The sequence below is a fragment of the Spea bombifrons genome, chromosome 6 (genome assembly GCF_027358695.1).
Source record: "Spea bombifrons isolate aSpeBom1 chromosome 6, aSpeBom1.2.pri, whole genome shotgun sequence".
Classification (NCBI taxonomy): Eukaryota; Metazoa; Chordata; class Amphibia; order Anura; family Pelobatidae; genus Spea; species Spea bombifrons.
The window spans coordinates 43834450-43973383 of NC_071092.1; the positions used below are offsets into that span (position 1 = coordinate 43834450).

Consider the following 138934-nt stretch of genomic DNA (forward strand, 5'->3'; position numbering starts at 1 on the left):
CCTGCCTTTTTTTGGGGGGGGGTTTGATGCTGTACTTTCTGTAGATATGATTATATACTTTTTATATAAATATCTGATATAAGCTTTACAAACACATTATGGGCTTGTGGGAAATTAGGACACAAGCCAAGTAATAGTTAATAGTTACATATTAAACAGACAACGTTCCTTCTGTACCACCATATATTTTATTTATGACATCAAGATTCTGCAGGGCTGTAAATGAGGTCATCCATTAAAAAAAAAGCAAAAGTATATGATAATTAAAGTAAATGGCATTGGCTGTAGGTAGGATTCAGATGCTAGGCTACACGTTGCTGTATTTTTTTTTACTGTTTATATAGCACCATCATAATCAATAGAGTTGTACAATGGGATGTTTAAAGGTCTATTTTAAGGGCCACGTCTACAAATCTTAAACCGTACAAAGTGGATTTAACACAATAATTTGCCGTTAACAAATAGAAGTCAAGTCGCTTCAACGTTAAAACTCCCAGTGCATCCTGGATCCCGGTAGGGAGAGGGTTAAACACCCTCTTGTTGATACAGTATCAGAGTGACTTTCTCATTGGAGAAGCTTCATGTTATGCTCCGCCCCGACGACGCTCCCGGGGTCTCCATGGCAACCGCCAAAGATTGACTTGCAAACTTCAGCCATACGGTAGGAGAGCTGGTAAGGAACCGGGACCGGGAGGTGCGTGTTACTGTGTGTTACTGTGTGTTACTGTGTTACCATGGATTTCCCAGGTGATCTGAGAATTCTAGAGTTTTTATGTTTAAAATAAGAAAAAAGGCAAAAAAAGTAAAATTAAATATTTAATTTGTAGATCGATGGACGGGAATCCAGGAATGAGTCACAGCACCTTTACTTGTATAGCGCCAGCTTATTTAACAGAGACAATTTAACAACATTAACATTTGTTCAGACAACCTGATCCTCTATTATACCAATGACACTTTTCCCAAAAATGGCAATTCTATGAAACGCTGTACTTTTTTTAGGCAGCTTTTTACAAAAATATCAGGTATTGAATTGCGTTGAGAGAATTATTACCGGTCCTGTCTCTGCGATGTGATAACGGGATTTCACCGGTCAGACCGGGATACATTGAATTGATATCGTGTGCTAGGTTTTTTCAGCTACTTAACATAGAAACATAGAATTAGACATTAGTCAGTCGTTGGTCTCGTCATAGATTCAGGAGCCGTATGCTTACTTCATGCAAGTGTAAATACCCTCACTGTATTACCCTCTACCACTTCTGCTGGGTGGCTGTTCCACTTATCTATCCTCCGCTTAATAAAGTAAAACCTTCCATTCCATCTAAGCTTCTGACGCTTTTGTTTTTGTTAATAATGACCCCTTGTTCTAACAATATTTTAGTAAAGGGGGTATTGTTGGAGAGAGGAGAGGGGGGGGGGACAAACAAATTTCAGATTCCATGCAGTAGAGGGGAAAAAACCCAGAGGTTTAGATGTAGTGTGAGTTTTACTTTACTGAGAGGGAGGTAGATAAGTGGAACAGCCTCCCAGCAGAAGTGATAGATGTTCATACAGTGAGGGAATTTAAACATACATGGGACAGGCATTGGGGGTCTGGTGAGGGGGTAACAAGATGTTGCTTGGTGAGTTCTAACACTGGCATCAGATCTTTTTCAGATGATTAATTTCATTGTGTTGTTCATTTCCCCCCGGGACACCCAGGTATTTCTTCGGCTATCGTCATGGCGGATCTGGGGAGCCATCGCTGCCGTTACTGTAACATGGCGTTCCGTAGCTACGCCCTCCTGGAGAAACACAAGGAAAAGTTCTGTATTGGGGGCCGCGGCGGAGATCTGTCGGGCCGAGGGCTTCCCAGGACGACAGAGACCCCTGATTACAGAGTAAGGAGAAAGCCTCATCCGGAACTTCTGTCCTCCCATCAGTTTTCTTTCTATAACCTATTTCAGCACTTGGTATAGGATCAGGCCGGCTGAGGATACTGGGAGTTTCTGTATTCACTATGAATACAGGTATATGGATGGAAACATCTCACTCGGAGGTCTCGCTCGAACCACCGACCACTTCCGAGTCAAATCATGCCCTTTATATACAGATCTGGGAGACTGCTGAGTAACCAATAGGAGATGAGCAATTTAACCCTCCAGTAACCAACACCTCTCAGCGCCTTTATACATCACGCCGCAATATAAGCTGGCCTTTACATGGTTAAACATGACACACAGAGCATCCCGCGACTCGTCCCGGCCGAATCTTGGTCGCGTAAACATAGTTTGCCTTATCTTAGATTCAGGAGCCGCACGCCTATCCCATGATACCACTGCGGCTGGGAGGCTGTTCCACGTATCTACCACCCTCTCAGTAAAGTACAACTTCCTTACATTCCATCTATGACCCTCTAGTTGTAACACTTGATCCCGACCTCTTTACATATGGAGCAGGGAATCTGCCTGGATCTCTAGCAAACACTTTTTTTTTTTTAACCCTTTATGGGACTGATTGCTTTGTAAAGTCTGATGCTCTTTGGCTCTGCAGTTCTCATAAACTTGTGTCATTCCTTTAACCCCTTCATGATAAAGCCCTTACATGTACGGGCTCACAATGGATTGTTTTTAATGGGTTTAAGGACAACACATTGTCCTTAAGGGGTTAAACTTTTTATTTATTTATTAATTTATTTTTTTATTTTTATTATTATTTTTTTAAATTTTTTTTTAAATCTAGACGAGGGAAAGCATTGCGCGCCTGAGAGTCGCCGAGAGCCTGCTGAGCGAGCGGGAGCAGCATCTGCTGGATGGATACGGACGCCCGGACGCCGCGTCAGACAGCAGGGCGCTGAAACACTTAACTGAAGAGGTGAGAGAAGGCATAGGGAGCAAAACTCCGGCTGCGGGGGCAGAATCCGTCCACATTATACACGGCATACAGGGACGGGGCAGATACCCCTGCGACTACGTGCAGACATGTCAGCCATAGAGACCCGCTGGATGAAACCGCGTACAAACTGCAACGATGGGTTTATTCCCTAAAACGGGAGTTTATTAGATAACTTAAAGTTTATCTCATTATGGTAAAATGACCCAATCTGCGATAAGAGCTGAGCTGGCCCATGCTATATGTATCGTTTTGTACAGCACTATGGAATATGATGGCGATAATATATATATATAATAGCTAAACCGGTGAGAATTCTCCCTGCTTAATGCTTTATATGAGGCCGGGCCGCCATTCTTGCGGGAGGCGTTCCTGTAAGATTTGGGTTTCAAGCTACGTATCTGGTAATGAGAGTGAGTGGGGACTTACGACTGCCCTGCAAACTCAGACTTCAGTGAGTTCAGCACAGGTATTGTGAGCGAGATGTTTGGGTGCAAATTCTAAGTTTGCAGGATATAAATTATCAGGAAAGGCTACGGGATCGCAATATGTCCGGGTGGAAGGAGAGAAGAGAGGGGTTAGAAAGTAACAGAGTACGGGAGGGAAGATTAGGAGAAATATTAGAACAAGAGATCATAATCTAAAACTAGAGGGGCTAGATAAGTGTAACAGCCTCCCAGCAGAAGTGGTAGAGGCTAATACGGTGAGGGGATTTAAACATCCATGGGATAGAAATATGGCTGAAGGTAAAGATGTAAAGTAACATAAAACCCATGAAACCCCCTGTTAATATATGGAACCTAAGTAGTTAACAGTGTGATCAGCCACCCACTTAGTACATAGCGCCTTGTGATGAGCTGACGAGTCGCCCTTATAACAGCATTTAACTTTTTCCTTATACTTATTTCTTTGACAGAGGTTTCAACATAACAGCTCAGCATATCTTTCAAATAGTATTTATTGCGGTTGTAAAGTCGTGATTTCTCTGCTGATGGTAAATCTGGGAGATCGTTCACCATGCTCGTCTTTTTCTAGTTCCACAAGCTGCGGCAGTCACTGGAGGTCACCGTCCCGTCGCTGAGATCCATTCAGTTTCAGGTAACCCTAGAATTATTTTCCAGACAAGATCAATTTGGGAAAGTTTAAAGAGGAAGGATACAGGATAATAGCCCCCCCCCCCGACGTCCATTATCTGCCTCGGTGTTATACCATTAATGCAGAAACGCCAACGTCGCAGAAACGCCAACGTCGCAGACCCTGTCGGCCCTATCTGGTTGTCCGATTCTCCTGCTGTAAAGACCTGAATCAGTCGTTGGTCTCGTCTTAGATTCAGGAGCCGTTTAAATCCCCTCCCTGTATAAACCTCAACCACTTCTGCTGGGAGGCTGTTCCACTTATCTAACACCCTCTGTAGTTGATAGAGATGCATTAATAAAGTTACTCCAGCATTACGAGTCTTTCTAATGCTGCATTCCAGGTGGAACAGCACCTTTAATGTCGATGAATAAGGCTGTGATGGATACTGACATACATCATGATCTTCACATCTCTTCTAATTCATAATCATTCAATTTAAACCCCAGGAGGAAGCCAGCCCCTGGGACAGGGAGTACCGCGAGCGAATGCAGGAAATGGCAGAAGCTCATGAACGCCACCTCGCCGACCTCCAGACCCGAAACCAGGCGCTGGAGCTTCAGAGAGAAGGCAAGTTGTGGGCAAAATGTTCAGTAAACCCAACAGCAGCTCCGGAGATTAGAATGTCATTCCTCATCGCTTCGCACTTCATTCATCAGCAATCCGTGAATGGAGCAACCATTACAGAGACTGGAATCTGCCGGAAGATCGGCCCCGTCGGCCCCCGTCTAGTCTGCCAGTTTCTCTTGTTGTAAAGACCTTAATCAGTCGTTGGTCTCGTCTTAAATTCAGGAGCCGTATCCCATGTGTGTTTTAACTACACCACTGGATTAGCCTATACTTCTTCTACTGGGCGGCTGTTCCACTTATCTACCACCCTCTCAGTAAAGTCCATCATCTCTGCTAGAACCCCCTCCCTCTCTCGGCAGTGGATTCCATACCTTTACTGCCCTCACTGTAAAGAATCCCTTCTTATGTTGTGTATGAAATCTTCGCTCTTCCCGTCTCAGCAGACGACCTCTGGCTCTTTGTAGATTTCTATTAATGAACCGGTCACCGGAGCGCTCTTTATATCGGCCCCGCACATAATATCCTCTCTATGACGCTGTCTTTATAGCGTATATCGATCCAACTTTTTTGCTAACTCATTAATTTCGCCGCCCTCCTTGGCACCTTTTCTAGTTTCATAATGTCTCTTTTAAGTCCCCGATGCTCAGAATTGCATCACATGTTCAATGTGAGGTCATACTTTTGACTTATAAAGAAGCAGACAATCTCCTCCTCCTGTGAATGAATGAAGGGTGATCTGCTTTTAGATTTGATGAATAGGAATGGTAACATTATATATTAAAGCAGGAGATTTAGATTTAGATTCTATATTTTTCGTGTTTAATTATTACATCGAGAAGCATTACATGACGTCGTCGCCTTGAGTTTTTTTGCCACTCGCTCGTTCTCCCATATGATATTTCTTTTAATGGCTTCGTTATCAGAAATCCGGCAGCGTCTTTCAGAAGTGGCCAACGCCGGATCCTCTACCAGCCACATCGAGCAGATGCTGCTGGAATTGAAAGCTCAGGAGGAGAAGAACCAGCTGGCCTTGGATGATTTACGGAACCAGGTTGGACTCATCCAGTCTGAAAGCAGGTATGGCCGGTCGCGGCTTCCGCTACGGGACAATGTCTATAAATTTCATTGGCCTGGGGCTGAAATGATTCCGAGAGATATAATTCAGTATTTGGTTAAAAAAAAACCCTGAGTTTTTAGTATAATAGAAAATACGCATACCTGGGAATTCTCCGGGATTGGCTCGGAGACTCGGGTCACGGGGCGTGGTCCTGACACGCCCCACTCCCTGCCCATTTCCCCTTTAAATGGGGGTGTTTCCCACGACGTCGACAGGAACGCCCACCCCTGTCGGCCTGAGCACCCCCGCACATCGACAGGCAGTCCTGGCCGCGTCCTGCAAGTTCCCAGGTATGATAATATGAACTTTTTTCTCAATACAGAACCAAATCGGAAAGATCCAACCAGGAACGGACAGCGAGCCCCCCAGCCAAGAAGGAGAAGCCTCCTCTGCACTTTATAACCTTCCCCTCCCACGGCAGCCCCCTTTCCTCTGAAATCAGGTACAGATTTGATTGTGGGCTTTAATGGCGTTTCATCACATGGTGTGATAGTTACACCGATCGCCTATAAGCACACCTGGGAACTCTCGGGGTAAAGGGGCAACTCGTGGTTGTTATCCCTGCCTGAATGCAGGTGACTCAATCAAGTGTATCTTTACATAATGACAGGTCAAGGTTTCTGTGAAGACATGTATCAGAGTCATTATATAGAATCTGCAGGATGTGCCATTAAAGAGTTAATATTTAAAGGGTCTCAGGGCTCATTAATAAAGTATGCCTATAAGGGGCCAAGAAGATCCATGCAACATGCAAAACTACAATCTAGACCATGAAACTAGTGGTGTTAGAATGAGCTGTTCTTCCATTTTTATTCTTTTGGGTCTTATTTTTCTGTTATTTTATTTTTTTTGTTTACGACACCAAATAAATAAAAACATGGAACGGATGCAAAGTTCAGGCGTAACACGTTGATTCCTCCCCAGTGCCCTTCAGTTGGCATACGTCCAGAGCGGTGGAAGCGATCCAGCCGTCTTGGCTCAAATGCGGGACCTACAAGCAGAGGCAATGGCATTTGAAGAGATGGCTCACAAGCAGGAACGGAAAGAGAAGAAAAAGAAAAGTATGAGAGGTGCCACGTTTACTGAGAAATAAGCAAATGAGCGGATATATGTACAACCAGGAGCCTAACTAGACACCAAAGGGCCCTCCACCGAATTCACCAAGTGACATGTCCCACAAGGCCAAGTCTGTCCCCAAACAGCTTACCTGTGCCATCTTAGCCCCCAAACAGCTTACCTGTGCCATCTTAGCCCCCAAACAGCTTACCTGTGTTTCTGTCCAGACTGATCCAGCATGGTTGTGATGTTACTTTTCTGCATTTTCAGCATGCAGGGAGAGAGACTGTTAGAGATCTACACCCTCCTAACTGTGTTGTTACCTGCCGTTAGTGGCTTTTAAAGGGGCAGATACAGGGGCCAACTGTCCATTGCTAACTTTACATCCCAGACACCGCTAGGCATTCAAGAGACATAAATATTCTTAGTAAAAAGGGGTTTGTTGTTGGCAGGAAATTCCAGGCAATGGACCAATATAGGACACCATGGGCTCTTCTGATGATAGTTCTCCTACTGATTTAAAGATCATTTTTATCATCCAGCAACTCTATTAAATATTCCTAATTTACCAGCCTGGGAGGTTATCTACACCACACTCAATGACAGGCTTTATGGTTACAGGGCATGAAGGCTCTTCTCGGGTACTAGACGTTGAGCTGATGGCAGTAGAACTGGAGAATCAGCGCCTGGAAGAAGAAATCTTTAACTTAAAACTACACAGGAACAAGAAAAAGACAGAGAAGGGTAGGTGTCACACACGATAGACTGTAAAAAATCAAAAAGCAACATATAGGGTGATGTGTAGGTAATGTTTCATGGTAGGTGCATCATAACAAATGGACCTAATGGTGGCAAGTCAGTTTGCGGAGATCCATTGACCTACCATGCCAACTGATGGTCCAATGGTTGGACCCCTACAAGACCCAAGATGGCTTTTAAGAGGTCATCTGGGGTATATAACGCGTTATGGCTTATATTTGTAAATCAATGATTTAGGTTGACCTAAATATATATAAAAAAATATATTAAAAAAACACCCTTCTTAAATCGAGCCAATACCTTTTAAACTTCTAATGGATCTTGTTGTTCCCCATTGAAGAGAAGCAAGCTAAGGACATTTAATTCATTCTCAAACCACAAAAACTCTGCATGGGTTCATTAATCAGATTACCCAAATATCATTTTGTGCCCTTAAATCTGTAGCAAAGATAAATTTAGGTGAATAAATTCCAAATAAAATGTCCTTATCTTATTGCAGGCTTGCTTCGTCTGCCTCCCTTTTAATGGACCCCAGCAGGTGGAAGATGTGACCAGATCCCAATACATCTCATCTCCTACCCCTCACAACCTCCTATATAAGAAGAACATTTAACGCTCATTACTAGACTTGACTGCGCACATTACCAAATATTTTACCCACCAAATAAAAAAAATCACCAATAAATAATCTCAATGTTTTGTTTTTTTTTTTAGTATTTTCTAATCAAAACAATGACTTATGGACATATTTTGTTTTTTTTTTTTATTTGCTTATTAAATAAGTTATTTCTTAAAACTTGTTGAACTCGTTTATGTGTCAGCATTGAAAATTCACCTTTAGAGCTGATCTGTCGGGTTTTTTTTATTTCACGTTTTACAATTTGAATAAATATTAAAATTTATGAATGTAACGATGATCATAAATTAATGTAAGCAGCATCATCCATCATATCTGCAGCCATTTCATTATTATTATTATTTTTATTATTTTTATATAGAATAAAAATCTTGCTCTTGAGATTTGATTGATTTTTTTATTAACCTCATTATACTTTTGTTAATTTCGGTCAGGCAGCCTTTTTTTAGCGGGTGGTAAGGAGAAGGGACAGAAGCTCAGAATGGACAACTAATTAATAAACTTTTTCTCCTTTATGCCATTGATCTTAGTTTCTCTGGACTAAATAAAGAAGCTCCTTACTTTTAAACCAAATAACACTGATTAAAAATACATTGGTATTATAATTTTGGTTTAAATTAATTTAATTAACGCATAACGTTATAATAATAGCTCCTCCATGAATGAACGCATGTCTCCAGCTGATGGCCAACATGGACCTCCTAGATGTTTAGCTTCGGTTTGCCCACAAGTTAAAGTTGTTCAACAACTACAAAGTGTTTTGTTGGCCGTTCCATTTAGAGATTGTTCCAGGCAACAAAATATATTATAATTTGTGTTTAGATGTGTTGGTCAAATGGATGATGTGTAAATAATGGTGTGAAATGCCTTGGGGGGAGGGGGGCTTTATTATAACTATCCAGAGCAGGCAGGTTTCCTACGCGTTTTGCCGCCACCTCTGACGTAGTCTTCGCTGGTCTGTCTTTACAGGAGAGTCCGAGATGTTTGAAATGCAGAGGGAACATCTCCAGCAAATGGCTCAGCTCCAGGCTGACATGGAGATGCTCAGACGGGATGTGAGCAGAATGCCTCCTCGAGTCAGTCACGGACCCCCACCCTTCTTACCTCCCCCTGTGGTCCCACCTCCCCTGCACGCTACGAGGCAATTCCCAGGGAAACCAGAACCCGCCGTTGCAATGGGGGAGCTGGTGAGTAGATATATGCGTACCTCCCAAGTGCCCCTCTATAAGGGGGACAATCTCCTTCAAAGACCCTCGTTCCTCCACTGATGCCCCTGTTTTCTAAGAGCTCAGAATGTTTGCTGGGTATGAGGGTATCGCAGGGCTCTACCGCCCTAAACCCCCAATAATCTGCATAGAAACATTTATTATACATTAAATGTAATTGTATTTTGTTAAATACAATGAATAGGTTTCACTCTGCGATGTGTATATGTTGTAGGGTTCGATGCGTCCTCCTAGTCCATCAACAAACAGACACATACTGGAGCCCCTAGATGCTCTGGGACCAGCGCCATATGATCCAGTGTAAGTATTAGAATTTATAGTAGCCGTAGGTAGCCCAATGCCCCTTAATTTGGGGGGGGGGCAGTGGCCTAAACCTGACCCAGGGCTATGCCCCCTGGGACCTGACCTATCTTCCAGAAGGTCCTTCTCTATCTCTTCTTTGCACTGGGCACACTTTTGTCTCTGATCTCCCCAAGCTGTGGCCCCCGGGAGCCCCAGTCACCCAATAGGACTCTGCCCCTCGTGAAGCGGGACAGGGGTTGCTGCCCTAGGCTTTACATAAAGCTTTATTGTCCATTCAATCTTGATAACAACAAATACTGATTATATTACCATAGTAGCCGATGGAATGGAAGCGGTTGCTATAGTGATAGATAACTCCCATTGTCTCTTAAAATAAAAGGTTCTAGTCTTTTTTCTAGAATCTTATTTCCGTTGAATTCCCCTTTACCGATAATAGACACTTTGGACAATCATTTCCTTTAATGATACTAAATATAAAATGTGTAGGGTCACCCAACCGTGGGTATCGACCAATCACGTTTCTGGTCTCATTATTATCCGCAGGGCTGGATTTGTGATATTTTATGACTTTCTACTGGGTTTGGAACCGACGTTTCAGAAGGTACGGCTGCTCTCGGGACTGTACAGCAATGGCCACAGGATGGGGCAGACCGCTTCCCTCCCCGACGCGCTTTGTGAGATGTGGCAGCATCCTCACCACCTTGCTAATACCTCAAGGGGAAACACCGCGCTGTTATCGGCCAAGCAGCCAATACCCAGGTGCCTCTAGATCTGTTATACTGAAAACACATGATACCAATGTAACCTAAACACGCTTTTTTCACCTTAGAAATCATGTATTGGATAGCTTCGTGTATTAAAGGAGCACTGCTGCTCTATGTTCATGTTATATGCATATTGAAGTCCAGACTCCTGTGCATTTTACCGCGTGGAAATCGGTGCAGCCATCTTTTAGTTATTGGAGTTAGAAAATCAGACTTCATTCTCATTTATCTCGTCCTCCAGCTGCCTCCACTGAAAGCAGGGAGCATACCCCAGTATGCCCCTTGCACATGCTCAGTAGAACTGCAAGTCTAGTCAATGGGAGGTGAAATCAACCAGCCAATCACATGTATGCTATATGAGCACAAAAGGTTTGGTGGCATACATGTGATTGGCTGTTGTTTCATGTGCTACTGAGCATGTACAATAAGTTCATATATGATGATAATAATATGATAATAATAATAATAAAAATAATAATTAATATGTTTTGTTTCAGTAGCGGCAGCTAGGGGAGGAGGACAATGATGCAAAAGTCCTGTTTTCTAACTTGAGTAACCAAAAAAAATTGGGGCACTAGTTCCTTTAAGTAGAAAAGATATAATTTTATCCTATCCCTTGTTCTTCTTTATCAAAAATGGTCAAAAAGAAAGACGTATTTTTACTCAGTGATGATGAGACTGAGATATATTGAACCTCTTGACTCATAAATTTGAAGATTGCTACACACACTTACTAACCAAATAATGTAAACACTTGCCGTGAACCTGTCTTTTCTCAATCGTTATCTTTACATTTAGGGTAAGGCCTGGATCTTCCATTGCTTTAGTTGTCGAGCTACAAGCATCAGGAGGATTCAACGCCTATGGCCAAGAGGTCCCTCACATGTCCTCCCGCGGCTGGACGAAGTTGGACTTGTTTGACCAGCACAACCAGGTTCTGAGTGGTCGATGGAAGCTGCCGGTGAGAGCCCTACCGCTGAGGCCGGGACTGAGCACGGGACAGCTGAACACCGTCCCACAGGTAACGTGTAAAGACTAATTACCAGTCCCACCTAATGAGAAACCCGAATCCGAGGACTGCTGGCGGCTCCGAACGTGACCGAGTAATATCTTCACAGGTTGGAAAAGCAGAACTTTTTCTACGTGTCATGAATGCCAGAGATGCCGAAATCCAATCGCTGGCAGAGATTGATCTGAGGAATGCCTCACTGTATCAGTATCCACCATTGGTGAGTAACAGTCACGTGACACTGATGAATGTCATGCAATGGATCAGTTATCAAGATAGGTGTAATGGTCAGGTGTCCCAATACTTTTGTCCCTATAGTGTATAGATTAATCCAATAATCCTTTGGTCTTTTGTATAGCTCTGGTTGTTAAATTGTTTGTTTTTTCCATCAAAAAACACTAAAAACACTTTCGGTAAAGTACGGCTGTATATGAACATTGTTATTTTGCTTCTGGATCACATTAAAACTTATTGGACCGATCGGAATGATGGGTTTCTCAAGACACATATATATATTTCTGTGCTGCCCGTACTTGGATGGGGTCCTTGATTAATGTTCATACCTCATATATTTGGACCTTTTATCCCAGTTCCTCTGCGCCAGTAATCGTCCGCAGCGGCAAACCTTCTCAGGGGAAGAAGAACGGGTGGATAAATCCGTAGAGGGGTTCCCATACGCAGCTCATTATTCTAATTCCATACTGAGTTGACTTGATAATTTAAAGACACACTTTAACGACTTGAGGTTGTATGTATATGTCACCAAGGACTTCTTCTTTAGTGAATAAGTCTTGTTCAAGAAGGGGGCTACCATCTTATCTGTGCAGGAGCACGGGGTGGGATAAATGTCTGCCAGTGTTGGCCCAGTGGAGGCCGTTGACATGAGATCAGTGTAGGCTTTAGTAAATCATTCAACAATCTTTGTAGGGATAACCTAGATCCGGTCGTCCACCAATAAAAAGGGAGCGCAAGGTGCACGGAATAAATAATAATGCCCAACTCAGGTGCAAAGAGCCAGAAGAACGTTTCGTTGGCATTCATGGTGACAGCTCCGCGTTAAATCTTTGCCCCAGAATTAAGTTTAAAAAGCCTCTTTTCATCATTTTCAGTGGTTGTAATTGGATGTAATTGTCTGGATTTAACTCTCTCTCTCCGACTTCTTGCAGATGGCCGGTCCGAATGCTACTGTATCAGAGGACCCGAGTCACCGGCCAGTGTTCCACCATCCCCCCCACGCGTTTAACGTATCCCTTTCCCCTTATACTGACTATGTCGATCCACCCCCAGTCCAGGAGCTTCCTAACCAGCAGAAAACCAGCCAGAGGTGAGAGGGAGCTGTCCTACCTCCGCTGCCCCGCGACGGAGCCCACGTGCCCACTAAAAAGATATTTCCGGGCAGTTTCAGCATAATCTAGAGAATAGAGAGGTCTAATTTTTGGTGTCAGTTCCATTCTTACACAGGCTTTAGACTAGAGGAACCTTGCAAGATAGGGGGAGCATCAGGTTTAGAGAGGCAGCTCTTGGGGTATTATTACACGGACGGCAGGAATGATCCGTTCTTGTCCCCTGTTTTGTGATGTCATCATTAGGGATCTGGCCGGATCTTCTTGGCGCTTTGGGCTGAGCTTCAGGCCATTACATTGGCAAACGAGACATAGGTGGCCAGTGAATGAAATACTGTTTAGGTAATAATGCCCTGTTAGTTGCCCTTCTGTGTATTAACTAGTTCCTGTAAATGAATGTGTTTTCATGCTTGCGCTCTTCCAACTACTGTTAATTTCCCAAATATCGCAATCAATCAAATCTTCCAATAAAACAAAGTTTTTCAACCAAATAACAGACTGAGTCTCTCATTGGGGTGGGGGTGTTTAAATTTAATACGGGACCTACAATAAAATAAACTATTAACCTTTTGCGCACCAGTGTCGCGCAATCCGCTTCTGGCTGATGACGCTGAGCATATTCACATAGCTGCCACCATTTCAAATGGTCGTGTGGTTGGACGAGGGGGGGACCGCACTCTACCAAGACCTTTTACGTGACTTTGTCATCTATTGATAGCTATTTATGAAAATGAGTTCGTTAAAAGAATAACACAAATGCGTTAATGAGTTCTAAACCATTTTCCGCTGTTTATATATACACTATTGGGGCTTTTAGGGCTGTAGAACCCTGCCATACCCTCATACCCAGCAAACACTCTGAGCCCCTAGAAAATAGGGGAGCATTGCGGGAATTCGGTCCCAAACCTGGACAGTCCTGCCAAAATCAGGACAGTTGGTTAGTGTGCTAAATAAATTAGATTTACAAAAGCATCTTGAGCTTTGCCTGTGGAGCTCATATATGTTTTTTATTCAGTACTATGTTACGTGTTGAATCCGTGGAAACATCTGGTGGGTTTTCCTGTGTCTTTCAGACATCACACGAGCGCAGCGCGAGGAGCACAGGACGCCGAGGACACGGTGGGCTTTATTATAGATAGGGTAAAAGACGCACCTCTTGGCGATGGAACCCTAAGGCTCACCGGATATCACCTGGAAACTGGCCAAGTATGTTGGTTTTAGCACCAGGGTCCGTAAATGATACTTTTAGCGGTGGAGAGGACACTCATGGCTCCACGGAAATGTTATAGAATATATAGATGATACGTCCATCGCCCGACATCTGTGTACATTATACATTTGTTAAGTTATGGCAACACTGATATGGAATTTACCACCTACTCCTTATTCTCCCACTCCCCGAAAGGTTATACACACAAGGGGGACCGGAATGATGGCCGTTTTATCTGCCGTGAGCTCCAGTGTCAAGCACGGATATTTTATATTCGGGGAACAAGAGGTATGGCGATATTTTAACAATTTAAGTCAATAAATGGGTTAAATAAGAACCAATAGCTGGTTTGACGCATTGGTAAGAAAAATTAATATGGAAAACGGCGTCTTTAGAGCTGATACCTTTCCTTGAGTCAAAAGAGAAAAAGACATAAGATTTCAGGACCTCAGAGGTCTCTTTTTCAGATGGGTTGTTCTGGTGCCACATTGTGAGTCAAACCTGTAAAGTGCTGAAATTTTGGAAAAGTGGTCAAGATTCTTCCCGTGATTGGGGCACGAAAATCAAAATCAATACAATGGGATAGATTTACATGAAGTCTGGGTTTTCAGCTTGGAAACTCAACAAGTGCCATAAAAAACCACCGGGATTTGCATATTTCAGTAGAAACAGTTTTCTGTTTTAAAATTAATGGGTATATTTCTATGGTCATTTCTGATCATGACCTTCAGGTGACCTTCAAGGACGTCACCCCTAGAGAAGACATGATTCTCATAGTACGTTTCTATCACTGGCCTGGGGGAAGCACCGCGTCGTCTCCTTGGCACCACCGGAGGAATCTGGAGCCTTTACTGGCCAGCGAGGAATGGGCAGCCGCATGGACTGTACTGAGGCTCACAAAGCCGGCTTCTTCTAAGGCCAGAACAGGTAAGAGGTCTGCGACCCATCAGGAGGACCAGACGTCTTTGATAAACAAGGCCACATTAAGCCAAGGGCTTTCGTACCCGGTGCCACTTTCTGACGTTGGCTCTAGACTCTGGGCCAAAAATTATATCTTATATATCAGTTTTTGAACAAGCTAGATCATTCTATCTTCATCTATAGATGCTTACTGGCCTCTCCACCAGCCTCTCCACCAGCCATGCTTCTAAAACAAAAGTGTCCTTCTTTGGCCGGTTAAAATATCGTGAGGTATTATATATAAATATTTATACATAAAGTCCGAGGAGGAATAAGGAGTCACGGGTGCTCAGGAGAGATGTCTTGTTGTATATGTAATCCAAGTTACCTTCCCCAGGTCCATCAGATCCTGAAAGCAGTTCTCTGGAATGGAACGCGGGGACACACGACCTGGCCCTGTACCACTGCCCTGCCCCACCGGTTCAAAACCTCCACGCCATAGTAAGTTCCACCCATAAAAGCCTCAGGCTGCGGGTTTTAATCCAGATTACATTTAATCTTAAACCACAAGGATGTAATAATTGCATCGAATCCATAATTATTGGTCATTAGTGGTCCTACGGTCCATTGGGCATTTGGTCCTTCTAGTAGGCCATTGACAAAATGACAAGTTGCCGCTGGATATAAGGAGGATATAATATTTGTATTATTTTATTCATGTATTTTCCTGGATAAACCAAATTCCAAACCAGATACGCACTTGCTGTTTCCATGTGTTAGAGATCAGCGTGTTTCTTTCCAGCTGCCGGAACATTACGAGAAGATGTTCGAACAATATGGCGGTGCCAGGATAAGACTTTGCGTGTTCGGTGGATCCAGGCCAGAGTTCCCTTTCCCTCCGGAGTCTCCAACAACCGAAGCACAGACCCAAGAGGCTCCAGAGGTGAGTGCTTCCTTGGAGTAGATCCTGACGACAAGTTAACCCTTTATGCTAACCAACAGTGTCAAAATACCCATGAGAAACGGCAAATGGCCTCTCACCTAAAGCTTAGCTCCAGACCAGTTTGGAAACGTCAGGAAGCCTGTGAGGGATAAATCTGTTCAGCTTTATTTGAATGTTATATATTGTTTATTGCCATCCTTACCTTCTCCTTACCCCCAGGCAGCGTACATCCCTCTCTCCCGGGCCGTGCCGGTTTCCGAGCCATACTCTTCTAAGGACGCCATTGACCTCTACATCGACGGAGCTCGATTCCTGCCTGACGCGGTCACCGTCACTCAAGTCACCGGAAGGATATTTGATAAGAACTTTGAGCAGTAAGGACGAGTGATTCTTTTTGGTGTCATTCATAGTCCCTCAAACATTCCTTGCTCTGTAGTCTTTCGAAGGCCGTATGTGTCGCCGGTGCTATTGTATTTATATACAAAGTTTTGTTATTTTGTATATTTTAACCATAATTCTAGACAAAACGGTGGAAGAGAACGATTGGAAATTGCTAGGCAAGGTTGGAACCGGTAAAAGCTTGAAGTGTATATGAAACAGATATTGCCAAAAATACATCATTTTTCAGGCGATATTAAGAAAAAATTAGATTTTTTATTTACATTTTATTGAAGGTTTGGACCTGACATCTCATGTGACGCTGACTTGGACAGCGACATCTTCCACCCTTTCTATAACTACTTACTCCAGATCCGCTCACTGAACTTGCCACCTACAGCCACCCTGTTACTAAAGGTAGGTGAAGGCAAGGGTTTGTCGGGGAAGTTGGGTGTTATTGATCGACACAATTCAAGTTGTACGTAGTGTTAACCATACATCATCTTTAATGAAGAACCCTTGTGTGGAAGACACACACATCCAGCAGAAGTGTTGGCTGACTTTTGCCTTGATAGTTACCCCCTTATCCAGACATTGTTGCCCCCATTGACCGCTATAATCATGAAGTCATCTGTTTTAGGTTTATACTATCGATAGGTTTACTAAAGGACTGTCTCTGATTGGATGGGCAGCTCTCAATCTCTTTGTGGAGTCTGGATCCCAAAAAGCACCCACGTCAAACTCAGAAGAGGTTAAGGTAGGTCTCTGTATTTGGGGCTTAAGGGCACTTGCATGGAGTGTTGACCGCGTGCTTCATCTGTAAAAGCGAGGTGGCCCGTGGAGCTCTGAGCCACGCATGAGCCAAAGTAGACTCATCCACGACCCAACCATATGGATGCTGACGAGGACCAAAAAACAAGAGCAGGAGCTTGGGATACAGGAGCTTCTCCCCCACTCGCACTCACTTACGTGATAAGCTGGACCGGGCCACATGTTGGGCTTGAGTCTGACTCGAGCCACCATCGACATATCAATGAAAGGCATTATCTGCAAACTAAGAAGTCAGAAGTCTTCACGCAATAATGAATTCTGCATTCCAGATCTCGTTAAACAAAGGCGCTCACCAAATCCGCGTTTACCGAAAACCCCCGCCTACCGACCGGCCCTTCTCAGCGGCATCCTTGGCATCCTCTGGACGGTAAGACGCTGGTTCGCTGGTATTCTGGTTCTTTACTGGTAACCCCAAGATATTAAACGTAACCTCATTGAAACAATTGTTACCGTATACATATAACAGTTACCTGATATTACATGCAAGCTGAGCATCACGTGTTGGATCTCTCCGTATGAATATTTATTCATAAACCGTGTTTCTGTAGGATTGTGCCATGTGCCACGTTACTGGTACGCGTGATGAGGGCGTCCGACGGGAATAACCAGCAGCCTGCACAGAAGGGTGAAAATATTCCGCAAACGATACCCCGTCCAGAATACTCTCACAGGGTTTATTTCTCGGACTCTGCTCAGCCCACTAAAGGAGAAATCGAGCTCTACCGATCGATGATAAACAGGTAGACTGTATGAACAAATATCACCATGCGGGGCAGCTTCGTTCACGATGGAAGAGGAGCCAATTAAACGGCTGATTTTTAATGGAATATCTTCTTAGGCGTATAGATCCCCTTTATCACTCCCATCACTCCTGGGTTCCAATGGCCCTTTATCACTCCCATCACTCCTGTGTTCCAATGACCCTTTATCACTCCCATCACTCCTGTGTTCCAATGGCCCTTTATCACTCCCATCACTCCTGGGTTCCAATGGCCCTTTATCATGCAGTGACCTTTATCCCTGCAGGTCGGCGGTTACGGTGGAAGACGTGATCCTTCTACTCGCTGGAAGCTCCCGCGGTGGATTGATGTCAAACAGAGAGCTCTCTCAATGGGCTCAGAAGATATTTGCTCAGAAGAAAGATCAGATGCCACCTCCATTCATGCTCTGTTGTGTCTCCCGTTATCGCCTGATGTCTGGAGTGAAGGTGAGGGGGGGAATCACGGCCTTATCTCCGCTATAATATCCATACCGTCTTTATATTCACTATAATGTGTGTCATCGTTTCTGTAGGGCATAGTATTAGGGTCTGGGTTAAAAGGAATATCAAGCATGGGAAGGCAGCAAACGAAAGCCCATAGGGCACACAGACTCCCCTGAAACCACTTTGATGCATACGCATTGTCCATCAGCACCCATCACAGGAATAGTAATTCTTCTTTTAATTATCAGCAAATTATTTCACCCCAGACCAATCTGCTTTTTAGCAAATAAGATATCGGTCAGAAAGTTACTGATGAAGTCAGCGGTAAACTTTTGTAAAGAGGAATGTATTGTTTTCAGTAAGTTAGGAACAGTTTGCATCTGGCTTCAAAGCTTAATTGTATTTGTTATTATGATTAAAACAGCACTAGAACCTTTATCGGCTCCTTCTTCCTAAACAGTCAGCTTGTTATGGGCTAGTCACCGTTCTACCCTTAATTCCTGGATCGCTGAATGCCGTACAATTCCTTTTTCTATATTTGATGCGCAGGTTTCAGTAGACAGAGCCCAGAATTTGCCCTGGTCTGGTTTAACTTTGGGTCACGTTTGTCTTAACCCTCCCGGTGCCTTTTACTTTGGACATCCATGGGTGAAGTACGACCGCCCCGTCCCGGTGGAGAACATCGATCTAAACAGCAATCAGAACTGTCCCGCGTGGAACGATGGCTTCAAGGTACAACAATTTATCCATCGTACGGATAAAATATTACATCATAATATATATAACATATACTCAATATTCACATATTCAGACAATATATATATAATATGTTTTTTCCCCATTTCAGACCTTTACGTGGAGAATGTTTAATGAGCATTTGACGGTCATTTTCCAACTGCATGAGATTCTGCTGCAAAAAGAGAAAGAAAATACGAGATCGGGCCCCGAACCCACAAAGCAGGTAGAAGGAGCTTCAGTTCTAGCGCAGGGGGCCCAGGCATGGACGGCCCTGCGAGTATTTTACAAACATTACTGTAACACGGGGGCTTATCGGCTTCCCCTCTACCACGGAGCGCCAAGTCCGGTAAGCAAAGCTTTCCTTTTGACAAATGTAACAGTTCATTTAGCTTAATTAACTAATTACTGAATTTTATATTGCATACAGTAGCTGGGGCAGCAGCTGTTCGCATTCATATGATTGTTTTGTGGCTTCTAGAATATCTGCATGTTTTGGTTGACACGCGGTTTGCAAAAATTCCCCAAATATCAGAAACTACTTTTCAACAATTTATTATTTTTATTTATTTATTTTTATTATTGTTATTTTAGATAAAACAAACAACTCTTCCGATAAATAACATTAAACAAAGACAAATATAACCGCGAGGAGTATACTATTAGAATTAGGTGTTTTTTTCTGTAATAACTCCATTAAAAACGTTATGTTCTGGATGATAATCCTTTTGAAAAATGTCTAAAAGTGTTTTCCACATATTCCCCCTCCCAAGGAAGCGTTACGAGCACTGGGTACAGAAGATTGTCGCGTGGCATTAAAGAATATGGAGCAGAAACAAGCGGTGAGAAATTATTCCCCCCCAGCAGAACAAGACCCCCGTACACATACCTGCAAAAGGTGATGGATAAAGTTTCAGCGTATATATATATATATATATATATATAATATACTGAAAATACCCCCAAGACAAAATAAATCAGGAGACGGGCACGGGTTTCCATGTCATTGTCATCAAATCCAACTTATAGGGGTTTGCCCCCAAAACACGGGATACTTAGACATAACCTTCCCCACCTGATTTTAAATATTTCTTCCCCGTTAGATTAAACTGGTACCAGGTGCCTCCTTGACCGTTCGAATAGCAGACGGAAGGAGGCACGAGGAGCTCACAATCTACGACCAACAGGTAAGTACTGACTACGCGAGAACATTAAAGCTTCCGCGTAACATGCGCTCACGCCTGGTAACGCTGCCGTGTATCCCGTAGGATATAGATCAGAGTTACCTTCCGGAAGATGATCGGGGCTCCTACGCAACGACAATCGACGGACAAAAAATATCTTCATTGATCCCAGATGGACAGGAAGACTTTAAAAGTAACCTGGCGCACTGGTTCCGAAAGGTATAGTATCTCAAACATTCATACAATGCGCTGTTACATTGTTACACAAAGATGTCTCAACACAGCTGCCCTTTTCTTCATCCATGTGAATGTTTACACACAAAAAAGTTAAGGTTTTTCGGTTTCCACGGTAACACCCTTTCAGCGCTTGCTTTGTTGTCGCCCAACAAGCGTTCCTGGTGGAAGTTATTGGACAAATTTGTTTATAACAGAATCATTCCCGACATTGGACATGGCGTAGGAAAGCGGCTTCATTATGTATTACATTCAGCAGAGCAGGTGGAACAGCACCTTCAAAACACTCAAAATAAGCAGGGGATTAAAAGAAAGGCTGGGTGCGCCAGGGTCTGCAGCATTCAACAAAAAAAATATAAATAAAATGCCATGTTTTTGGAGCAAAAATTCCCCACCGTAAATGCCGAGACCTCTAGAGCCGCACTCAATCTGATGAAGTATTAACGGCATCAGAGATCAAAACTCAAAAGCTCCAGACTGCGAGCAAGGTACGGAAAATAAGTCTAAGCGAGCAGGAGGTAGAAATTACTCCAAACTCTGCATTAAAGGGAGATCGCGGCGTTCATGTTGCTGATTGATGATCCCAGACGAGGCAGGATCAGGGATATTGTTTGGGACTAAATTCCTCTTTTATTTCAGTACCTCACCCAGTCCGGCCCTACAGATCCCCTTCAGGAACCAGCAAACCAGAATTTAAACCGCAAGCTGAAGCTGCATGAGCCTCGTTTTTAAGACCTCCAAGAAACTACAGAGTAAAACCGCCCCACCTATCAATACAAGCCACCGGCAGACACCAGCATGCCCTGTGTGACGCCAAAAGAACACGCAGACTCCAGCATGCATCAGAGTGCGTTGTATAAACAGTTGTCTGTAAATTAAAAATCTGTACAAATCTACAAGTTAACAAAAATGTCCCGATTTAATTTGTACAAATGTAATAGAAAGACCCACAAGGGAAGCCCACTCACAGGCCAGTCTCCGAGCTCCGCTCCTTGGTCTTCATCCATGTCTTTCTATCAGCAGTTAAGACTGCCAAGAGAGCTTCTCTAAGAAGGTGGAGCCTCCATGTGCACTGATTGGAGGAACAGGGGAGAGGCTGTCCATGGCTCCACCCTCATCCAGACATGCGCCAAGAAGCAGACTGATCCACAGATCTGTCTGACCACTTGGGGTACTTCGAGCTGAAGGGTGGAGTCAGTGCACCCCCATGGACAGAATCACCAGTTCCTCCAATCTGGAGAGAAGGCGTGTGCAGAGGCTCCACCCCTTCTCAGAAACACCAAGAAGCAGATAAGGACTCCAGAGCAGAACACGAGGACACAAGTGGATGGTGGAGAAGGTAGGGTGAGTTGAGTGCAAATGACAGATCTACGAATGGAAAAGCCCATCCAGATTTCAATGGTTGTAAAAAAAACAAAACAAAAAAAAACCATTACTTCTTTTCCACAAAATGCATGTTGCATGGACTGTAGGCTTGAGTGTCCAAAAGGCAGAGAACCAGAGAAGACAGTTACGGGAGTGCTGGCATTTCTGATTTGAGGGCATTTACAGCCGTTAATCCACTAAGTAACAAACGCCAACTGATCTTGGAGAGTTATATCACGACACAAATGCCACTTTTTACGTTTCAACTTTATTTCTTTTACAAAAAGACACTTTCAACAAAAAGCAGAAAATACATTTATATACAAGAATAAGTAACTAGATTTGATTATGCTGTGGTCTCCACTGCCGCCGTCTCCATTGGTGTTGGTTTCTCCGCCTGGAAGACAGAATACAACAGGTCAGCACGAGACACCATTGTTAAATCTGAGAAAGACGATTCTGTGCAGTCGGCAAGCAGGCCATTTAAATGTCCGAAGGACCACCATCTACCCTCTCCATTTGTACCTCAGCTTTATCTGCCTCTTCATTTGTAGGTACTACTGCGTCTCCATTTTCAACAGCCTCCTGCTTGGATTTCTTGGCTTCGCTGTCCTTCAGGGGGCTCTCTTCAGGTTTTCTCTTCAAGAGAAAAAAAACCCACAAGGTGTTATTAGCACCAGAGCACGCAATTCTTTCAGAGACTAGACGCAAGAGTAAGCTATCCCAAACAGAGCTTTTGTTATTAGCATGATTACCTTTTTCCTCACAAGATGAGAGATGTCAGAGACGCAGTTTGTAACAGGTACGGTGCAGTCACCACCGCTCTTTTCAACAGGGGCCTGGAAACATTGCAGTAAAATAAAGTAAGTCACTTTGGTGAAACAATCCAGGCTAAAGCCAGAAACCTCTCATTGAGAGAGAGAGAGAATGCTGGACCAGTCTCAGATATTGGGGCACTGCAGTAATGGATATGCATATCGTGCTGCCATCAGGGAGTTCAGCACGCAGTAGACTACTGCAAAAATCCACCCAGCAGCACGTTATACATTATAATTGTCTGATACAGGAGGGCAGATATGCAACTACAGATGTTTACTTCTATTCTAATGGGGGGGGTGTTTAAATATTCCTCTTCAATAACCCACTGAACTTACAGCAGAAGTGCTTCCATTTTCCTTGGAAAAGCCTGAAGACCCTGCAGCCTAGGAAGAGAAAAAAAAACCAAATGGACAGTTTAGTATCTAGTAACGTTCACATAATTAAAGCTAGGATGGATTACACATTTATTTATTTTTACACATACACTAACCAGAGTCTCCTTAAGTGCAATTTCTGTTAGGGGAGATTTCTGAGCTTCTTTTGAATCCTCGATCTTCTCTCGGATATCAGGAAGTAAACCTTTCAGCTCATCCATCTCCTTCTGGACTTCCTCAGCCTTTTCTTTTTGCTCTGAAAGTAAAGCTGGCAGGGAAAGATACATGTAACATTAGTGTTTTAAACGTGATCTGTAGGTAGAGTTCCGAGTTATAAATTAGGTTAATGGAATCAGCCAAAAGGATTGCATGGCTTCTTATTTTAGAAAATTGAAAGATTGCCAACAGCAGGTACTGCTTAGCAAAAGCTAAGGCCTACTGAATCAAATTGAGAGAAAGCAGGTCATTACACAGGCTTCTAGCAGGGAAGTCACTCACCCATTCTTTTCTCTATCACCTCCGTGGATTGAGTGAAGTGAGAGATGGCATCCTCGTGTCTGCCATTGTACTGATAGGCCAAGCCCAGCTGGTAGAGAGTCTCTGCAAGAAGTCGATCGTGTGCCTCTAGATGTTCTTTCTGTATGTTTAAGCATGCCAAGAAGTCTTCCACCGCCTGGGAGTAGTTCTCTGTAAGAGTAAATATAATTATGCAGAGCACTCAAGCAAGCGAGTGGATGGTCACACATGACTATGTAGAACAACTTACCTGACTCAACACTAACTTCTCCAAGTTTTAGATGTGCTTGAGCTGCCTTCAACTGAGCTTCCTTGGTATCTTTCCTGATAGAAGAGAAGAGTTTTATGTAAGTTCTGTAATATTCAAATTAGAATCCCAGCCCTAAAATAGCAATTACTGCAGGAATGGGACTGGTATTACCGAAAGATTCTCCCCGCACAAATCTGTTACAGAACATGTCAGAAGTAGTTCTATTAACTATGTCTTCAAAAATCACCTGTGACACTAATAGAACATTTATAAGATGCATTTAACTGCCAGATACAGCATGTGGTGAGAAATCATTTTTGGCTTTTGCTACAAGAGAACATGTGGTTAGACCACCAGCCATGAACTTGTTATTCTGATAGACCTTCCATGGTGGCAGGGGATTCCTTTGTTAAGCTGAAGACACTAGGAGTTACCTTTTAAAGATGACCTTTGACAAATCCAGCATCTCCCAGGCCAGCTGCAGATTCCCAACATCCTCATCATCTTCAGTCTCCTATGAAACATTGGAGAATTTCTAACATGTGGAACTTAAGATCCAAACTTTAGGACAGAACCCTAAAAGTTTGATGACAGAGCCAGACCTGTCTTAATTAGTAGCCATCTAGGCATGGAGTTTACACATTCAGCGCAAAGCATTAAGGTCTTACACTTGGTTTGAGACCATCGCCAACATTTACATAGAGACCTTTAACCAGTGCAAGTCGGATACAACATCTAGCAGTTCTATTACTAGTCCAATGTCTCCCCCACAATTACCTTTTCTTCTGTTTCCTCGTTGTCTTCACCATCATCACCGGAGTCATCACCATCATCTGGGGAGGAGGAAAAAGTCACTACACATTGTCAAAAAAAACAAATAAAAAAAGCTATACAATTCAGGCAAGTTTGATTCCAACAAATTTTAGTCACCAAGTGGAAAGTTCTAAAAACCACATGTAAGATGTAAAGACTGTGCCACCAACACCAGGCTTTTGTTGAAGTGCCGCAGAATAAGTGCCTGAAAGCGCCTCTGACCCAGGTGCACGAGAAGTCGTCCAATTTAGATACAGCTTAAGGCTTTGTTGCTTTTAACACTCAGTGTTCATCTGGAACAGTGTAATGGAAGAGTCACATTGGTGTTTTAAGATGAATCTGCATTTAGTATTCAAACGGCATAGTTACCTTCTTCACCTTCCATCTGTTCTTGGTCCTCAGTTTGCTCTTCACCAGGTTTCTCCTTCTCTTCACCAGGTTTCTCCTTCTCTTGACCATCTGATTTTTCTTTTGAAGGAGAAGTTTCTGCAGGCTTGGCTGAAGCTTCGTCCGTGCTTTTATCTTCAGATTTCTCTTCTTTCATTTCTGTCGAGTCAGCCTCCGCCACCTCACTTTTCCCATCTGACACTTTACCTTCCTCGGGCTTATCCACTTTCTCATCCATGCACTCATCTTTAGTCTCAGCCACCTTGGGCGCCTCAGCCTTTTCACTCTCTTCGGCGTCCACAGGCTTTTCTGCTTTTTCCTTTTCCGCACTGGGTTCTTCAGCTTCCTTCTCAGACACTTCCATTTCAACATCACCTTCAGCAGCCTTTTCTTCTGTTTTGGTGTCACATTTCCCATTTCCTTCAGCTTTCGGGTCACTTTCCCCTTCACCTTTTGTTTCACTTGAAGGCTTTTCATCTTCTGCCATAGCATCATATACCTGCTCTCTCAACTCATCCCTTTCTTTCTCTAGATGTTTAAGGAATTAAGAAAAATTCTTCCATTTTAATGACCGGTACATTTTAAAATATTAATCTATACACATTGAGTGGCCTTCCAATAGCTGCCTCCACTTGGGAGCAGGTTATTTAATGCAACTTCTCACAATACACAGAAATCACGCAGTTCCTTTCGGGTGAACGCGTACATCCCAATACAAGTCGGCGACTTGTTAAGCAGACAGGAAAGGCTTCGGTGCTTAAGACATCCTAGTTTGCGTTTCTCATGGACACTAAATTACGATCAAGACACGCCAAGTGTAACACTAACAAAACAGGTTTATCAGAATGGCTTCGGAGCGAGACCAAGTCTGTAAAACCGCCTTTAGAACTTTTTTTTGGCTATTTTAAAGCAAGACAATGACACCGGCAATTATACCTGAAAGGCTGATGTGATAACATGTGGCACAGCTATCATATTAATCTGCATAGATGCTTAACTAGCATATAGTTCTTATATAATCCACCCAACAACCTTAGAAGGGCAGGCAGAACAAAGCAGCTGCTGAAGGTGGCATTTAAAGACAGGCTTTCCATTAGCACCATCGCTTGTTCCAACTGCAAACATGTCATGCATTAAAGCTTTGGAGGAAGTAACTGATTAAAGTGTTATAGATCATTATCTTGCATTTGATATCAGTAAAGCTTCAGTTAAGCTACCGTGAGCAATATCCCCGAGAATCTCGTTTACGCATATCTAACCCCTTCATGCGGTTTTAAACACATACCGTCCAGGTTAGCGGCACTGGGGATATTAGGATCCTCCTTCTCACCATCTCCATCCTCTTCTTCTGGCATTCCTTCCAAGGCGTTACCCAACACTCCATTCTCCATGCTGAATAAAACCATTTGTTATTGTAACGAAGATCGTATTATGTGAAGTTTATCACCACAAAGGCCTCTGAGAAGCTGCAGTCAATAACTCAACGAAGATAGTTCTTGCAGCCAGTGACAGCGGGTCCCATGATTATCCTAACATGCCACACAATTCGTGACAAAACCACCATGCCCTATGGTAACAGTAGCGTGTATTTTACCGGCTCATGTTCGTTACAAATATATAAAACAAAGTAATGCTTACCGCGCCAATTCAAGAAGACTTATTCCATAAGAAAAGAAGGCATCGGCACATTCGTCAGCTGTATCGCCATATTTTTTTGCTCTGTAGAAACAGATAAAAAGCACTTGTGAAAAAAAAGACAAAATAAAATTACGACAACAATACATCACATCCATAGAATACTCACAAAAGGCCACTGGCTTCCTGAAACGCAGCCACCGCAGAACGTATATCCTTCATCACCAGATGCCTGTGACCTGCGCCCATAAGTTTCTTTGCTTCACAATCCGCATCATCTCTACAGGTTAAATAAATCACAAGTTATAGTATTTGTCTGAAACGAGCCCCGTTACAGATTTTAGCTCTCAGAATCATTTTCTTTAAGACCGCCTGTGTATTTTGGATAAAAACTTTAAGTATTCACCGCGCACAGAACTCACCCCTCAACTTTGTCGGCTGATGTGGAAGGCGCCGGAGTATCTTCTACCCTAAAAATAAAGACAGTTTCACAAACAGCACCTATTAACAGCCGTTTAATAGAGCAGAGCACACACAGTCAGTCGGTCCTCCTTACAGGCACAATCTGCAGACATTCTGACAGGAGAAACAAGGGGCAGAGAAATTTGGGTCAAAAGATCAGCTTATTGACGTTAAACTTCTTGATGGGAATTGGGATACGCGGACGCCGGTCAGCACACAGGCTACAGAAATCACCATACAACTACACGGGTCTGGAAGCGAAGACTTTTTAAAGTCCAATGAGAAACTTGTTCTCCAGCATAACAGCACTTTATATTAGCATTTCATTTATCAGTGTCCATCTTGGTTGCTGAGACCAAGCAATTCTATTATTGGCCATAGGCAGCATTAGAAGTCAGGACGTTTGTGCTACGATAGCAGAGCTATAACTCATACAGATGGTCTGAAAGTATACACTGCAAATACTAGAAGGGTTTTAAATTAAAAAGACGCAAAATAGTCTTTCCTTAAATGCTAGTCAAGTTTAGGTGAAGCGCAGGAGTTAAGTGATCACGTGGTTTCAGCTGCATACCGGGTTCAGGGGCAGATAAAAGCCACTCGTTGGTTAAACGAGAGGATCTTTGGCGCCAAAACCCATGTCACCTGCAGAAACACAAAGCGCCGCAACTTAATGAGGAAACAGCCAATCGGGAGAGAGGCTCGCAGGGAAGCAGCCAATCAGGAACTTGGCTCAAGCGGCAGCCGCCTCACAGGCGATGCACGGCCCTGTTGCTGTGGCCCTAGCCATAGTGCCCGAAAGGGGCCAACTTGTACCACATCACTAACAGGATGAAGGAATCTCCGAGCGCAGCCGACATCCACACCGTACAGGCGCCACAGAGAAGCAGCCCAAGCGGCTGCTAGCCGTCTCCTGGCGGCAAGCGGACTCAAGTAGTATCGATACCTCACTACCCCACCAACTCCCTTACTTGTTAGTTTCAGGCGGGACGGCCGCGGTATCCTCTGCCATGACTACTCGCTCGGTAACAGGGTTCGATGGCTAAAGGGAAAAAAATAAAATGGCAGCTCGTATCTCCCCCCGCGCCGGGAACAACTCTTATACCCGTCTACGGGAGATACGCCTCCTTCCAGGGCCACGCCCACTTGCTTCCCGTGACCTCTCACCCCGCCTGGCTTCCCGCGCTCGCTGCTATTGTCTGGGCGCTGCACCACGTGGCTAGGGCTTTAACCCCCGCAGCGCCAGACAGCTGTGCGGTCAGTGTTGAGTGTGCAGACAGTGAGCGCATCACCGACACGCTGATCCGTGTACAAAACCCCACGCGGGTCCGGCCGTCACAGTGGGGCATCAATCGATGTCATTTTGATAGCTAATCCCCCCCCCCGAGCCCTGTATTGGGATGTAGCAGCTTCGCATTATTGCTTCATCAAAAGAGCCTAATTAATAAAACAGACAATAATTAATAAAACAGACAATAATAATAATAATAATATAGTATTAAATCAGCACTAAAAAATGGCTTCATTTAATAATAAAATCCTAAGCTAATATTTCGGCTCCTCTAAGTCCGTCAGTTCTAGTTCTGTCAGACCTTTGACTGTAGGGACTGTAAAGAGCGCTGCGGGAATTGTTGGCGCTGTCAGACCCCGTTGGCCCGGCTAGTCTAATCTTAGATTCAGCCATACGCCTATCCCATGCATGTTTAAATCCCCTCACTGTATTACCCTCTCCCACTTCTGCTGGGAGGCTGTTCCACTTATCCACCACCCCCCTTAAGTATAGTAAAGCATTACATCTAATAGGATAATAGTATATCTATATAATTTTATTTATTTTTCCCCACACGCACATGTTTTTAGATCACCCTTCCCGTTGTACAGCGCTACAGAATATGACGCCGCTGTATAAGAAAATCATTAATAATCCCCCGCGTTATTTTCTCGTGGATCTGCTGCTCCGCCATCAGTAGAGGCATCGCCGCTAGGATCAGTACACGGTATATTTGCGTGACGGACGCTTTTTAGCCCCTGTCTGCGTCCGGCAAATAACTGGCGGTTTATTGACGAGTCGGATGATAAGTGGCCCCCTTGTGGTGACATCATGTATTACAATGTGTGGGACAAGTAGTAGTAGATACCTGCAGTAGATGAATGGTGGAAGCAGCAAAGGCAGTAAAGGAATTGAAGGAAGCTGGGGATGTCAGTCTTTGTGTATTAGAGCCTCAGGACTGGACCCTGAGCGTCAGGGGTTTTAGAGTAGTTTATAGGCATAAATATTTTAAATGCAGAATATGTTACAGGACTCGGCGTTATCGCGCACACGTCTATTTGATTTAGATTTGAAGCAGTTGATTTCTAAGATTGTTGTCCCAGATCACACAAACAGGTCGTGGCACCCCTAAAGAATTTAATGGGACCCCTCTCCCCAAATATAGCTATTATCAGTAACAAAATACCTTTTCCGGAACATTCTAGTTTTAATGTTTTCAGGCAGCTGCATGCAACTCATACAATCTACTAGACAACCTCCCCCCCGACTCCTTATCATACTGCCTGTGGGGAACAATAGAATGACTCAGTCTTAATCACCACACTGGACACTAATGAAGTCGGTTCCTCTATAGACTTTCATTAGCATTATCATAAAGCATCAGCTCAGTGTGGGGTTTGAGCCGGGAAATCACCCAAAATATTGGAGAAAAAAAATAGCTAAAAGCAGGTTTTTGTCACCGACATTACTGTATATACTGGGGGTTATTACTGTATACAGCGCTGGGGGTTATATTACTGTATACAGCGCTGGGGGTTATATTACTGTATACAGCGCTGGGGGGGTTATTACTGTATACAGCGCTGGGGGGGTTATTACTGTATACAGCGCTGGGGGGGTTATTACTGTATACAGCGCTGGGGGGGTTATTACTGTATACAGCGCTGGGGGGGTTATTACTGTATACAGCGCTGGGGGGGGTTATTACTGTATACATATATCCCCTTTATACTCGGGGGCCAGGAAGAGGTTGATCTGATGTACATATTTTGGTTCCGCAGGTTACATTTAGTTCCGCATTTAGTCACCAGAATAAGATGCACTTTAGACGGGATTCATAGATTCAAAAAGTTTTTTTCTACAACATTCTTGTTTTCTCCCAAGGTTGCGTTTTTTTTTTCCTTTTAAACTTAAGTTACCAGGTTCTACGGGTTTATACCCTTATTGCAATAACATTATAGAATCTGACAGAATTCTATTAATGTATATATAAATAAAACGGTGCAAAAAGGCAGATTTTTGCAAAATAATAAAGCTATAGCCAAACGCTCAATTCCCATTGGCACATTTGCAACATTCACACGGCTGCTGTATAATATACCTGTAATCGTGTATATAATATAGATACACATATATACACTGTATATTATACGTATATATCTCCTTGAAATCACAAAGCTATTTTCAAAGACATAAAGCAGCAATGTTTTCATTTTCTCCTAAAAGATACTTTTTAGATGTTGGGAAAGGGGCTATAAATGTCTGAAACCCACTTATATTTGCTATAGTTGGAACCGTATGGAATCGAAGTGTTTCATAGCGTATTGTCAGTGTTGCTGGATCGGTTGTATCCTAAATAATTTACAGTTGCATTTTTCTTTTTTTTATAATAAAAATAAATAAAAGTAAAACAGCACAATCACCCAGCAAAGAGTTTATTGGCTTGACAGCACTAAGATAACAAAAAAACCACCTCTGGATCATAAAAAGATGTACTGCACAGAATAATAATTGCGCCCATTTAGTACGGATCGTTGAATGGATAAAAGGGGTGCCCGGCGTCTCTGGCAACTGACTTTCCGCTCACCTACGAGAGAAACACAAAGATCTTTAACATATTTGGTTTTAAAGCGAGGAGCCACGGTAAGGGAAGAGAAGATCTTGGGGCAAAAGTAGCAACAATTTAATATAATATATATATATTTTACACATTATATTATATATATAATATATCTTATAAGTGAAATGCGTTGGGTTATCTGCAATCAGCGCCAAAAACCCTGAATTCAATATCAAGCTTTAACCGTAACTGTATATTATAACAATTGTTTCTGTTTCAGGAATAAATTGTAACTTTGAACGTATACATTGTATAGAAATCCTACTTGTTTTTGGCGCTACCGTCTACTACAAACTACTGTAATAACAGGGCTTAGGAAACTTTCCCATCCGTTTGCATTCCACTTATTCTATCCCTGTCTGATATGTTTAGAACGTTTGGTGCAGTTTATCACGTCGCGACCATTTGCTTACGGTGATCAGCGGAATGATATATCTCCAGTTCTTGTTCAGAGCTCCTATTTCCTTCATCTCTTCGTCGCTCAGAGAGAAATCAAACACCTACGCAGCGGATACAAACGAGGTTTAGATCTTGGATTTTTCGGAACTTGCTTATTTGCGGGTTATTGCGAAATACAGATACGATATTATTATTTGGCAGTTAATAAGGAAGCAATTCACCGGCAGGTCCCCGCCGGGACGTCCGCTCGCTCTCCGGATCGTAAGCGCTTACCTGAAGGTTCTGTTGAATCCGGGAAGGGGTGACACTTTTTGGAATGGTGACAACGTTCCGCTGGACCTGCCACCTAGTACATGAAATAATGTTTGAATAAGAACACAGAGACGCGTTCACCTAATATGCTGTTGGACTTAACGATAGACATTTACAGCCATGTGTGATCCGTGTTACATTTCACAAACTCCTACAATGCGGTTTATAGGAATCTCACACGAAGCGAACGTGATGAATGAGGAAAACAGAATGTGACGGCAGATCAGACATATTCGGCCTCGGCCCCATGTAGCTGCCCGTTTCTCCTGCTTTAAAGACCGAGACCCTAATCAGTCGTTGGTCTCGTCTTAGATTCAGGAGCCATATGCCTATCCCATGCATTAAGCTCCAGCCACACTATCTGATCAAGAACCCGGGCTTGGAAGTCCTATCCTAGTTGTATGAATGATCTCCATGGCACCATATCATGACCTCACACAGCCATTTATTGCTTGGCCAACCTACCGAAGCAGGATCTGCGCCTCCGATTTGCCGTATTTCTTTGCCATTGAGAGAACGCCGGGTTCTTCCAGCAGAACGGGGTCTTCGGGTTTTCTCCAGCTTCTGTCGGGTGATCCCAGGGGGCTGTACCCGGTAAACACCAGGCCGTTGGCGTGGCAATGGGCTATCAGTTCATTCTGTGCGAGATACGGGTGACACTCTGCCTGTGCGAGGAGAGGATAATATATATATATATATATATACACCGCGTACTGACGAGGGTTATTCACAGAGAATAAGGGTTCGTAAAAAACTACAGACCAGGAATCCCAAAGTTATTTATCGCCAAGTTCCCTTCTCTGTATAAAATACGATGGACGTAAAAAAATATAAATATCTATACATTTTGAGGATTTTCCAACCTGAAGCACAGCCGGCTTTACAGCAGCAACGCCGAGGATATCGTCCATCTGCCGCTTGTTAAAGTTGGACAGACCGATGGCCTTCGTCAAGCCTTTCTCCACCAGTTTCTCCATCGCCTTCCAGGTGTCCTTGTAATCCGTTAGGTCATACTGCACGGATCCGTCAGGATTTTGTGGGAAGGTGCTATCTCCTCTCCTAAAACAAGCATGATATTAAAAAAAGGGGTGCTAGAACCCCCCAAAAAGGTTCTCGTTTAATTGTCCTACACCGGCTTCAGTGTCAGCCACCCCCCCCAACTTTGCGAATGGAAGAAAATAAACTATTTTAACAAATACAATGGAATGTTTTAATAAATAAAATAACAGGGTTGATTTTGATGAAAGAAAACGTACTTGAAGGCGTACGGCCAGTGCATTAGATACAGGTCCAGGTAGTCCAGCTGGAGATCCAGAAGAGTCTTCCGTAAAGCTCCCTCCACGTCGTCAGGATGGTGTTTATTATTCCATAGTTTGGAGGTAACAAATATTTCTTCTCTTTTCAAGCCCTTGAAAACAATTATGTAATGCAAAGATTTTATATTTCTAGCTTTTTATCACAAAAAAAAACACAAACAAGATAAAAATGAACCATACTTTTATTTGCAGTCAAGTTTAATCTTGGCCTCGTCGGTGGGTTTTAAAAATTAGTGCAAAATTCCTTTATTTCTATTTTAGTGTAAAAAAAAAAAAAAGAAACGATATCCCCGCGTTATTCTGACAGTAACGTCATGTTTCATGTGACAATGAATTTTACCTTTTCGGGTCCGGTGCTTTCTTTGATGGCTTGGCCCACTTCGGTTTCATTGCCGTAAACAGATGCGCAGTCAATGTGCCGATACCCGACGCTGAGGGCGTATTTCACGGCGTCCCTCACCTGCCAGGAGAGGGCGGTATACAGGTTCAGAACGCTGAGAGACAAGAAATGAATACCTTTTGCCCAGATAGCGGGGGTCAGTCCCTTGCAGAATACAGAGTTGGCGGGATGGCGGACAACACTTAAGGATGCGAATAATCACTCAGTCAATAGATACGAAATTATTTAACGGCAAAAAGTTAAGATGTGTGGTTTACTACTACCCTGACCAAGGCCCTGTGTGGCTGAAACGTTGGCAAACTAAATAAATATATTTTTTTTAATATATATTTAATCTTCGGTGTGCATGGTATTTATGTTTCCCATATGTGACCCTTTAGGAACCTTTTGTTTGTTTGATTTTTTTATTGGTGTGCACCACCTGTTGATATGTAGCGTCATCTTTATATCTTCATCAGGATTTCCCCACTGAGACTGAGCTGAAGTTTGCAAGCACTATGAACAGTGACCACTAGATGGCGCTGGTATCACCTTCTGTATTTAGACAGCTGTATATTGGCTACAGGCAAGCGCTGTGTGTTTGCCCTATCATATTATTATTATTATTATTATTTATTATTATTATTATTAATTATTATTGTTATTGTTTTATGTAGCGCCAAATTCCGTAGCGCTGTACAATGGGTAGACAGGACACAACAAGTTGTATGTAACATAAATTGACTAACAGAGACAACAGGTGAGGAGGGCCCTGCTCAATCTAGAGGGATTTAGGGTGCATTACACAATAGGTAAACCCATCATATGCCTTATGGTATAGAATAAAAAGTCTCAGTTTGATAAGAAAACTTAACATTAATCAATAGAGCAATAAAAAAGTCTTTAAAGTTTTTTTTATTTTTTAAAACCTCTTTACAGTTATATCAGAAAGTGGGGCATAAAACCAGTTATGCTGACATCTGTTAATAAACATTAATAGGGAAAAAGCCTTCATAAAGAGGCTCGATAGACAGGAGACGCAACTTTACACCGAATACGGGCCGATCCTGACAAATTCAAATAAGTTTGATCCTCGGAGGCACCCTGAAGAATGTTATTTACAGACAGGGTTTACCCCCGATGTTGTAATATTATCGTAAAGCTATGCCTCTGTTTTCTAAGAGCATGGAATTATTTGTATACATTACGGAATAAGCCCCCCCGAGAATACGAGAACAGGGGGTACGATTCTTAAGGCTGTGTTGCCGGGTAATCCATTCTCCTTCTATACTTAGGGTACCCGATGACCCCTTAGGGGATGCTCCTCCGACCTGCTGCATATTTACATTACAACAGCGCAGAATTTAGCTTGCTGGGGGGGGGGAATACAAATGTCTGGCTTTTATGTATTCAGGGAAAAGCCCCCCCCCCCCATGTATGATTAATTGCGATTTTCTATACCGCATTCACGGCACTTTTATTCTAACATCGCTTTCGCTTTGAAGACCCGATGCCGGTTTCAAGGGTCTGATAATAGGATCTGCCAGCTGCAGATGCAGCATCTATTCAGGATTCTGCGCATGGACACGAAGGAACGGACTCTTACTGCGTTCATAGAGCCTCAGAGGCCTCTTTTTCAGATGGGGTCAATCTATTCACCTGACATGCGTTACCTGCGGGTTACTATATTGAAGATCTATAGAAGTAAAAGTGGTTTCTTTTGGAATATTCCACTGGTTACTATAACATGATGCGATGGAAACATTTAACTTCATAAAAGGGATTTAACAAAGTACAGGAGGGACAGAGATCATAATCTAAAAGTAGATGGCCAGGGGCTTAGATGGAACGCAAGGACATTTTACTTTACTGAGAGGGTGGTAGATAGGTGGAACAGTCTCCAAGCAGAAGTGGTAGATTATATTATATATAATTACATTATCTATAATCCTTGGTGCTCGTTGGGACGCAGCGGCGGCGGCGTGATGAGAGAGGACGGTTATTATAAAGGGGCTGCTCTAATATTCACGTATTTTCTGTGTGGTTTAAATGCAAATCATTCTGCTTTTGAAGAGCCTCTTCTGAGCGGCAGCTTCACAGAGCAGGCGGGGGTCTATTCAGCGAAATAATTGGATATATTCACATTCGCAACAATAGAACCTAAAGTGGAAACATATTTCCTGCCCCGGCGTTTATATACAATCAAGAATCATTAACATACGGAAAAAGACTACAGCTCTGGTCACCCTCAGCCATCCAGCCTGAAACCAACATTTCAAATGGCCAAAGGGGAGGGGCACGTTCCGTTATTGGGGTGCAGTTAGTGGGGTTTACTGATACTTTTTGTAACTGCTTTCATATGAAACCAAAAAAAGGTAATTACACTTCTACCAACCAAGCATTTTGAACTCAGAGGGACTGTCTTGTTAAATGCGGGACACTTGGGAGGTATGGTATTGCATATTCCAGTAATCATGATTTCCAAATGTAAATGTATGGACTGTTTGCTACGTCTCCTAGGACCCCCCTGAGACCCCGCGCTTACCTGACCCGGGGCACTCTTCCAGGTACCCAGACCAACGAGGGGCATTTTCTGCCCGGTGTTTAAGGTCACACATTGAACGGCGGTGGCCATGTCTGCTCTGCACTGTGGGTGGGAAGAAAAGTGTGATACGGTTAAAATGATCATAATAATAATAATAATAATAATAATAATAAACAGCCGTTAAGGAACGACGTCACTCCATCGACACGGTTTGGATACGTTATAAATAGTTTCTCTCAATAAACTTTCATTCAGATCAGCCAGGGATCTGTAATGCGTAAAATAATATAAAATATGTTAAACACGCACACACACACACACACACACATATACACACACACACATATACACACACACGTATACACAGTGCAAAAGAACTGTATGCCAAGCATGAATGTTTGAATGCTGCGCATGTTCGTTTATGAAACCTCTGCCCTTATACCCGGAGGCTTTAGACAGTCGCTGTCCGGTGCGGTGCGGTTTCACTTCCCGGCAGGGCGCACGCGATGCTGTGTAATCAGACGCGGCGGAACGTAAAGATATTATTAGGAGGAATACTGTGCGCCGTAACCCTTTAACGCTTTCACACCCGATACACCGAACCGGGATTATCCAATCAATTTCCTGCCCTGAAGTCTCGTCGCTCACAAACGCTACAATCAGGAACTCAACAATATTATTATTAATAATAATATTATTTATTGCTTTATATAGCGCCATCATATGCCGCAGCGGTGTACTTTAGTCAAATAACTACATTAATACAGGCCCATCGACGAATATCTAGAAGTTATTTGTTCGTATTTACCTTCAGCAGTTGGTTTTTGTGCCACTTTTGGCTGCTTGAAGCCACCAATCCGCATACCTGGGAACTTCTTGGCTCCCTCTACCTGAAGGCTACCCTTGCGGGACGTGGCCTGGACCGCCCACTGACGCCGATGGGTGGTCCCTGACATTGCGGGAAACACCCCCATTAAAAAGGGGAAGTGGGTAGGGAGTGGGGAGAGTCATGGGGGGTGGGTTCTGCAGAACCCTCAACGTATTTGCTCCTTTAACCCCCCCCCAGCTAGTCAGTGCGCAGAACTTGTGTTTGGCCAAATAAATTAGTCCTCATTTGACCTTCTCCGTTACCAAACCCCATGTTGAATTTGTTGACGTGGAGATCAGGTTCCCGCCGGCTTCCCCTACAAAGAAGACAAGTCACTACAAGATATATTTTATAATCCTGAATGGGAGCGGAAGATAATGGGAAGGAATAACTGCCCCCCCAATTCTCCTGCTTGCCAAGGTATACTCATACTTACCGCCAGCTAGCTTTACCCCCCCGAGCAAAAAAACACTTACATTGGTTTCAATTGGGAGCGCTTTCCTGCCACGATTGGCTTCTTCGAGCACCCAAAACCAGGACAGGGGCGCCGCACCTCCTAAAAAATACCTGGGGACTTTTGGGCTCCAGCTACCCAGAGCAACTCCCCTTGCGGGATGCCGCCAACATCATGGGGGCACACCCCTTTTAAAGGCGGGAAATGGGCGGGGAGTGGGGGCGTGTCAGGAGCCCGCCTCCGCGACCCGGGGGATTCAGTTGTCTACCCAGAGAAGCCGCGCTTCTCCCGGAGTCTCAGGGTCAAACCCGCGGAGATCCCGGACATGCGCTCAAGCACTTCCATAGACTGCTTTACATTATGGGTTTAAAGAGACATTTTAGAAACTTTACCCACCTCCGATCGTTACCTGCTGCCCGTCATCTCATACCGGCGTTTTTTTTTTTTTTTTTTTTTTTTTTTTTTTAGAAAACACTAAATATTAGTAGTTTGCAAACATTTTTGTAAAGGTAAACGCATTTTTCCCGTTAAGCATTAAATATGCATTTTGCTGCCTCTTTTAGGTGTATATTTAAAAAAATAAATGTCATATTTTTACTTCCAGCTCCATCCCCCGAGGCAAAACATTTCAAATTTGAAAGAAGAAGGAAAATAAACAGTTTTGCTGGGTTTGGGAACAGCGAAGCTTTATCCCCGTCTTGGCAGCGCTCCCGAAATTCTCGCGTTTGTTTGGATTAAACAAACCGCAAACGTTCCTGTCTTGATCTCGTTAGGCTGCTATCCCATGAAGTAATTATCAGGTGCGGGCGGATTCCGGGAAATCATTGTTCTAGTCCTTATTCATGAATTTGCCGCGTCACGCAGGATCAGCCGCCCGCGCAGCACGGCCGGGTGGAACCGATTCGGGTTATTTTGTGATAAAATCTCCATCCATGCATATTAGCCATTTTAACTCCTTCTAGCTCTGCCCAAACACACGCCGACTCCTTATCATACTGCCTTCTAATAAACCGTGGAGTGCCTCAGTCTTAATCACCCAGCTGGACACCCTGACTAAGCAAAGTCCATGGAGGAACAGACTTCATTAACATTGCCGTAAAGCATCAGCTCAGTGTGGGGTTTGAGCCGGGAAAGTCACACAAAATATCACACGACTGACAACAATGGCCGTTTCTAGGAATGCAGATAAAGGGAGTTTATCGGAGCAAAATGAGATAAAAACCAGGTTTTTGTTAATGCCGAGCCACGTCACCATATAGCAAGGGTGTCCAACCTGCGGCCCTCCTGCTGCTGCAGGACTACATCTCCCACACTCCTCTGCCAGCCCCTTAGCTGATAGAGCATTATGGGAGACGTAGTCCTGCAGCAGCTGGAGGGCCGCGGTTGGACACCCCTGCTGTATTGAGTGGTGGGGGGACTTCCTCTTTAATCTAACTTTGTGACTCCGATATAAATGCGTCCCACCCTGATTATAATACATATAGACATTCATTTACACGTATTCTGTCGTTTAGGAAACCGGTCGTCCCGTTTCCCGCAGCTATAGTTTAGATATGAAAAAAATTTAATAACAAATAAAAAAATATGTTTTTGTGCCCATAATGAACTTTTTTTGATAGGAGGGATTTTCATCGTTGTTCGCAGTCAATGATTTCCAAAAACACTTTAAGATTCCGCACAATCATCACTTAATAACTAAAAACATGTAAAAGAGAGTAAAACGTGTAATGATTAACGTTACCCAATCCCATCGGAATTTATGTTTCCCAATACCTAGCATTTTTATAATTTTGCCCTCCCCCCCCACCACGAGGAGGTTTCTGTAAATAAATTATAGATATTATGGTATATTTGGAATTTTCAAAACTCTCGAGTGGGGGGTTATTCACTAAACGGCGAACTGAACTCAATCAACGAGATGAAGAGTTTAAGTATATATTAATGCACCGGCCCTTTAATTAACGCCAAGGGGCAGGAATCTGTTATATGATGCGCTACTCGTTACGCCTCATTGACCCATTGTACAGCGCCGCAGAATATGATGGCGCTATATACAGTATAAATATAGTAATAATAATAAACTTTATTTTTAATTATTACACAAGCTACCCTTCATTTTCATATAAGGGTGGGGTTGGTGTAAAAAAATATAAAGCACCATCATATTCTGCAGCGCTGTACAGTGAGGCAACGAGACATAACGAGTAGTGTATATATAAACTGCCGCACGTCTGCGAGATAGCAGATTCCATCTCGGCTCACCTACAGCTTGCCATTTAGTGAATAAATCCCCAAATTAGTATAGAGGACAGGATACATCCAAAAGGATATTTAAAAAAAAAAATATAATCCATAACATACATTAATCCGTAACATAATGATCGGGCTTCGACGTAGCCGAGCCGCTATTGGATTCTACCCGTTATACATTTTGAATAAAGGAACATGCGCGGTTTACCCAAAGCCAGGAGTAAGAAAGGGCCGGTCATTGGCATGGAGTAAACAGCATCTGATGTTTTACACCCTTTGGCAGAGGCTATATTCCAACGTAACCCTTTACACACCGGAGCGAACTCATGTAACGGATACAGCAATAATTGTACGAGACGAGCCACTAAAGAGTTTCTGCAGCAGCCGTGGTCTAATTCAACCTGCGGCTTTGCAGCTCTGAAGACACGGGGACCGAAACGCCATCCTTCCTGAAAGGCGCAGAACAAATACAATTCTAAATGGGACGCTTTTACACCCTATTTAAAGGTCTAGTAGGTGCACGAGGGGCCCGCCGATGAACCGTTACCCGGATTATCTATGTTATTATGCATCGCAGATTACCCGGATACATTCTGACAGTAACAAGAAACACGTGGGAACTCCAATAGATAAACATTATAAAGCGACCCTCCGCTCGTAACCTTCTCTCCACCACAACCAAGGAGCCCCGACACCCCAGTAACAAAGTAACTGCCGGGTTATGGGGGGTACTACTGCCTGCCCAGATCTCCTGCAGGCAGTTACATGACGGCAGGGAACTGTCTCCCCCTCATATCTCTCTCTGTCTCAGGGGTCCGCACCGGCATTGCTCATGGTGGACGTTTACTGGGGTCTGTGGTGGACAATTTAATGATGTTCTATGGACCTTAACAAACCCTGCCTATCCCTGCGCCTGCCTGCCTGTTGCTTGCTTTCCTTACAGTAAAGGAGGCTGTTCTTCTCCCCAGCCTCACACAGGACCTCAGGAGACCAAGGACCCTCATAGCTGAAATCAGCAACTCCCAGCGACAGGAGGACAACACCCTCTAACTCACCCTATTTATGGCAATCAGTCAGGCTGCGCAGGCCTCCGATTCCGCCTCTCGCTCTGAGGGCGCCTGCCGCTGGGCACGGTCGTTTTGTGGGGCTTTGCGGAGGGAGTGGAGAGGGCAGGTCCCGCGCCTCGCAGGCACATAATGTGTAACGTTGTAACCAGATCTCATCCTGCCCGTCAGCTTATTCAGGAAACACGGACTGGGTTTTAACTCTTTGTATTATTTGTTTTTTTTCCGTCTGTCATGCTGAGCGCAGCAAAAAAAAAAAAAAAAGTGCTTGTTAATCGCTGGCAGTCAAAGGGTTAAGTTGCGAACAATAGGGAGAGATCAGAGGGCACTTCTGCAAAAAGGATCCCCGCGTGACCAGCGGACAAAATGTTCCACCCTGTTGTTTTTTTGTATCAGATCAGGGGAACTGCGTTAATTAGGGATCTGTTAACTATATCCAGGGTTGATGATTGATCGTAATCTGGACCAGGTGAATTTGGACTAAACACAGAATTTGGCGGCAGATCAGACCCCGTCGGCCCGTCTAGTCTGCAAGTTATTTCTAAAATAAAGACTCAGACCTTGGTCTCGTCTTAGATTCAGGAGCCATATGCCTATCCCATGCATGTTTAATACCCTCACTGTATTACCCTCTACCACTTCTGCTGGGAGGCTGCTCCGTTTATCTACTTCCCAATTGTGTGGCCATTTAAGGGGACAATCCAGCCATGCATACGACAGCCAAACAAGTCATTTTAGGTTTTTGTGGAGTTCTCTTGCAAATACACGGGGTGGGGGTGTGTGTGGCTATATAGGTTTATATACATATATGTAGCTATAATGTATGAGTTTGTCGGTTCTAGTTTTCAACGTATGGACAGCAAGAAGCTCTGCTGGAGTTGTTGGTGCTGTATAAAGAAAAGATGAAATAATAATAATAATATACTTCAAAAATCCCTCCTTTTGGGTATCCTATAGGACCAGCTCTTTTGACTTTCTGCTCTAGGGATTATTACTCCCTGTGGAAGCTTCTCTCCCCATGGCTGAGTTGCTGATGGATGTTGATTGGTTCTGGCAGCCTTTTTATAGACAGGGACCTGAGATGGGAGGAAATTGGGTGGATGATACTGTTAGTTCTACCTGGGCGAGATACATAAATTATTCTATACACGGTGAACGTAAAATGAAATACCCCAAAATAATTACACATTTTGATAAGTGTGCAGGTGAGAATTCTCCTAAAAATTTCCCTAAGGATTGTGTGGACCCCTTGGTATCATCAAACTTAAAACGCATTTTATATTATTATTATTTATTGATTTCTATAGCGCCATCATATTCCACAGCGCTGTACAATGGCTAAACAGGACACAACAAGTCATCCATAATTACAATTTGGACTTTGTGAAAGAGATGAAGGGCTCTGCTCACAGCCGAGAAGAATTTAACATTAAGTATTAAGTATTGTTCCCAAGCGGTTACTCATCTTATCCTTTTCTGTAAAATGTTTCCTTTTACCCCAAACTCCCCTATAGCTCGGTCAGTGCTATATAATGGTGTAGAGTATAGACCGTGGGCAGAGATAATATTAATGCTTGCAGGGCATTTGACGTCTCAAATCTATACAGAAATAAAATCCAATGCAAAAAATATTCTTGAAAAATATTACTTTTATTTGGATAAAGTATTAGAGAATATAATGGATTTAGATCGGGATATCAGTATCGCGTGCACATAAAGCATCAGACAGACGGTCTGCACCGGGGGCCGGGGCAGATGCCCTGCAGGGGGTATATGAAATGGTGCACACTGATGGTCTTGGTAGAAATAAAACCTGCCTCCTGACTGCTTTAATACCCCGGGGAAGGCAACATGTTACTGCATGCACAACAAGCAACATAACATCGTTATCCGCCAACAACCCTCTCATTAGGGCTTTCTCCGAGTCCTGTAACGTTTCACACTTAAGATTAATTGCTGTAAAGTGAGGACGTTAAATACGTCAGATAGACGGACGCTTGGCGTTAATGAGACATATCACCCGCTGTCACGGTATACAGGCCATGTATTCACAACACCTGCATTATGTTATCATGGGAATCCATACTTCCCAAGTGTCCCTGCTTAAGAGGAGCAGACCCTAAGAGGAGGTCAGAAGGTCTGCTGGGTATGAGGGTCTCTCAGGATTCTACAGGCCTAAAAAACACAGAAATCCGTATAGAGACATCATCGCTTGCCTTTACCGAGTAAGTTTTGGCGGGTTTAACCCGGGGGTTGGACACCAACATTGTTCAAGGTGGAAATTTAATGAGGTTTGTGGGCCGAGGACAATCTAATGATGTTCTATGGACCTTCACAATCCTTGTCACGGATACTGGTATCCTTGTATGAACACTTTGCCTGTCCTTGGTTTAACCTGGGATGGAGTCAGATCCAGGTTTGGATCAGGGGAGGAATAATATCTGTAACACCATTATTGAGTGCACTCCTAAGTCCGATGTCTCCCTTTAGAGAGTGGTCTTCAGGGCCGGCGTTGCCTATATGTCTTGATGGCCATCATGTCCTCGATCTCTCCTTGCTGAATGTTGCCATCTTGGTTCCTCTGGTAGTAAGGCTGGTAAGAGGACCAGCATAGATCTAGGACAGGGACACGTGAACCACGGAAACTGCAAAATATTCCAGAACAACAATAAAAAGAAAATTGTGTTATAGTTATTATGACTGCAATCCCCCCAAGTCTCTAAATACTGGGCTACAATTACTGTAGTGCCATAAAATATATCAAATGTCCATGTCATGCCAAAATGTAGCAGTTTCCCTTTAATCTTTATGTCACATGTGCTGAAATTAAGGTAAGAAAGATAAAAAAATAAAAAAATGCCTTATAAATTAGAAAAAAGGAAATTAAATTCTCATTTTTATCTGATGGGGGTTTATGTTGAGTGGAGGCCTGGTGTCCACCGGACTGTTCTGATAACCCATAAAATGTGACTCTTATAAGAATTCTGATGTTATCGACGTTCCATCTCACATTCTTCATTAAAGGCCATCATCTGCTTTCTGGTTTTATATCTTTGCAGCCTTGATAATAAGAACATTTCCCATTGGGGCATAATCTTTACGCGTGCGTGACCTATGTGCCTTTTACCCAAGATTTTTTTTTTTAAGATTTTATTTTCCATCATTGATCAAGGACCCTTCATTAACATATATTCACATGTACAAAGATCTGCACGCCCGGCTTGTTTTATTACATTCATGTTTTTTCCTTTTGCGGTAAAAACCTGTTATTTAGTGTTTAAAGGTACTTCAGAAGTGGGTAAAAATTATTCTTCCTGCCCGCAGTAATGCAGTCCTACAGTTAATGTGGCGCACGAATTCTTTATAGAATACTAGACAGTAGGCGTATAAAAAGTCAATTAAATAATCAATATTTAGCACTGCGGGTCAGCGGTGCCAAGAAGCTCTGGATTTAACCAACATCACAACCTCCCAGTAAGGCTAGCTCTCATTGGTAGACCCTTAGCGCGGATTTTCATTGTTATGAGAAGCCACATTAAAAACCATCTTAAAGAGCTTGGTGTCCTTACCAACGCTCGTTACAAATTACAAAAAAACATTTTTTCCATGAATTTATTTTGTGTACTGCGTTCTAAGGAGTTTACATTCATGACAAAAATATAAATAAAAGTATATAAATAAATACATCACTGATAATAATAAGTACAAAACATGATAACGTAGCTAAGGTTGTGAGGAACGTTACTGCACACAGAGGAGTCTTTGCTTAGACAACCTGTTTTAGTAGTAAACGACGTCTGAGAGAAGAGACAAATAAAACTCTCATGCAATGCACATCTCTCCGCTACACACACAGCGTTACCATCTCCTAACAGAACCCGTATCCGCAGAGCTGGAACGGTTTACTAAAAATCCCCCCCCCCATAACACGAGACAAGGGCCGCGTCTCGCTAGGACTGCAGGTACTCTCAGCCTTTACTTTTGCTTGGAGAAGTACTCTCTGCTTTTCTGGACGTCGGGTTTGATGGCGTCATTTCCTGGTTTCCAGCCGGCGGGGCAGACTGAAAGAAAGAGCAGATAATTACCAATAATTCTGATAAAAACGGCACGTTTCCAAGACACAACACTAGAAGGTAGCGGAGAACGTGGGTTTTTTTTTTTGAACATTTGTCAAATATTTGATATATACACATATTACGTCTTTGGCCATTTTGCTGCATAGTTATTACCATCTGAGAGGTTCTTCTGAGCCGACAGAGTTACCCACCCAGGGGTGATCACAGGGTTAGTGGTGTGGGGTGAAGTAGTTATTTGATGCCCCCCCACTCAATTGGTTTTACACCCGCTAATACCACACACACACACACACACACACACATCTCCCTCCTCTCCCTCACACCACCCCTAGTTCACCATTGACAGCATACACACATTCTTAACACCATTTGCTTACACACACACTCATGCTAACACCATACACTATCATACACAGACCCAATAACATTATATGATGACACACGCGCATGCTAACACCAGACCGTAACACCAGACACATGCCAGCGGCATACAGTCACATATGCTAACGCCATACATTATCATGCACTAACACACAATCATTTAGACACCATACACATACATACACAATCCCTCCCATCATCATCATCATCATCATCATCAGTACAGCTTTCCTTTTCACTTTAACCTTGTGCTGAGCCCTGTCTTCACTGCAGCTTGCACTCTTTACCCTACAGCGGGGTCACGTAATGTCATTGGAGCCCCTGGGTGCCTACCTTCTCCGTATTTGTCTGTGTGCTGGAACGCCTGCACAAGCCGAAGAGTCTCATCTACCGAGCGGCCGACAGGCAGATCATTAATGGTGATCTGGCGCAGGATTCCTTTCTGGTCAATGATAAAGAGACCTCTGCAGCAAAGCAAAAAGACAGAAGCATTATCAAACAAAATTAATTCTCAAAGTATTTTCAGAATTCATGGGACATTGGGCCCTACATACTAATTTTATAAACTAAATTGGAACCAGCTATGGCTCTTATTGCTCCTATTACTCCGTATTACCCAGAATTTAGCAGAGCTGATCAAACATGTATCAAAGGCAACAATGTCATTAGGTAGATCTTCTCGTTCTATGAAGTGATGGGATACATTGAAGATACAAGAAGGATAAGGAAGAGCTGGCTATCTTTAAATATATTTATTGTAGAATAACAATTAACACAGAATAAAGAAAACTCTGTAGTTAATAAAATCCTACTTAAAAGCGAAAGTATAATATGTCTCCATGAAAGGTAATATAATGAAGCACATGTGCAACCAAACTGAGTTCTCCTCAACCCAAGGTCCTCCAGACTGGATGTTCCATACAGATCTCCAAGGACTCATCAGTCTCACTTACATTGTCCGAGCTGAGGGATCCTGATGGATAGTAATTAATTAATTAACAGCAAAAACATAATAAATACGTAAAACCCAATAAATGGAAAAGGTCATCGCCGCAACCTCACACTTGACAGTTACCTGTAGGAGATCCCTTCATCCTCCTTGAGGACACCATAATCCTGAGAGATGGTGCGCAGGGTATCGGCCACCAGAGGGATTTTCATGGCGCCCAGACCACCTTCTTTACGTGGAGTGTTGATCCTGTAAGGGATAAAATGCACATTTTTGTAAATTAGCACGATTCTCATATAGCGGATCCTGATCTAAAGCTTAGTTACTGTTACAGTTCTATCTCCGTGCTGTCCAGGGTGGGCCGTACCAATCGTGATGGAAAAAGGATTCAGATCAAGAACTACTATGTCAAAAAATAAAAATCCAGCGTCGATAAGACGTACCAAGCTAAGTGACAGAAGTGAGAATCCACGGAGGCGCCGATCACTTCGCAGTTCAGCTTCCTAAACTCCTCGACCCGGTCGCTAAAAGAGATGATCTCGGTCGGGCAGACAAACGTGAAGTCCAAGGGGTAGAAGAAGAACACAACGTACTTTCCTATAGATTGAAATAAAATACTGTATGGGTCTATACAGAAAATGAAATTATTTATTATTAAATACTGTCATAACTGCCCAATTTTGAACGATAATTGACTGCAATTATTATCGTTTATACACACCGACTATTTACGCAGAGCCTGATACATTAGGTAAAGAGAGCCTGACTCACAAGCTTACAATCTATAAGTGATAGAAACATTTAAATACTAGGGATTTATCAAAGTACAGGAGAAATGTTAGAACAAGAAACCAAAATATAACACTAGAGGGTCAGCAGCTTAGATGGAATGTAAGGACGTGTTGCTTTACAGAGAGGGTAGTAGATAAGTGGAATAGCTTCCCAGCAGAAGTGGTAGAGGGTGATACAGTGAGGGGATTTAAACATGCATGGGATAGGCATATGGCTCCTCAATCTAAAACAAGACCAACGACTGATAATGGTCTTTACAGCAGGGAAAACGGTCCGAATGGATCTGGTCTGCTGGAAAATTCTAGGGGATGACAAAAATACCGACCTCTGTAGTCGGAGAGCTTCAGATCCTTGAACTGTCCGTCGGGCATCACGGCATTGGCTGTGAAGTCAGGCGCAAGCTTCCCGATTTTGGCATTTCCGGCAGACATTGTATCTGGAATTCAGACAAACAAACAAAAAAATGAATAAATTGTTATTTAATAGCCGTCCCCGGATTATGTACCATATCTATGGTATGAAAATTAGGACCTGTTGAGCTTTGTATTTTTTTTTTTCATGAAAACACAAAATAACTAATATTTTTCTTTCTCTTACAGAAAAAAACCCACTAAAAAGGAACTGGATATTTGGAAAAAGTTATGCAGTTTTCTAGTGACTTTTATTTTTTATTATCGATTATTACCAAAAATAATGAATTATGTTCAGGAAATTGAGAGATGTAATTTATGCAAGATTTAGAGAAATATTGTAATTCATATGAACACACAAAGTTTTTAAAGACATAACCTGATGATTTGGGAGTGGGGTATCAGGTAGGCTCAAAATGAAATAACCCCCCTTGTGCCCCCCCAGCATACGGCCTGATAAAGCGCAGGTGGGATGAACGGTCCATAGGGCATGCAGTGTGGGGAGATGGGGTGGTATTAGGGGGGTTTCCACTTACACAGCTCTGGGTACTCCGAGACGGCTCCGAATCAGTGCAGGAGGCGGGAGGAGAAGATCTCAGCCTTGGAAGGGCTATATATGCGGCAAATATCGCGAGCACCGCCTGCTGCCCTCCCCCAATCCTTACAGAAGCGTCTCTCCGTCATCCTGTGCCCTCCCTTCCCCTGTCAGGGCTGCAGGGAGTTGGGGGGTCAGTACTGCAGTGGCCCTCCAGGTTATGAGTTGGACCAATTGCTATCTTGCCGCTGTGTGGCTTTATTATTATTTTTATTATTAGTATCTTTTATTTATATAGCGCCAACAATTTACGCGTTACAGATGTGTGCATGTTTTACACGTGTGCTGATTTTATAACGCACCCCTAAGCATACATTTTCTTTAAGTATCTCTGTTTAAAGGGTCCAGCTGGTCACCCCTTCCATGTAGGCACTTCCCTTTATAACAGTATCTTCAGAGCATTTCCCCCCTTTTATAATTAAGGTACAATAGGAGGCTTGGAATCAGAGGCCATGGGGGCAGCTTTTTCTATTTTTTTTTGTGAATAAAACTTTTTCGAGAGTTTCCAAAAAAAAAGGCAAAAGCAAGATACTGTACATGCGAATATATATAACCATGCACCCACACTGTCGTAATAATACGGCGGTGAACAATGATTCGTTATAATGTTTCTTAAAGCCCCAACAACCAGAGGATAGAAGTAATATTACCAATGGGGGTAACTTTTTCTATTACTTCTAGACAATCCCTCATTGTGAAAACAAATGGAAAACAGAAATATTTTTGAAAATAGTAAAAAAAACAAAAACAAAACTGTAAATATTAGTGTTGTTTATTGTAGAGTAAACAGCGCCACCCGCTGGAGATAAAGAAGTTAGAGCGTTATACTCTGGCGTAGAGACTTTACCAGGAGCATGTGTCTCTTGCCGGATATACATTTATCATCGGCAATAAAATATAAATTATTTTTGTAGACTCTGATAGCAAAATGTGAGTTAAGAACAGTGATACAGAGAGCCCATGCCATGACCTATAGCTGCCAACAGTCACGCCAACCAAGTTTATGTTCCCGCCTGTACCATAAATCTCAGGATTGCTGGAAGCTGTGCGTGTGCAACCACTGTGTACATAAAATAGACAAGGACTCCATATAATTAATAGCTAAGTCAGCGAGCAAACATTTTTCACATTATGTATGCATCATGCAGGGTAAACTCTTCCCTTCTTGTTGTTTACTCAACCTCAAGTTTGAGATGTTTGGTCAAGAATCCAATATACTGGGAGGCTCGAGTGCAATCTAGAAAAAGGACCTAACTCCATGGTGATCTCCTTGGAGGCGTTCTTCGTGAATGCCACGGCGATTATAGTTTTGGGTGGTCTCTCCGACATTGCCCTTAAGGTGTCGCTCTATACCTGCTCTTGGATACTTTATCCATAATCTGGCCAAGATTGACTTTGGTTGAAGGTCCATTGAAGGTGCTTCCCAATGGTGTTCCTCACCAGCATGCACGTCACTTGAAGAACTTCCATGCATTTGATCATTCTGTTTGACCTTGGTAAAAATAATAATAATAACACTGCAAACATGGAGAATATATAGAGAATTATTTTATATTTATTTAGAGGGCAGTGAAAGGAACAGCAGTCAATGTAACACAATATATTGTACACATTTATTGTATAAAACTGGAAAAGTCTATGGTGCTATTTACAGCCAAGTGGCATTTGGTGATTTTTGGTCCATGAGCTACATAAGGGGGCTACGCTAATTCATAGGATTTAATATCCCTTTAACCCATTTGGCACTTCATTCATCTTAAAACAGAGAAAACAAAACCTGGAGGAGACAGGTAACCAGCGTGTTAATGTCCCAGGAGTTACAAGTTCCATGTGGTGGTTAAGTACGTCTGGTTGGAGATGCCGTTGGTGGTTTGGTTGACGCCGGTCAAGCTGAGGGTTAGGTTGAGATGTGGCCAGAAATCCTCGTTCTGATATAATGGAGGAGACAGCTGCACATAATCCCGAGATATCTGGAGCATTTCGGTGGAAAGGGCCTCTTCCCCTAAAATTTCCAGGCACGACGGCTGAAGGGCTTCCTCCATTGGCTTCTCGTAAAGCGTCGAGTTTGGCTAGTGTCACAAAACACCAGAATCAGTGACATGTACGATATTAGAATATGTAATAAAGTGGAATCAGCCCATCACAAAGATTCTATTATAGTAACAACTTGTATGGAGGTAAAGATGATATTGTCCAGCACCGTTCTACCAGAAAATAATTTATTTTGGCCAAAATGACTGCGTTGGGTTACCTGATACTGTTTCTGAATCTCCATTAAGAACGTGTCCAGTACGCGGTGTAGATTGGGCAGAGGCGGCCACAATTTGTCCTTTAGTTTCCTGTAACCCAAATAACACATTGAGTAGAGTAAAGTTGTGATCTGACTCTACGATTTACTACCCATTAAAACAATTAAAAACCTGACCACCCGACCGCCGTCATCCTGGGTGATGCCCGGGTACCAGACCTATAAATACTCCCACAAACAAAGTGAGGCAACCTGCCGTAGTCCAACAAAATTTCTGATGCCACATCGTTCTATAGAAGAGACCTCGTACTTCTTGAAAACCTATGTGACCTCCTCTTGATCTTTGACAATAATCCTAGAACGTGCTGTAAGAGTGTTCTATTTAAACTAATGGTACTACGTGTCGCCTAAAAGCGGGAACGTCTTTACCCCTCCAGATCCGAAAAGGAAGAATGTCCATTAGAGGGATTTTCTTACCCACAGGCAGAGCGGAAGATGCAGTAAATACAGACGGCAGATCCAGGGACTAGTAATAAAACAGCGGCAATAATGCTGACCATCCAGCCTAAAGAGAAAAAAATAGCTAATCCTCAATATAACGAAGATCCATCTCTGTTACATTGTATCCCCTGTGTCTGTTCTATTACTGCTGAAATATCTACACAATTGTTAATAATAACTATCATAAGAACTCAATGTGGCTTTGGTCCACTTCTTCTCTGCTACAAACTACGAAACTCACTCAATGGCTTTGCTTTGACCGAGTTTTAATACAGAAGCCGAGGAGGTGAATGCTATAGGCTGATCTGTATAAGAAGGTACTGTTTAATAGACAAAGGGTTTCTGTTGTTTACCAAAATATTGTCAAAACATATAAACACAAGAAATTGCGTAAAATCTGCATCTATAAAACCATGATAATGACCCGTTAAAGATTTACTTGGTTGGCATGGATTGGACAGTGAGGTTGACCTTCGCCCAAGAACCAGGCTTATCCCTGAAATCTCCCGCTTCCCTTTCTTTTTCTCTTATATTATATTTCCCATCGCTCACCATTGCTGGAGGGGAGTGTGATGTTCATTTCTGGAGACCACAAGCTCCAGAACCCCTGGATGCGTTCTCCACTGGGACGGGCTCTTATCTGCAGGGAATAGTGCGAGCCCGAAATCAGATCCAGAACTTCATGGGAAACTCCACGGGGAACCTGTAGGGTCTGACACACAGTATACAATTTTTATTCTTTCCTTCCCATTTCCATTAGTTTTTCACTTCTATTGATCCTTTCTCCATTCTTTATTTCCTTGCAATATTTTATTTATTCTCTCCATTCCTTGTCAGGGCATTTCTGCTCCCACCCTATTTACTCCGTTCTACCGTTCCTTCCTCCACTCTTCCTCCATTTCCTCCATTCCTGCTTCCTTGTATCAATTCTTCCTTTTTCCATTCTGTTTTTCCTCCACCTTTTCTCCCATTACAATTTCCTTCTTCACACCTACTTTCTTTCCTCTGTCATCCATTCTATCCCCTCTTACTCCTTTCATTTTCAGCATTTCGCTGCAACAGACCCGTATCCTCATACCTTCCAGGTTTTGCCCTCGTCTTTGGAGAATCGGATCTCATAACTCATATCCTCTTCAAACTCTGCCATAGGGACTGTCCAGTTCACTGCTACTTTACCCCCCAATAGCTGCTTTAGGTGCAGTTCGGGTGAAGGCGGAAACACTAAACGACAATAATGAAATAAAAATAAAAAGATTCAATTCAATATAAAGGAAATGACGACTGAATTATTCTCAGAATGTAGTAAATACATGTTATATTCAAAAGGCTTTTTGTGAGCTACAATCTTTGTTTGATCTCATACATTTAAAACAACACTGATCTACTAAAAAGATAGTCAGATCGAGCCTATTATTAACATTATTATGATTTTTTAAATTATTATTATAAATTGTATTATTATTATTATAAATTGTATTATTAGTATTATTTTTATTATTATTATAAATTGTATTATTATTATTATTATTATTAATTGTATTATTATTATTATTAATGTTATTATTATTATGAGGTCTTCCACCTCTGCGGAACGCTGCCGGCCCTCCCCTGCTCATTAGAAACCCTTGTTGGGTCAATAACATACCCACATGGTTAATCCAGAAAGGTTCCTTGTAGTAGACACGCGGGGCGTTGGCAATAGAGGAGACGTTCACTGCTATAGATACCGGGGTTTCGTTTTCTCCCTTAAACACACAGTCACAGTCTGTCCTGCGCATGTCCTCTGTGCACGGTTGCCACCCTCGTCCCCTGTTAACAAATAGGGAGATAAAGGTCAGAGAATTATACGGGCGCTGCTCTTTGTGATTTTACCCATAAGACAAAACAAGGAGAAATTAATAAAAAAAATAGCCTCAAAACCAGTCCTAAAATGTGTATGTTTTTTTTATCTAATTCCGTGTTTCTAAGTGTCTCTGTATTTTAGAAGTTATTATCATGTTCCTTTTGGTTTTCTATATATCGCATTAAAGAGAGTTGCGTTATACCCGTACTGATAGAAGAGCTGTTGTAGTCCCGCTATATCTTCTTCCATCTGGTTCCAGTTGCAGCAAACCCAAACAAGATCAGGGGTGAAACAATGTAACCCAATATTATCTGGAATGCAACAAGTTAACATGTTACGTGAAAAATAATGTTACGGGACAAAGCCTTTAAATAGAGTCTTCTTTTGGAACTATTTCCCATAATTGTTTTGCGAACTGAACTTCAGCCCTTAAAGTTTGGGGGAAAGAGCTTGCAATCTGTTCTGTTTTCAATGTAAATCATTACATGCTCATCTGTTATTCCTTCCCTTGATCAGCCTATGGGAGACAGTGAGTGTTTCAAAGAGAGTGTAGCCCATGTTTAGCCAAGGTCAGTTTGCTCTTTGCACTGAGAATGAGAATTTCAGGCTGGTGATGGTGGAACAAATCAACCACCAAGAAAATATTACGCACGACCAGTAATATAACCGGCTTCCGAAAAGACCTTCTAACAATAAAGATTTCCATTTTTAGTAGATGGCGCTGCACGGTCTCCATGCATTGGGTTATCAGACCTTCTTCAACATACAAATATTCACATGTAAATTGTGTCCCCAGTTGGGATGCTCCTCTACTCTACCCTTGTATATATCCTTCCTTTATTGCAAGCTACTACGTGTTGTATGCACTAAGACCTACCTGTAGAGGCAGGCGAGAAAAATGTGATGGCTTCTGACCATGGGCCCCAAAATGTCTCATTCCCGTTATTGATCTTGGTACGGACGCGTAGGTTGTAAAGAACGTCCGTTTTAAGGTCGTTGAGGTTGCACGGTAACTCATCTGCTCTGATAATCTGCCAAGATGCAAAAAATATATGAGTCTTACTCGTAGCATTGGCTTAAGATATGTAACATATAGACATTCCAGATGAAATTTCTGTTACCTGATGGTATTTGTCTGGTGAGTTTTCTGCCCAGTACTGGATGTCATATACAAAGAATAGACTGAAGTCATGTTTGGGGGGATTCCAGTTTAGGTGGAATGATCTCCCATTGCCTGACCAGGAAACCGTGATGTTTGTGGGATGCTCTATTAATCCTAAAGAAAAAATAAGTACCTTCCATTTATACTAATTCTCCAACATTCCATCAAAACATTGTATACCTTTTATATACATTTTCTAACATTCCATCACAACATTTATTAACAAAGCCCAATTGAGACCAAGAATATAGAGGCCAAGTTGTGCAGTACTTCTCACCTCGAAGCCACCATCTCCAAGCCATCAAGTTTGACTAAACTCATGGGGACAAGTGATTTACGGACAAATGTGGAACAATAGGTGGATTTGCCCCATAGTTCCAACAATGGACTTCTCAATTTTTATTTTTGTCCATGGCCCACCCAGCCTGGAGATGTTTTTTGTAGATGGTAATAAGAAAGGCTCATCTATATGGTCCTACAGAGCCTCACCCCTGGGATTTATTATAAACCATTATGGGCCAAGCTGCTAGAAGCCAATAATGATCAAAGAAGACCAAAAGAACTTGTCCTAAAAAAAGGCTTGTTGTGTTAATCATTCCCTCCAATTCCTTTGCAAGCAGAATAGTCATTTGAGTTTTCTCACCTACACTTTCCACCTCAAGAGTGCGATGGTAGAGGGTCTGGTTTGTGCCTCTATCCTTCACAGAGACAGTAAGGTCACTAAAAAGACGGACATCATCTTCGGGGAAGTAGCAGACGTAGAGCGTTTGGCCGCCATGTTGTACAGTGAGATTGCATTCATTCTCTGGTGAGCTGCGGAAAGCGCGGGAGAAAACAGATTTGTGATAAACCGTGGAGTGTCAGACTGGCAAACATTTCTGATGTAGGCACCGAATGTCCATTTTTAAGCTAGATAAAGTATTTATAAGTTCTGAGTTAAGAGCGAAATACGTTAAGCTGTTTATCCTCACTGGAACTTAATAAAGTTTAATATTGAGCAACTGACCTATGCGTTTTTTGCGCGCATGAAGGAGGCGCTGTTAGTCTCAAGCACCCGTCCCGCCGGGATGTGCCGGTACCGACACTCCTGTTAGTGGGACTGCTGAGTGGTGAGAGTCGCTGGTAGCCCGAGAACTATTATTTACTATTTCGGAGTTTATAATCATGACTCCTCACCAGAGCTGGTGCAAGGATTTTTGCCACCCTAGGCAAAACATAATTTTGCCGCCCCCTGGCTCCACCCCCACACCCTTACGAAAAAATTACTGCAGTTTTTCTGAAGTAATACTGCAGTTTTTTGGACATGAAAAACTGCAATACTGCACATTTACTGCACTTTTTTTTATGTTACAAACCTACAGTTGTACTTCAATGTACTGCAACTTTATTGCATTTGTACTTCCGTACAAAAATAACTGCAGTAAAACTGCAGTACAGTGAAGTACAAATGCAGTAAAACTGCAGTAAAAGTGCAGTATTGCAGTTTTTTCATGTCCAAAAAACTGCAGTATTACTTCAGAAAAACTGCAGTAATTTTTTTGTAAGGGAAACCCCTCCCCTTTGCCACACCCACCCATCCACTCCTAACTGGCTGACCCGTTCCCACTCCTCCCCATAGCTGCCGGCGCCCCCTCCAAGTAGGCCTTGCTCCTCACCAAACGCTCCATAATAGCAATAAAGCACACAATCTATTACTCTGCAGACATGTGGAAGCAACTAAACGTCCCGGCCAGACACAACTTACTCTTTCTAAAAGCAGTCTTTAAGTTAAGCAGGTAACGTACAAAATTATACATTTTTGTCATTCTGTAACATTAATGTTAATGAGAACCTTATGTTACTACTAGTTCATATGATGGATATAAGCTCAATACTGAAAAATCTTGTCCGCTTTGATATCCTGTTTTTGCCCTTTTGCGTTAATAGCGCGGCGTTTCTCCTGCGGTTGACTTACTCTGCGTAGCGGTAAAAGAAGGCGTAGCGTAATCCGTCTTCTGCATCAGCCTCCTCGTTGTCAACTTTCTCTTCCTTCCAAAAACACGCGAGGTCCTCAAAATATCTGGAAAAACAGTGAGGGTTCTTTCCGTCCGCAGACACGAGCTTAATATCTGTGGAATAGGATATTGTTTTTTTCTAAAAATGTGGAGATCTTATATACATAGTTAGAGGACAACGAGATGGAGGAAAATACGTTGGAATGGAGGAGAAAAGACGGATATGGATACGGTAGAGAGAAAAATTATGGAAAAATGGATGATAAAGTCTGGGATATCGTAGGAAAAATGTGCCGGGGGGGGTGAGAATAGATTTCGGGGCGTTTCGGTTTGTGTTTTTTAATGGTTTTCGCAGATCAGGAAAACATTGGACATTTATCAAGTTTTTTTCCAGTGGGTGTCAGGCACAAGTTTTGAAATACATGTAAAAGGGAAGTGATACATTTATACTGGTAATGGATTGCATTGCCTTAAACTCTGCAGGATTTTATTGTGTCGGGGGGGGGGGTTAGACAGAGTATCGGCCCCCACAAAATGCATTAGTTCAAGCCCAGAACACTGCATTCTCATGTCGCGCAGATCATGACGCACATCGCCGTTTGTTAAAGATCTTTCGCTAATTGTATAAAATTGGGATTTTAAGTAAAACTGGAGAGGATATTCTGGTAGCGAAAATCCGCAAATCTAATCAACCTATATGAGGCTATTGCCAGCCCTTTTTGGTCCCTCATATCATTACCTATCCCTGCTTGTCTACAGGTGCCTTCATCAAAGGAGGTGTGAGTCTAGAAATATGTCCGGCAGAAAAATTACTAATTATTTTACTAATTATGGTGAAATGTTTGTGAAGGTGACTTGTAATTGTCGGCCGATGACCCCTATCATTTTAGGAAAAAGGCCGGCAGGTGATGCGGCCGATCCAGAAGAGACCATCCTGTTTCTGGAAGGCTTTTTTACGGTGACCATAGCCAAGATCTTCTCCAAGATCTTCTCCTGAGCACAAGGCTGGCAAAAGTAGCCCACATTGTATAATTCCACCTGTCGAGAGGGCAGCTGGCAGCCATACCCGGCCGGGGAGTGCACTTACCTTGATCTGTGATGGACATTGGGAGGACAGTGTGCTGAAATAATGCGATAAAGACCCACAAACACACTGGGAGGTACACGCTACGTTGTTTGCTCTCCATCCTACTAGGTGCCTGTTTGCCCCTTTCCCGCTGAGTTTACTATAAATGTTCCGCCAGAGACTTATCTTGCCAAATAACTTGGAGTCTCAGGAAATGCATGTCTTGAGGGGGGTGAGGGAGGGAGTCCCAAACCACCGGAGTGTGTGGTGAGCAGCCATCTGACATGGTCGGAGAAGGCTGTGCATCCTGTGGGTGGCCACAGAGGGGGAGACTTCTGATCTCTAACAGCAGGAACCAGGCAGATAAATAAGAAGAGACGGCAGAGAGGGGCTGCCAGGGGCGAGAGAGAACTTTAGAGCGTTCTTCTAAATTGGATCTAGATCTTATGGGATCTCCATTCAAAAACATGACGCGTCACGAACATCCAAAAACAAATGTCATCGTTTTGAACCATGACAATTAGGGCTACTTGGACGTTCGCCTGCCTGCACACATAATCACGCTAAAACAAGCGAGTTCTGGAACCCGGTCTTAATTGAGTTAGAGCAAATCAAAGATCCAACAGCCCAAGGTCATCTCCAGAGCCCAGTGAAGAAGACAAAAATAAAAAAAAATATATCAGGGTTGTTTTTGAGGATTAAATGGATTTAGGAGTTTTTCTAAAATCGGGAGGGGAGGAATAAAAGATCATCGACATAAACACAAGTTTTAGGCTAAAACATATGCGCATAGGAAGGGGCAAAGTAAAAGTTTGAGGTCATATAACAGGTAGAAAAATTTGCTGAAAAGATGGGCCAAATATCCTATGGCAAATTGTATGATTTTAGTAATTAATTGATAAAAATGGTTTCAAAGAGGCAGCGATGCGCAGTTATTATTTTAGGAATACATCAGTTAACAGTAGGTATTATTTATGAAGAACAATTCGGGGGAAAAATATTAAAAATGGACTTAGTTATCACCATAGCCATATCCCTGCTGTTCACATCATTCTGTTGTCGCCATGGTGATACCGTGAGATCACTTTTCAACTAGAACTTTTTTTTTTTGATAATAACCAACTTATATAATAATATATAATAATATATAATAATAATATAGTTGTATAAAATGATCGGTTAGCTTTCCGTACAGGTGTTCCATGCTCTGACTTTTTGGCAATGATGATTTTATTATAACAAATGACGGCATAATATTTTTCACGATATAGGCTCGGGAAAACAGAATTTCACATTCCTCTTTTGCATAAAAGAAAACCACTGAATCATTACGCAATATTTTGTACATTACATAAACGTTGATGAACTTGATACATTTTTTTATATATATATATGGCAGTATTTAGCTGTACAATAGCGAGGCTAGCCTCACATTTTTTTATCACCCGTCGACAGACACGCACACACACTATTAATAGACACAAAATGTATAAACAACAAGTAGACTGAACTATTTAAAAGGCACAAATCCACACCGTGCAGTAGTCCTATGCATACGCGGCTGGCTGTGCGAGAGGCTCCCCGTAGCGTCCCGCCGTTAGCTTTATCATACGATAATGTCCGTTTTAACATGGGCTACGGCACAGCGCTGGGGGTCATGTTCAATAAGTCCGAATGTCCAGCAGCTGATGCCATGACGTCTTATGACAGTCCTGGGTCCTTTAAGCCTCCTCAGCCGTGGCGTCAATTCCCGCGTAGGTAAAGTTCTCAAACAGAGCCATGTTCACGTATGCCTGAATATTAGAGAGAGTGTGCAGGAACGTGAGAGAGTGTTGCATTAGATGATTGCTTTTTGGGTGGATTTACGGCAAGTTTACAATTTGGTGCCTTTTAGGTTTAATCAGGCAAGGGTTGGAGCTGATAGACATCGGTGGTCTTTACCTCTAAGCCTTAGGTTACCGATGCCTGGGTGCAGGATTTCTATTACGTGTAACCGAGCTCACACAGTACACTGAATTACGAGAAGACATTTTCTATAAAAAACCTGATCAAGGGAAACATTGGCCCAAAATGTACGATGACGCAAAGAATCGGATAGGGATGTACCTTTCTGGCTTCTAACATGCGGATGAGCTGCAGCGATATCTGGGTGAAGGGTGGTCTTTCGTAAGGTCGGTCCCTCCAGCATTGTCTCATCAGTTCATACCTAGAACAAGAAATCCCCTTATTCTGATGAGTTACAGCTGGCAAGACGCTCAGCCAACTTATGAGCCATTCTGCCACATTTTGGACATTTACAAGTTATCATATATACCGTATATATATATATATATATATATCCATCAAATTAAAAAGGTCAACTATATCATACAGTAACACACACTAACACAATATGCTCACACACTCTAACATCATACAGTAACACACACTAACACAATATGCTCACATACTCTAACATCATACAGTAACACACACTAACACAATATGCTCACATACTCTAACATCATACAGTAACACACACTAACACAATATGCTCACACACTCCAACATCATACAGTAACACACACTAACACAATATGCTCACACACTCCAACATCATAGAGTAACACACACTAACACTTGAGGTTGCAGATTTGAGGCAGGCTGTTGGCCAGCAAAGCATCTGCCGTGCAGCGCATTTCTGGCTGAAACAAGGCAAGGATGTCCACTTACACCTCATCATCGCAATTCCGCGGTTTTTCCATTCTGTATCCCTGGGGCAACTTCTCATACAGCTCGGCACAAGTCATTCCACAATACGGTGTCCCACCTGGAGAAAAAAAGGTAACATAAATGAGTATTACTGAATGAGATGGTACTTAAATTACAATATAATGTGTTTTCAGATCATAATAATAATAACCATGTTAATGGATTCAAGGAAACTGAAGAATGGGGTTGAGGGCAGGTAGGTAAAAGGGGCAGATATGGGGGAAGAACCTTGAGAATGTAAAATGGAGTGGGGGGGATTCTTAGTCTGATCTTTTACGGATCTTAGGGCTAAAATAAGGACTACCTTTCCCAAACAGGGACACTTGGGAGGTATGTAAGCAGCCAATAAAGCGGATTTCCCTCATATGACTTTTTCCTCAAACATTGGTGCAACATCCGACTTACCCAAACTTACAATCTCCCAAAGCAGGACCCCAAAGGACCATCTGGGGAGAGAAATCCGATGACATTGGAATACAGAATAGAATAGAAATAGTCATTTATTTCCTGACCGTCTCCCCGACCCTCCCCACCGATCTCGCATCCCACTTATGTGATCTTTATTTTGTAAAACGCACAACTTACACATCGCTCTTTGTTGTGTAAACGCTATAGTTCAACGACTCTATTGCCATCCAACGTACAGGCAGGCGCCCCTATAAAACAGAAGACGGCCGGCAGAGTGTTTAACAGCTGGTTATACGAGCTTATATAAGGATTTCAAGAGGAATTGTCACGTATGAGAAGTTAACTTTAACCACTGGAACGTATATTTTTTGTGTTAATGTGTTTTTAAAGCGATCAGTACTTTTTAATAATGTTTTGGATACCAAAAGTCAACAGGACTCATTATAATAAATCATAGCAAAGAGGAACATCTAACACCTTACCCCTTCACGCTGACTAATAAATCTACAAAAATTAGTAAGTGTAATTAAAACATGTAGTTTTACTTAAAGTCACAAGATGCTCTGTAACAAAGTTTGACTTACTAAGTGGAACAGTCTCCCAGGAGAGGTGGTAGGGGTTAATACAGCAAGGGAATTTAAACATGCATGGGATAGGCATATGACCAAGGACTAAGGTTTGAGTCTTTACGAAAGGAAAGGGAGACTCGACGGGCTGAATGGACCTTATTTGTTGTCAGATTCTGCGATTTTAGTAAAGCTCATAATTCTTGCAATGGATTTAAAATGAAACGCGTCGCTGTCGTATCTAGACTTCTCTGCTTCTCTTACCATGGTTTTCTTCACGTAGACCTCCTCTCCTCTTGAAAGCCCGAAGTCGGCAATCTTTGCCGCTAAATTTTCTCCGACGAGAACGTTTCTGGCAGCCAAGTCTCTGTGAATGAACTTTAAAAAAAAAACGGAATATGACATCACACTCCTCAGTTTACACATTCAACGCCATCATATGCGCCGCCGCCACACAAGCAGGTTAAGCGGCTGATAGAGTCCCTGTTTATTTGCGGGACCCAAATCCACGGATAAAGGAAAGCGGCGGCTGCGCAGTCGTGACACTTTGTATTAATATTCCTAATTTTTGTATAATGAAATCTCTTTATGGGCTCCTTCTGTGTCTTTTCATTTAAAGCCGGCCCTAATCACTTATATCATATAAGAGTTTTGTTACTTTATCTTTCTTAGCGCGGACGGGACGCTAGCGGCGCCGTGAGCTCGGAACGGCCGCTACTACTTCCTAAGCCCCCGTACCTGCTTTTCACTAAGGTACTGCATTCCTTTTGCGACGTCCGACGCGAACTGCAGCAGCTGCTGGGAGGTCAGCGTGGAGGCCGTGCCGTGCTCCCGGGCGAATACCGGATCGGTCTCAAGGACCCGGCTCTTCCGTAAGAAGTCAAGCAAGTTCCCGTAAGGCGCGTATTCAATGGCAATGTACAGGTATCCTGTTTAAGAGAGAAATGTCCACGTAATGACACCGTGACGCGTCGGCAATTGGAAAGAAAGTAATATAAATATATATTTATATAAATATATAAAACATAAATATATGGAAATATGTATATTTATCACTCCTCAACAACAGACCAAAATGAAAGGAAATCCAACAATATTAAACTGTGACAGCCGCGCTAAATAGCAATTTATAGAACTATATTCAGTTATTGCACCCTTTTGCCCCTTCCCTAAATTAACCTATATAATAAAGGTCCGTTAGGGTAAAAAAAAAATAGCGGCTCGTCCACCTTCGTGATAATGTCACATATGGGAAAAAACAGCGCCAAAAAAAAACTCACTAAGAAAATAAAACACAGAATAGGGGATAAATCAGCAAAAAGCAATTTTGCCTAAAACTAATTAATAAATTAATAGATAATTAATAAATTATAAGCATTAAATAATGATTAAAAAAACACCATGTGTAGTATGAATTATGGTTAATAAATAGAAATAGTTCATCAATAATAAAATTAATGATCGATAAATAAATATGTGAAAAATAAATAGTTATATCAATAAAAAATAAAGTATGAAAAAAAAATTAATAGTGATTTTAACTCTGTCCTTGATGTTGACTTTATTTGGAACAGATGAATAATAATGATAATTAGCGTAATAGTGTAATACCTCGGTACTCGCAGGCTCCCAGTAGGTTAATGATATTGGGGTGATGACCGAGTTTACACAGCACCTCCAGCTCGCCGGCAAAATCCCTGTGATCGTTCTCGGATGCAAATTCTGGAACGGAGACGTATTTTATTAGCACGCAGGGCTATAGCGGATAAATACAGGTCAGTTAACGTGTAGAGAAGCGGTGGGATGTTCGCGCCCGACAACTGCGATCAGAAAGAAATGCTTCATTTGGTTGTGATGTCATTAAAGCCTTACATTATAATAATTAGACAAAAAGTACATGTATGAAAAGCGTGGTTTGGACAATCGTTCCCCTAAGAAGAACGATCTGACAACATGGCATGGCCATAGCTGGCTTTTTGTACTGTGATCTTAAGTATTGGGTATTGACGTCCATTTTATTTTGTGGTTTTGTTTAATTATCATCATTTGTACCACCTGGCCATCATGGCCACCTACATCTTTTTTGCCTAGGACCCCCTAAAAACTTAAAGCCGCCCCTAACTACACCCATGATCCCAAGATACCGCAGTCAGATGAGTAATGGAGTAATGGTGGGTAATCGAGGAATATTAATGTCATTCCAGCTCATCCACAAGAGAACAAACCGCGTTGTTTTTGTAGGTTCCACACCTTTCAGCATCTTGATGGCCGCATTCACCCTCACGCCGTCCTTTTTAATCATGGCCTTGATGACTTGGCCAAAGTTTCCTTCTCCGATGACATCTTCAAATTTAATGTCTACCCATTCCAGAATAGGGTAGGAGAATGGCTCCGTCTGAGGTTTCGGGCGCCGAGTGAGGGTCAGCGTTCCAGAACTGAATTGCAAGATGGTCTCCTCTCCCTTAGACAACACCAAATATATATATTATAGCCAAAATATACAATAAATTAGCTGGTAATAGGGGCTGAGTTTAGACATAATGGCATTTTTATATATATATATATATATATTATCCAATATATCATTTTTTTTATAAAAAGGGTTTATATTCGATGATTCACAAAAAGTAAAGTCTATGAACATCTGCAAAGGTGGTTGATCGCAGCAGGGAACAGAATGTATTAAATTGCTACAAAGAGCAGCTAAAACCTCAAATCCCTTTTGAAGTTAACAGAGACTCAGGTTGACAATTGTTTTCCTATGGTCCCCTTTTTCATCTGGTTCCCGACAGACGCGTTGGGTTCTAGAGTGGTATATTAATCCAAAACCTCATTTGCAGAGGACATTTAATAACCCATAGTAAGCCATCGATGATACTTACGGATCCAGACTGGTAAGTGAACATTCTCTTTCGGCGAAATAAGTTCTTTTTGATACAGAAGAGGGCAAGAAGAGCAACAATGATGGTGAAGCAGGTGACTGAAACCGAGCCAATAATGGCCACAATTAGTTGGTGATCTGATCCAGAGGACTGAGGATTCCGGAACTCCATGCTGGGTATAATATCTTGTAATTCTAAGGGGAAAGCATAATAACATAATCACAATATTAACTGATCCAACCTTCAGTGTTCTTACATGATTGTGGTTGTGGAGTCAAAATAAGAAATACCAAGGAACATCGGTTAGCATTAAGGTTGAAGAATAATAAAATTAAATAATGCAATAACCCCGGGAATTTACCATATACACGTAAGCAAAGGTTGGACATCTTGGTGAGTCTCATGGAGCATTTAAAGTGAATACACGTGAGACTAGAAATGTTTTTTCTTACCTTCACTGTTAGTGGATGCTGTGACATGCTGGCTCCAGTCTCCCGGTACCCTGGAGTTCGCACGCACGCGGAACTGGTACTCGGTGCTGGCGTTAAGGCCGCTGATTATATACCACGTTTGGTTTTGGTTCTCTGTGTCGGCCCATTGCTGCTCGCCGGGGACTCCTACTCTGTGGCTCTCAACTGTGTACTTAATGATTCCTCCATTTGGGTCATCGGGGGGCGACCAGGTGACCTTCACAGTGTCCCTGGAAATGGGGATTGCATGGACATCCTTTGGGGGCGATGGACCTACAGGGTCAGAGATGTTATGTACACTGCATGTCTCTGATTTATATAGTACTTTAGTACTTTTAAATATTTAATATATTTTTAAGCTTTGCGTTGTGTTAGTAACAATTGTACCCTCTTTTTAACATGAATTTATGAATGACCTCTACAGAGACATTGCAGATCCCAGGGTTTGAGTTCTCGTCTATACAGATGAGTCAATGGTCTATTCAAAATTCCAAGATGGATTGAACTGGCAGATAAATTAAGCAGTTCTTGCCATCTCAATTGAGTTGTCTGATATAATTCAGATTTAATTAGCTTTATTAATTAAACAGGAACCCAACTGTCAACTCAACCGCAGTTCAAACTGTCTTGGCTGCCATCTTGGATTGGCAGACACGTTGAAATAATCCCTGCTTCCTCGCCCTTTCCATGACTTACCCTTGCTGTTGATCGTGATCACGAAGGGATCAGATGGGGGACCCAGACTTGTGCAATGGTAGATTAGAACTTTGAGGACGTACTCCTTGTTGGTGCTGAGACCGTACATCCGGGCTGACATGACGAGCATTGTGGTTATGTTCTCTTGCCGAACTAGATGGTTATGGGGATGATACACTCGCAGCAAGAAGCCGGTGCCAATCGCTGGCCCCGGGGGCAATTGCCAGTTGACATACAGCGTGTTCCTGTCCTCTACAGAAAAACCTTTGATGACAGGCTTCATCACAGGCTCTGAAAAAAGAATTCAGATTTTATATATATTTTATCGTTCTTTTATGACCATGATGGCTCTGGTTCACGTAGCTCCATTTAGATGAAGCCAATTTTTTGGGTTTATTGAGAAGCAGTTGAGGAAATTGACCAGTTGTCTAAGTGCTTAATTAAAAGTACAATTATAGTTGACATTGTCCATTGGATGATAGTAATTCTATAGGAACCGTCAGTCAAATCAGACATTTTTAAGTCCCACAACCTCTAGATCTAGTAGACTAATCGTTTCCAAAAGGATTCCATAAAGAGGTAGGTAACTGCGGTTGTTACATGCCTTTTTGCAGCACACTTACCTTGGCAATCTGTCTCCATAATAGCCAAGGGCCCCAAGGAGCCCTCCCCGCCAGATCCCGGCCGGCTGAGCTGCACTTGTACCAGGTAAGCCGTGAGAGGCGTGAGGTTCTCCAGACTGATGTTGTCTTTCTGTTCAGCTAAGAGTCAAACGTCCAAACAGGTTATTTCATTGTATTTTCTGGTTAATGCACAGAAATCCAGAGAAATCTAGCAATATGGTTTGGGGCTGTCTTTCCAAGAGGAGGTTTATTAGATTTTGTAAAACCAAAAATGCAACGAGAGCTTAAAAAAATGTAATCGTATATCTCTAAAATATAAAAGTGCTCAAAAAACACCAAAAAGAAATGCTAACAAACCAAATAAAGTAGTGGAAAATGAAACAATGTTACAATGTTTTTTGTACATTCACTCAAACACAGTATCAAACCATATGTGTCTAAATATTTTATGTGTATTTATTCAGCAATAATTTTATTTGATGACTGTTCTCACTGCGTTTTGAGTTATATATTGTTTTTTTTGACACTTGTAGATGATTAGAGCATTTTTTACACTTATTTATTACTTTAAATTTTAGTGTCACTTTGATTATTTTTTATTAATATTTATTGTGCTATCAAACAGTATATATAGTTTTAATGATTTTAACATATTTTTCATAATAAATGTGCATGCTAGTGCTGGAATCAAAGCAGAGGAGGAGGTTAGATGTGTGAGTATTTAATATATTTTGCAAGGTTGCCTATACAATAGAAATTTGGCCTCAAAAATATTACAGTTGGCCAAGACCATCAAGAAAGTTACTGTGTATAGGGCAAGGAACATGGAGGAACTGTTGTATTAAAGATTAGACATACCCTGGATCATTGTCTATGATATAAAGTAACCTATCCTCATGGCCTGAGCTTTATCTTACCTACGATAGTGGTCCAGTGAGAGTTGCCATCCTTGGGTTTGTAGAATATCTTCACAGAAGTAACGGGTCCATTGCCTGAGAAACGCCGAAACGGAGCCACAAGTAATTTCCGACTGTGCTTTTCCAGCAAAACTGGTGGCTCCAACGGTACAGGGGGCTCTGCACGGAGAACATACACATTGATACATCACGCTATTATGATTCCTTGGTAAATTTAGTAATCATCTTATATTAAACGTTCTGATTTAGATATTTGGTTATACTTTCAATGCCATAAGAAAAATGTTCTTACCTCTAACATGTACTTGGAACTTTCGGCTGTCCTGACCTCCACTGGTGGACACGCGACATTCCCAAAGTCCATTGTCCACCAGGCTCAGTGACTGTACCATGAACTCGCAGGTGCTACGCTCCTGGTCTAGCACTGCTTTACTAGCCTGAAGAAAGTGATAACAATTGGGGAGACGGAGAAATAAATATATCGGTGAGCTGGTAAAGGAAAAAAATGAAAGAGACCGATGGCAAGAGAAAGAAGAGAAACCCAATGGGCCAGAGATAAGTTTTGTCCCACAGAGGAGAAGACCTTTCGTGGTGAGTGCAATATGGAAATTTCTAAATTATGCTTGGGATTAATTGGAAGTTGAAAGACATGGTTGATTCCTTGAAGGAAAGACTTACGGCAAGCACAGCGCCATCTGGTCTACGTAGCACGATGCTCTCCCGCACAGGCTGGGGGTTACCAGATGCCGCGCATGTCAGGAGGGCTGTAGAATTCACGTTGAACTCGATCTCAGATGGCAGGTCTATGATCTGGGGAATCCTGTCTGCAAAGTGAAAAGAGACAAACCTGTATCAACAATCCAAAGGCAGGTGTCGACCGGTCACTATTGAGGAGCTAGTCTTCAGATGGTATAAGAACTTAATAGAAAGCAGTGAATGGCCAGCAAAGGGGTAAGAGGGGCACTTTCTTCATGGGCTGCTGATGGGCTGCTGATCTAAGGGCATTTGGCCAATCTCTAAAGGTTTTCCTAAAGTAATTACTTGCTGTCGTAATTACAGTCAACCCCCTGACTAAATCCATTTGTGCTTCTTCTATGACAGGGGCGTCCAGCCTGCGGCCCTCCAGCTACTGCAGGACTACATCTCCCATAATGCTCTTTCAGCTATGGGGCTGGCTGAGGAGCATGGGAGATGTAGTCCTGCAGCAGCTGGAGGGCCGCAGGTTGGACGCCCCTGTTCTATGAAGATACAATGTGTTTAATTCAGGACTAGGTAATGCGTGTTGAGTATATATATAATGGAACGTGTCAAAGTGTTCACTTAACCTTGTTAGCGGTTCGGAAAGTTGCCTATGAATACAAATGGCGCCATCTTTATTGAAGGATGATGGCAGTTGGTAACTTACCTGACTTCTCGCAGTTTTTTCCGTGCCAGCCCGACGGACACACGCAGCCACTAAATCTGTTGCAAGATCCTCCGCTCTCGCACTCACATTGCAAGGCACAGTTTGCTCCGTATTTATTCTCCGGACAGGCTGCCAACACGACACATGATCAATTAGCCTAACGCAGAACCAGCCCCACCATATATAAGACCGAGGGGTCTTCTGGGGTATTTTATGCGTTTGTAAAGCAATGCTGCATCTCGAGGTCTTCCACCATTTACGGTGGGCATTAACGTGACATATTACATTTACGCGAGAGGGCGCCCAAGACGCCAGCCTCTTGAAACAAAATATATTTACGATAAGAGCTTTTAAAAAGTCTACTTAAGCAATATGGTTAGAATGGTTAGGATGGCAGCGATCGGGCACCTGTTTGGCAGTTCGGGCCGGTCCAGCCGCTGGCACACGAACAACCGTATGGGTCAGGAAGGCAGAAAATGAGACCTTTACAGCCGTTTTCTCTTTTGCACGTCTCCCGGCAATTTCTGCCAAAGGTTCCTTCCCTGCAGGCTGTGATATAGAAAAATATGATAACAACCATTAGAAATGGAAGAGAAATCTAAAATATGTATATTGGGTCTCTTGGGGTCCACTAACCGTGAACCATAATCAGCGCTTGGCTGTTACTGTATGAGGACATGTGACACGTAAAGTAAAATGACCGAATCCGGGAAAATTAAAATTCTGAAAAGAATTCTTGGAAATTGTATTTTTTTTCAGTTTGGGAAAGCAATGGAAATGACTTCCGACAGATCATTTTATTCTCCTTTTTTTGTATTTTAATACACGTTTTTCTTTTTGTAATCAGATACCTTTCTCGCAATGGGTTCCCATAAATCCCGGAGCACAGATACATTCTCCGCTGCTGTCATGGCAAATCCCACCATTAAGACAATCAAGACACTCTTTCTGGCACGAGGGACCCCATTTATTATCAGGACACCCTGCAACAAGAAGTGTAATTCCGTGAAGAATTATCTCACAGCACGATCATAACATTACGTTTTTTTTCTTGCATAAATGACTATTAGCTAGCAAACATGTCTCCTTTCCAAATATACCAACAGACCGCCGGAAATAACAATATGATAGCATGTTCATGTATCTTAAAATAAAGGTATCCTCCTTAAATTATGACATCATTATCCATTATGTATTAAAAGAGGAAAATGTGTAAAACAGGCTATTTCTTCTGGTTGCTATGGTGATAATTTGCACCAGAATCCATAAAAACTGGAGTAACATGCTGGCGTGGTCTGAGGAGCATCCATACACGCAGTGATATCCGACGGGGCTTTACTGACCTCTGACAATGAGCCTGAAGAAGGCATTCAGGAGAGGACTTGCCCCGATGAACCCGGCGCTGTACACTCCTGCCTGGCTCACTTTAACCCCTCTGATGGTCAGCAGGGCAATTCCATCAGTCACCCCCTCCTTGTATGTCGTCTGTGTGAAGGTTCCTGAAAGAAAAGCCGGTTCCCATATATTAATAATACCCCTGCGATGGTGCGGCGAGTGGTTGACTTCTTTGTATTTGTGGTCATCTACACTCCATTTTTACTACAATGGAATTCTGGGGTTTAACTACTAAACAGCGAGTTGTGATGAGTTGCAATGTTGCATTTCGCCAACGTCACTATGCAAACCCAAGAACCCAAAGAGATTTCTGGATGACAGTTGACATTCCCAGTACAACGAGCGCCACGAGCTCTATTCTTGTGAATTGCCGTTTGTGACCACATGTTATTTATGTATATATATATATACTGTATATATCCGATGACTCACCATTGTATTTCCATAAGATGTCATTGTTTTTTTGCTTCTTGATCTTGGCCTCCAGCTGGACATCCTGGTTCACACTCACCGTCACAGTGACTTTAACGGGAAGCAGATCCGCTGGGGAGGAAAAAAAGCATAAAAAATGACCCTGGAGTTACAGTTCGTGATTGATCACAACTGGTAACTGTAGAGTGTCAGGAAGCGAAGGTACAATCTATTAATATAAACATGCAACTAAACAGTTAAAAACAGGCGTAAAACCGGCTAAACCAGGTCTGTATGTTCGGTGTCAGTTTCGTGATATAAATTTGACCAATTTGAGGGAAAATTACATGAACGTTTGTAAAAAATGTGTGTTCTACTGAAAAGTATTGTTACTGCGTTACATGAGACCTTGGAAAGAAAATCCTAATATTTGATTTGGGAACCAAAAACAAAAGAAAGCCAGTCCGTGGACCCTTCGGAGATCATGGAGGATCCACTCAGAAGGTTCTCTTGGAGGAACGTTGTACGCTGAGGTCCTGGTGACTCCCATTGTTTGGATAGTCTGCTCCATGTGAAGTCTTATCGTTCCTCTGTTCTTTTCCTGCTCTTAAACGGACGTCCATATCCAGAGAATTTATTTTCTTTTCACAACGTTCCGGGGAAAGTGCTTATTGTCCTCAAGAATGTACTTTACAGATTTTATGTTGTTTTGTTTCTTTGTGAGAACTCTAGAAAATATTTGGCCTTTGTGTTTCTTTGTTTGTCAGGATATCTTAATTAATTATATATTAATTATTACAAACAAAAGAAATCATATTTTTGAGGGGAAATGAACTACTAAAATGGTTTAAATATTATTTAATTAATAAAAAATGACTTGTGGATGGTAAGCGAACACATCATGGTGAGAGAGAGAGGAGAGGGTCTAACTTTACCTATCGTCCCCCCATCTACTTACTAATGACAATCGATCAAGAATATGATTTATCTTTGTGATCGCAAACCAGTTAACTGCCCAAAATTATTATTTGGGAAAACAGAAATTAAATTACATGATTTAATATATTTTTTAACCAATAGAATATAAGTCAAATAAAATGGCGAAAAATATAATATTAAATAAAATATAATATTATATATAATATTCAACTACACACAGTGGGGACATTTGTTTCGCTTGGGTTGTCGCTAAAATATACTTCTTGGTTATTGTTCCCCATTTTCTCTTTCGTGCAGTTTGTCCGAAACACAACAATTGTCTTAGCCTTTGGCTATTCCATGCCAACATGAGGTGAGACGCTTACCGTTTGGGTTGTTATAGGCATACAGTATTTTGGTCAGTTCGGCCGAACCCTTCCCGGCGCAGTAGAAAACACCCACTAGCTCGCTGGGTGAGAATCCGCGCGCTTGCACCTCGTTCCCCTGTGAGCTTGTGTGGAATGGAGACTTGGACGGGATGCGGACGATTGTGTTATCGCGTTCGATCAGCAAGTCCGAGCCTTTCATGTCCCGTTCCCCTGTCACGCACCGCAAGGTGAAGTCAGCCCCACGATGTGAAGGGGCCACAGACACCAGCGTGACATCAAGAACGGCTCCTGTGACAGGTGGAAAAATAAAACACATCAGGGCGACGGTCGTCGAAAGATAACGCGGTGAGTCAAGAATATGTTTTTATTGCAACATTATAACTTTTTCCATGATATGTGGAAACAAACTTTATTTCATAATGTGATTAGATTTGGGATAATATGAATTACAGGGAACGAAAAGCCTCCTGATTTCATCAGAGAGAAGCCTCTTAAATTGGAATGGGCTCAGCAAGGGCTTTTAATCAAGTGCAACAGATAAATGGTTCCCCTAGGCCAAAGAGCAGCAACATTCTCCTAATGAATAGATATATTCATATATATATATATATATATATATATATATATATATATATAAATATCTGTGAAAAATACAAAAATTGGGTCAACTCATTTAATTTCCTTAAAATCTCTTATCTACCTATGTTTTGTTAACTGGGCAGTATGGGATCAATGCATATTCCTGGCATTCATCAAACACTTCCGCAAATAAAATGTCCAGAGAAAGCTTAAAATTGCTTCAGAATTTCAACGATTTAAAACACGGCGCAGTCTCGCTGATTCAGCTCCTTGGTAAGAAATATAGCCGCGAAAAATTAGATAGGAGTTGGAGTTCTTTGATGTAATGGCGGGCGAAGCAATATATGGCCATATAGTGTGTCGGAATCCCCAGTGTTCTTTGAATCGTATGCGCGGAATTCTCTTTAAATAAATTAATTCTCTTTTAAATAAATTTGCTTGCCTTGTGGGTCCTCTATATAAAATGTAAGGAATTAGAGCAGTGTATACCTCCCAAGTGTCCTGTGGCTGTGTTAATGAATAATAGGATTTTGGACACAGGTTGTGTTTGCACGGGGTCAGTGCAAGGTATACTGTCAATGGAGTAGGTAGAGGCGGTGGCAATGTTGGCATCATTGAGCATGACGCTCGCTATGTGAAAACCTATAGGACTGCACACTAGGGTTTTGTGGCTGGGGAGAGAGGGACAGAAGTAAAATATACATGCGGAGAAATGAGATAAAATGCTTACTCTTATCTTTATAAAACAGCAGAAAATGAAATGTTTTGGTGAAATTAAAATATTTTTCTCATTAGCCCAAACCCTGTAGCCACATCTCTAAACCAAAACGTCCCTTTTTGGCAGTTTAAATTGCTGGAAAGTATGGCAGGGTACTGGGTCCATATCCATCCCAACACTATGTTTACAGATAACCAGAGCTGGATGACCTCTTACAACCACCAGGTAGACGACTAATTCCACAAGAAAGTATAAGAGGCAAAAAACAGGTGTCCTGAGCGAATTTGGGAGGCACGGCTCAAAACGTACGATTGGTGGAGGTTATCTACCTCGATTTATGGAGACAGCCCTGCAGCTCCCATAACAAACATAAATATAAGGTTCTGCAGTAGAACGTCTGAATTGACCTGAGGAACGCGAGGGGAAGCCGTGATAAGCAGGATTCCTGTCACAGGAAAAGGCGTTGAGACTCCATCCAATATCTACATCCAACTGGGGGTCTTGATATCCAGCACATGGTATAAGCAGCACACGTTCTGTTCTGTATCTGACACAAGTTTGGTGGCTCATGTGATATGATAACCCTGGTGAGATTACAAGCACTACATTTGGCAATAGCTGCTCTATATTTTTAATATACTATTCCTTGGGTATGGTAATTAGAAAAAGGTTCCTCATTGGTCCTACAGAAATGGAAAAGAGTAAAAAGGAAAGATTTGGGTGTTTGGAGGCTGATGGTGAAATTGAGATCAAATCTAGAAAAACTTCTCCTATGTACTATGGCTTATAAGTTTGGATAGTTATGATTGCAAAGATCACACTTGTGCCCTCTTTATCCGTCACAGTTGCTTCACCGGCCTCATGTATTGACCATGGCACCGCCATCTTTCTTTACTATAAAATGAAGCTTTGTCTTGCAGCTACTTGGTCTACATGGAGAACACTGAGTGGACATCCTGCGTGCGCCAAGAATTCTGGGTAGAGTAAAGAAATGAGTCACCCTTACAAAAATCAGTGAAGGAATGAGTCACTAAGCTGATAAAAAAGTGGAGTCTTGTCCTTTCCTGCTCGTAGCTGGAACCGGACGTTCATATGATGTGACTCAGACAAGTAACTAAACGTACGCCATATACCCAAAATTCCATGAGAAACACAGACTGGCTTCCATTTAGCTGAAGAAGATATTGGTGTTAATGATACTCACAACCCAACCTGCGGGAAAATTACAAATGTGTCCTGACACCAAGAACCTCATAGATTGTTCAATAGGTAATGGACAAGCAGAAGAACGCAAGAGAGGCAAAGGGATACGTGGATTTTTGTGCTTGTCCTATCTCTCAAACTACAGACTCTATGGCTTTAACTTCACTGAAAGGGTGGTAGATAAGCAGAGCAGCCTTCCAGCAGAAGTGGCAGGGGCTAATACAGTAAGGGAATTTAAACATGCATGGGATAGGCATATGGCTTATGGAGAGGAGATCAAGGGCTGATTAAGGTTTGAGTCTTTATAACAGGAAAAATGGGCAGACTAGATGGACCGAACGGGTCTGATCTGCCGTCAAGTTGTATGTTTCTACACATATGTTGGTGAAGCCACATTCATAGGGAATTCTTCATGTTTTGTAAGGCTGTTATCTCTGTTATATGGGAAGTGCCGATAAGCAGCATTCCTGCCGCAGGAAAGAACACAGAGGCACTTTTAAGGTTTAGCATTTGAGACACAATCTTGCGTTTAAAATCCGCTAATACTTTAATAATAGGTGGCTAACCCTGTTATCGACAGAGATGCGGGCGAGGCTACTGGGTCCCGACGAGGCTACATCTAAAATAAGAACCCCCCCATTCCATATTTTATCTCCATCGCTAACATTTACTTGTCGGAGAGGAAACAACGTAGCATTGAGATAAAGTCTGCGTGATAAAGTGATCTTTTTGATAACCTCTTTATTTGGCTCACAGGCCCCGTAATACTTTTTTTTTTAACGTGTAGGATTGCACAACTACTTGGCAACCCAACGATAAATCATCTCTAGCTGTGGTTGAAGAACGATTCCTGTAATCATCTTCCTTTGGTCTCGTGACCGTGGAGCTCAACAAAGCTGGAGATCTTCTGTAGTTATGTGGCAGGCACCCTGCTCCAGTCCGAAAGCACCAGGTACACCAGGCAGGAGTACTCATTGTCCCCCCGCCCAAATTATAAGCGGATACCCCCAAACATTCTGAGCTCCTAGAAGAGAGGGACGGGCAACATGGTATGTAAGGGGCACTGATATGTGGGTCATAATAGGACAATCTGTCCCTAGGTCCCTAGTAAGGGTTGCCCTCCCTTCAGACTCGTTTCCCTAGGAAGAATACGCCACTGAAAGGCACCCTGTGATTTAGGTGCCCGCTAGATGCCCTCTCACGGTGAGACAACGCTTAGCGCCTTAACCCACTCATCATAACATCGGGATTCAATGGTTTCTTGTTGTCTTGGTCCCATGAACCTGGTTTAAGCCCAGAGTAGTCCCCTGATATTCCTCTCCGTGGTTATTTGTTATTCCCAGGGTAGGGCTCATTTGAAGGTTTTGGCCACCATCTTTTCCCATGTGTTTTACCAGCAATTCCGCATATGGCCCCTGGCTGGGGTACTCAAGGACTTCAGGCGGGATTCATACTCTGATGGGACCCTTTCCAACTCCCTTTATGTGTCTCATAAAGCCTTGGATATCGCACGGTGAATGTATTGTCACAAAATTGTGTTTTGTATTGGGCCACCGGGCTGGACTACACTCCCGGGACTAAATGTTGCCCACCCTTCCTCCGCCAAATGCCTCTTGTATTGTATTTCAAAGGGTAATTGGTATTTTGCTTTAAATAGGTTAAATTTGTTGTATTCTATAGCATACTGTATCTCTACCATTAGCGATCCTTATTGGACATTACGTTTCCGGTTTCCTACGGATCGATAATGTTTTCTGCAGTAGGTTTAATGTTTCCGCGTGTAAACCATGTATTGGTCCTCGTCGGTGATAAATTGGTGGGCTAGGGACCCTTTAAGATTAGTTGGGTCCTGAGCAGAAACCCAGAAGGGCATTAAGATAGGTAAAGAAAAAAAGGTTTAAACATTTTTAACACAATAATACCGTTTAAAAAGGTTCTTACCTATTTTGGCTGAAGGCAAATAGACGAAGAAAAGAATCAGAAAAGGCAAATACATTGTATTTCAACGAAGACCCCAATGGGAATTCCTGGCGTGGATGTGTTCCACATGCACCCTTAATAAATCCACACGATTCCAGAGGAACCGGCCCAGAACCGCGTCTCCAAAGCCGTGATTTCACCAAAAACGGATTGATTATTTCGTAATATAACAATAAAATGACGTTACTCCAAGATCGTCAATAACAACAGTTTATCCAACCATATCCAAGTAAACAACAGATCCCGTGACGTGAGATTCCAGCCCAGAAATTATGTTTTTGGGCTTTTTTTTTGCCAGTTATGAAATGTAACCAATTGCTTGGAGAGTCTTCTTGTTATTTCGCCTGTTTACATATTTGCAGAGCCCCGCACACTGGTTGTCAGCTCTTTGGCCAAGTCCCGCTTTTGTTAAATGCTTTCCCTTCCCGTTTGCTTTTCTGTTTTTCTCGTTCACACGTTGGCCACCTCTAGGTTGGACGGATTTTCGGGGGATTTGGACATGGAAAGAGGAAAAAGGCGTAGCTGAACACAGGAAACTCTCAGATCTCAACAGTCAGCGATGGTCTCTAGTTTAGGAAATCACGGTCTGAACAACTCTGGGAAAAGAAGATGACAAAAGCCTCCCCCCCTCCCTCACTTCCCTACGACTAAAATCTATTGTTATATATAACTATCCGAGCCCATTCCGCGTTGTCTATTCTGACCTGTCAACCCGTAACGCTATTTCTGCCAAAAAGCACAAAAACACATTCTGAAAATAGGCCAATTCGTATCAGGTTCCTACTGCCCCTTCAAATTGGCCCGTTAGCCCCTAGGCCTTCCTCCAAAGGACCCCCCCTACCCTATTATTTATTAGTAGGGAGTCTGGACCTCCCAAAAGATGAGCCCTGGGCTATTGTTTGTGCCTTTTATGTATTTGTATAATTGTTACTTTGTGTCCAATTTTATAAATATGGGTAAAGAGGACGGGGGGTCCACCATTAAGGCTGCCCAGAGCCTCGCTTTATTAAGAACCCACCCCTACCCAACTCATCGGGACTTAGAAGAATGAAGACCCTTCTGTTTTAACCTCAATATACTTTACCAATAATCAGTTATCATCATTATTTGTTTATATAGCGCCATTATATTCCATAGCGCTGTAAACGTGGAAAGACAGTGGCAGATACTGTAGCAGTTATCACATTACAGGCTGCAGTGCGTGGGCCTTGCACGCTAAATGGTTTAACTGCTTGTAATCATCTTAAATAAATATCACATATATATTCAAAGCTGCTGTTCGGCCTACTTGGTTGGAATAAAATAAATAAAGGCTCCAGGCACTCACGGGTTCCAGCTCAGGCAGATTTATTAGAGGAAGACAGAAACAACGTTTCGACCTCACAACGAGGTCTTTTTCAAGTGACTTGGTTTGAATAAACACAATATTTCTCTGATCAGGTAAAACTTTGCATCATTTAGAATATTTCAGGGAACGCTTAAATGTCATATGACACCAACCCAGGCAACGATAGGTTGCTTCCATAGAAAGTGTAAAGGCTTCTTATGTTTCCTATTATTTAATGAATAAAACTAAAGATTTGCGATCTTTAGAACCCTCCTCGGAGGACAGGACCGCCCAGTGCTTTTTAGGCTAATCCTTTATTGATCGGCTATCGGAATGAATCCCCCCACGAGACTGGAAGCCCCCCAATAAACATGACAGATAAAGATCCTTTACTGATATATAAAATATAGGAACATTGCCGTTTCACCAGCACTTGTTGGCGTTTAGAATCTTAAAGAAGACGTCGTGTTTTTCTGAAGTCCGCCGGGTCTGGATGGTCGGTATCAGAACAATGCAGAGGAAGTCTGGGGGATGTCTCCGGTTTGGGACTGTCTTAAGCCGGGGGCCATTTGTTATTGGGGGATGGGGGAATCTCTTCACTTGGTCAAAGCCTTAGACTTGTTTGGTTTCCTGCGATTCATTCGCACTTGGCACAGAACCAGCGCTCCCAGCGTCTTCTACCCCTTCGGCTCGGACTGCGACCCTCTGTGGATTTAACTGCGCTCGCCTTCCATGCCGTAAAAGATTATTCCAAAAAAAATGGGCGTTAAGGTCCATCCAAGTAGAAGCTGAAGTCCAGTACTAAGTGTTACCCCGTAATTTGGGTGGTTGACACCCTCGCGGCTTCTGCCATTTGGTATTACCATCTTTTGGCACCTGCTTGGCAGGCTGAATGGCAGAGATGGAGCCACCATATAAACAGATGCTTAAAGCCCTCGCTGGAGACTTACAATGGAGAACGGACAGAGCGTTAATGTCCTGCCCTACGGCGCGTCTCCCCGATCAGGAGAGTCTCATGTTCAGGCCCTCATTAGCAGGTTAACTTCATAAAGGAGTTTGAAGGTCTGATGAGTTGACTTCTTTGTACATTATTACGGGTCAACCATAGGAATCCTATCATGCAAGAGGACCATGGCTGGTCTCGTAGACCAATGCCGCATTTTACTTAAACATAGACGTAAGTCACGTCTTTAATTGGAATTCACATCATACTAACCCAGCTCAGAAACGTGCCCGGGTAGGGTTAGCCCTTCAAAATGTCTACCGATGTCTCTTTTGTGAATCTACCCCAATAGGTCAGGAGCCATATTGGACTTCCAGTCACCTCTCCTCCCCAACAGAGCCCCAAGCACCTTCTTTACGTGCTTTAATGCACCCCCTGCCCTCTGATTACTTAACAGAGTTTAAGTAAAATGCGGCATTAGAAGCATCATTTCTTCTACCAATGAAAACCAAAACCCTTTTTCAGGGAATGCTTAATCGTCATGTGACCAAAAACCAATTACTGATTGGTCATTGCTATAAAACAGAAAATCATTTTAAAAGCTTCTCTGTTATATTTATGTGAATAAAGCTATAGATGCAGGAGCCCGGGCTGTATAAGCAGATTACATACGTTGTTTATGGCCTCCATCAGTCAAACGTGGTCAAAAGAAATGAGAATCTTAAGATCCAGAATAAAATACAGTTAGATTTATAAATAAAGAATAATAATAATAATAATAATAATAATAATAAAAATAATAATAATTCATGTTTTGTAAATCCAAAGTATTGCATTTCTTAGTTTATGTATAATTATTTTGTTTTATCATTCGAATTACATCTAGGACTCCCTAAATCTTTTTGCTAAGGGCCTTGAAAATAGTTTTTTGTCTAACGAGAACAGTATTTTTGCCTATCCAATATGAAAAGCCAACCAGGTAGGCATCTCCTGTAATAGAACAAGAGGCCATAATCTAAAGCTAGAGGGTCAGAGGCTTAGATGTAATCTAGGGATGTTTTACTTTACTGAGAGGGTGTTAGATAAGTGGAACAGACTCCCGGCAGAAGTGGTAGAGAGTAATACAGTGAGGGAACTTCAACATGCATGGGATAGGCATTTGGCTCCTGACGAGACCAACGACTGATTAAGGTCTGCGGACTAGACGGGGCCCAATGGGTCGGCCGTCAGATGTTTCACTATACCAAACTCTGCCTGATGTTCAAGCAGCGTACCGAAGGGTTAAATGTCCTCAGATCTCCTTGTTTAATCTCCTTTGTCTTGAGATGTTTTCCTGTTATTGTATGAAGACAGCAATTAAGGTTGAGCCCAACATCCTGACATTTTTTTTTCTCCATCCATAAGACATCTGGACCCTCGCAGGATTTCTTACATTATATGCGACACTAAACGCATTTATTTATAAATCCCAAACGGAGGAGACGTCTTCTCTTTTGTATTCCAATATTTTTTTTCATTGTACAAATACCACACCCTGAGATTTATTCCCCTCGTCGTTGGAGTCGTCTCCCCGCTTTAACGCACAGAAGTTTAATAGGAAAGTGCATGAATAATCTGTTTGTGAGGGCGGATGAATGAATCCTCGCATTGTTTTGCCAAACATTCAAAAGTCATTAATTTAAAGAGCTCCTACCTATTGTATGAATAAGTTCGTGCGTAGCATTCAGACGCAATCAAAATTCTTGCACTAATGTAGTTGTTTTGTTACACTTCTCAAAAGAAACTGAGACCAGGGGCTTTAGGGGCTTATTCACAAAACGGTGAACGGTTGTTGAGTCGCAGTAAAAAAAGATCGCTTCGGTCTCCCAGGAAGCGAATATGAAAATAATTTGTATGCATTCATCAAACCTGCAGAAAAAAAACCGAATGAAAGAAATCACTTACCTTAAGGAGAAGCTGCAGCTCCAGAGCTGCAGAACCCCCCCCCCCTTTGGTTTGTTGCTTTGCTCTACTTTTTGGCTTCTTTATAAAGCAGCCAATCAAAGTTTTCCTGTTGATATCAATGGGAACTATTTCTGCGCATGTGTATAAGGGGTTGAACATGTCTCCTGCGTGGCATAGATCTGGGGGTGGGAAAGGGGTAAATGCATATGGGGGGAATTCTGCAAGATGGACACCCCCAAGAAAAAGGACCACTCAGCTATCATATGCATTAAAACATATATGATGGCTGGTATACCCCTTTAATACACAACTTTTTTTCAGTGTTTTTTGCTATTCTGTTGAGAAGCAAGAACACAGCAGATTCGACATTTTATAAGCGCGCACCCAGAAGCGAAGCGCGTTAAGTATTGAGCAATATGGCTGCTGCAGTTGATATAGAACCTTCAATAAAATGTTATCACGCGGGGATCATGTAGCCGAGATGCTTCCTTCATATGGCAGATTTGCACAATTCCTAATCTGCACAAATTTGCTCACCCATCACAGGAAGGGTTTTGCTTTCCCTCGAATATTTCAGCCGAGCTGGCAGCATGTCAGCTATATATCATACATTACCCAGCAAAATACAACCAATTACAGCATTTCTTGATGCTTTATTGAAAAGTATGAGCTATTAATAAGGAAATGCCAAGTTTTCTGATTCTTTCTAATAACCCTGTCTTTGTGCGCCATCTGGTGGCAGACTGTAGGTACTACATCTATCCCATCAAACCTGGCAATAAAAGCTGAGCCTGCCAATTTAGCACAGTTTGTGATTTTATTTCAGGGTATTTTTAGGGTTTTATGATTTATCTTCCGATACGTATTGTAGGGAGACAGTCTATAGGCACCTTCGCTTCCGTATGTAACGCCGGTATTTTAAAATCCCGTAACACAGACCGACGTGGTTACATTTTAACCAGCTCTCTCACCTTTGTACCTTTTTTTTTCTTCTTCTAAACTCCACCCATCACCTCCGGGGGAAAAAAAGGCAGAGAAAAACAACAGGAAGGGGGAAATGTAAAAGTGGAGTTTGTGGAGGCTGCCGACACGGGGGCATGCTGTGTACCCAGGATACAAACACAAGGACGCGGTTAAATGTGAGTTGGAAGGGAATCCGGCGGCTGAGAGTTTTGTGGGTTATGCCGGGATGAGCCGAAACACGACTCCACGCCTGGCATGCCTTCCACGGTGTGACTTTAGGACAAGCCTAGCTAAAGTGGCGACGTTCGCCAGACACCAGCCTGCAACCCCCTTGGGCCACCAAGCGTTTCGGATGAAGCCAGAATATTGGCTGAGGGTCGTAGGAGTTAAAGCTTATTTTAAAAATGTAATGTCAGCCTTCGGTTTGTTCTCCGGATCTGTATCGTCCAGTCTCTCTTCTGCCCTCATTTTGCTTGTCTAATAAAGGCGTGATTATAATGAATGCTCACCTTGGCAAAAGTCGTATTTAACCCTAAACTCTGGATTTGAAATATATAATCAGTTTCCAAACTAGTCGGCCCCCTTATTTTTTTAAGGACGGAATATGGAAATTCGATTTAGGACAAAGGAGCCGTAAATATTTTAAATTCACCAAAATCTTGTTTTAATATTACTTTTTTGGATGGGGCTGCTGGTATGCGAGGGGGTGACCCCATACGCTTTTATTATATTATCAGAATAAGAAAAAATGGCCACTTATGGGCTACCGGTGGCCTTTCTCTCTCCTTCTTAATTGTCCTGTTATCTTTTGGCTGACTAAAAATAGATCCTGTCCCTCTCAACGCGCTTACCTTTTTTAAGTAGAAAAGCAAAATATTATCGCAAACAGAACATCGATTTTTAAAAAAGTGCCAGACGTTTAATTTGGATTTATTATTATTTGTATTTTTCTGATTTGGATTTCTAAATAAATAACAGCAAAAAAAATTAAAAAAAATGTGTATGATTGTCCATTTAAATAAAACTTCTTAAAACTTTTTAAAAATCTGGTTACTGCATTTTAAGGATCTATACGTCATAATAAGATATTTGCGAAATGAAAGCGAAACTTTTTTTTTTAAACTTTTTTTCTGAGATGATTTAATTTTTTTTTTTAACTTTTTTTCCGAGATGATTTAATTTTATTGTTGCTTGGATTCTTTTTGTCTGCAGGTGAACTCAGCATGAGGCTTATTCTGTATTTCACATTCGCCTTATTGCCCCTCGAGGCAAACCCCTGTATCCTTCTCCCCCAGGTAAATACTGTACTGTACTGTACTATAAGTATCTGTTTACAATACACATCATATGTCGAAGGACATTCAAGGATGACTACGCTGCTACTTCCTTGTTTTCATGGATATACGTGTAAAATTTTCTATAAATATGGGGAAATTAGGGGCAGATCTTCAAAAATTTTATAACCATTGATTTTGGTGTTAACTCTCAGCTTTCCATTATAGTAGTTTGTAGTATGAATGATAGTCAAAGTGCCCCTGAGTTGGTCTTCTGAGTTGGTCTTCTGAGTTGGTCACTGAGTTGGTCTTCTATAACACGTGGACTATCCTCTAATGTGTCGCATGATTAGTGTTTCCATAATCAAGTTAAAGAATCACCTGGGGTTGGTTTAATGGGTGATTAATTTCCTCTCGTCTTGGTTCATTTACAGGGTAAAGCAGATTGCAAAGGCATGGGTCTACATTCCATGCCATCTTCACTCCCCCAAGATGTCCGTTACCTGGACCTCTCCAACAATGCAATCCGTATCACCAAACCGTTGACAGGACAATTTTCGGAGATACTTTTCCTAAACCTCTCTCACAACCCTCTCCACATCCTCCCAAGTCAAAGCTTCCAAGGCCTAGACAAACTCCAAACATTGGACCTCAGCCATTGTAACATCTCCAGCCTGCACCCCAACACATTCGACGGCCTGGAGAACCTGAAAATTTTGATCTTAAGTGACAACAGCCTCAGTTCAATCTTTTTGGGGAATCTTACAGCACTAAGACTCCTAGATGTAAGGAAAACCCAGATCATCCCATCACATCCCTCTAAATATCTCAAGAGGATAAAGCTTGGTGACATGCTGCTCCGTCATGGCCTCTGTGATTGCGTCTCAAGAGGACCTCTCGGTACTGTTGATCAGAAAGGTACGTAGGGAAGTAAAATGTATGAGAAGTGATGCATTGTAAGCTCACGTTAAAAATATGTATATTTGATATATTTTGATCCTACCATGCAAGTTGTTGTCATTAGGCCATTAAAAGAATAATTAAAAATTTTATTTCTCCCCAGTTTCTGGACTGTTCTGCCCGTGTCCTGCTCAAGTCAATGAGAAAGGTGCTCAGGTTTTGAGAGTCGGGTATGGACGCTTTGCCCGAGACGTGAGTGAAATCTCCTTCAATGACTCCTCAGTTAACTCAAGTAAGTCTTTTTTTTTTTTTTTTCTTCAATAAAAAGCAGATCTGTCTGACATTGTAGCCGGTGTCACGAATACTCCTGTAAAATGGTTAAAAATAAACCAGAACAAGTTTAACAGAAAAAAAAATGTATCCTGTAATGTAGGTTAGCATTCACAAAAACCTGGTTTTATCTTCCTGTATCTGCAGACCTGGAGGCGCCGTTGCTGTCAGTCATGTGATATTTTGGGTGACTTTCCCGGCTCAAACACCACACTGAGCTGATGCTTTATGGCAATGCTAATTCCTCCATAGACTTTCATGAGTCAGAGGGTCCATTTGGGTGAATAAGATGGAGCCATTCTGCTGTCCCGCACAAGACAGGCCTTATCATCAGGGTGTTTGCCTAATAGTTTGTCTAGAACACATGCAGTGGCCTGAAAACATTATATATATTATATATCTTATACATAAACTAAGACTTTTACAAAAATAGCACAATACTTTGTTTTTACTTTGATGCTAGTAATACAATTTGTTAAAGAAGATATAATAATAATAATAATATTAATAATAATAAGAATAATAATATAGGTCTTTTTATTATCTTTTTTGACAATATAGTAAATATTTAATGGTTCCTGTGTCTTTCCAGCAGCCTCTCCTTCGCCTACTGAAAGCCCGTCCCATGGAAGAAGCTGGCCTTACCTGGTGGGGTTCGTGTTGGCGGCCATCGCCCTGTCAGTTCTCATTGCCGTGGCGGCCAAGTGCAATCTCATCCGCAAATACCTCAGCAGCTACCGCCACCGACCTCTGCCGGAGAACGAATGGATCAGTGAGTCCCAAGGCGAGCTCCCCGGGGTGCCCCTGCCGCCCCCCGAAGACGAAGACGGGTTTATCGAGGATAATTACATACAGCCAAGGCACCATCATGAGGAAGAGGAGGATGAGGACGATCGCATGAGCACATTTCGTGTCTGACGGACATATCTGTACCTTTAGGCCCATGTATTTATCACCTGAGAGAAGGAATTTTATTAAACTGGAGCTAGCGCTTTATTTTAGAAGAAGTAACCTGCTTCGCTTCTAAGAAGTGAGGCTATCCTCTTTTAACTAAAAATGTACTACTTTAAAGTAAATATTTGTGTGACTCCCAGTAAGGAACGACAGGCGTTCTCCTCTGTGCAGCTTTTGAGGGTCCCGCGTCCCTGTTTCTTAACCCTTCCTTCGTTGCAGCGGAGAAGAACAGCCCTAGTAGTCTAGGGGTTATTAAGAGCCAGGTGCTCGGTTATGTGTAGTAAGCACATGCTTGCATAAAGGGGAGGGGCTTAATATTTATAATACCCCTCCCATTTTCTTATATGCCCCTCCCATTTGACTATGCCCGACCAAAACCACTACCACGGGTAGCACTCAGCACCCAAAGTGGCATTTGAGAGGTTGAGACGTACACCATGCAATGTATCCTCTAAAGCTTGTCGACAAACGGATATTAGGTTTAGGAGAGTCTGAGGTCCCAGCCTTCGGCTTAGGCCCAAAAGTTACTTGGCAGTTGATGTAGTTGTGCCCTTGATGTAGTTAGAAACCCGTTTTTACCGGAAGACCAAGGGCCGACATGAAAAGGGGAGAAGTCTGTCACAGCACATTATACACTCCACCGTAAACCCTTACGTGAGTGAAACTCGTGTCCTACCACACCCATGCTTCAAAGAACATTCCAGTTGCAAGTAAGCGATCTAGAAGGAGAAGTCGCACGAAGACGAGTAGCATTCTATTGTACGCGTCCCCGAGCCGACGAAAACACTTTACCGCCATGCATAAATCTCACTTCATACCCACCAGTTCACCTGTATGCCAGAATATGCCTGATCCCAACTGGCCCAGAGAAAGTCACAGATGGGCTTTAGTATTTAGAACACTGATTGAATAACACGTTACAGAGATTAGACGGCCCCTATAAACTGGAAGCCCCATGGAAACAGAATATTTTTATTTTAACATTAAATACAGTGCTTTGTATTTTATCATGTTTCAATAAATTCCCGTATCTGCAGATTGTTGTCAGTCATGTGATATTTTGGGTGCCACCACACTGATGCTTTATGGCAATGCTAATGAAGTCCATTCCTTCATAGACTTTCATTAGTGATTAGGACAGAGTCATTCTATTGTTCCCCACAGGTAGCAGCATAAGGAGTCAGGGCGTTTGTCTAGTAGATTGGGCTCAGATAATAGATGATAAGGCTGCATTTATAATACATGTCCCCCGCAAAGCGACCATCTGGTCGCCGAGAGTAAAGGAGTATTAATTAATTAAAAGCGAAAGCTGAATGTTTTAATGTGAAATGAGTGCGTGGTGGGGATGAGCAAACATACTCATAACATGCGTGTATAATCTATACCATTAACAAGAAGAAGAGCGTTAACTATTCACCAAGGCTAGCTGAAACCTATCGGTCTACTTAAACAAAAAGTACATTTTTTAACCATTTTAAAAATACTGGTCTTGCATTTTATTGTAATTTTATTTTTTAACACTTTAGTTGATAAAAAAAAAATAGGAACCAGATCTACATGTGTTTATTGGGCATCGGGCATTTTGGGCTCACTGGCAATTCCACCTTTCCCTATATATTATTATTTTATTATTATTATTTTATTAATATTATTGCTATTATTTATTGATTTATATAGATCCTTCATATTCTGCAGCGCTATATAAATCAATAAATAATAATAATGTATATTATTTATACTAATTGAATAAATGTCCTATATAACATTTTTGTTGCCGAAGCAAACTCATGGTTTAGGGAATAGATCCCTTAATCAGCCGGTTGCCCCATTTATTGTTAGTATTATAGATGTATAAAAAAAAATCACAAAAAATCAGAACAGATAATCAGAAAATTATTTTTATTAAAGTCTCATTTTGAAACATGTAAAATATTAGCTTTATATTAAGAATCATGTTTTTCGGCGAGGAATAAAAAATATATATATATATATTTGCATCTTTCCATCATCTTTAAATATCTGCATCTCAGATGCCACGAATACGACAGCATTTTACACAACGGCTTTGCAAAGTGTCTCATAATTATTCAGCGAATGAATGAGAGCAGGGTGATTCCGCCTCGCTCGTCTAAGCCTACGAAAATTCTCCACTTGGGCTAATTCATAACTCCCATCTTCCTCGGTCATACAGAATCTAAGATGAGAGTTGTAGGGTGCTAGAATTATCCCATTAACTATCCAAATACCAGAGGGTTTTTTTTTTTATGCCCATTCGCTGCAACTATCTGGGTAAATTCTGGTAACGTGCCTTTAAATAATTTACATGACAAGACAATGGGGACAAAGGTAGACTTTAATAGTTCCTCTTACTGCTCCCCACCCTCTTTGTTGGCTACATAAATCTGACAATATTTTATTGGTTAGCAGTTTTAACCCTTTGGGGCTTATTTACACAAACAGGAGTTTCAACAAATTTGTTATACATTATGAAGGGTCAAGCTACTGTATTTAAAGCTTGGTCGGCCCTAATATAGGTTAAATGAGTGTGATTTCCTAAAATTCTGCTCACTGACTAAACTATACATTATGCACGGCTAGCTCAGCCCTGGAAACTGTGTAGAGTAAAGCAATTGAAGGGGGAAAACTCACCTGCAATCTCCTGCCTTTGTAAATAAACCCCTTTTTTGTGGCTCGTGCCCACACCAGCTAAAAAAGTTACTGCGGTCCAGTTTTAGACCAATAAAATCAGTGCAAAATATTCATTAATACAGGGTTTAAAAATATGTTTTTTTTTTTTACTTATTTGATTTCAATTTCTTTATTAAGAAATGTGGGGCTTGGGTGGTTGACTGGGGGACCTTTAGATGTAAAGGTCGTTGGGGATTCTACACTTGTTACATTTCTGGAATATATTCCAAATGGGAAATTAACCAAATTCACTATAAATACATTACTGGTGCTGGAGAAACAGCCGGCTATCCACCCAACTTCATATAAATTCAAATATTCCAGCTCTTCCTTAAATTAAATGAAGCCACGATTTATGGAACATATGTAAACATATTTTAACAAAAATATATGATAATCATTACAATTAAATATATATATATGTATGTACAAGGATTATTAGTGAGTATCATTGTTTTTACAGTATTATGTGTAATATATACAATCAGCTGTACATATTTAAACTTTTGTTATAACACTAGAAATGTCATTGGCTACAGCTTTTTGCAGCTTTTTGCCCCCCAAAAATGTAAATCTCATATTATGTTATAGACAATTAGACATGGGAACTCTTCAGGCTTCTCCGGATGGTGGGAGCCACGTTACGGCACGCGCCACTCCCCGTCCACTTCCCCTCCAAAAATGGCATGTGCCTCGTAACGTCGGCGGGACTGACCACCAAAATCAACTGGACCACCTACCCGTGTCTCGCAAGAGAGGGGGGCTCCCGGTACCCGGAGCCAGAGAGTCCCCAGGTAAGGCCATGGACTTTTGGACATAGAATAAGAATTTCACATTCCAGATTTTCCCCGATCCTAGTTTTACTTCTATTTACAGCAAATCTAGAATGTGACGGTTTCCCTCCACCCATGATAAAGAGACGAGACTGGAATTTGGTTATCTGAAGGATGGAGGCGGTTCTGTGTCGTTCGAAGGGTTAACCACACAGTACAGAGTACATTTAGAGCTCATTTTCTTCTACAGCATTATTTAATCGCTTGTCTGTAAAGTCTGAATTTATAACAGCTGCGTCTTTTAGAGGAGCACCAGGGAAGGAACGTCGTGGTGGCACAGAACCATCACGATGTTCAGCTTTCGACTGAAACACTTGTAGGTACATCTTTAAAAGTAAGGATGTGAAGCAAAAATACACAAGTCTTGGGTACAGAACACATTTTTTGGTCTCCTTTCAACATCCTATTCATGGTTTTTCTAACCACCTTGCATTGGCATCATAAGATATCCATACCTTCTCTTAGAGGTCAATATATTCTCTTCCAAAGGTTCCATATTATTCTAGGAAAGAGATAACATGGAAACAGGCGAGGTTCGTTAAACTGTTTTTGGAGATCCTTGGTATCAGTAACTCCACACCAGAATTTCTACAACTGGGCTACATCTTCCACCGCTGCGGCCTTCTGAAAACCTCACCAAATATTGGTTATTTTTATGATTGACAACAAATAAAGGTTGTGTTTTGCATACAGATCTCTGGTTTTCTCTTTTTTTATGAGCACTGTTGTTTTGCATCCGATCGCCATACTCGATTCCAAGTTTCTAACCTGGGTTTATATGAGGTTGGCCATACTCGAGGTTGCATTACGAGACCCGCTGAGTTGTCCAGAGACGGAGAACACATTAATGCTCCTGAAATGGAAGTTTCTGGTGGTGGCCCATGACTTATAGAATATCACCAGCGCATATATAAGCAGGCCAAGGAAAATAAAAGCTCCACAAACAATTAAGGTAATCCCCACCGAGTGCATAGTAATCAATATTGTAGTTGGGCCTGATTGTTCTCTGCTAAAGGACAATATGTAAAGAACGACTCCACATATAAGAATAACAAAAGCGCTGATTAGCAAAACCACCGTATCCGATAATCCTCCACTCTTCAGCATGTCAATGCGTTCTCGACTGTGCAGGCAGTGCATATCCTGAATGGCAGAGCTCAAGAGCTGCTTCAGCAGGACCAGAAGAGCCAGAAGACACAACGTTGACCCTACGGCCAGCCTCCATTCTCCAGAACGACTCGTGGTGGTGGAGAGAAGCACAATGCCACCAATGCCGCAAATAATGATGAGGAGGACTGCTACTGTGTAGCACACTAATGACTTGACTGGGTCCCTGGACCACCAGAGCTCCATATGCTCCTCTATGATGTCATCCTCCGTCCGTCCTTGATGTGGTGGAGTCCTTGTTGGAGGGGTCTCCTCCATCTCTGTAATTTTTGTAGCACAGGAGCAAAAGAATACACAGAGTGTGTCTATGTCCCACAAACTGTGTGGCTCATAGCCTTCAAAGACAAAAGACAACCAGTTCACATTGCAGACGTATTCTCGGTGAGAAGATCTGGTTGGATGAACATGCAGCAGATGATGGGTATAATATTCATGACAGAGGAGCAGATCCGCCGTTGAGTGTAGATGTAACTAGATCTTCTCAACCCTCTTGGAACATCTTTAATCTTTCACATCTCCGCCGTACATTCTTCCACGTCTACATAACTACACCTGCAAAATAAAAATAAGACATTTGGACAGTGTTTGAATAACTTCGGGATCTTGTATAACGCTGGTACAGGCAGGAAAAACCCAAGATTCAGAATAGCCATAAGCGGGAGGGGAACTCTGGATGGTAATTATGTATCAAACGCAGGGACTTTGTTCCTAATCTCTAACAAGGCACAACAAGAAGCCGTCACTACATTTGTAACCAATAATGTCTATTTAGGGGCAATCAAGGACAAATACTATTCTGGATCCCTTTTTTTTAGAAATTATCCCATAGTTTGCACTTCTTTGGTATTCTTCCACCTGCCAGCTTTACCTGTAAATATGGAATACGTTCAACATTAAAACATTAAGACATTTTGCCCCTGGGCTCACCTACTTTTACACGGCTGTTCACCAGAGTAACAAACAATACACCCTTTGTCTATAATATCAACCTCATCTTTGTTCCGGTCTCCAATGTATACATTTTAATATATATGTACACACGCTATACCGTACCATTCAGAGCCAGAACAGGATGAACAGATGAATTAATTATTCATTATTAATCATAATTATATTTCTAGGAAAAATATCTCAGATTTAACACATGGGGGGTTCTAAACACATAGACGCAATGATTGATAATAGAAGGCCACTGATACCCCCCCTTCTGCTACCCTTGCCAGCTTGGCATTTAAAGGGACTTCTTGTCGACCTGATGTGACCCCGCTGTGACCATTGCCTCCCTTTTTTTACTGTGAATGAATGAAGTTAATAAGTATAATTATTAGAAATGTAACGGATGCTGGACCCCCATTTTTTTTAGAATTAGCTTTTTTTTGGGGTGGGCTCGCAAGTTGTGTCTGTTTAGAGGATTGCGGTGTGGGGGATCTTGCCACCTTCTTACGTACCTTCTCGCCCCTTGGAGCTGGTGGCTGAAAGGGTTTGGGGGATAAATAAATAGATCACGAGAGATGAAATGGGATGTCGGGGACGGTGACAGAGACGGGACGCATCCAGGGCTCCGGCTTTATGAGATGACACATCCACGCTTTGCTGTCACTCACGCTGACTCTTGTCACCAACTGGTCTTCCTGTCACAAAGTTCCTCTGTCTTCAGTTTTACAAAGGAGGGGGAGGAGTTGGGTTTAACCCTTTACGGGCTCAAAGAGAAGCAGGAAGAATGGAGCGCGTTGGCAATGATTTATCGCAGCCTGTGTCTTCCAGAGAGCTCTGTAATCGGCCCCCCAAACGCACTTTGGATTTACTTGATTTACTTGATTTCTTCTTCAAGGGAGAAATGGGACTTCCTTATTTTAATCCGAATATAACGTTTAATATGGGGCTGTTTCTCGTGGATTTAGTTAAAGGAAATTCTTGTTTCATCTTCGGGATGCCGTGTAGAGTCCGGGTTGAATATCCTTCCGGCTCCGACAGTAAATAGTGTATCGAAAACAATGTTTTTTCCTTACTATTCCCGTGTTTTGTTTTTATTATTGTGTTTTACAGCATCTGCTATTATTTTTTTTTTTGTTTGTTTTTTTTTTCCAGAAATACATCATGTTGAAATAAAAATAAATATATAAAAATGATAAATTAATTAAATTTTTAAAAAATATGTCCCTAAAATGTCCTTTTTCCCAGACTTTTTCTGCAGAATCGCTTTAAATGTTTTGCTGATTGTAATTTAGTCTCGCTAAATGAAATTTAGCAGACCTCTGGTTTATTGACTCATGTAAAGGTGTATAACAGTTATAAATTATTTTATAGAAAGACTCAGACCTCAGTCAATCGTTGTCTCATCTTAGATTCAGGAGCCACGCATGTTTCCTTACTGTATTAACCTCTAACCCTTCTGCTGGGAGGCTGTTTCATGTATCCACAACCCAAGCCTCTAACCCTCTAGTTTAAGATTATGGCCTCTTGTTCTAACATTTATCCTTCTTTTATTCAATTTCTCTTAAAACCAAGCTGGGAACATGGGTTTATGTGTTACATTGTAAATAAAACACATTATTACTCTTATAAATTCCACAATTACACAAATAGCTATCAATGATTCACATTAAAGTCCCGGTAAAGCTCCGCCCCTGGCCACACCTCTAACCACTCCTCCTTAAATAAAAGGGTCCTCTTTGGAATGTTGCGAGGTAGTTAGAACGTCTCTGTTACAATAAGGACACTTTTACGCCATTTAGTTCGATTTGATTTCACCTTTACACCGTATACACCCTAGAAAACAAACACGGCTAATAATATCTTTTACAGACGCATTTCCTGGTTGGTTCAGGCGGACGAAAATGCCAAGTGCTTTAACCCTCTTACAGCTAACGTGTATCAGTAAATATTATTTTATAGTGAATAATATATATATATATATGTATCTTATATATAGAAATGATGCATTGTTCTCCGCACGCCACAGAAAACAGAAGCCAAAAATCCAAAATATATAGAAATAATATTTGGGAATAAACTACACTGAACTGTTTTAATCAATACCAGAGATTGCTCACGATTTGGACTGTTTATATATATATATAATATTTTAAAAGAAAATTATGCTGGTTATTAGGAAGGTTGTGTACCCAATTAAAGGGGAACCGTAGTGAATTTACTCCATTTACTCCAAAATTATTATAGTTTTGGAAAAATTTAAGTAATTTAAAAACAGAAGCTGAGATCCGAGCTATCGTTTATCTGATCAATTACCTGTCCTGAAGTTATCTGTCAGTGCAGGTTCTATCCCAAATTTACTTTGACCTCTGCCCTAGGCTTAACTCAAGGCAGCCTCCTCAGCCATCCGTTCCACAGACACTGTCCTCAATGAGGAAAGTCGAGATATGACATCATAACGCAGGGACTTAAAGATGCCACCAATGAGCTGCATTATGTGACATTGTGCTTTGGCTATAAAAATATGGGCATATTTACATGCCAGCCAAATGCTCAATATCATTAAGCCCAGTTGAGGACTGAGTTCTTTGTGGCTCCTCGTTCTCCCGGGACATGCGTTGTCTCCCAAGAGCGAGCTTGTTGTGAAATGAGGAGAAGAAAAAAGTCAAGGGTGGACAAGGTTTGGGGGGAAAGTGTTATGGCGGAAATCCGAAAAGCAATTGGGAAGACCATAGATTTGTTTTGGAAGGAGATATGTGATGAGGTGAGGGAATGAGAGGTGGATAAGGGAATTAGGGTGGGAAAAAGTTCTTGGGATGAAGGTACGTGAGAGGCTATAGCAGGTCAGACAGAGAACACAGAAGATGATATCTCCATATCATTCCTTGTTACTTGTACTTAGACCTCTGTACTGTTTTCTGACGTATGTTTTCACTTCTCATCTCTAGTTAACTTGGCAACTTATTGTGCTTTTCTTGCCGTATAGCAGATCATAAAAATAACACGATCGGCGAATAAAATTGGGGAAAATGGGAAAAGTGACCATGTTTTTAAAATGGAAAAGCAGGTTGTCAGAGCATAGGACAGACTGGTCAAGGGGACTTAATGCCCAATTTGGTTTCCTCAGTGACAAAAAGTGCTTAATTTAGCTAAACAAGCAGTCTGGTAGTGATGGCTCACCATGGAACCCTTCCAGTCCCCCAATGGTGCACTTACCTGCTGAACTGGCCAACGGGCCATCGAACTGAAAGTGACAGGACCTGTGGCTGACCGGGGGGGGGGTGACATTCCTTCTACTGCATAACCTGGGGCAGATTGCCCAAGAAGGCAATGAAGTTCCCCAGTGGGTCACTGCTCCATAAGCCGGTCCAGGGATCACCCTGGTAATTAGCCCATATCCACCATGGAGGCCTAGCCAGCACAGCCTCGATAATTAATTTACCCCATGCCGGTGGCCATGGAGGGAAGTGTAAGCAGGGGTGCTGCCCTGGGTAGCCCCCAGCCAAAATACGCCACGGGGCAGGACCATACAGGACACAAAGAAACCCTCTGCAGAGACGGGGAGGCCGGACGTCACATATTAGGTATAAGGGAACAGTTCTGCCAAAACAATGACATCATTGTTACTTTTATTCACTTAAATATTTATTTTACATTATTTATTTATTTTAATATTTTTTAAAATGCAATATTTTTTAAAGGATACATTTTAAGGAGACTCCATAAAATTGGAATATGAATGATTGAAAACAAGAATTCTATTTCGAATGGTAAAAGCGTTTGGGCCGGCAGGAATAACTGTAACATTTTAAAGCTACTGGATCTAGAAGAATCGCATTCCAGTTAAAGTCTGTCCCGAAGAGAAATAATTTCCTCTTTACAGTCAGTGGCATTAAGGACAGGGTTGGCAGGACTCGCAACTAGGGCACCTGGGCTACTATTGGTGGTCCTGCTGCATGATGATGTCATATCTGCTTCTAGACAAAAAAAATCGGGGACAAAAATTCATTGTGGAGGGCAAAGTTGACTTTAAAACCCTGCACTTTATTATTTCCCCTGTTTTGGGCAAATCTGTCTAATCTTTATTTTTTAAAGTCCCCGAGACACATGTAAAGCACCCCCGCCAGCATTGAAAGGGTTAAACGTTATGGAGCACAGAAGCTCACTTGCATAACTGCTGAAACAACGTAACCAGGAGGAGGAAACAAAGTAAAATCGCCTTACCTGTCTCACCTGTAGCCGCAAGGTTTTTGTTTTTTTGTGCGAGCGAAATTAAAGAATGTGGTGAGAGAAAGGATAACCCTCCTCCCGCGGTGCCCTTTTTGGCTTTCCCAGTTTCTCAGGATTCGTGTTTATCTTCTTCTGCGTTCTACAGGTGGAAATTCTATCTCTTCCTTCTCGGCACGGTGCTTGACAGGGATTGGCTGCCCTGTGCGGTGACATCATACAGGAGGGCAGGTACATTCCCGGCAAGGTGATACCTCTGCTCGACCTGATCGTGCACGTGCGCGGCCGTGGCTGTGACTGCCCTGCGCACGAGCCCAAGGGGGGCTAATTCTCATTCTGTCTTATTCCGGATCATTCACTCGCTTTGTTTTCGTTTCTAGATTCCGTGCGCTAGATCTTTCTCTACAGCCTTGTTTAGCACTCACTCCATTATATGACAATGTACAAAGGGCAGAGGGCTGATTGAGATTGGAGAGATAACAACTAGAGTAAACAAATAACAGTGCCGAGGTACATGGCAACCGTATCAATAAGGAAACAGCGGCTATAAGGAGGAAAATCACTTTCACCGGCCAGTAGCACGGCCACCGCTTTACTGCTAGACGGACGTAGCCTTCAGAGAGCCAAACTACCTGCCCCACCAACGACCCCGTGAGATCTAACCCAGTACCCCGATGTCCTCCGCTTTTATATATGTCTTGGGATATAATCTATCTTTCGGGATAGAAACTCATAGGAATGCTTGATTTTTCACGATTTTTTGTGTATACGGGGTTAACAGTGAAAAGAAAAACACAAATCATGAAAAAGTAATTTATTCTCCTTCTGTGGGCTCTTTGAAGCTCCTGAACCTCCTCGAAGCTTTCAAGATGGGGCAGCGACCCATATCTGCTCCCACGGAAAGGGCTCGATATCTTCCAGGTGTCCCAAGAGTCTGTCTTTTGGGATCCATAAGTCGATATGTCTCTTTCTTCCATGGATGTCCCTCTTTTCTTTTAAGAGTTTGCAGGGAACGAGGGTATCACAGTCCAAAAAGTATAGAAACAGCAGGAATGGGTTTATTTATTGGAAAACATAGAATTTGTCATCAGATCAGACCCATTTGGCCCGTCTTATCTGTCCATTTCCCCTGCTGTTAAGACTCAATCAGTTGTTGGTCTCGTCTTAGATTCAGGAGCCATATGCCTATCCCATGCATGTTTAAATCCCCTCACTGTATTACCCTCTACCACTTCTGCTGGGAGGCTGCTCCACGTATAGATAACCCTCTCAGTAAAGTAATTACATTCTATCTAAGTTGTGGAAATAAAATGCAATATTCAGCTTCTTTGCCAAAATATCTTTGGAGACATGTCAACAACTGAATGTACCCCGGGAGTCACAGACCCTCTGATCACGATGTGGGGGACATTGCAAAGAATGTAGACATCAAGAACAATTACTAATAATTCACCAATACGTAAACCTACTGCCCAATCAGCTCGATCATTCCGGCGGTTGCTATGGGGACATTTTATGGGAACAATAAAGCTTTCTATATATATATATGTAGAGAGAGAGAGAGAGAGAGAGAGATGGCGCTGCTGTTTTCGCCATCAGAAGGTTATTACAGGTTCTGAGATTCTGACGTTCAGTTTTATCGCCTGTGCAATATAACTCTCTCTAGTGTTTAGCGCAATGTCTGCCATACAGATTACTGTCTTATGCAACGTACAAATAAAGCCCAAACCTGGACCTGCTTTTATATGAATTGATATAACTAACATAAATATCCCTGTTCGCCTGGAACCTAAAACCATTGCTATCTTGTATTTTTACTTTACTAAGAAGGTAGTAGATAAGTGGAAAAGCCTCCTAGCAGAAATGGCAGAATGGGTCTGATCTGCCGTCACATTCTAGGGTTCTACATATGATCCTTTTTGACGTTTTTACTGTTTAACCGGATGTATGGTCACCCTACTCCTCAAACATACACTAAAGCACTATGATCTTAACATAGTAGTGGCTTTCACAATAGTTTGTTTGATTTTGTGTTATTTTATCCTCGTTCCATTCAAGCGGAATGTGTTTATCAAAAATTACTAGGAGTTATTTCTTCAATGAAACAACTAACCAAGTTACTCATTAAAGATGAATCGTACTTGAAACTCCATGGAACGTTGACAAAGGTTGTGTTTTTCTTTCGTTAACTGAGATTTTATTAAAAATAACAATGTTTAGAAAACGACATCGATGCCCCAAAATGTAACAATTACTTGTCCTGAAGAAAGTTCTTCTGAAAATACTAACACTTGGGAAAATGAAACAAACATCAGTCTGCCATAATCTGCTATAATGTAGCATCGGGTATATAGATATGGACACAAATAATAATTGGTATATACCCTAATACAAGGTTTCCAACCTGTGGCCCTCCAGCTGCTGCAGGACTACATCTCCCATAATGCTCTTTCAGATAAGGGGCTGGCAGAGGAGTATGGGAGATGTAGTCCTGCAGCAGCTGAAGGGCTGCAGGTTGGACACCCTTGCCCTAATACCAGGGCTGGACTGGGGATGACGAGGTGGCCCTGGTACCTTAAGGCCACCAAATGACGTCACTATGTGACATCACACACTGCAGCACCCTGTCTGCTGCTCCAGTACGGAGCAATGGCGGCCAGTGGCACACTGGGCATTTGCCTGGTGTGCCAGATGGCCAGTCCCCAGGTAGGCTACCCAGAGCCTAACCTCGTCTGACGGAGCGGCTGTCCACGCATGACGACAAGGGCAAGGCTAGCCCCAGATAGCATTTAATGAGTTAGGAACGGGAGGGCATTTGGCCGGGGTATTATTATTATGATATTTTATTATTTTATGTATTTTTTATAGCTTTGAACATTTTATATTTGTAGATTATGTGACTTAAGGTTACTAAGGTTTACTCCTACAAACTTGCGTAGTTTTGCCAGCTCGTATGCATTCGCTCCACGTCCCTTCTCACGAGAATTCACAGACTTTGGAACATGAAAGGCCCGGCTCAGCACTCAGACCAGATGATAAGAAGATTCCGTTCCTCCGCACACCACTTCCTCACTGCGGTTATGATCAGCTCCCCGACCCACGAGGCTTGCATTTGATCTTTGATATTTCAGCCGCTTTAAAGTGTTTCATTATCAGTTAGCAAATAAATGTGTTAAAGGGACACTCCAGCCATCATATGTACTTTAATGCACATGGTAGCTGTGTGACCTCTTTGGAAATGCATGGAATCCCCCCCAAAATGCATTGACCCCTTTTACCACGGCCCAGCTATTGGCTGCGAGGAGAAGACTTCGGCCGCTAGTCAGCTCCATCAATGGCTCGTTCACTATGCAGACCCCTGCGTGCATGCGTGGAAGGCGCCCCATTGATTTCAATAGCAGTGCTTTCCTAACACTTATTGGCTGCTTTAAGCAACCAATCATTAGCAAGAATCCACCAGGCAAGCCAATCCAAGGTCTTTGCAAATCATCTCTTTTGCCTCTATATCTACTTTATTTATATAACGTATATAGAGAAACGTAACAAGCGGAACCCCAAGAGCTATGACGCAATAACAGTTTAAGACAGACGTGGACTTTATTGCTTGCTGGCAGATCAGCCTCTGTGTGTGATGCCAAAATCATGTAGTCAGGGCAGGTAATTTGCCCACAGAAAGCGGTCTGGTGACTTGCGCGTGTTCCTGCGATTGGATCAAATCTCGTAAACGTTTAATTTCCAGTTTCTGCATTTCAGCGATCCTGGCCGTCTCCTCCTCTATGTTTAGCCGTAAAATCTGCGGCGATCGCTGGCTGTCCGCCGAGAAGGCTGTTGGAAAAGAAGAGATTCCAAACTGAGATGGAGTACAATGGAGATGAAAGGGGTTTCGCGTGCGTCAGAGCAAGAGGGATTTAAGAGGCAGTCCACGAAGGTATCAGAACACCGTGGATATAACAGGATCATAAGAAACAGACAAATGCACGGATCATTTTCAGGGAGTTTGGTTCACACGGCAGTTTGTTTTTTTGCAGTGAAAATGAACAGGTGGTTCACGTGGAAAAATGGCGTCTGCCGCGAGGGAAGGCTTTTTACCTCTGGAGTCCGCAAGGCTTGTCTTTCTGTTCTTCCGGGATAACCCCAGGGCTGCTTCCAGATCATGAACCTTGTTGCGGCTGACTTTCAGCTCCCGGCGTAATTCATTGATTTCCTTGATCAGAGTCACGTTTTCCTGAAATAAAACGCGTCCGCTTACATGCACGGTATAAACCATGAAATAAACATGGATAGTGAACGTTTAAATACCCTGCAGTCCAGGCTGAAAACATCTATTTTGATTGGAAGCCCTTACAATTAAGAATATATACCTATGATAGCTGAGAGATCCCGTTACGTTTTCATAATTTCATATGGTTATAGCAAGAATAAACATTTTTTATGGCTTATTTATTATAATTATTGTTATTATTTTAAATAATAATTAATAATAATAATATTTATTTATTTATTGAACTTCATTTGTAAATAGTTTTTTCTCACTGGAGGTTTGCTTTGAACTAATTAGACATACAGAGGCTTAGACTTGGAATCAGTGCTGTGCCGTGATTAGAAAAAACTCTCAATAAATGGGGTCTATTCACTAAAGTAATGGTTGGTAGGAGAGTTTGAAAGAGAGTTATGGTTTTCAACCCTCTCACTTCACTATTCATTACCAAGGGCCAACTAGAATAGTGGGGCTGGCCCTGTATTATGCATAACTCAATGGGTGAGGAGACTTTGGAGAATTTCTCATTTGATTATACATTATATGGGGCCAGACAAGCACTTTCTGCAGCAGAAGCTCACTGGGGATGGCCTTTCATAATGGATAGTAGATGAAACACTGCTGTCCTTTAGTGAATAGACCTCAGTGTGTGTGTGTGCAGTTAGCACTCACTTTTCAGTGAGTATACATTGATTTGCTTTGGGTGAACAGTCTGAATTTTATGTGGCCGCTTATTATGTCTTACTAATAAGACAGAATTAATACCTGCATGACCCTGACGGTGTCAGCGCGGTGGATCTCGGAGTCCTTCGCTAGTTTCTTCTGTAAGGTGTTCAGGCTGCGCTCCAGGTGCTCTCTCTGCTTGGCGTATTCCCGCTGGATGTCTGCGTCCACACCAACAATTTCAGCCTGAAAAGTCGGATGGGCAGGAGGGACACAATTTAATAAAACCTTAAGAGAGTTTGATCCAGAAAGAGGATCCTGCCCCAAATAAAGACACTGATAATTATCTGTGTACATAGATTGACTTATCTAGTCTGCCCTTTATAAATCACTTTTGACTTCTTCTTTAAGCTTTATGCACATCCCAAGCTTTCTTTGATTCCTTTAATAGGTTTGCCTGTGTTACTTCCAATGGAAGCCTATTCCAAGTATCTACTACTCCTTCTGTAAGGTAAAATTTTCTCCCATTACCGCTTAGTCTTCCGCCCCGAATAACCACTCACCACGTCACTGTCTTGCACGTATTTTGAATACAGATCCCTTATACTGTCTTTGAGTTTCTTGGGTTCTTGAATGAACCCAACGCAGTTATGAATATCTGTCTTTATCCGCTTAACAACAGCTTCGACATCCCGAACCTGCAGGGGGAGACAGATCATGGGAAATATTTCACAAAAAAAGGTAGAAGAAAGAGAAATCTTCTGATCATGATCATTATTTTTATGTGGGAAAAAAATAAAAGAGAGGTAAAAGAGAACTGCAAAGTGTGCTCGGTAAAGGCAGGTGAAGCAAACTGAAAGCCTTTGTACGTAAGACAAACAATAAGGACAATGGCTCGCCAAGTGCAGCCTTTGAAAGACGGCTTGTCAAATATTGACATCCAGGTCTTGGTTTTCTCGGTCAAAACAAAATAAATGTTGGTGATCTAACAGGAAGCCACTGGGTGGGTTGTTAGACTAAAATAACTGGGTCCTTTTGGGTAAACCAAACCAAAAGGAACAGGGATCAGACACTCAAGATAACAAATAATAGACGGTTTGAGCAGAGAACATTCTTAAGATCTCTTTTTCTGACGATTTCCATTTTCCTTCCACGCTGGCATAAACTCACTAATAGTTTACTAGTAACTCCAGAGTAACTCCTTTCTTCTATTCTCCCATCCTACCTTCTGTCTCTCTTTGTGCATCTCACGATCTGTTGCTTTCAGCTTCTGTTTCAGTTCGGTTATGTTCAAATCCAGCTGGGTGTTCTGCTTGTGGAAACGCTCCAACTCAGCCTCCATCTGGGGACAGACAATCCAAATTAGAGATAAATGTGAAATACTTAGTATATGGAACAAACAGTTTATTTACTGAGAGACGGGTAAGCACCAACAGTACTGAGGAGTATGAGGAGTACCCTACTGGATTATCTTTAGGGCCAGAACTGGCAGCTGTTTCTATAGATTGCTCGTTTGAGCATGGCCCTCCTCACATGTTACATACTACTTATTACGTCCTATCTACCCATTGCACAGCGCTACGGAATATGATGGCGCTATATAAAACAATACATAATAATAATAACTCCCATCCTAGATGGGACAGGACTCTCACCTCCTGGATCTGCTCTTTCATCTCTTTAATCTCGTTTTCTCGTGGCTCAATTTGCTTCTTCAACTCTTTAATTTTATAATCCAGCACAAACTTGAATTTCTCCAGTTCCTGGTTCTTTTTCTTCAGGTCGTATATCCTCTTCTCCTGTGTCATAAGTGAACAAAATAAGTTGTGATGAGTTTGGGGGAAAAAATGTAATTGCTTTAGTACAATCCCCCTTGCTGCTCCCTGTATTAGTCGTCATGTTATTTTTGGGACAGTGCATTTACTAACAGAAAGGGCTGGGATATGATAGAAGGTCTGCCCCTGGATCCACCCCATGCTTAATCAGCCTGGGCCAGTATATGCCACTGCATAAACGTAACCAGACAGATGAGTGCGTAACTGTGTAAAATGAGACTATATGTCAAGGCGAGCCATTGCCTCTCACCTTGTCCTGTATAGTTTCATCCCTCTCCTGAATCTCTCTCTTCAGTCCTTGAATGTCCTTCTCCAGAGATTTGATTACACCTTGTAGCTTCTGCTGCTCCATCTTCATCCTCTCAATGTCAGCGGTACGTTCTTCTATATCCTTCTGCAGGCTGGAGAACTGCAAAAGGGAATGCAATGAGCATTACATGATATTTATTTATATAGTGCCATCAGTACAAGAGGTACCAGATGTACTATTACAGTTTGATCCGTACAATCTATTGGTAATCCCTGCCAATGTATGGGAAAAGAGAAAGAGCTTCAAGCATGTCAGTACCATCTGTAGGACTATAACAATAGATGACCACCAATTCTTCTATAGTGGGCCAAGAAGACACTAAGATGAAAGTTGGCATCCACAGAGAAGATAAAGACGATACGACAGTGGTTTGGCAGGAGCAGAATAAAAGAACACCATTAAAACAACAGTATGTAGAAAAATGAGAAATGGAATGTGTAGACAGTTGAAGAGTTAAGAGAATAGAACATTTTGGAGTTTAAGCAACCTTCTTTCTCATGATGCCACTTTCTCCCTTTAGACGAAGTGAAGCCTCTTTCTCCTCTCTCAGACGTCGTTCGTATTTAATCTTCATGTCTTGAATCTCTCGGTCTCCATCTTCCTCTATTTGTTTTTTGGTTTCCTCAAACTCCCTGAGGTGTTGACGGGCTTCATCCTGGGTCTGAGAGAAAAATGCCAAGCTGAAGAAAGTGTTTTCCGGGGGGTAGACAAACTGACCTCAAGTTACATTAACGCTGGGCCTGTCCGGGGAACCCCAAGACACCCCCGCAGGTGGAGAATCGTCCGTTGCCACCAGCACTGTGTCTGCATAAACTGGATATCAGTGAATGAGAATAGTATATTCATTTAGAACATGCACATACGGCATAGAGAATGTCTTTGGAACAGGTTATACGAGTAAAACATTGTTAAAATATACTTGTTCTTTTCAGAAAGAACACAAGGCAGATGTCCCTCAGCTCATCACATTTATGACAGATATGTGCTGAAAGCAGGCAGATAAATCTTTCAGTGATATATTAATATATATATATACATAACACAACTGGAAAGGTACGAGCAGGTCCGTCCATCACGGCAAGAGGCTGGGATCTGGTTCCAGGATTCACGGTACATGTACGGTGAGGCAACAAGCCAGCGTTACACTGTATACTGTTTAAAAACTTACATTTTCCCAAGGACTTTCTACTTTAATCTTCCATGCTACAGAAAATACAAACGTTGATAAGACAGCCGTCGGGGTCTGTCAGCTCGGATCTGGATAGGGATGAAGCATGTGAGGGACTCTTACCAGCTGGAGCTGGGATGTCTTCTCCTGCAGTTTGGCTTCATAGTACTCGGTCAGTTCCTCGAGTGCCTGAGTTTTACTCTCCTCCAGATCATGCAGCTGCCTTTCATACTCCTCCTGCATGCGCTGGGATTTCACGTGGAGCTCCTGGTACTTCTCATACTCCAGCAAAAGCTTTTGGTTATTGGCCGTTTCTAATTTGGGGGAATAATACAGTTATAATCTCTTATAAAGCAGTGCATTACATTCAAAATTCTCTACCTGTTTCTTTAACGTATTCTGCTTTGTCAATGTCTGGAACTCCCACCCAACTTTACAACTTCATAAATACATCAAGCTAAAATAGCACTTTCTTATGTAGCACTCCAGTAATAAACCAACATGAAATATCCTATACTTTGAGTTGTCTTAAATTATTCTTTATTCTCCTTATCAACATCATCGCACTCGTGTGGCCCATATTCCTTGCTTTGACTGCAAGCCTGGTTAGGACACAGTTTACTACAGAAAGAAAAGGCTTGATGCCTACTAAGTAAGCATTAATAACAACATAAAATTTGAGATCCAATAATTGAAACGAAATTGGAATTAATTAATCATGTATTTCTGTTAGGGGACTGCACAACATTATCTGGAACCAATTCTAACCAGATACAGGTTATCCGGTAAAATATAAAGTGTGTATGTGTTGTATTAAGTGTACGGTACCCAGATCCTGCATTTCTCTCGACTGTTTTTCTATTAATTCACTCGTCTCATCCTGATGCCTCAACTCCTGTTTTTCTGCATCAGCCTTCAGCATCTGAGAGGGTGGAGAGAGTAACGGGTGTAATGAGAGTTGATTCACGAATACATACAATCCACGCAGAATGTAAAGTTTATTCACTTGCTTCATCTTATCAGTACCATAAACTGTCTGCATGACCCTGACTATATCATCATTCACACAGCGGACCTAAGATGGCAATGAAACCCCATAAAACCCAAGGATTCCCAGGTATGTTGAAAACCAATAAACCAAAAACATGAATCTGTTAAAACAGCTCTTTAATCCTCTGACAAATCCGTTAATCCTAAATTTGTTTTAGAGACTTAAAGAGGCTGTCCCACCTACTCTTCAGACCTTCAATGAACAGATCCTTCTAGGAAATCATGTAAAATGTTGCTTCATTAGTTTTTTTTTTTGTTGCTGGGAATGCTCTTATTGATTGTTGCCATAGGAACTGAAACTGCTTCTTAAAAGTTTCTGTATTATTTTGTTATTAATGAGACAATACATTGACAGACAGGTACTTAGCATACTAGAGATTGATATATTTTTTTAAGTGGAACCGCACCTTTAAAATGTAGAGGGGGTATTTTAGCTCATGAATGTTTTAGCTCGATAATGGAAAAGCTTGCATAACTAAATGCTGTTCTGCCCTCGTCTAATCGCACATTAGGTGGGTATATGTGTCTCGGTCAACAAAGCATACCTGGTTCGTAGTCTTTAACACCTCCATCTCCTGGATGAACTTCTCAGTGAGTTCCTTCAGTTTCTCGTTGTAGTTCATGTCTTTCAGTCGAAGCTGATACTCGTTCTCCATTTTCAGCTCTTCTACTCGGGTCTTTAGCTCCAACATCACCTGGTTCTAGAGTAAGCGAGATAAACAAAATAAATGAAACATCTTGGACATAAATCATAAAAGTATAAAATACTGGGGCTCCACTATTAGTTAATCAGAGGAGAAGGAGTCAGCTCCAGACCCCGGGAATCTGCCCAATCACCCTGAGGTTGGTCAAAGTGGATAACTTGTGCCGGGTTTTTTTTATTTTTTTATTTTGGATTCATGGACACCTTCCTTTAACGTCCTATATATCTATAGATATAGATATAGATATATAGATAGATATATCTATCTATATATCTATCTATATATATATATATATATATATATTTATACATATAGGTTTTTGGAAGCTTATGTAACGTTACACTTTTTTTCTGTGTTGGCCCAACAACTCGGGCTATTACAGCTATATCAATTTATCTAATTTCTACCAACAAATATAAAACTATTTATGGAGAACACCCCATTATTTTTTCTTATATCACTTTAAATTTGATGTAGGAAAATATGCCTGGAAACCACTAGGTGGCACTCGGTAATCATTATTAAAAAAAAACCAAAAAAAACATAATATACAAAAAGTGAGACCAGCACCAAAAGTATAATAATAAAAAATAAAAACACTGATCGGTAACATTTCAGTACATTGAAATCTGAAATCACTCAATATTTGTAACTTGGTGAGCTTGCCATTTCTCCCATAAATCAGATTTTTTCTGATTGGATACTTGTCGCTGGAGTTCTATATATGTTGGGTTCATATGGTGGGTTATGATAACGTTAGGAGATTATTTAATTATTCAACACAATGTTCTGAATTTAATCTTCAAAATAATGAAAAACAAGCTGACTCTCACAAAATTCTAGAAATTAGTTCTCACCTTCTCTTCCAGGTCGGACCTGGTAATCAGCACCTCCTCCGCATAGCTAACTTCTTTGTCTCGTTTCAACCCACGGCCTTCCTTGTCCGAAATTTTCCATAGCATCAGGCATCCGTCCTCAGAGATGGACAGGAGATACTGGTCATCAGGAGTCACCACCAGCTGCGAGGGAAGGGTTAATAGCTAGTGATACACAAACTTTGGAAAAAGAAAACATTTTAACACCTAAACATCTATATTTATTTAAGTGAAACCTTAGGCTGATCAGTATTATTATGTATTTATAGTCGCAGATCTTCATTGCCTGTATCAGGCTGGGCATTAATGTAAATATTTGCCACGAGAATAAGGGTAACAACGGGGTACATCTCCAACTAAGTTACCTACATGATTCTCAGCCAACTATGCATATACTGGCTGGGTTTCAGCATTTAAACAATCCCCTGCTTCAGGTACAGCCTAATCTTATGCAAACCATTAATTTACTCAGACGCCCATACTGGTTAGCTGGTTAGTTTTTCATGCTTATTCTTACCCTCGTAACCGGGCCAGCATGGCCTTGATATTCATTGAACTCCTTGCTCGCCAGGGGAAGTGGGTACTTCATGGACCGGATACTCCCATTAGATGTGCCGGTGAAAAGCATTCGCCCCGAGTGGGAGATGGCTACTGCTGTGTACGTCACATCCAACGATGGAACTTCACGCACAAACTGCCAGAGATATAATTGGGGCTCAGTGCATAGATTTCAGTACTTTAATGCCAGTTCAGAAACATTTGGTTCAACTAGACCTATTCCTTCTCTACAAATATTACTTTTTAAATGTGTTTTCCACGTAGGAATACCTTACGTTTATTTCAGTCTAGGACTTGCAAACAGAGGTCCATGTACCTGCAGAGGGATTCCGTGATAAACTCTCTGCCGAGCCGCTAAGCCCCTCTCCCTTGCCGCTCCTGGTACCCCGGTGGCTAGCAGCGTGTAAACTTACCTGGCCGTCGCTGATCTCTTTCAGACTCTGATCGGATCCAACAGCAAAAATGGTTTTGGAATCCGGTGCCAGGGCCACACTGTTATAACTGCAGGACTTCAGCACGCATTCAGACTCGCGCTTACCCAAAAGCGAGTTCCACTCGTACACGGCTCCGTCAAGGCCACAAGACACGAGTTTACTATCATCTGTACTCCAGGCGATGGAACGCACCTAGAACGACAGCCCAGACATAAGGTTCCAACCAGACTTAAACAGAAATATGGGAGGATGTTCCACTTCTCTACCTCCCTTTCATTAAAGTAAAACTGTCTTGCATAATGTCTAAACCCGTTACCCTTTAGCTTTAGAATAAACTTAAAGGCGTATAAAAATTGATTTGAAAAAGCGTTTTATTGCCATAGCAACCAAATAGTTGTGATTATTAGATCGTTCCACTGGTTGCTATGGCAATAAGGCCACTTTTTAAACCTTGTACCATGATCAGTTTTTCTACACATTCTCAGGTGTATGCATTAATGTCGAGATTCTAGAGATCCTGACCGACGTTTACCTTTCCATTGTGGCCTTTAAGGTTAGTGACGTTTTCAAACGTTGTTGTGGAGTAAATGTGGATCACGTTGCCATTCACGGCAGCAAAGAGATGCCCCCCGTGGCTAAATGCACACTGTAAGAGAAACATGAGATCCGACTGAGATGCAAAGACTTGAATAGAACTTCTTTTCTACACAGCGGCGATGCCTGCTGGTTTTTGTATTCTACTTTAAATGTTACACATCTACGAATGCTGAACAGAAAACTGAAATTACCTCTCGACAACCACGAACGGTGAATTCTTTAAATGGCCGGATATCATCGATCAGCAAGTTCATTAACCGTAATTTGTCTGAGAATCCCACCAAAGCGTACAGACCGGAGGGGTGCAGGGAGACGCTGTATGCTTCCTCTTGGTACTCCTTATACAGTTCCAGGGAGCTTAGGTTACAGAGAGGGATATGATAACAAAATGCACCTTATACCATCTGTTATAAACAGTATGAATGCAGCCTTCATTATCCATAAGACTGAGATTTAAGTAACACATTGTATTATTTATTAAGCATACCTGGGAACTCCTCAGGTTTGACCCGGAGTCTCCAGGTATAACTCTACTTCCCCGGGTCTCCGGGTCATCTTTTTTTTTCCTGTTTAGTCACGCCCACTCCCCACCCACTTTCCTTTTTTTCCCCATCCACTCAAGTCTGTTGTGGACTAGCCCTACCCCTAAACATATTTAAAAAAGCATTACAGAAGGGGCATATGGTTAAATGGGTGGAGTTTGCGGGTGTCATAACCAGGAATGGGTGGAACTGTCAGGCTCCTCCCCTCTGCTTCCCTGAAAATATGGAGTTCTAGGTCTTTTCCAGCCCGGTCACCCTGCCTTTGCATCCTGCTCTAAAAGATCGGTATTATTGTTTATTACATTTATTGTCATTAAGGTTCACAGATTTTGTATTTTTATTACCGGGGTGGAACGAGTAAATGAACACATTTTAGAAAATTATTTTATATCAGACGTAAACTAGTTAAGAGTTCAATAAATAAAGCGCCTACTTGTTTTCGTAATTCCAGATGCGAACGGAGTGGTCCAGGGAACAGGTGGCGATGAGCGGTTTGCGGATGCAGATACTCAGCCCTGTGATGGGGGCCGAGTGCCACTGCTCTGTCAAATACTCGAAATGCACGTCATCCTCCCCCTATGAGGAATAATTAAACATAAATAAACATGTAGATAGGAAAAGGTCAATAAGATAGTATAGGGCATTTAAGGAAGGTGTCCAGGAATCCAAAATAAAAAAAAAACCAAAAACATAAGAACAAAACTGCAAATGGGGACAGATAGCATTCTTCATTTCATCATGAGTCTGCCGATTAGTCGCTTACTCGATAGACCTCTCCAGAATGCTCACTGAGCCAGCGTTGGAGATGACCGGCAGTAAATATATCACGTGGCAGGAGAAGTGATCAGCCTAACTTATCTCCGGCATAGTAACCAGCTTGGGTTGAGGAAAGAAGAAGAAGAATTCCTGTACGCCTTCTCAATGGGAAACATCACAACAAATGTAAAGGGACCACTCAGTTATCACATGCATTAAAGTTCATTTGGTGGCTGGAGTGTCTCTTTAATTAGGGCCAGCTTAGCCTGACTTATATAACACACCGGCCCTTCATAAATGCATAATGAGAAACAAATGCGTTATGAAGTTGGTGATCTCCTGCAAACCCCTCGATAAACCCCTTATGATTACCAAAGAACATTGGACTGTGAAGCTCACCTTGCTGATTTCGGCTGACGACAGGGCAATGGTGTAGAGTTGGCTTTTATTAGTACTGATCAGCACAGTTTCCTCCGAGGGGCTTAGACTCATGCACGTGATCTCCTGTAGTTCTGACTGGCTGGGGTCGTTGCTGTGTTCATCCTGCGGAATCTAGCAAAGACACGGACTTTGAGAATCTATAGAACGCCATATTCATATTCTTCATATTTCTTTTTCCTGCGCAACACGTCGTATTTTTCACATTACGCGATTCCCGCATTTCCCTCCCCATCAGGTCACTTACTTTAATATCACGGTTTCTTTTGTAAAGTTCTTTGTCTTCTACCTTCTCAAACATGCAAACCCTGCCCGGCCCAGCAGAGCACAGGAAACCTTTGGAGTAAGCCAGTATGGCATTGATGCGGACAGAAGGCTGGCTAGCACCCAGAGTAGAAAGGGAACTAGAAGCAGGAGGAAAGGTTACAGATCGGTGAGAAATCCACAGATAACCTAAAAAATACATCGAAGCCAATCGATCTTATAATAAACTAGTTCTCAAATACAATAAGCAGCTTTGAAAAAAGATGGCGCACTAATGCCATACACACTAGTAAGCAATTTAAATCTCAGAGGCACAAACCCAAAATATGAGAGATAACTGTTAAAATGTGCGTACGCATTCACTGAGCGTATGTCATAGTCCAGCATGCGCCGATTCCATGTATAAAACCTCTGCAAGTCTAATAAAATCAAATGAAAATGTCTTATTGACCTCAACACAGATTCTTGCCACAGCAGAAGCTCATTACAGCTTGTGGCTACAGCCAGTTGTATGTTTGCTGATGTCTCTTTTGATGTGCTTTTACTTGTGTCAAATATTGGGATGAACGTGAAAATAAATCTAATATATAATTTATATATATATATATATAATTTATTTTAGGATTAGTGATGTGCCTTTTTATGCTATAGTATATATTGGCATTAATATAATTACATTGTCGCTTGCACGCTATTTTTCACCTGGCAGACTAAAATACGGAGTACTTACCGCTCGTTCTCAGATGACTTCTCCATCTCCTTGGCCACAGCTTTGCCGTTGATGCTGTGCTCCCATCGGAGGTCTCCTGATTCCCAGAGGCACAGTTTGCCCGTGTCCGTGCCACAGATGACTCGGTTCTCCGAGAGCCACGCGTGGCACAGGAAATTGTGAGAATCCACTTTCTGGAAGTTAGTCTGCTTCAAGTTACCTTCAATGTAGTGAAAGAGCTTGAAGACCCCACGGCCCGTGGCGCAAATTATTGTGTTATCCTGAGGGTTAAAGCTCACCTGAAGGATAAGAATGCATAGGAAATGTAAGTATTTGTGCCACTGCACATCAACAAGTTTATCTCAATGTAAGATCTCTATTTGACATTTCATACTAGCCATTTTTGTATGAGACATGCAGAAAACACACATAAACGTGTAAATATGCACCGTGCTGTGGTATACTGTTGTAGAATTCTGCATGTAAATAATAGGATTTACTTTGAGCGTCTTTTACCAAATTCGGGATGGGTTTCCTTCTGTGCCAAACACGCTGTTTTAAAGGGATATTTGACTTATGATGCAGCGAGCGATGCAACGATTCCTCCCACTTACAGTCAGCCTGTTTTGATCGTTCATTTTAATGTGTTTAAAATAGAATTTATTTGGCTCCTCTTTGTGGATCTGTTGAATGGTTACCAGCCACAATGAAATGAAGAAATGCTTCTCCATATAAAGTGCAATATACACACTACCGCTCAAAAGTTTGGGGTCACTGAGCTGAAATATCTGGCTATAACGTAATTGCAAAAGGGTTTTCCAACAATCAATTAGCCTTTTCAACCTAAACTTGTATTAGCGAACACAACGTGCCATTGGAACACAGGAGTGATGGGAGTGATAAAGGAGTGATTGGAACACAGGAGTGATGGGAGTGATAAAGGGCCATTGGAACAGAGGAGTGATGGAAGTGATAAAGGACCTTTGGAACACAGGAGTGATGGGAGTGATAAAGGAGTGATTGGAACAAAGGAGTGATGGGAGTGATAAAGGAGTGATTGGAACACAGGAGTGATGGGAGTGATAAAGGAGTGATTGGAACAAAGGAGTGATGGGAGCGATAAAGGAGTGATTGGAACACAGGAGTGATGGGAGTAATAAAGGAGTGATGGGAGTGTTAAAGGAATGATGGGAGTGATAAAGGGCCTCTGTATGCCAATGTAGATATTTCATTAAAAATCAGCCGATTCCAGCTGCAATAGTCATTTACAACATTAACCCTGTCTGTGCTGGATTTCATGTTATTTTAATGGACAAAATCTGTTTTTTCTTTCAAAAACAAGGAAATGTCTAAGCCACATCAAACTTTTTAACGGTTGTTTATATAAAGGATTTGCCAAAAGTGACTATTTTATTCCTTACCCACCTTCATATGGACACTTCAGTTCACTACAACTGATTACATGTTTATCATCCAGAGAGTCACAGTCCACAGAAGGTGACGTGCCATGGAACCCTCATCTGAGTTCCAAAAAATTCTTTACCTGGTAAATGGGGTTATTCAGGCTATCGGTTTTCACAGCTGCCATCACTTTCTGCTTTTCCCACATCCAGAAGATCATAGTCCACTCTGGAGCGCCCGACTGGGCCACCAAGTACTTGGAGTCTGGAGAGAAGGCAATACTAACAAACTCGTGGGCAGTGAGGTCAGGAGCACTCAGCACTTTGCGTTTTTTAAAGGGGACCGAGGCCAGCTCGTAGATCGTAATCGTGGCTTTTTCTGGACCCTTTTCAGACACCGCAAGGTAACGACGATTTGGGCTGATGGCCAGAGCCTGCATCCCCAAACTCTTCTCCGACCCTGTGAATGGAATCGATAGCATATACAGTGAAATTCACAGTATTTCAGTCCAAAATGTAGTTAGAGATCACGGCTGAAAGAGTAATATTCAAATATCTTGAATTTCTAAGAATATTGGGTTAATGAAACTAATGAAATGTAAACATCTCTGTAAAAAAAATGCAATAATTAGCAATTTCTCAAAAAGAAAATAATTTAACATTAAAATGAGATTATTTAAGCATTAATTTAAAATATTTATATATATACCTGGTATAAATTTCTGCCATTTTTGATCTACGTTGTACTTGATGCAGTTGTTGCCAGACGGGAATATTATGGTTTGTTCATCGAAGAAAAAAACATTATTAACAACAGTAGCCCGGAGGCCAAAGATATAATGTGACTGGGCTACAATCACCGACATGGTGGGCAATCAGGCTGGCAATCTCTGAAAAACAAAACCAAGAAAGGTAAACGTATTAAATGGGCTTGGAATTTACCCTGAAAGCTGCATACATTAACAAGTCAACAAATTTACCCCGTCCTTACAGCCAACATTAACCCCGCAAGCTTCGCTTTATAAAAGGTGGCATCATCCTGTAGGAAAGAAATGCACTGGGTGGAAAATAACCAGGGCCGGACTGGAGATGTTGAGGCGGCGCCGGCACTTTAAGGCCAGCGGCCACCTGATGACATAGGGGCAACTGGTGGTGGGATATACAAGTTACGTATTTTTATAGTCGCTAGAGCGGCACATCAGGTGAGCTTGTGGCGCTGTCAGCCAGCGGCCCGCTGGGAATTTGCCCCATGTGCCAGATGGCCAGTCCAAGCCTGACAAAAAACGTAATGCTTACATGTCAGTGGGCAATATGTCCTCCCTTCTGTCTGTTGGGATACGGCCTTGACGAATTATTAAGTTAGTGTTGAATTTTGTGTTTTTTCCAAAGCAAAGCTTTCGTGAAGGTTCTATAGCAGAACACCCCCCTGTTAATATTGTGGCCCTGCTCGATCCCTATAATTAATGCCAGTAATGTTTATTGTAGCATTTATTTCCCACAGCGGTTATACGGTACGGCAGTGACATTTGTTTTTTAAATAAAAAATATTTCGAATATATTATACATTATTACCACAACCTGCCAGTTCAATCTCAGGGTAAAGGGGCAAAATCTGGAGCTGACTCCTTCATACCTTGCATTGATCTGATTGGTGCCCTTTTCTATCAGTATGTCATGGTCGATACTCCTGCTTGAATACAGGTGACTCAATTAAGTTTGGCTAACACATTTGGAGAGTCACTACACAGAATATGCAAGAAAGGGTTAATATTTAAAGAATCTCAGAGTTGGCTCATTAAGAAAGTCTCCAAGTATGATTATAAATAATCAAATCTGAATTATATTGCATCATGCTGAACACGTAACCCACTCCCACCCCTTACATAGAGTGACGTAAAAAGTAACAAGGTAACCCTCAGACCTGCTGCAGACCAGAAACAATGCCTGATTCAAATATTATTAAAAAAACATTTCATGCTTTTGCGCTGTTGCTATGGGTAACCTGCCAGCCCCTGTATAGGGGGTATTTCAATCTGCACCCATTGCCCAGTTACCGTTCCCAGTTGCCAGTCTCCACTCGCTGGGTTTTCTGCGTACTGTGGTTACTATAGAAACCCAGACGCTGGTCTGGTAGGCGACCGATTAAGTGGTGCATTTTGGGACATGTAGTCCCTCCCGCTGAGGCGCTTATAATTTAGAATGCGCCTATTGGGAGGGGAAGCGGAAGCACGTAACGCCATAACGCACCGCAACGTGCCTTACAGGCTACCGTTGTTGTCATTGACGAGCCACGTTGCACAGCGGGAAATGTAGTTTAGGCGCTGTACCTCACACGTGAGTGGTTGCTCAGGGCTCTACGTTACGTAGGAGGAAGTGAGGATCTTGGGGTTTCCGGGCGACTACACGTGAAGACCTCCGTGTTACTAGTAAGTGAGGCGATAATGAATTTCCCCTAATATGTGCCCTTTCTTACTGAAGTGCTTACTTGTGCTATGCTGTAAACCGGTGTCTGGGTGGGGATAAACCGCATGCACTCGAGTATTTAGTGCCTTTGTGAGGAGAGTGGAGACGGAACATGGCGAAAGGTAGCCCCTAGCAGTTATTGAGGTCTTGCTCCCATGGTTATGTACATAGGCTTCTTTCCCGTTTAATACCAGAGCCCAGAACCAGCATTACGAGCATTAAGCTTAGCCATGTGTAAATCATATCATATCAATAATAACTGGAAATCCACCCTGGCCGGAGATCATTAGGATCATGCTTGTGGTTGTAGAATATCAGGATTTGGTAATATTACTTAAAATCTAATTGCCAATTTTGGAAAATGCTAAAACAGCCAAAGTGATCATTGAGCCCACGAAATTCAGGCTTTTGGTTATGATGGCAGCACCAGGACATGCGCCAGCCCTCTGGCATGTCATACAGCGGTGCTGTTCACATTATTATTATTTATTATTGTATACTGACCTGTTTGCTGATGCGGGTACAGCGTTCGTCTCTGTTGGGCTTCCTTTATCTTTCTGAATTTTTGTGTAAGTCGAATAACTATTTTGAGCCATTCTTTGCGCATTTGGCTGAATTTGGAGATGGTTACTTCTAAATATATGCATTTTTGGTTGCACGTATTTGCTATATAGACTATGTAGAACTGTTTGTATTTCTGCTTTCTACTCCTGTTATATATATAATTTGATATTCCTGTTCAGATTAACACCAGCTGCCATGTTTTGTTTTCCAGATTTAAAAGTAACTATGTCGGACTTTGAGGAGGATAACACATCGGCTTCGGATTCTGACATTGATCCGTCTGAGCTGACAGAGAAAGAGGTGCGTTCGGTAACTCGTTGATTGGGGAGTGGAATCCGGTGTCTGGTTTGTAACAAAATGACTCTTGCCTTGTATGATAGTTGAACTTTCATTCTGTTTAGGCTGAACTTTGAAGAAACTGTTCGGGTTTGAGTTAAACTTCGTGAATTCCCACATTGTTTGAAGAAGGGACTGGGAAAGCCAGTGTCATTCTTTGAGTGTGTTAGCCCACTTAAATAAATCACGATGTATTAAGAATTGTATGCCTATTTCGTGATGATTGTTGAATTGTCATAGATTGTCTTTTTGTATGAAATGTATCTCGATCTCCGCGTGTCTCTGTTACAGCTCCAGGAAGCGTTCTCGCAGGGGAAAATTAAGCCTGGCTTAAATGTGGTTTTGGAAGGAAAGAAGAAATCAGCCAATGACATAGTGAGTAAAGTATAACGGTGTAATGTTTCCTACAGAAACATGTGATGGGTTTGAAAATATGCAAGTTGCTGAGACAGATACATTCTCCCCTTTACAGTCTGGCTTGAAGCAGAGTCTACTGGATCTCAAAAACGATTTTCCCTGGGTAGAGCGGCTGGATGTCACCGAGGCTCCTGTACCAGAAACGCCGGGACAGAGCGGAGAGACGGCCAAAAACCCTTCTGACGTTAACGCGGAGGATGACTTTCAGAGAGAGATTTGCTTGTGAGTTCTTATCTCTTGCCTAGTTTAAAGGCCATCAGTCTGCCAGGACTGCCTGAGGGTTATTGCATGTATTTACCATATAAGAAAAAGCAGAGTTGTCTTAAAAGAGGACTTAAGACATTTAATGCTGTTTATGAAAAAAACTGTGATCTCTATTACAATTTGAAACTTTTTTTTGTTTGTGTAATTCTTGCTCCTTCATAGAATTTGTTTTATGTCTTATTTATTTCTTTTTTACTTCATTTTTTTTCTACTCCAGTTACCGGCAAGCACAGGCTGCTGTGCTCTTTGCTCTGCCCCGTCTTCTCAAGCTGAAGGTAGCAACCAGGCGCCCGGATGATTACTTTGCAGAGATGGCAAAGACTGACCAGCACATGCAGAAGGTAACAGTGTAGTAACCTGTTCGCCCTTCTCATCATCCTGAGCTATTAAAAAGATGTTGCGTATCTTTTCCGAATTCGCTGGGCTTAATGCATTGTGCCTAATTATCCATATTGTTGTCATTTCTTAGATTCGACACAAGCTTCAGTCAAAGCAGGCGGCGATGGAGAAATCTGAAAAGGCCAAACAACTGAGAGCTTTGAGGAAATACGGCAAAAAGGTGACTTGTGTTACTAATGCTTGTGTCACAACAAATCTAAACTGTTGTGTTATCTAATATCTAGCATTATTTGTGCTCTTGAATTGTGGTCAAGTTTTTAGATCAATAGAAATGTTGGCTTTGATCAAATTATAACCTCTTTGTCGTGTTTGGTTTTCAGGTGCAAACTGAAGTTTTGCAGAAGAGACAGAAAGAAAAATCAGCCATGATGACTCAAGTAAAGAAATATCAGAAAGGTAATAATTTTGAGGTGGGGGAAAAAAAAGTAGTTGCAGGATTGATGTTTAGATGCAATGCAGCCCTCTTACAGATTATGGTACCCTTGGCACATGCAGAGACCCCTATCTGCGGAGGACGAGGGGGGCTCTGATTTTTGACAGCTTGGTCCACTCACCAAGGAGCTTGTCATGTCTACACGTAGCCAGTGATATGTGAAGCCCCTGGCCGTTATATGACACTACAATAATCCCTTAGTTTCATTTTGGCCATTTTTTGGTTATTTTCACCCCAGTGCTGATGTTCTATAACTCAAGATTTGTGCAATTTTTTCCCTGTAGGTCTTTCTGACAAGCTAGATTTCCTAGAGGGTGATCAACCCCAGAAGAAAGCCAGTGGATCTGCCGTTCAGAAGAAAAAGGGGTAAGGCACGTTTGGCAAACCTAGGAAATTTGTTTATACATTACAAAAAAAAAGTATCTTTATATTATACGCTTTTTTAAAAAAAAAAAAACTGTTCCATATTTGAGGCAAGTGAATTAGTTTTGAGTGATAGAATGAGATAAAGGGACTTTATTTAATTATCCCAAAATAGGGTTGGGAAATGTTCCTCTTTTCTCCAGAACCTTATGTACAGTTAGGAAGCAGAGTCTGGAAGTATCTGCCTAACATAAGATTTTCAGTATTGGAAATGTATCTAGGTTCAAAGAATATCTTTTTAGAAAGTTTTTTATTATTATTATTTTTATCTGTAATGTTACAGATTAGACAATGTTTTAATGTTTTAGACCCAACGCAAAACGGCGCTACAAGGATGAGAAATTTGGCTTTGGTGGAAGGAAGAAAGGCTCGAAGAGAAACACAAAAGAGAGTGTTAACGATGTACCCGGTTTCCGCAAAAGCGCGGCGCATGGAAGAGGCCCCTCCCGGCCTGGCAAGAAGGGAGGAAAGAACGCCAACGTGAGTACACAGGGGGAGAGAATGGATTGATATGGGTAGAAATAATTCAAGGGCAGACTTGTAACTTTATTTTTGTTTATCTATGTAGAAAAGACCCGGTAAAAGCGTAAGACAGAAGATTAAGAACAAAGGCAGATAGAATGCCGTTTAAGAGGCACGTTGATCGTTCAGGAACCCTACGTTTTCTCCTAATGACCATTTTTTACGCAATGGAATATTCTTCGTGGCGGTGCCCGATCTACACAAATGGAAAAGTACAACCGTGGAGATGGATCTGCCTGATTGCTTCTCCGGCCTGAGGATTGTATTATTCAAGAAGTGTCTCTTAAGTGAACTATTAAGTCTGATGCAGGGCAATGATCTGCGCTCGCTGTTTTTACGCAGTTTTTTTTTTTGTTGTCCAGAAAAACCATTAAAAAAATATATTGTTGTACAATTGTTACAGCTGTTAGAAGTCTAAATTGCACAAAATTCCCAATTGAGCAGCTCATAGAAAACCATGGATTACGTGAATTTCTGTCGGAGAAAGTCTTCACTTTAATGAATTATCTAATGTTTGTTACAAGCACAAAGATTGTTACAAGACATTTCATAATTGAGTGACTCGCTGGGAGGGTTAAACAGTGGTCATCACAACACTTAATACAACACAGATATGAAGACTCTTATGTTTTTCTTTCTAAAACTGACTTGATAAGATCATTTAAAAGGTTTCAGGAATGTTCCTGCAGGGTATTATGCTTTAAGAGTCCATCATTGGCCCCCTTCCTGACATTTGATGAAGTAATAATGTATACTTGCTGGTAACCTACTGCAGATTCACGCTCTGCTCTTTCAGACGCCACGCCGCTTCCATGTATCTGGTAATTTCCGAGTTCTGGCGATAGTGGTTGAGACGTCTGTCTGCTCGATTATTATCGATCTGAAAGCAGAATCAAAGCTGAAGCCACTGCAGGAAGCTTTATAGGTTGACCACCTATCGCCGTATACTAAGGCTGGATTGAGTTGCAATGAAAGCACATATCTGTTGTACTGTTATCGATATCTTACACGTTGCAGTACCACCCTGGCAGCTATTTTGAGCAAAATATTCAGAGTTTCTTCTAAGCCATTGCTAGCCACGCAGTGATACCTACCAACGGTTTGGTGATCCAGCCGATTTCCTGGCTTGTAGTTTGCGGCTCAGTGTATTTTTTGGTGGGCTCTAATGCAGCGTGATGTATAATGTTTATGAAGTTGTCTGGATCAGGGGCAAAAAAAAAAGTGACTTAAACCATCTGCTTTCTCTACTCTCATTATCAACAAACTGTCTCTCCCTGTATAGCTCAGTCTCTTTCCAACTCTTACCATCTGCCGATTCCTCTTGGTTCTCGTGCCATGACATTGGCTTCCCGGTAACAGCATGGACTGCGGAAACAAAAGAAAAACAACAACAATCAGGGTTTGGCACCGGGGCTTGTAACGTGCCTGCGATTAGTGATCTGTAGCATTAAACACACACAAGCAGCTAGTATGGATTTAGACCTCGCGGGATGCTCTTTTACCATGGAGAGGAATGTGTTAGATGTTTGTTTCTCTTTGACAAACCTGATCTTGTGTTTATCAGGAAGTATAGAGATGCTGCCCTATGAAGCAAGATCAGAGTGTGATACACGGTACTGCAGCTCATGTAAGGACACCTCTGTATATAATACCGCAGTGTAGGGAGGGTGCAAACGTCTCTGTATTAGAACATAATAGGATGAAGTGCATTAACCTGCATTGGGAGACCATTACACTGTATAATGAAATAATTGAGGTATATGGGGTTCGTTACCCTATACAAGGAGGTGTAACACGGTATTCTGTATAAATGGTATATGGTTTACCTTACCCTATTTGTGGCTGGAATTATGTTATATAAGTGGGTACGGGTGGTGTATAGAGTGCATCATCCTGTGCGGAGCCCTATACGGAGTTCGTTACCCTGTGTGTGTAGTAACAGAGGCGGTATACTCGGTACTTTACCCTTGTGGAACGGGTTGATGCCGAACTCGGTGACTAATTTCTGGCAGCGGTTCTCCTTACGGATGGTCTCCCGGTGGATTGCGTTCAGGGAGACCTCGTCCCGAGGCTCTTTGGCCCGTTGGCTCCCGGCTGCCGGCGCTGCCATCCCGAAACAGAGCGGTGTGCGTCTGCTACCAAGGCAACAGTTCAGGACCCCACGGGCTGTCTTGGCTCTGCCTGAGCTGAGTTCCGGTAGAGGCTGGTTTATGGTGTGAATGCTTCTTTCCAACCCTGTGGAAAGAGGAAGCTATAGGATCAACTTTACTTTCTATATGTTTAACCACCTACATATCTATATGCCATTTACTATGTTTCTTAACTTTGTTGCTGTGATGAAGTGTATGTGTGGTCCCTTTAATAATTTAGAAACCTGGATGATAGAATTTTAGATCATATGATGGAAAAACACAAGCAGCGGCTGTCATTCTCCGCGTGTCTATTAGTTATGTGGTTTATTACGGGTGTACATTAACCCTTCGCATTAACCCTTACACAGGTTTATATTTTATATATATATATTTTATTAAGAGACTGTAGAACACTGCGATACACTTCTACCCAGAAAACATTCCGAGCACCTAGAAAAGGGGGGCTGCACCCCCTAAAGAAGGGTACTTGAGAGCTATGAGGCGAGCCTTTGCTGAGTAAACACTTTATGGCTTTATAAGTGATCACTGGAAAACGGGCTCCCATTTATAAAACTATTACATAGTATTATATGTGTATGACCCCAAACATCACATTATATGCATGAGTGGTCTTTTAGCAAACGCTAAACTAATTGCACACGGTATAAAAATACAGGCGAGATCCATAACGATTCCACCTGCCCTTCACAAACATGGCCGCCTGGAACTCAGAACAGATCACGTGACCAAAACAAGCAGGGCGCAACGGTTCTGTGACGCGTGATGTCATTGGATGTTGATTGGTCACTTGTTTAAAGGTCTAAGTACTGATAGGATGCGAGGCTGTGCCGGCAAATTTAAAATTTCTGCATTCGGAGGCTGCGTTCTGGTGCCCAGATCTCTCTCTTTATACGGGGGGAAGTCATCAAGGGAAGATCTGGGGGCCAGTTCAGCCCAGGCGAACCAGCCAGAGGGTCTCGGTTTAACTGCACCTGAGAGGTCTAATTTTTGGTGATCCGCTATATTCGGGTAAGAATGAGACTGCCTTTGATGTTTAAAATGTGCTTTAAAAAATAAAGTCTATTTCGTTTTGTCTTTTATCTATCTACGTTTATTATATATATATATATATGAGAGAGACTGTGATGGATAAGGTTAACCTGTTAAAAATCTTATGATTTTGCAATATGAGTAGTGCTGACTGTATCATATAGTTTCAGTAGATGTATGTATTCCCCCCCCCCCAAGGGCGCCCATTGACGCACCTTAATATGGATACAGCTTTATGTATGCATGGAGACCATACCAAAAAAAAAATGTAGAAAGCTGAAATAAACCCCGTGCTCAGGACACCGTATACCCGTGACAACACCGTATACCTGTGACAATTTAACCCTGTCAGTGCCAACACACAGACCTTAACATCTGACAAAGAATTGCATTAGCAGTTATGAAGGTTTATTTATTGTCACGCTGCATTCCGTTTTTTCTGTAAGGATGACTTCTTATGCACCTGCAGGTATTCCAGGTGTTAGTGTGACACTCTGTCTGGTTTCAGGAAAATGATGCTGGCCGACCACTTGTCTACAGAGATCCAGAGCAGCGTCACCGTGGAGTACTTAAACGCCTCGGGCCAAGCGATGAAACGCAAAGTCATCCGTAACTCCTTCATGTCTCTTGGACGCAATGAGCTCCGTGAGCTTGTGCTGCAGGTGAGTGACGGGAAACTCCAGCAGAAGTTCGTCCTGAAACAGATCAAGCTCTTCACCCGTTTCATCCAAGATGGCAAAGCCTCCATTGTGTTGAACCCGGACAATGTCCAGCTCTTGATCTCCAACTGCCCCTCGGATAAGCTCAAGCTCTTCATGAGAACTCTTCTGATAAAGCACGAAGCTGGGAAGAAGGAGAAGCCGGTGAACGATCGCACCAGGCTGCTCTCTGGGCTGCCGCGGACGTTTGAGACCATTAGCCCGGTGCAGAAAAAGGATGTGGAGCAGGCGAATGAAATGCGGGCCAGGGTCAACACCGAGACGCCCGTTAAAGGGAAGGGACTCGGCCTCCGGGGAGTCAATGGCGTCAACAGATGTCAGAAGAAACGGGCGAGGACGGCCTCTTCTGAGAACTGCTTGGTAAGTTGCATTAGTGAACCTTATGGTTATTTGCGCTTTAATGCAATTTATCCCCCCTTGTATTTGCCCCACTAGCTCGACCTGCGCAAGCATTCTAGGGGGCTAACTATACCCTTCATAAGCTGCCCATTGGTTACATTGGGAGTGCTTTCCAGCCAGTGATTAAAGTAAAGTTATGACAGCTTTCTGCGATAGATTCAATTATTTATCTTTTTTATTTTCTGTGCCTTGGTAACTTTCATATAATTTTGTAGGTTGCAGATCTCCGACCCAGCAAGAAGCCGACTCTGACGATGCCCAAATCTCTGACGCTCTCCACGGAACAGTCTCTGGTCCTGAACACCGTTCTCAGCGGGAAGAACGTCTTCTTCACTGGCAGCGCAGGTTGGCATTAGTGCCGGGAACCTCCGTACGGGGCAGGGAGCTGGGCTCGCAGGATCTAACTTCATTTTGTCTGAGCAGGAACCGGAAAGTCCTATTTACTGAAAAGGATCATTGGTGCCCTGCCTCCGAAAAGCACTTTTGCCACAGCGAGTACTGGAGTGGCTGCCTGTCACATAGGCGGCACAACGCTGCATGCGTTTGCAGGTATTTTGTGCTATATACATTGTGGAGGTGTTGCATGTTTTACAGAAATGGTCAAATATACAACCAAGGAGCTTTTTAGAGGGTTGATATTAAGCTCTGTGGCTCTTGTTAGTCACCGGCAGTGCTTGATGAGAGTTCTTCAGAGCAGCCGACGTTGTCTATATGTGCCTTTTTAGTAAAATGATGATGGATAAACTACTTCTCTGTCAATCTTAAGGTATCGGCTCTGGGAAGGCACCATTGGATCAATGCATTGAATTGGCGAAGAGACCAGGCGTCCGGCAGCACTGGGTTAGCTGCCGGCAGCTTATCATCGATGAAATTTCCATGGTGGAAGGAGAAATGTTTGACAAGCTGGAGGCTGTGGCCAGGTAAAAACATTGTCCGTGAGCCAGACCATAAGTAAGAAACCGGTGTAAAGATCTGCCCCAGAAATTAACATAGAAAATGTAATTGCCCTACGGTGTAATAATGATCTGGTTCGTTAGACCTGTTGCCCCTGCGCTCACCAGCTGGAGTATTTCTTGCAGGGCCGTCCGTGGACGAGATGAGCCGTTTGGTGGCATTCAGCTCATCGTATGTGGAGATTTCCTCCAGCTTCCGCCCGTCACCAACGCTTCTAGTCAAACCAAGTTTTGCTTCCAGGTAGGAATGACTGCAAGAAAACGCGTTCCTCGTCCGCCAGCAAGACTGGGAATTACTCGGTCGATTCTAATACTCTCTGGCAACCACTGCAGATTAGATAGAATCTGGTTACATTCGCAAAACGGATCCATATTGGATTTGTCTCGTCCTGCAGGCTAGAAGCTGGCGGAAATGCATCAATCTGACCATGGAATTAACTGAAGTGAGAAGGCAGACGGACAAAGCCTTCATCTCCTTGTTACAAGCCGTCCGGCTGGGCAGGTGAAGTGTTTTTAAGGAGCCGTCGTGTTACAATGTTTTCTCTTTATAGCAGATGATTGATGGTCCCTTATCCTACTGCGCAGTATGGGGTTAACACTTATGGACATTTAAATCCATCAGAGGATGGTTGCCTACCTGGCTTAGACGTTCTGCACATACAATGCCCATTAGGTTGCAAAACCTTTATTACCAATTGTCATTAAGGGGTTAAAAATGTAGATGCAGCCATCAGGATCACTTGTGTTTGGTCTTCCCTGTGTACACTGGTTATATGCATGTGTACGGGTCACAACTATTCTGCATTTAATATCACCTTCACTCTATAACAATTCTGTGCGCATGTCCTGCAGGCGGCTTCATGCTGTCCTTTTTAAAAGTACTAAATTGGCAGGAAACCTCTGCCCCAATCTGTCTCTTTAAGCCCGAGCACGGTTGATAGAAGTGCCTGCTTGTGAATCGGCAATTCATCGTTTTTTTTTCTCCTTGCTTGTTTTGCTTTCTCAGATGCACCGACGAGGTCGCCAGAAAGCTGCTTCTCACCGGCAATCATAAGATCGAGCGGGATGGAATTCTGGCCACCAGGTTGTGCACCCACAAGGACGACGTGGAGCTAATGAATGAACGGCGGTTACAGCAATTACCCGGTAATGCATCCGACAGAGTCCAGAAGAGATTTAAGAGAACGTCTTACGACCCTGGATTTTGTACGGCAGATACTCAGTGTATGTCTCATGTCTGTCTGTCTGTCTTCCAGGTGACGGTCGTTGTTACGATGCCTTGGACAGTGACCCTGTGCTGGTGAAGACCATTAATGCACAATGTCCTGTTAATGAAAAGATTCAGCTCAAGGAAGGAGCTCAGGTTGGTGACTCCGCTCCTCGAATATCAGACACATTTAGTCATTTCGGGTAATGCTGCTACAATTTTATATATCTCTCTATCTTGTTTAAAAATGACTTAATATTCTTAACTATATTGCAGAATATAGCTAAAAATCTAAATATAAATATCACTTTGTCTACTGGTGATCTGTCGCTGATTTACTTGCCTGTTTTTCAAATGTGCAACAGGTGATGCTGGCGAAGAATCTGGATGTGGCCCGTGGACTGGTGAACGGGGCTCGTGGTGTTGTCGTAGGATTTGAAGGAGCTGGAAAACGTGAGTTGGCGTCCGGCACTGAAATGCTTACTGATGCTTCCAAGTGAAGCTTTAGTCCCCATTAACCATTAGTACAGAACGATGCCTGCAGTTTTCTCCGCTGTAAAACCTCTGATCTTTCTTGTCTGTACAGCTCTGCCCAAGGTGCGCTTCCTTTGTGGGGTTACTGAAGTCATTAAGCCGGAGCGCTGGGTATTTAAAGGCCACGGCGGGATATACCTGACTCGACAGCAGCTCCCGTTGAAACTGGCGTGGGCGATCTCTATCCATAAGAGCCAGGTAATAACAGACATCAGATGAACCTTATTCCCCCCCCCCCCATACATTGGTGTTAGTCCAGTTTGATAGAAGTGTGTCTGCCCAAGATAAGTTACGATGTAACAGTTTGATCAGGCTGCGCATGGACCTCAGAAGACCGTATCTGATCTGTAGGGCAGGGTAGTAATCGAGTTTACTTTCTGTGACTGCAAATGAAACTCTAATATCTGTACCCCTTGTAGCGCTTACGTTTAGTTACTCAATGGCCGTCGTTGCCTCTTCTCTGTTCCAGGGAATGTCTCTAGACTGCGTGGAGATCTCCTTGGCTCGGGTGTTTGAGAGCGGCCAGGCTTATGTAGCCCTCTCTAGAGCCAGGAGCCTCGAGGGTCTTCGGGTTCTGGATTTTGATCCCAAAGTCGTGAAAGCCAACCCGTATGTTCTTCAGTTTTACTCCAGACTGCAGAAAGAGAGAGCACTTCTACAGGTAAACCCCCTTTAATAACCCCCCCCCGTATAATAAAGGAGCACAGAAAGGGTCCTTTCAGGGTATAAATGTTGCCTGAAGCTATGATATGTAATATAAAAATTTACAAACTCTACATATGCAATTTTTCTTTCAGATGACTATCGATCCTTACTTGGCAGGCAAAGAGAACTGATGTCATAACGCAATGGATTTTTTAATGCATTTTATTTTTAAGCTGTGGATATGTAAATATTACCGTACAGAATTTTATATTTTTATAAATAAAGGCGCTAGCATCTGAAAGTGTCTGTTTTTGCGATTGTCTTTCTTTGTGACTATACCAGACACAAATTGTAATCTGATTACAAATCCAGTGGTTTAAATTAAAGCGACAAAGCTGCTTTTTGTATGCATCACACGTTTAACCCCTATAATGCCAGAATGCAATGAGGAGAATGTGGCACTGATCTAGAACTGTAGCAATTACAATCGGCAATTAAGTAAAATTAACTTAATCTCTATTGATATAATTTGTCTGTTACTAACGCTTTTAATTTACACTTAAATTAAATCTGTATTTGCGAAAAGCTGACAGTAACTGTCCAGTAATCCTAAATTGGTTTTATATTAAAGTGTATTTCCATAACCGGTAATTTAATTGTTTAGAGCTCTTAAAATACTTTTTGACAAGAACTATTTAAAAGAGAAAAGAAATCTAGAAAAATGGTGCTAAACCATCTCGCTCTGTTATCTGAGCCCAGGCTACTAGGCAAACACCCTGACTCCATCATTCTCATTGTGCTTTTGTATACAAAAGAATGGCTCGGTCTAAATCACCCAGCCGCCTCTAATGACTTCATTAGCATTGCCATAAAGCATCAGCTCAGTGTGGTGTTTGAGCCGGGAAAGTCATCCAAAATATCACATGACTGACAATGGCCACTTCCAGGTCTGCGGATAAAGGGAGGTTTTTTTTTTTTTTTTTTTTGTTTTTTTTTTTTTGTGTGGAGCAAAATTAGATAAAACCAGGTTTTTGTCCCCAATGACATTACTCTATACAGCGCTGGGGTTTATGCTTCAGCAAAAGGTTGCGTGTCGTCTATGGCACTTTTACCTATTGTGTAATACACCCTAACGCTCTAGATTGTAAGCTCTTTTGAGCAGGGCCCTCCTCACCTGTTGTCTCTGTTAGTCATATTTTTATGTTACATACTACTTATGTCCTGTCTACTCATTGTACAGCGCTACGGAGTTGGATGGTGCTATATAAAACAAATAACGATAATAATAATGCACCGGCAGACGTCTCCAGACATGTCTGCCGGGGATCTGGCTGCAGGGTATTACCAAGGAAGGAATATTTGATTTAGAAAAGCGTTGTGCAAACATTCTAAAAGCTGACCTTTTCCTGTAAGGTATAATTAGCAGGAGGGGTAACCGTATTTTCGCTCTCTCAAGGAGTGTTCTGGAATGTACCGTGGATCTGTTTCACGTATAAAAACACGGGATTAGGCAGAGTGTTTTTTTAATTGTTGTTCCCCCGGTGACTCACGGTGTTATCTCTGTGTTTATGTGTGTTATTTGCGTGTTTTATCTGTGTCTGTCTGTAGGCGTGGGACGATCGCTACATCAATTCACTTGCCAAGAGATTTTGTTTATGGAAATGGACCAACCACGATAGACTAGATATGTATCAGAAAAGAACTATCCAATCAGAATGTTCTGAGCTACTAACAAATGCAGGACATCAGAAATCTTGGGGCCCAGTAATTCCTTGGAGCTGATGCCCCTCCCATCAGCCCGCCCCATGTCCCTCCCACTTTACCACCCATTGCTCCACCCATCGCGCCCTCTTAGAATCCTCCCATAAGTGCACCTTATGGGCGCAGAGGCGAGCCTGGGGTTAGTGGCGCCCGAGTGCAGTATTTTTCCAGGGCCCCTGTAACTAATACAAAGACATACACACTAACACACAAGCTCACTCTAACACCATACACTTACACACTCATTCTTTCTCCTGCTCCTCCGCTCCCAGATGCCAAAACCATAGGCTCACCGACACGCACACGAACACCAAGTACTAACACACACTCGCTCATGCTAACACTATGCATTAACACACTCTAACACATACCGCAACAGACACACATATGCTAATATCATGCACTCACAAACACTAGTAAGACACACGCCTGTTCACACCATACATCAATACGCACGCACCCTAACACTCACACTAATGCCATACACTTACACACCTTCTACATACTCTTCTACACACACTGACTAACACTAATATATGTATATGTAAGTAGAGCCAAATACATGGCTGCCCACGGACATTGCCCGAAAAGCCTACAAGGCGGAATCCACAAGGGAACTTCAATGGAGGTCCTCTTTTGATTTTACCCAGGCCGTCAGGGAAGATTGGAGGATCTCTCTAACCAGCCCATGATCTCCACTACCCTAAGAGTAGGACAGTGGGACTGTCCCATGAAAACCAGGACTGTTGGGAGGTATATTATATTTATACCATAGCGAAGGGTGTCTTCGCTTCCCGTTCTCTGGATTTGTATAGTTCCCCATAAAGTTGTAAAGTTGTTGATTAGTTCAGGGCAGCCTTTGTAGGGATGGGGAAGAGAAGTGCATTTTTTTTAAGGAGAAAAACGCTATTTTTAATTTTATATATATATACAGGATCACAAAATAACGTCCTCACTGCTAAGGTGCGATCACCTCGTGGAGTAGCCCAGTGCCGCCGCACACCCCGTACGAAAGAATGTGTGTGATGTATCAAACTCATGACTTTGTTGTTCAATGATGTCATAACGGAGACTGGGATGTCTGCCAACCCGAATTTAGCAGGAGAAAAAATGTTATTCCAATCACATTACACCCATGTTTATTTAGAAATTATTTTAAACTGTGATATCCTCTATAGCTCCCGATTCTACCTGTTTAGTTTGGCCAGTCCCTCTTAGAAAGAGAGCTTGGCATGAGCTGAAACATAGATACGTTGAAATCGACAGCAGAAAAGAATGATACAGTCTACTCATTTTTTTCCTAATTCTGTAGAATGACTTTATGTACGTTGCAAGCTTTAAAGAATTCATTTACTGTTTTTGCATGTATTACTTCCACTGAAAGCCCATACTAGGTATCTACTACCCCTTCTATAAAGCATAATTTTCTCCTTATTTTCTCATTATCTCTCAAACACCCTTTAAAAGGATGCTCCATTACCACACATAGCCTACTGAAAAAAACTTTAGGAGGAGCTGCAGCAGATCACCTTCTCAACGGTTCATTATTTCACCCCAATGGAGATGCTTTCTGCACATGGGGGGATCATGATCATGGAGCAGCCGGCTAGTGAGGTGACCCCAGGATCTCCACAATCCTAGCAGCATGGGGCTCTATTTTACCAATTACGTCATTGGTCCTCAAGGGACATCTGTTCATGACTGGTATCTCCAAGTTGGCAGCACTATACGCTGGTGCGTGAATTGATTCTGTTATTTTAATGATCCATCGGTGATCCTTATTTCTTGTTCTTTAAATAGCTGCGGAGTCTTAGAGACAAGCTTTGTCCTCTGGAACCCACACACGAGACAGCTCCAGGTCCTTGAGATGTCATCAAGTTAGCTCCACGGTATCTGAAGGCACTCGTCCTACAGACAGACCAAGGTGTGACCTACTGAAGAACCTCCAGAGAAAAAATGGCAGTTTCTGTTTGGATCACCATCTGTATTTAATGTTTTATTTTTCATGTTCTGTATACTGCGGTGACATCTTGAAACGTTATCATTTATCTGTCCAGTTCAGAAGAAAGAAGAGAGAGGGGAGATGGGATAGAGACATTTAAATACTTAAAGGGATTTAACAAAGTTTATTTCTGGAGAAATGTTAGAACGAGAGATCATAATCTAAAACTAGATGTAAGGAAGTTTGACTTTACTGAGAGGGTGGTAGACAAGTGGAACAGCCTCCCAGCAGAAGCGGGACCAACAACTGATTAAGGTCTTTTAATCAGGAAAAACATGTGACTAGACGGGCCGACAGGTTCTTACCCGCCATCAAATTCTATGTTTCCTTGTTATTACAACAATACAATGTATCCGCATTTGCATAAAGAGCTGGCAGTACTCTGCATTGCTTAGAACAAATATTATATATCGCTATTGACTAAGGCCGTGAGTCTCGAGCTATTACAAGGCATCATCCGTCTCTCTCTTTTGTATAGATTGTAGGATATGTTTCTTTCTGCTGTTTGCCACTTTAGAATAGTTTGTTCTTTGCTCTATCTTCAGAACTTTGTAGGCACGGCAATATTCCCGGAACTTCAGAAACATGTACGGCCGTTTATTATGGAATCTTTCAGAACGGTCACGGGGTGGAGATGTCGCTGTTGCAGTCTGGCATTGCTTTTATTTAACGGCCGCTGCGGATGAACTCGTTGCGTGTTGATTGTGGAGTTAAAGAATCTCTTTAACCTGAGATGTTTGCTAAAGGGAGAGCTGTTAGGAGAATTTTCTGGAGAGTCTCCCCCTTCTGGGACCAACTACATGTTAATGTCTACGTATTATAACGTGATGTCATCAAAGGCCCTGTTGGTGTAACGGTCAGGTGTCCCAATACTTTTGTCAATATAATATATATATATATACCGGTATATGTAAAAAATAGAAGCAGTATTAAGAAGAGCTATTTGTGTCTTTCGTTTGATGGCTTAGATAACAGCCAATGTTACTGATGGACACTCAATTGCTCAATCTTGATGTCAACTTCTGACTTATCTTCTGACCTTCTGGTATCCTTGTTACCTTGGCTTTCCGAGTTCGAACATGGTACTTCTATCTTGCTTCCGCCATTCCCCAACTACTTTCCCTGCTGAAAGCAGAATTAGCTTTAACCCTCTCATTTCATTGAACCGCTGGAGCACATGCGCATCTGCGTGTTACTGAAATATAAGACCTTCATGCAGAATGCGTAAGGCTGGAGGACACTAAGGAATATGGATCGAAGGCTATGAACTATTATATACTGAAGCTTAAGGATGGTAGAATTCATGACATGTTCTTGTACCGTAATCACAGAACATGTATTAAATGTAGTAAAACTGGAAATAAATTACCCGGTTATTCCGCAATCCAGAAGCTGTTCTGAGCCTGTGTCAGGGTGGAATTATGTCTTAAACATGATGTCACAGACTCTGCCGGGCAAGTTCATAACCTCATTACCTGCCGGAGGAAACTGGAGTTTATTAGTGCATCAAATTAGGGGGTATTTGTTAAACTGCGCATTTTGGCTACCTAACCTAGTTAGTTGGCTAACTTCATCAAGGAGGTCAAGGTTATTGTCATCTGGGGCAGATCACAGCTGCCAAAAAGTCCTAAATTTGCCTGGACAATCCTGGCAACCTGGCTTATCTTCCTATTGTCTTCCTCCTGGTTATTGGGGGTGCTGGAAGCTTAACATGCTAAGGGTCTGAATTGGTCTTTGTGTGGCATGTAAAGTAGAAGCGGATGGGGCCTTCCATTGGGCGAACACCCAGTGATGACATCACAACTCTACCCACATAATATGGCATAAAATGATGTCATGAGCAGGACAATGTGTACGAGAGAGCACAGAAGGGATTCAGCCAGGTGATTAATACATCTTTCCAAGCTATTAAGGAATCTCCTACCCCTTTTTCCCAATGTATCAGTCTGTCTGTCCCAGTCTTGTCAGACCCTTTGAATGTAAGGACTGTAAGAAGCGCTGCGGGAATTGTTGGCGCCCAGCAGGGGCATAAGCTCTTGGGTCTAGATTGTTTCGGCAAATTGTTGGCAGCCGTGTATAACACCTTCCAGCCAGTGTTACTAACAGAAGCCTCTTTGCATTCGTTACAGGTAATTACTAATTACATGAATTACTCTTTAGTTGAAAATGGGGTTGACGTCCTACCCCTAATTAACATGAAGTAAGATTAGGCATAGATCAAAGATAAAACATTTGTGTTGGTATGTGAAATTTTAAATCCTCGCCCTTCGGGGTGACTGCTGCACATTCCTAAGAACATGTATTACTAGACTTTTGTGGATCATTTTCAAACAACGTGTATTCAAACATGAGGACGCTTTCTTGACATAATACAATTTCCTTATTTCTAATCTATAATAGAACGGAACACAAAAAAAAGTGCAAGGAATAAAACATCAGGCGAGGGCTGGCATCTTCTAGCCGGGGGGGGGATACAAAGCCAAATCACTCACACACACTCACTCTAACGCATACGCTCACTCTAACACCCACACACAGACACACGCATATACACATGAACAAGGTTTAATGTTTCACATCATGTAAAACGGGCAGACTAGATGGGCCGAAGGGTTCTTATCCATCAGCGGTTTCTTTGTTTCATGTCCCTGGTACGGCTATAAATAAGAAGTGGGGTATTGTTGCCCCTTTAATAATCTCCCTCTGTTACATGTTGGGGTATCTCTTGTTCACCTCTCCCCCGGCTCATGTCAGCTTATTTTGAAGGGGATCCTTTTATTGAAGGGGATGATTTACAGACACTTTAATCGGATATTTCCAAAACAATTGAATTGATTGGAAAGCAGGAGGGGTGGTTTTAATAAATAATGCTGCAATTTGTAGATCTCAATAATTAAATATATATATATTCCATAGGCAGGAACGACGGTGTTTCTTGCCCTGTGTCTGTGCAGAAGGACACATTAATTCCTGTCTTTCTGACCTCTTCACGTCTTTCATAAACAAATGGATATTTGCATCAATAGCCCATTTGGCCGATGTTTAAACTGCGACTCGTAAATCAGGAATGGAAAGAAAAGGCAGGTAATTAGGAACAATGTCTGATACATTTAAAGGGACACTCCGGCCATCATTTTCACTTTAAACCATATGATAGCCGAGATGTACATTTTTGCCATGCCCCCCCTTGCAAGTGCATGGAGGGATTCTGCAAAAAGCCGTGCAGGGATATGATGTCATGAGCTGGTGCTCCGTGCCTTAATGCAACGTATGGAGGCTGTGCTGAGCTGGCGCAGCTTCCATAGTGTAAATGGGGCAGTTGAGGAGATTGAAGATCCCCCCCCCAGCACGTTACGGGGGGGGTTGTAACCAGCCCATTTAGCAGCTCATTGCTGGGGGAGGGGGTTTGGGGGTCTGATCACCCAAGAGGGTTATTTTGCCCCCTGCCGCCATAGGCCAGGATATGTCACTGGCATTTATTTTGTTTAGAAAATGTTTTAACGGGAAGAATACATTGCGGTTCCTTTCTTTAAAAGAACGCCTTTAGAAATTCAGCAATCTTACAATCAATCTAAAAGTAACCTATACCTAACTGCCTGCACGAGCTAACAGAACACCTGCTAATTAACAAACGTACAATGCATCCTGCGAAACCAATTAATTCCCGCAGATCTTTACGAGCTGTTAAACGGCGTTAGGAAATGGAAGGTCATCCAAACTTTGGAGTTCAGCAAGCAAACTTAACCCGATTCTAGAACCATGGGACTTGTTCAGCAAATGCCAAGTGAAATTTGGGAAGACGTCATAGCTTTAAAGGTTAAATGTCATCATCAGGCTTCTTAACTAAAGTGTTTTCAACATGCTGTTCCACTTAGACAGGACATTTATTGCACTCTGTAGGATGCTGTTCAAATAAATATTTAACCGTTTGTTTTAATGTCACATGAAGGTTTATTCGCTATAAAACTACCGTATTTGCTCGATTATAAGACGACCCTGATTATAAGACGACCCCCCAAAATCTGAATATTAACTTAGGAAAAAAAGAAAAAGCCTGAATATAAGACGACCCCAAAGGAAAAAAGTTTTACCAGTAAATGTTAATTCATGTAAACTATTTTTTTTAATAAAAGCTATGATTGAGAAAAATATTTTTTTTGTTTTTATTTCCTTGTATTTTCCAACCTGCCCCCCAGTTACGCACATCTGCCCCCAGGCTTGCCACTCCAATATGGCACTGTGGCCCATGATATGCCTTTTAACCCTCTATATGCCACTGTGCCCCATGGTATGCCTTTTGACCCCCTATGTGCCACTCTGCCTCCAGAAATTCCTTATACCCCTATATCCCATTCTGGCATTTAGGGGGTTAAAATGCATATTATGGGGCAGAGTGGCATATAGGGAGGTATAAGGCATTCCAGGAGGCAGAGTGGCATTAAGGGAGTTAAAAGGCATTGTATAGAGCACTCTGCCTCCAGAAATGCCTTATACCCCTATATGCCACTCTGGCATTTAGGGGGTTAAAAGGCATATTATGGGGCAGAGTGGCATATAGGGAGGTATAAGGCATTTCAGGAGGCAGAGTGCTCTATTAAATGCCCCCTTAACGCCACTCCAGAAATGCCCTATGCCCCCATTTAACACACACACACACCCTATACCCCCATTTAACTAACACACACACACACACACACACACACACACACTCTCTCTCTCTCCCCCCCTTCCCCCTCTCTCACCCCTCTCTCACCCCTCTCTCCCCTCTCTTACCGGTGCTTCCAGAAGACGACCCCGATTAGAAGACGAGGGGTATTTTTCAGAGCATTTGCTCTGAAAAAAACCTCGTCTTATAATCGAGCAAATACGGTACATCGATTCATTTAAGAAGCTTAAGTGTTCCTTGAATGATCACAAATAAGGCAAACATTTAGTAGAGAACTTTTCAGGTAGGTCCCTCTTTGGAACCCCCAATCCCCCTGCTCCTCTTTCCTCCCCGATGTTCCTCTTTTTCTAGGAGGTCAGAATGTTTGCTGGGTATGAGGGTATCGCAGGGTTCTACAGCCCTAAAAGCCCCGATATTGTGTATAGAAACAGCAGAAAATGGGTTTATAAAATAAAATGTTTAAAAAAACCACATTATTATAATTCTTTCACTGAAAACGCCACAGTGGAGCCAGGTCCCTGAAGATGCCGCATTTTTGGCCACCATCTCCATATCAGGATTTCAATGGGTCACCACTTTGGCGGGACCTTAGGAGATCCAGAACCTGGCCTGGGAGGAAAGGAAAGGGCCGCATATCCCCTCTTGGACAGTGCAACCCCAGAAGAGGAAGCCTGGGGACCTGGTTTCCGTCGTGGCCCTGTCACGGACCACCAACCACAGTTTTCCCTCGATGGAACTGAGAAGCACGAGAACCTCGTGCTTCACGGAAAAAGAAAATAATAAATATTCATCAATAGATTAAAAAATTAACATGAACATTCTCAGTTAATCCTCATCCCCTAACCCCGGCTCTAGCCACACCCTCTTAAATAAAAGTGTTCCTCGTTGGCCATTGGGAGCGTTGGGAGGCGTGTCTCTATGTCTTACCTCTATTCTCTCAATAAATGTAAGAACGTCTCTCTTCTTCTTGCCGCACCTGTTTTTCCAATCGCTTCTTCACTTCGCCGAATGTTCTTCGGTGAATCATTTATCTGACATTTTGGCGAAACACCAAACTTCCTTTTGGAAGGATTTATAAAGACATCTCGGTTTTATTAGTCAGCCGTAATACCGCCATTCTCGACGTGCCACACCTTTTACTGACAACGGACCAGCGAGGGTACTTAAATAATTACAGCCTTAACGTTGTCTGACTGGATGCTCAGCCGAGATGGTGAATAACAGTGATATCAGCCAAAATATGAGCTATGGGGATATATATTTTTAGAAGAGGGTTGCATTAGTGGAACTGAGTAACAGTACAACATTTTCTATATTCATATTCATAAATACATTTTATTTGGTAAAAGCCGTGCTGACTAGCTGGTAACCTTCATGCTCATACCTCCCAACTGCCCTTCTCTAGGAAAGGCAGTCTCTCCTTATTGCCCTGTAATCTGTGTTATTACCATCGTTAAGTATGAAAGATACAAAAATTACAAAGTTTATCAATAGGGCTATCTTTAGAAACAACGGGGCTTCCGTCTGAGGCACGACCAGCCACCTCTCCCAGCTCCGCTGTGGGCTCCATCACTACAAAACTGGTGCAGCCACCAGCACAGACCCCTCCAGCATGGTGGTGCCCAGGACACGAGGGACGGACCCTTAGGAGAGGTCTATGCTGGTCGCTCCACAGACCTCCATCTCTAGACCATGATGGCTGTTGAGGAGGCTCAAGGGACTTGGGTCCCTAAAGTGATTCTGGACCCAGTGCCGCTGCCTTATTGCACCACATTAAAAACGGCCCTGCTTATGATACATACTATTATTATTTATTGTTTTATATAGCGCCATTATATCCCGCGGCGCTGTACAATGGGATAGAATTTGAATTTCCATCATAAATAAATAATATGAAATTAAAATTCAACATTGTTTTAACAAAGGCAGCGATGGATGTAATAAGAATAATTAATAATATAATCTTTCAAAGTATTAAAAGTCCGTTCCACAAGCTGATTTTAATTGAAAAGTTTCAATTGTCCAGTCCTGAGTCAGGAACGATAATTACCCGGAAATGTTTGCCTGTCCCGGTAATTAAATTATAATCTGCGTGTTAATTTTTAGGTTAAATAATTTATGTAGAGAAGAGAATTGTTATAGACTGAATGTATCACGACGATCCACAGAATTATATAGAATTGCACAATTAGATTAAATTAGCATTTCAAACATGGTATATGTAATGTTCTTTTGTTTCTGTTTTTTTTAGTGATACAGTTAACAAAGATGTTTAGAAGCAGATCATATCAGCCCCAATTAAAATGTATTTTTAGAATTTGGAATTTATTATTAAAATCATATAAATTAATCTTTAATGTCCTAAATGTTCTAACAGTCAGTTACCTTTTTTCATGTAAAACAAGGAAATTTCTCGCTGTAACATAATAGCAAAAGGGTTTTCTAACGATCAATTATGCTGTTAAACTTAAACTTAGTTTAGCGAACACAACTTGCCATTGGAACACAGGAGTGATGAGAGTGATGGGAGTGATTTAAAATCAGCCTTTCCAGCTACAACAGTCATTTACAACATTAACCCAGTCTGCGCTGGATTTCTGGTCCATTTCATGTTATTTTAATGGACAAAATGTGCTTTTCTTTCCCAAACTTTCAAAGTATACATACTTTGTATTTAGTATACATACATATATATAGATCTATCTATCTATCATCTATCTATCTATCTATCTATCTATCTATCTATCTATCTATCTATCTATCTATCTATCTATCTATCTATCCATCTATCTATCTATCTATCTATCTATCTATCCATCTATCTATCTATCTATCTATCTATCTATCTATCTATCCATCCATCTATCTATCTATCTATCTATCTATCTATCTATCTATCCATCTATCTATCCATCTATCTATCTATCTATCTATCTATCTATCTATCTATCTATCTATCTATCTATCTATCTATCTATCTATCCATCTATCTATCCATCCATCCATCTATCTATCTATCTATCTATCTATCTATCCATCCATCTATCTATCTATCTATCTATCTATCTATCTATCTATCTATCTATCTATCTATCTATCTATCTATCATCTATATATCTAATCTATCCATCCATCCATCTATCTATCTATCTATCTATCTATCTATCTATCTATCTATCTATCTATCTATCTATCTATCTTTCTATCTATCTATCTATCTATCTATCTATCTATCTATCTATCTATCTATCTATCCATCTTTCTATCTATCTATCTATCTATCTATCTATCTATCTATCTATCCATCCATCTATCTATCTATCTATCTATCTATCTATCTATCTATCTATCTATCTATCTATCTATCTATCTATCTATATATTATCTGACCCGGAGACTCTCAGATATCATTGAATCAGACCAGATTATGAAGGGGTCAGGTATAGGCTGGGTGTCCCATTCCCCTGGGCCTGTAGACATTGACACCAGGTAACACTCTTTCAATGTTTAATAAATCCAAGCATGCATTTCAGTTCATGCCAGCGCCTTGTTTTCTTACAACCTGATTGGATCATTTGATATGTTAATTATCAGGAGCTCGTTGTTGAGATAATGAGTAATAATCCTTAATCCTCATCAATGAGGTTGTTCCTCTGTACTCAATATGTACATAAATATTCATCTCAAATAAGAAAAGAAATAAAAGCTCCTGTCTGTTACATTCTTGGCCTGAGACTATTTGGCATAGAAACAGATCCAACAATCTGTTAATTACTAATGCAAACAGGACTCTTCTCTTAACCCATTCAAAGCCAAATCTTTTGCATACCTTTGTAAAACCATAATTTTTTTCCAGAAATACATTTTTCCTTTTAAAAACAAAAAAAAAAAACCCAGAAATCATTGAGTGTTGCTACAAGGATACTCGGAGCTTTACTTATTCGTTGGGAGTGTCTTTGTGAAGTCAGGGGGGTAATAACTTTTAGGGGCAGGACTAGCCCCAGACAGGGTTTAATGGGTGAGAAGTGGAAGGGTTGGTTGGGGTGGGCGTGGTCAAATGCCACGCCCCTGCTGGAGAATGAGAAGACTGACCCAGAGACCCAGAGAAGTGGGTCAAACCCAGGGAGCTCCCAGATACACCTATGATTTTTCCCTATGTCAGCAGAGAGGGTAATTTGTAAAGGTACAACAAGGGCATCAAAGGCACAAAGCCTTAAACCACGCTTCAGAACTAGGATAAGCAAAAATCAAATGACCGTTTCTTAAGAATATTTTACCCTGGACGTGTCTTTTAATCTTGTTGGGTTTTTTTTGTGTGTAAAAATCTACTTTTTGAAATTTCGCATTCTGGAAAATGTATCAAAAACGTTTCAGGAAAAGTATCAGTTTCCTCCTACTTTTTCAAGTGTCTTATTTTTCCGACTGGAGTTGCAGAGAAAGGGAGAAGAGAAAAAAGAGAGAGAGAGAGAGAGAGAGAGAAAGAAAAATAATAGGGATCTATTCACTAAAGGGAAAGTTTGTAAGAGAGTTTTGTTTCAGCTCTTTGTCTTCATTATACATTTTATGTATTTTATGATCTTTTGCTGCAGGAAGACCTTAACTGGCCCTGTATAATGTATAGTTAAATCAGTGAGATTTCTCCTTACCAGATTGTATATATAGCGCTACGGAATTTGATGGCGCTATATAAAACAATAAATAATAATTATATATATATATATATATATATATATATATTATATACCAGATTATACAGGGTCAGATCAGCCCTGCATGCAGAAGAGGCTTGCCAGAGTTGGCTCTTAGTAATAGTAATGTGAAGGACTTCATTCCTCAACTCTGCAAACTTCTGACACAAATGTCCCTTTACTGAATAGATCACATTGAGAAAAAGAAAGAGAGAGAGCGAAGAAAAAATGAAAGAAAGAAAGAAAGAGAGAGAGAGAGAGAGAGAGAGAGAGGAAAATGATGGTATGTTCTGTTGATTGATAAATACCTTTGTAAAGTACTAGTCATGCTCCTGGTATTTAAAAAGTTGATGCCAGATATTCTTGGAACAGTACTATTAAAAAACACAGAAACCAGGAAATATCACAGCATAATGGAACTTATGTCTATAAAGTAACGATTTCTACAGTTAAAGAGCCAAGCCCTCCTGAGGCCAGGATTTCTAGCTAAGCCTGCTTGAACACAGGTGAATCAATCTATTACAATTTTGACGTATCCATAAGAGATGAGCAAAAACTTTACCCCATGTTCTAAAATGATCAAAAATGTCACTTTATTCCCTATGAAAGCTTTCACAGAAAAAACATGTTTTTTTAGTTACTATCCATGCAACATTTGAGGAAGTCAACAGAATTGACGTGTATTATGACATCATCAGGGGAATAATTAGAGATTATTCACTACCATGACCAAAGGGGTCAGAGAGATAGGGTCTGTCACCCTGTTCAAAGTATATCGTAAAGTGCAATTGAAACTTTAAATGAAGTTAAGAGTTTGGGGAATTAGTGAAAGTAGAAATTTACCCATAATGCCATACTTTTTTTTTTTTTTTTTTTTTTTTTTTTTTAGGCATTGGGTCGCGGTCAAGGGACTTGGGACAGTTGTAGTTAACTTTTTGGAAGAAATGATTGAAATTCCTCAAAGAGGTAGCCATGGTGGCCAAGTGGTTTCCTTGATGTCGGTACCACCAAGAGTGCAGAGTGACGAATAACAGCCAATGAGACCATGTAAGTTACTTATTTTACTTTTTTCTCTTATTTTATGTTTGTTTGTATTGTGTTTTACCAAAGCCCTTTGTTTTGTAATGAAAATAATAAATGTCCTCTCTTTGTCCTATACGCAGGCTCGGACTGGCAATGTGGCAAGCAAATGCACAGCGGACCGCTGCCTGGTATTGCTCCATACTCACACGATCTCCCGCTCATGCACGCATAACAAAGTAACGTGTGGCCCTCTGATACCCACCTTCAGCCGTGCTTACACCACTAGGCGGGCACTGGCCATAAAGTGCCGGGGGTCACCTCATTATCCTGCGTCTAGATATATAACTCACATACATATATACATGTTATTAATAATTAAAGGCGTTATAAAATCGCCGGCCAAATGGCTGTAGAACCCTGCGATCCCCCCTCATACCCAGTTCCCAGAAAAGAGGGGCATCAGGGGAGACACGAGGGGGATTTGGTCCCAAAGAGGAACACATGGGAGGAATGGGGGCAGCTAAGGGTACAAGTGAATCGGTGGTTCCATTTTTGAAGCATCCATTAACCTGCGTCCAACCTCCTATACATATACATTCACTATATATATATATTTATATATATTGCATCAAATAAACCCTGTGGCCTCACAGGGGTGACCTCTCCCTCTGAGGGCGATGAGCCATTGCGTTTGAATCCAGTTCACCGCCTGACACCGTGATCTCCGCTGGAAGTCCTGATTCCTGCTTCTATTTTTGAGATGTGACCCGGGCTCCGCCCTCCATTGTATTGGACTCCATTCTTTCATTCCTTAAATATTTTTTTTTTTATCTCATTGTATGATAGAGATGGTGGTTGTGAATAAGTCCGTCCGTATCCCTGAGTCATGTGCGATTAGAGAAAGGGAATTCTGTCCTCTTACTAGAGCCTGACTCAGGTCACTGGGTGGCCCTGCCTTCTTTATTTAAACGCTTCTCGCCTCTCAGGTACCTTCACTAAGCTCTACCTGCGTGGATGATGAGAATACAGGCAGAAGACACGCTCAGGTGAGGACATATCAGAAAAACTCATTATTTGGGATTATTACTTTTTTTTTTTTTACCTCGCACATTCTAAGAGATCTTTCGCACATTCTAAGAGATCTTTCGCACATTCTTTTTAATTTAAAGGACCTTATAGGACGGAGTATAAATTCTATTTATTCCATTTACACTTTATTGCGCAGGCAGGGATTTGCGGATATTTTCCCTTAATCTTTTTTTTATTATTCTTTTGCCGAATCTGTTGTTTTTTTCCAACATTTTATTGCTTGTGTGTTTCCCGGCCGATACATACGTGTGTCCTATTTTAATTCTTTTTTTTACGCTCGGGAGGTTGTCTGATATATACGATTGCCGCGTCCATTCTGGAACACGAAGATATATCAATATCATAACATCTCAGATGACATGGATTT

General features: G+C 42.0%; 14 protein-coding genes and 1 long non-coding RNA gene across 20 annotated transcripts in view; 7 read left to right on the plus strand and 8 right to left on the minus strand.

Moving 5' to 3' along the window:
• The first annotated feature begins 1712 nt into the window (after window positions 1–1712).
• On the plus strand, window positions 1713–12815 carry CCDC17 (coiled-coil domain containing 17). Its single transcript, XM_053470337.1, has 14 exons — window positions 1713–1883; window positions 2725–2856; window positions 3910–3972; window positions 4458–4578; window positions 5502–5655; window positions 6018–6137; window positions 6620–6756; window positions 7373–7495; window positions 9117–9334; window positions 9588–9673; window positions 10220–10435; window positions 11239–11461; window positions 11559–11669; window positions 12616–12815. Exons 1-14 carry the CDS (start codon window positions 1725–1727, stop codon window positions 12775–12777), a joined length of 2025 nt encoding a protein of 674 aa, XP_053326312.1. The 5' UTR covers window positions 1713–1724; the 3' UTR covers window positions 12778–12815.
• A 1409-nt stretch (window positions 12816–14224) lies between these two features.
• On the plus strand, window positions 14225–19895 carry LOC128500966 (uncharacterized). The gene is made up of 13 exons (XM_053470338.1): window positions 14225–14290; window positions 14734–14929; window positions 15300–15403; window positions 15705–15845; window positions 16065–16219; window positions 16520–16640; window positions 16864–16980; window positions 17324–17421; window positions 17603–17794; window positions 18081–18261; window positions 18808–18990; window positions 19106–19342; window positions 19767–19895. The coding sequence occupies exons 1-13, from the start codon at window positions 14225–14227 to the stop codon at window positions 19893–19895; spliced, it is 1920 nt and encodes a 639-aa protein (XP_053326313.1).
• Window positions 19896–20095: 200 nt separating this feature from the next.
• On the plus strand, window positions 20096–21246 carry LOC128499876 (uncharacterized). The gene is made up of 3 exons (XR_008354823.1): window positions 20096–20180; window positions 20262–20396; window positions 21051–21246. It is a non-coding gene; the product is annotated as an uncharacterized LOC128499876 (long non-coding RNA).
• A 782-nt stretch (window positions 21247–22028) lies between these two features.
• NASP (nuclear autoantigenic sperm protein) lies at window positions 22029–28128 on the minus strand. Of its 3 annotated transcripts, none has more exons than XM_053469144.1 (15): window positions 28001–28128; window positions 26993–27040; window positions 26740–26850; window positions 26574–26654; window positions 26221–26327; window positions 24918–25463; window positions 24513–24568; window positions 24170–24249; window positions 23736–23809; window positions 23468–23656; window positions 23086–23237; window positions 22931–22978; window positions 22532–22615; window positions 22302–22415; window positions 22029–22173 (listed from the first exon to the last, which is right to left on the minus strand). In XM_053469144.1, exons 1-15 carry the CDS (start codon window positions 28039–28041, stop codon window positions 22123–22125), a joined length of 1782 nt encoding a protein of 593 aa, XP_053325119.1. In that variant the 5' UTR covers window positions 28042–28128; the 3' UTR covers window positions 22029–22122. The 3 variants fall into 3 exon arrangements, with proteins under 3 accessions (XP_053325119.1, XP_053325118.1, XP_053325120.1); XM_053469143.1 differs by having other exon boundaries at window positions 23080–23237; XM_053469145.1 differs by lacking the exon at window positions 24918–25463 and having other exon boundaries at window positions 28001–28127.
• Window positions 28129–30718: 2590 nt separating this feature from the next.
• On the minus strand, window positions 30719–40652 carry AKR1A1 (aldo-keto reductase family 1 member A1). 2 transcript variants are annotated; one of them, XM_053469496.1, is made up of 9 exons: window positions 40498–40652; window positions 35871–35972; window positions 33287–33406; window positions 32887–33038; window positions 32494–32689; window positions 32096–32295; window positions 31592–31664; window positions 31333–31419; window positions 30719–30886 (listed from the first exon to the last, which is right to left on the minus strand). In XM_053469496.1, exons 2-9 carry the CDS (start codon window positions 35958–35960, stop codon window positions 30821–30823), a joined length of 984 nt encoding a protein of 327 aa, XP_053325471.1. In that variant the 5' UTR covers window positions 35961–35972; window positions 40498–40652; the 3' UTR covers window positions 30719–30820. The 2 variants fall into 2 exon arrangements, with proteins under 2 accessions (XP_053325471.1, XP_053325470.1); XM_053469495.1 differs by lacking the exon at window positions 40498–40652 and adding an exon at window positions 40384–40462.
• A 3452-nt stretch (window positions 40653–44104) lies between these two features.
• LOC128500028 (peroxiredoxin-1-like) lies at window positions 44105–47669 on the minus strand. Its single transcript, XM_053469039.1, has 6 exons — window positions 47651–47669; window positions 47030–47140; window positions 46356–46509; window positions 46039–46161; window positions 45297–45427; window positions 44105–44567 (listed from the first exon to the last, which is right to left on the minus strand). The coding sequence occupies exons 2-6, from the start codon at window positions 47133–47135 to the stop codon at window positions 44482–44484; spliced, it is 600 nt and encodes a 199-aa protein (XP_053325014.1). The 5' UTR covers window positions 47136–47140; window positions 47651–47669; the 3' UTR covers window positions 44105–44481.
• A 1597-nt stretch (window positions 47670–49266) lies between these two features.
• On the minus strand, window positions 49267–56637 carry MPL (MPL proto-oncogene, thrombopoietin receptor). The gene is made up of 12 exons (XM_053469806.1): window positions 56545–56637; window positions 55418–55571; window positions 54107–54276; window positions 53423–53577; window positions 53179–53332; window positions 52504–52612; window positions 52104–52267; window positions 51537–51679; window positions 51011–51170; window positions 50435–50522; window positions 49961–50048; window positions 49267–49778 (listed from the first exon to the last, which is right to left on the minus strand). Exons 1-12 carry the CDS (start codon window positions 56561–56563, stop codon window positions 49527–49529), a joined length of 1656 nt encoding a protein of 551 aa, XP_053325781.1. The 5' UTR covers window positions 56564–56637; the 3' UTR covers window positions 49267–49526.
• A 1104-nt stretch (window positions 56638–57741) lies between these two features.
• On the minus strand, window positions 57742–74955 carry TIE1 (tyrosine kinase with immunoglobulin like and EGF like domains 1). Its single transcript, XM_053469891.1, has 23 exons — window positions 74796–74955; window positions 70352–70642; window positions 69069–69179; window positions 68585–68740; window positions 68093–68224; window positions 67650–67790; window positions 67242–67370; window positions 66515–66660; window positions 66129–66273; window positions 65837–65995; window positions 64920–65057; window positions 64297–64587; window positions 63583–63873; window positions 63131–63324; window positions 62499–62709; window positions 61860–61970; window positions 60987–61177; window positions 60513–60626; window positions 59860–59930; window positions 59680–59720; window positions 59236–59332; window positions 58630–58729; window positions 57742–58316 (listed from the first exon to the last, which is right to left on the minus strand). The coding sequence occupies exons 1-23, from the start codon at window positions 74848–74850 to the stop codon at window positions 58245–58247; spliced, it is 3387 nt and encodes a 1128-aa protein (XP_053325866.1). The 5' UTR covers window positions 74851–74955; the 3' UTR covers window positions 57742–58244.
• A 5105-nt stretch (window positions 74956–80060) lies between these two features.
• On the plus strand, window positions 80061–83522 carry C6H1orf210 (chromosome 6 C1orf210 homolog). Of its 2 annotated transcripts, none has more exons than XM_053469509.1 (5): window positions 80061–80187; window positions 81224–81306; window positions 81720–82203; window positions 82349–82477; window positions 83108–83522. In XM_053469509.1, the coding sequence occupies exons 2-5, from the start codon at window positions 81235–81237 to the stop codon at window positions 83431–83433; spliced, it is 1011 nt and encodes a 336-aa protein (XP_053325484.1). In that variant the 5' UTR covers window positions 80061–80187; window positions 81224–81234; the 3' UTR covers window positions 83434–83522. The 2 variants fall into 2 exon arrangements, with proteins under 2 accessions (XP_053325484.1, XP_053325486.1); XM_053469511.1 differs by having other exon boundaries at window positions 83111–83522.
• Window positions 83523–87196: 3674 nt separating this feature from the next.
• TMEM125 (transmembrane protein 125) lies at window positions 87197–88509 on the minus strand. Its single transcript, XM_053469661.1, has one exon. It carries the CDS (start codon window positions 88413–88415, stop codon window positions 87765–87767), a length of 651 nt encoding a protein of 216 aa, XP_053325636.1. The 5' UTR covers window positions 88416–88509; the 3' UTR covers window positions 87197–87764.
• An 8386-nt stretch (window positions 88510–96895) lies between these two features.
• CFAP57 (cilia and flagella associated protein 57) lies at window positions 96896–112025 on the minus strand. The gene is made up of 23 exons (XM_053469116.1): window positions 111933–112025; window positions 110588–110768; window positions 110022–110338; window positions 108500–108777; window positions 107753–107909; window positions 107467–107619; window positions 106745–106887; window positions 105961–106126; window positions 105705–105818; window positions 105152–105364; window positions 104698–104874; window positions 104163–104324; window positions 103147–103302; window positions 102380–102473; window positions 101675–101865; window positions 100871–101044; window positions 100324–100482; window positions 99894–100037; window positions 99464–99580; window positions 98802–98936; window positions 98341–98484; window positions 97407–97542; window positions 96896–97142 (listed from the first exon to the last, which is right to left on the minus strand). Exons 2-23 carry the CDS (start codon window positions 110742–110744, stop codon window positions 96958–96960), a joined length of 3672 nt encoding a protein of 1223 aa, XP_053325091.1. The 5' UTR covers window positions 110745–110768; window positions 111933–112025; the 3' UTR covers window positions 96896–96957.
• Window positions 112026–112197: 172 nt separating this feature from the next.
• On the plus strand, window positions 112198–116093 carry EBNA1BP2 (EBNA1 binding protein 2). 2 transcript variants are annotated; one of them, XM_053469369.1, is made up of 10 exons: window positions 112198–112304; window positions 113117–113205; window positions 113533–113616; window positions 113714–113880; window positions 114140–114263; window positions 114392–114481; window positions 114642–114717; window positions 115039–115120; window positions 115486–115657; window positions 115746–116093. In XM_053469369.1, the coding sequence occupies exons 2-10, from the start codon at window positions 113131–113133 to the stop codon at window positions 115794–115796; spliced, it is 921 nt and encodes a 306-aa protein (XP_053325344.1). In that variant the 5' UTR covers window positions 112198–112304; window positions 113117–113130; the 3' UTR covers window positions 115797–116093. The 2 variants fall into 2 exon arrangements, with proteins under 2 accessions (XP_053325344.1, XP_053325346.1); XM_053469371.1 differs by having other exon boundaries at window positions 112223–112297.
• A 22-nt stretch (window positions 116094–116115) lies between these two features.
• On the minus strand, window positions 116116–117841 carry CFAP144 (cilia and flagella associated protein 144). The gene is made up of 4 exons (XM_053469372.1): window positions 117665–117841; window positions 117005–117064; window positions 116794–116897; window positions 116116–116579 (listed from the first exon to the last, which is right to left on the minus strand). The coding sequence occupies exons 1-4, from the start codon at window positions 117807–117809 to the stop codon at window positions 116466–116468; spliced, it is 423 nt and encodes a 140-aa protein (XP_053325347.1). The 5' UTR covers window positions 117810–117841; the 3' UTR covers window positions 116116–116465.
• Window positions 117842–118750: 909 nt separating this feature from the next.
• Window positions 118751–123639, plus strand: PIF1 (PIF1 5'-to-3' DNA helicase). Its single transcript, XM_053469508.1, has 13 exons — window positions 118751–118860; window positions 119390–119960; window positions 120215–120344; window positions 120423–120548; window positions 120766–120919; window positions 121079–121193; window positions 121348–121454; window positions 121959–122098; window positions 122209–122315; window positions 122525–122612; window positions 122746–122891; window positions 123163–123354; window positions 123491–123639. The coding sequence occupies exons 2-13, from the start codon at window positions 119394–119396 to the stop codon at window positions 123527–123529; spliced, it is 1911 nt and encodes a 636-aa protein (XP_053325483.1). The 5' UTR covers window positions 118751–118860; window positions 119390–119393; the 3' UTR covers window positions 123530–123639.
• A 13760-nt stretch (window positions 123640–137399) lies between these two features.
• The window catches only part of LOC128500968 (uncharacterized), a 12425-nt gene continuing 10890 nt past the window's right edge, over window positions 137400–138934 (plus strand). The window contains exons 1-2 of the mRNA XM_053470339.1: window positions 137400–137456; window positions 138465–138524. Of these exons, the coding sequence (XP_053326314.1) occupies window positions 137400–137456; window positions 138465–138524 (117 nt within the window). The remainder of the gene's footprint in view (window positions 137457–138464; window positions 138525–138934) is intronic.

Excerpts from the sequence above, each read along its gene's own strand:
- CCDC17 (XM_053470337.1), top strand. The coding sequence starts at position 1,725 with ATGGCGGATCTGGGGAGCCATCGCTGCCGTTACTGTAACATGGCGTTC. Across the intron at positions 11,462-11,558 it reads AGCTGAACACCGTCCCACAG|GTTGGAAAAGCAGAACTTTT; the intron begins GTAACGTGTAAA and ends ATATCTTCACAG. Across the intron at positions 11,670-12,615 it reads TGTATCAGTATCCACCATTG|ATGGCCGGTCCGAATGCTAC; the intron begins GTGAGTAACAGT and ends GACTTCTTGCAG.
- LOC128500966 (XM_053470338.1), top strand. The coding sequence starts at position 14,225 with ATGGCCGTTTTATCTGCCGTGAGCTCCAGTGTCAAGCACGGATATTTT. Across the intron at positions 16,641-16,863 it reads CAGCCACCCTGTTACTAAAG|GTTTATACTATCGATAGGTT; the intron begins GTAGGTGAAGGC and ends CATCTGTTTTAG. Across the intron at positions 17,795-18,080 it reads TACCGATCGATGATAAACAG|GTCGGCGGTTACGGTGGAAG; the intron begins GTAGACTGTATG and ends TTATCCCTGCAG.
- NASP (XM_053469143.1), bottom strand. The coding sequence starts at position 28,041 with ATGGCAGAGGATACCGCGGCCGTCCCGCCTGAAACTAACAA. Across the intron at positions 25,464-26,220 it reads CAGTGCCGCTAACCTGGACG|AGAAAGAAAGGGATGAGTTG; the intron begins GTATGTGTTTAA and ends TTAAACATCTAG. Across the intron at positions 23,657-23,735 it reads AGAAGTTAGTGTTGAGTCAG|AGAACTACTCCCAGGCGGTG; the intron begins GTAAGTTGTTCT and ends TTACTCTTACAG.
- AKR1A1 (XM_053469495.1), bottom strand. The coding sequence starts at position 40,446 with ATGAGGGTCCTTGGTCTCCTGAGGTCCTGTGTGAGGCTGGGGAGAAGA. Across the intron at positions 33,407-35,870 it reads GGAAGAGTGCCCCGGGTCAG|GTGAGGGACGCCGTGAAATA; the intron begins GTAAGCGCGGGG and ends CTCTCCTGGCAG. Across the intron at positions 30,887-31,332 it reads ATATCATTCCGCTGATCACC|GTGAGCGGAAAGTCAGTTGC; the intron begins GTAAGCAAATGG and ends TTTCTCTCGTAG.
- LOC128500028 (XM_053469039.1), bottom strand. The coding sequence starts at position 47,135 with ATGTCTGCCGGAAATGCCAAAATCGGGAAGCTTGCGCCTGACTTCACA. Across the intron at positions 46,510-47,029 it reads GAAGCTCTCCGACTACAGAG|GAAAGTACGTTGTGTTCTTC; the intron begins GTCGGTATTTTT and ends TTCAATCTATAG. Across the intron at positions 44,568-45,296 it reads CACAGACAAATACGGAGAAG|TCTGCCCCGCCGGCTGGAAA; the intron begins GTAGGCACCCAG and ends TCTTTCTTTCAG.
- MPL (XM_053469806.1), bottom strand. Across the intron at positions 54,277-55,417 it reads TTCTTTTACCGCTACGCAGA|CTCACCAGAGAATGAATGCA; the intron begins GTAAGTCAACCG and ends CGCTTTCCGCAG. Across the intron at positions 50,523-51,010 it reads CACACTCCCCTCCAGCAATG|GCTGGATGGTCAGCATTATT; the intron begins GTGAGCGATGGG and ends TTTTCTCTTTAG.
- TIE1 (XM_053469891.1), bottom strand. The coding sequence starts at position 74,850 with ATGTATTTGCCTTTTCTGATTCTTTTCTTCGTCTATTTGCCTTCAGCC. Across the intron at positions 66,661-67,241 it reads AAAAAACTGCGAGAAGTCAG|ACAGGATTCCCCAGATCATA; the intron begins GTAAGTTACCAA and ends TTCACTTTGCAG. Across the intron at positions 58,317-58,629 it reads GCATGTTAGAAGCCAGAAAG|GCATACGTGAACATGGCTCT; the intron begins GTACATCCCTAT and ends TCTAATATTCAG.
- C6H1orf210 (XM_053469509.1), top strand. The coding sequence starts at position 81,235 with ATGAGGCTTATTCTGTATTTCACATTCGCCTTATTGCCCCTCGAGGCA. Across the intron at positions 82,204-82,348 it reads CGGTACTGTTGATCAGAAAG|TTTCTGGACTGTTCTGCCCG; the intron begins GTACGTAGGGAA and ends ATTTCTCCCCAG. Across the intron at positions 82,478-83,107 it reads TGACTCCTCAGTTAACTCAA|CAGCCTCTCCTTCGCCTACT; the intron begins GTAAGTCTTTTT and ends GTGTCTTTCCAG.
- TMEM125 (XM_053469661.1), bottom strand. The coding sequence starts at position 88,415 with ATGGAGGAGACCCCTCCAACAAGGACTCCACCACATCAAGGACGGACG.
- CFAP57 (XM_053469116.1), bottom strand. The coding sequence starts at position 110,744 with ATGTCGGTGATTGTAGCCCAGTCACATTATATCTTTGGCCTCCGGGCT. Across the intron at positions 106,127-106,744 it reads ATCTGGAATTACGAAAACAA|CTCCCTGGAACTGTATAAGG; the intron begins GTAGGCGCTTTA and ends CTGTAACCTAAG. Across the intron at positions 103,303-104,162 it reads GGTCCGACCTGGAAGAGAAG|AACCAGGTGATGTTGGAGCT; the intron begins GTGAGAACTAAT and ends CGCTTACTCTAG.
- EBNA1BP2 (XM_053469369.1), top strand. The coding sequence starts at position 113,131 with ATGTCGGACTTTGAGGAGGATAACACATCGGCTTCGGATTCTGACATT. Across the intron at positions 113,206-113,532 it reads CTGAGCTGACAGAGAAAGAG|CTCCAGGAAGCGTTCTCGCA; the intron begins GTGCGTTCGGTA and ends TCTCTGTTACAG. Across the intron at positions 114,718-115,038 it reads AGTAAAGAAATATCAGAAAG|GTCTTTCTGACAAGCTAGAT; the intron begins GTAATAATTTTG and ends TTTTCCCTGTAG.
- CFAP144 (XM_053469372.1), bottom strand. The coding sequence starts at position 117,809 with ATGGCAGCGCCGGCAGCCGGGAGCCAACGGGCCAAAGAGCCTCGGGAC. Across the intron at positions 117,065-117,664 it reads CATCAACCCGTTCCACAAGG|TCCATGCTGTTACCGGGAAG; the intron begins GTAAAGTACCGA and ends TTGTTTCCGCAG. Across the intron at positions 116,898-117,004 it reads CCAAGAGGAATCGGCAGATG|ACAACTTCATAAACATTATA; the intron begins GTAAGAGTTGGA and ends CCCCTGATCCAG.
- PIF1 (XM_053469508.1), top strand. The coding sequence starts at position 119,394 with ATGATGCTGGCCGACCACTTGTCTACAGAGATCCAGAGCAGCGTCACC. Across the intron at positions 119,961-120,214 it reads CCTCTTCTGAGAACTGCTTG|GTTGCAGATCTCCGACCCAG; the intron begins GTAAGTTGCATT and ends ATAATTTTGTAG. Across the intron at positions 120,549-120,765 it reads AACGCTGCATGCGTTTGCAG|GTATCGGCTCTGGGAAGGCA; the intron begins GTATTTTGTGCT and ends GTCAATCTTAAG.